Source organism: Cajanus cajan, chromosome 7, assembly GCF_000230855.2.
Source record: "Cajanus cajan strain Asha chromosome 7, NIPB_CcT2T_4, whole genome shotgun sequence".
Classification (NCBI taxonomy): Eukaryota; Viridiplantae; Streptophyta; class Magnoliopsida; order Fabales; family Fabaceae; genus Cajanus; species Cajanus cajan.
The window spans coordinates 9,076,706-9,210,113 of record NC_138523.1 but is presented as its reverse complement, the minus strand read 5'-3'; the positions used below and the strand labels follow the sequence as shown (position 1 = coordinate 9,210,113).

The window sequence follows — 133,408 nt, the reverse complement described above, 5'->3', positions numbered from 1 at the left end:
CACACTAGTTAGATTAATCTCATAAATATTGTTTTTCCTCTAAGCTACAAAAAGCACAAAGCCATTATCTTGCTTGACTATGCATGCGTCTTTTTCGAAGACCATGGTATAACCATTATCACAAAATTGACTTATGCTAAGTAGGTTATATTTTAAGCCTTCAACGTACAAAACATTATGAATAGCAGGTACAGATACATTAACTATCTCACCTATACCCTTTATTTTTCCTTTGCCACTTCCAAAAGACACAAATCCTTCATGGAGTTGGAGGTTTAGGAACATACACCTTTTGATGGAACCCTTCAACCATTGATGGATGAAAACTACCAATGGAAGGTCTCCATTTCTCTAAAGATCATGATTCTTTAAGTCTTCTAGCTCGCCCACATTACCTCGGCCAAGCCGAAATGACCCCCTCCAACTTGCTCATACTAGGTTTCATCTATCATCAGGCAGTAAAGCCCTAAATAGACAAAATTCTAATGGCTAACAACATGAATATCTTCCATAAATGTCATATCTCAGCACATTATGATTACCTAGCTAACATAATATCTTTGTTAATTTGGAACTATATTTTCGTTAATCAATGACAATATATCTCTATGCAATCATAGGGAGATATGTATGAGATATCATGGAACACTATCAAACATATATATGGGATACCAGGTATCATACTACCCTAACCTAATTCTTCACCTAAACTCTCCCTTTAACTTGAGTGTTAAAGAGTCTTTATAAGTGTCCTCCTGTCGCAGACATTAGAGTAACAAGGACGTCACACCACCTTGGGAGCGCTTGTAGGATTTTGGTAAGAACACACTTAAATTTATGTTTTTACTTTTGCAATTGTAAAAATCTTGGTTCTCAAAAATATTATAAATTTAATTTCTTTATTTTTAAAATTAAATAATGTTAATTCATCATTAACATGTAATCTAATATTTTAAAAAAATGTTATCGTTTAAATCATATTATTTAGCAGTTACTTAGTCACGTAGTAAGGAACAATATTGAATTTTATTGAATAAACATTCAAATTTGTCTATGAATTTTGAAAGTTATATCATATTAATTTTTAAAATTAAGAAATTATACAATAAGTACATCCATAACAATCCAAATTGATAATCATATTAATCCAAAACTCATAAAAAAAATGACTAAAGTAGTAATATTAACATATATTTATAGATAAAATGACAATATATAGTCAAATTTAAAAAACTTATTTAACATTTAAAAAAAAATTGACAATTATTTAGTTTCAAGGATGAATATGAAAACACGTTACAAATTCGGATAATAAAATGGTTGTGTACCTGTTTGAGGGCACACTCGTAATCTTCTGGGATGTGAAGGGCTGAACGGGAACTTCAGGTAGATTCTTCGGAGGGGGGAGGTACTTGCAAAAGGCATTCCGACGCTCAAGTCAGGACAAACACGATTTTCTAGGGTAATCAATGAACAGTGACGTACCTCAATATAAATGACCTATTTATACTACCTCTGATGGGCTTTGTCAGTAGTGGGCCTCTCCTAAAGTTTACCAAATTAGGTAATACGATGCTAATCGGCTGATTATGTCTTAATCATGCATTTATCCTTGTTAACCTTGATTAGTACCGTAATCCTTGTTTTATCCCTCGGTTCATTGTCGAGCCAACAAGTAAAGGCTTGGGATGTTGGACGTCTTCGATCGTTGGCCGGGCCGACAAGTATTTGTTCGGTTATTCTACTCGGTCGGCGTTTGGCCGAGCCGATACGTAGTATACGGAGACGCATCAATGTTGTTCTTATCGGTCCTCAGCCGAGCCGAGATCGTTAGCTAACCCTTCTCGACCTTCGGCTGTATGTCGAGCCGATGTTATCGTCGAGGTTTGTGTAGGCATGGTTCAGTCCACGTGGGTGCCTGACGGAACGACACATGTTGGTTCACGTGACCAATAGGATCCCTCCGGTACACAAGCCCCCCAGCCTTCAGGAGTGAAACGACGCAAAGGGTAAATTTTGTTTCTGTTGTGGAAATGAGTAGGAAATGTGGGGAGTTGTGACCATAGGGTGTGTGTGTTTTTGGAATACGAAGGGTTGTTCTCTTTGAGGGAAGGTAAAGGGTTACAAATGCTGGTGGAACCCGAAGGGTTGCAACCGTTGGGAATTAATGATGCATGCGAGGGGTTACAACCACTGGTGGAATGCAAAGGGTTGTAACCGTTGGGTATTAATGACGCATGCGAAGGGTTATACATTGTAGATCGTTGGATCTAACTGATCCAATGGTGTGCAAAGGGGTGTGGCGTTTGGCATAGTTGCAAGGAATGCCTATAAATAGGTGAGTGGTGAGGACCTAAAAGGTACGCGTTTATTACTTGCTCCGAGCTGAAATCACAGTGCAACTGTAGCGTTCAAGCGTTCTTCCATCGAGACCAATCAAGCTCCACTTCTAGGTACGTTAACATGGCAGATATGGATGTTGTTCATATCGGCTCCTCTGGGGACACTAGAGGCTCTGTTAACACCGGGTCATAGGCCGTGCCGGACCGCGACGAGATGTCGGCTTCGGCCTCCAATGGGGAGGATAATGTAGAGTCTGTTTCAGGGTCTGAACGGCCGGAGAGCAAGAGCGAATCTTCGTTGGCGATAGTTTCTGATGGTCGTCCGAATAGGGGTGGCCCGGCCCCTAGGCATTTTCCGCTTATAGAGACCCCTGGCTTCTCGTGGGTGCACGGAGAGGTTGGCAGCGTATACTCTCGGTACACCGATAGGAACTTGATTGCTTTGTTCCTTTCGACTGTAAAGCTCTTAACTTTTCCCGAGGAAGAGGAACCTTCCCCTGTTTTCTTTCAGCCATGTCGAGGGGATGGAGGGCCGAACCCAGATTTCGTGTATTTGGATCAAGGAACTTGTAAATACCAGTACTTTTACGTGTACGATTACATGTTTCAGGATTTGAAGGTGACACTTCCATTTGATAATTACTTTGTGCGTATACTGCGGCTCTTGAACGTGGCGCCGAGCCAACTTCATCCAAATATGTGGGCAGTCATGCAAGGTTTCCGACAGCTTTGCTTGGCACTCAACATTTGATAATTACCAAAAATGATGGAGCTACTTGGAGAAGAATGTTGTTTCTTCAAGTCTCCATGCAAGGACCGTGATGCTTCTTGAGGTTGACACCTTGAGACCTCTGAAAACTCCTTTGAAGAACCTTCAATTGAGGAGAAGTCCTAGAGGAGGTTCGGCCACTTCCTAAAGCTTGTGAAGGAAGCTTGAGGAACCAAGGCAAAGTTGAGAAACTTTGCTAGAAAACCTAGGAGAGAACTCTCTACGGTTTTATGACTCTTGAGTTGAGAGGAAAATCTGATTTCATTCTCAAAATATGTTCAAAAGTGAGTACAAGTGTAGGAAAATCAAATATATAGGGGAAGATAGCTTGTAGGAGAAGCTAACCTTAACCATGGTTCACTAGGAACCATGGTAGGGTTAATTAAACTCCCACGGTTTAGCTAGCTTGTAGGAGAAGCTAATCCTTGACCATGGTTCACTTAAGAACCATGGTAAGGTAAGCTAACCTTACTTGAGTTTAGAAGCTTGCAAGACAAGCTTCAAAACTCAAGAAGGTTTACTTAAGAAATTTGGCCAAAGAGAAAGAATGAGCTAGGCGGCCCATGGTTCAAAATGCTCCTTGAATTAATTTGAAAATCTTTGATTTGGTTTAGTTAGGTTCATCATATGATGATGAAACCTAGCTAAATCAAATCTATTAAAAATTAGGAGCAAAATGAGTCCAATATGCAAAATTTTACCTAGGCCCAACTCAGGCCCAATTTCTAAGCACACCCTTAAGCATTGCTAAATGTCACCCCCTTTTTCCTACTAAAAAAATAGAAAATGAAAGTATCAACTAGGGAGGTTAAATGGAGTTAAACTCTCCAAGTAACCTACCTTAAAATCAATATACAAACACTTAGAAAAAGCAAGTAAAGTGCCTCACAAATACAAAGGCAAAAATAACCTATACAAGAGACTACTATATGTACAAACAAATGAAAAGGTCTTTAAGATCATCCCATTCCTCTTGGTTCTTTTAAGATATCACCTCTTGGATTCCTTGGCCTTGGCCATAGTCTATCATCCCCTCCCTCTTGAAGAGGATTTGACCTAAAATCTCGAGTGTCTTCATGATTATTGGCCACACCTACAAATATATAATAAAATTCATTAGAGGTGATATTCTCAACAAATAAATGTGAAAGGTATATCCTAGTAGGAATCCTTTCACTGAACCTAATGAAATCCATGATACTAGACCTACTAATATAATGAATAGGATCCTCTCCTAAACATAGACTAGGTATATTTCTAAATCCTAAAAATGTGCTAAAACTAAAACTATAGCACACTAAAGACTTAACCCTAAAAACTAAAATATCTTGCCTAAAGTACCCTATGTGGTAGCCAAGGCATTTCCTAGAAAATAATGAAAATACTACTAAGAAATTTCCTAAACAATTTTGGATTATATTATTTGTTGGATAGTCATGAAAAGAATTTGTCACAAGGAACCTTGAAGGTTCATATCTTATATCCAACAAATAATATATTCCATAAATTGGGTGCATTATTGACACAACTAAGGTAGGAAGACTATCTACCTTGGGCACCACCAAGGAAGTAGCATGAGAAGTAGAACTAAATGAAGTCCACTTCTCCTTCACAAAATCTTGAAATTGAGATTCTTTTTCTTTACAAATAATGGATTTGTGAATCTCTTCTTCAAGACTAGTGGCAGCGTGAGGATAAGAGTTAAGGTCTTTATGAATAAAGAGAATAGTTTTCATAGATTCTTTAGTGATAAAGCAATTCTCTTTAGACATAATTCCCTTAGAGGATATTTCTTCCTCTTTACTCTTCCCTACCTTTTCTCTTTTTCTTTTGTTTTTCATTTGTGTTTGATCCTCCGCCACTTGTTGAGGTGAGAGAGGATAAAGTACAAATTTCTTTTCCTTGTGAGTGAAGGTAATTTCATTAGTAAGACCATCATGTACAGTTTTCTTTTCAAATTGCCATGGTCTTCCTAACAAAATATGACAAGCTTCCATTGGTACTATATCACATAAAACTTGGTCCTCATACTTCCCAATGGAAAACTTGACCTTCACTTGTTGGTCAACTACTATGTCACCATCCTTATTAAGCCATTGCAAATGATAAGGTTGAGGATGTGGCATAGTAATTAAACTCAACTTTTTAACCAACCTAGTGCTACAACAGTTGCACCATGAACCACTATCAACAATGAGAGAACAAGCATTATTTAAAACATTACATCTTGTATGAAAGATGTTCTCTCTTTGTGATAGGATACCACTAGGTTGATTATGAAGGATTCTCCTAAGCATTAGGAGCTCTCCTTCATAAGGATAAATTGGCTCCACTTTGGATCTTTGAAGCGTTGTTTCAACCTCACTCTCACTAGAAGAGGAAGTAGTAGTTTCTTCTTGACTACTATAAGTGTCATGCCCCCTTAAGATCATGACTTTCTTTGTAGGGCATTGAGAAGCAATGTGGCCTCTCCCTAGACACTTGAAACATTTAATATCACTAGTCTTTGTGCTAGTGTGTGGAGTGATGAGATCTTTATCCTTATCTTTATTTTTCTCTTTCCTTTTAGCCAATTCTTTGGAGGGTTCTGAAATAATTTTCTTTTCAAAAGGGTTTTCCTCCTCCAAGTAGTCTTTCCTAAGAGATATAGAGAGGGAGCTTTCTTTTTTAGAATATTTTCTCAATATTTGTTGTTCTACCCTTACACAAAGTTGGACCAAGTCATTTAGGTCCCTGTAGGGTAGTAGCTCCACTTGGTCACTAATCTCTAAGTTAAGACCACTCATGAATCTGGCTACTGTAGTGGCTTCCTCTTCCCTTATACAAGCCCTCATCATTAAAAGCTCCATTTGTTGTCTATAGAGTTCTACAGACATATCTCTTTGTTGAAGCCTTTGGAGCTTATTCATAAGCTCCCTACCATAGTAAGAGGGAATGTGTCTCCTCCTCAATGCACTCCTAAGATCATTCCAATATTGGATAGGAGGATCATTGTGGAGACGTCTTTCTCTTTCCAAAGAGGTCCACCAATACATTGCATGCCCTTGAAAGCTAAGGGTTGCAAGAGGGACTTTTCTTTCTTCACTTACCCTATGGCAAGCAAAGAGTTGTTCTACCTTCATCTCCCAATCAAGGTAGGCCACCACATCATCCTTCCCAAAAAATTGAGGGAGATCCACCTTGGATTCCCTAGGTTTAATAGTTCTTCTTGGGGAAGGTTGATAATGGTTACCTACATTAAGGCTTTCATTAGGAGATGTGTATTGTGAATGTGAACTCCTACTCTTTTTCCTATGTTTTCTCATATCTTCTTTCAATTTTTCTTCCTCTTGCTTTAAAATTCTCAACTCTTCCTCAAGATAAGCAAGATGTCCTTCTCTTTCAATTCTTTCCTTCTCTCTTTCAATGGATTCTTGCTTTTTCCATAGTTTAAGTGATTTGAGCTCTTTAGTGATATAAGAAAGACTTTTTGGAGAGTCATCACTTTCACTATTGGAGAAATTTTGAGACATTTTAATTCAAGAGATATTTTTCACACAAAAATAGTTTTTATGAAAATAAGGTTTTGGATTGCTTTAGACTTGGCACTTAGAGGTCTAAGAGTACAAATTGAACTTTGGAGGGAGGTGAGCTACTAAAGAGCCACTTAATAACCAAGCCTCTTCAAGTAAAAATCTCTAAACCCCCTTGTACTTTTGTCTTGCACAAAACAATTTTCACAAAGAACTTTTCTAAAGAAAATAACAAGCAAGTGCCTATGTGTACAATTTATAAAATGCTTGAAAACATAAAGAGCATGAAAACATAAATTGCTTGAAAACTTAAATGACTGAAAACATAAATTGCTTAAAACATAAATTGCTTGAAAACTTAAAGACAAGAAAACATAAACTAGACGTTGAAAGCAAGTAAACCTAAGTGAGAGCTTGAAAGGTACCAAAGACCTTCAAGGACCACTCTCACAAGTACTACACGTGATTAGCTATAAGAGTTCTTAAGGAGAGATGGAGATACACCAAAGGCACTCCAAGACACTCCTTAACAAAGGCCTTGTACAAAAATTTAGAAAGCAAAATTACAAAGAAAATGAAATTCACTTTTTTCTTCAAATGAAATGCAAATTCACACTCTAAATGAAATGTAAATTCACACTCAAATGAAATTAGTGGCTGCACCTAATTTTAAGAAAAACAAATTAGCCACTAATTAGAAGCAAATGTTAGTCACGGATTTTGTAAGGAGAAGTAGGTTTTAGAATCAAAAATTTCCGTCACTAAAATTTGTTCTAAATTTTCACAAAAAAATTTCACAATTAGCTTTGTTCTTTCTTGCTCCAATTCAGCCACCAACTGCAGCCTCACAAAGGTGTTTCACTCCTTTTTTAGAAGTAACCTTGAGGTTAGTCACTTCTAGGTGTATTCAAGAACCTTGCCACCAAGAGAGAACAAACTCCCTAAGCAACCACCAAAGCGTTCAAGTAGATATCCCTTGCCTTGGCCTCCTACACCTTTTAAGAAGCACTCAACCACCTTCAAGACTAGAATATTAGTGCTAAAACTGAAAATGAACAATTTAGAATGGCTACACCAAGTGGTAGAAGAAAATGAGACAAGACTAGAAAGAGTTCCACAAATTGACAAGCAAAAATTAAGGCAAATTTGGAAGCTAGCACACACAAGAGTATCCTAGGAAAGGCACTAGAATGGATTACAAAATTACAAGATAAGATTATGAGCAAAAACAAGACACAAATAGGTGGCTGGACCAACTAAAAATGTAAGCAAAAATTCATCAAAACCGAGAGCAATTTTAAGCAAAATTTTCACTCCTTTTGGCTTTTTCTTTTGCTTTTTCTTTCTTTTCTTTTTAGTAAAATATTTTTCTCTTATTTTTCTTTCAATGTTCAGGAGTTTTAAATGCCTTTTGATCACTTAGGAGTCTCGGTTTTAAGGTAGAAAAACTGCAGCAAAATTTGACACAAAACAAGAGGTGTTCACATGCAATTTTCAACTAGTGCTACACAATTTTGTACTATTTTTTTGTCAAATTTTTAAGCACTCTTTCTCTTGTTTTTCTAATGCATTTAAGACACTCACACCTCTGTTTTGGTTCTGTTTTAATGTTCAAAAATTTCAATAAGTTTCAGCCACTCAACAAGACACAAGAAACCTAATAGGAGTAGTGTTTAACAATTTTTTTTTTGACAAACTTTTAACAAGACATAATAGAAACCTAACTCTAGGAAATTTGCTAGGACTAATAGCAAATTAAGAACTCAATGATGTAAAACAAAAGCACATATGGTGAGGTACAGATTCAATAAGAAAATTCCACAAAAATTTCGGACTCAATCAACACAACACAAAAACTAGGTTAAAACAAGCTAGTCTAGGAATCAATGACATTCATGTAGACCCCTAAAATTGTCCGGGTCGGAAATAAAGCTTGAAGACTCTCGAAGACTGAAGGATAATCAGCCAGAAGGACTCCTCGAAGGCCCTAGGAGGGTTCTCTGTAGGTCTAGAGGTCTTAGAATAGCTCAAAATAAAGAAGTAGAGGGAAAAAGCCCAATACGGCCGTACTGAACCCAATACGGTCGTATTGAAGCTTCAATACGGCCGCAGCGAAACACAATACGGCGTATTGAAGTTTCTGAAACTTCAATACGGCCGTACTGAAGTCAGTACGACCGTATTGACACTTCAATACGACCGCAGCGAAGTCAATACGGGCGTATTGAAATTTCTGAATTTCAATACGACCGTATTGAACTTCAATACGACCGTATTGAAGTTCAAAAATTTCAATACGGCCGTATTGCCCCTGTAGGCCGTATTGCGCCTATTCCCTATAAATATGGCGTCAATTGGACGTCATTCCACACTTTTTCACTCAGTTTTGACTCCCTCCTTGAGTATTCTGGGGTTTTTGAGCAGTGTTCTGCCCTAGAAATCTCTCTGGGAGTCGATCCGACGAAGTTCTGGAATTCCGAGCACTTAGCTTGGAGATTCGAACCTAGTCGAAGGGAAATCCTCCGGATTTCCATAGTTAAAAGTTTTTAGGAAGGAGCGAGCGAGCTTGTAGAGTGAGGGAACGCCAAAAAGCTTCCCAGTTTTACTCAATATATAAAAGCACGCTTCAAGAGGTTTCTTCTTAAATCCTTCCTTTTACTGCTTTCTGTGTGCATATTTAAACTGTCATCATGTAGATAGTTAATTTATAATCGCTTAGAATAAATAGGGGTAATTTAGTAATTTTACACTGTTATTTTAGAAATAATCTGTCATAGGGAACCCGAAAGGGGCGCTGTGGGGTGCTAACACCTTCCCTACGCGTAACCGACTCCCTTACCCAACTCTGGTTGTAATGGCCAAAGTTGATTTATAAAATCAATTGCCTTATCCCTTTTTCCAATGTTTTGAGTAAAACATTGGTGGCGACTCCACGAACCCTCCTTTTGCGAAAACCACTAATCCATGGAGGGTCCCGCTTGGGATTAATATGGATTGGTGAGACATTTAATAAATAAATTGGATAAGATCGATAAGGTCTCAGTTTGAGAACAAGTCGTTCTAATAATCCAATACATTTTTCAAAAGCGAGCTCGACCGTCTTCGCGAAGGCCGAAAGCCCGTTTCGGGCCGGTGGCGACAGATGGCGACTCCACTGGGGAAGCCTTGAGAGTCAATCCCATTTAGTGATGGATTATTTTCAAAATAATAGTTAAAATTACTTTATTACCCCTTGCTTGTATGATAACATGTTTATCTAATTGGCTTTAATAACTGTTGTTTGTTTAATTTCCGCAATTGTTTGAAATACAAACTGTACACAAACCTTTGCACACAACAGTTCCCTCTATACCCGGGGGCATGAGTGGTAATCCATAGGGAGTGGATGTTAGTACGGCCGGTTGATGGGTTTATAGGAGCCTATGAGACCGTTGTCGGAAAGCATCACTCAAGGTGATAACCATGAACTTAAGTCCGACGGTGCGTTGGAACTTTCCATCGACCCACGACGAGAGGAATTGGGTCCCTATAATGGGGGCACCTTGGGGGCCTTTGACCAAGTGAGAACAGTTAGATCCTCCTTGAATATGCACTTTTCTGCAGGAGACCCCTACCTCGTGATTCGCTCGTGACTGTTCGTGGATGAGTGAATTGTTTGTGCATTGACTATGTGACATTGTATTGTAGACCCCTAAAATTGTCCGGGTCGGAAATAAAGCTTGAAGACTCTCGAAGACTGAAGGATAATCAGCCAGAAGGACTCCTCGAAGGCCCTAGGAGGGTTCTCTGTAGGTCTAGAGGTCTTAGAATAGCTCAAAATAAAGAAGTGGAGGGAAAAAGCCCAATACGGCCGTACTGAACCCCAATACGGCCGTATTGAAGCTTCAATATGGCCACAGTGAACTCAATACGGCGTATTGAAGTTTCTGAAACTTCAATACGGCCGTACTGAAATCAATACGGCCGTATTGAAGCTTCAATACAGCCGTATTGAATTCAATACGGCCGTATTGAAATTTCTGAACTTCAATACGGCCGTATTGAACTTCAATACGACCGTATTGAAGTTCAAAAATTTCAATACGGCCGTATTGCCCCTGTAGGCCGTATTGAGGCCCATTCCTATAAATAGGAGGCCATTTGGACGTCCTACCACACTTTCACACTCAGTTTTGACTCCCTCCTTGAGTATTCTGGGGTTTTTGAGCAGTGTTCTGCCCTAGAAATCTCTCTGGGAGTCGATCCGACGAAGTTCTGGAATTCCGAGCACTTAGCTTGGAGATTCGAACCTAGTCGAAGGGAAATCCTCCGGATTTCCATAGTCAAAATTTTATAGGAGAGAGCGAGCGAGCTTGTAGAGCGAGGGAACGCCAAAAAGCTTCCCAGTTTTACTCAATATATAAAAGCACGCTTCAAGAGGTTTCTTCTTAAATCCTTCCTTTTACTGCTTTCTGTGTGCATATTTAAACTGTCATCATGTAGATAGTTAATTTATAATCGCTTATAATAAATAGGGGTAATTTAGTAATTTTACGCTGTTATTTTAGAAAATAATCTGTCATAGGGAACCCGAAAGGGGCGCTGTGGGGTGCTAACACCTTCCCCACGCGTAACCGACTCCCTTACCCAACTCTGGTTGTAGTGGCCAAAGTTGATTTTTAAATCAATTGCCTTATCCCTTTTTCCAATGTTTTGAGTAAAACATTGGTGGCGACTCCACGAACCCTCCTTTTATGAAAACCGCTAATCCATGGAGGGTCCCGCTTGGGATTAATATGGATTAGTGAGCCTTTTAATAAAATTGCTCGTTTGACGAGGTCTCAGTTTGAGAATAAGTCATTCTAGCAATCCACTATTTTTAAACAAATAAACGAGTCCAACCATCCCTCGCGAATGCCGAAAGCCCGTTTCGGGCCGGTGGCGACAGATGGCGACTCCACTGGGGAAGCCTCGAGAGTCAGTCCCATTTAGTGACAGATTATTTTTAACAAATAATAGTTAAAATTATTTCATTACCCCTTGCTTGTATTATGATATGTTTTATTATATGGCTTTAAATAACTGTTGTATGCTTAAATTCCGCAATTGTTTGAAATAAAAACTGCACACAAACCTTTGCACACAACAGTTCCCTCTATACCCGGGGGCATGAGTGATTAACCATAGGGAGTGGATGTTAGTACGGCCGGTTGTCGAATGGGTCTATAGGTGCCCGTAGACCGTTGTCGGAAAACATCACTCAAGGTGATAACCATGAACTTGAGTCCGACGGTGCGTTGGAACTTTCCATCGACCTACGACGAGAGGAATTGGGTCCCTATAATGGGGGCACCTTGGGGGCCTTGGACTGGTGAGAACAGTTAGAACCTACCTTGAATATGCACCATTTCTGCAGGAGACCCCTACCTCGTGATTCGCTCGTGACTGTTCGTGGATGAGTGAATTGTTTGTGTAAATGTTTACGTGCAATTGTTTGTGCATTAATAAATAACCTCGTGATAAGGTCTAAAAAATTCCCCATGCATAAAAAACCATGACATGAGAGGAAAGACCATGTGTGAAAATATAATAAAAGTGAGAAGCATGTACATCATTACCAATAAGACATCATGCATCCTCATAAAAACATACATTTTAGGATCACCAATACCTCTTGACATGAGTGAAAGAGACCCATGACTATAGAGATTCTCCGTTGGGGAGAAATCATAGATAAAGAAGGGTGGTAAACTTCCGTCTTAAAAAGGCAGCGCCTTAAAGATGGAGGTTTATCAAGCTCATGTTAAAAAGTGTATTCATTCCATAAAATAAACTAACTAAACATTCATTTTAGAAAGTGGCTGGTCATCTCTCTGTCCTTACGCGCGCACGGAAAATCAAGAAAATGGAAGCATTGGAGGAGCAAAACAAAAAGCTCACAACCGAGCTTTCACAGCTCAAAGAGCAGATGGCGCAAATGTTGGAACTCATGCGTCACCATAACATTCATGGATCTCATCACAATGACCATGGGTCCCATCATGAGGAGGAGGAGCATGAAGAAGATCCTCCACATGCCATACCTCTTGGGGCTGGAATTATGATCAAAGAGCCCGAGGTTTCAAAAGAACAATTCCACGCCCTAGAGGATCGGCTAAGGGCTATGGAGGAGCATGATTTTGATATCAAAGATGCCGCCGACATGTGCTTAGTGAGGGATATTCAATTCCCTCCCAAATTTAAAGTGCCAGATTTCCCGAGATACGTGGGATCGACTTGCCCCAAGAGTCATCTCACCATGTACTGCCGAAAGATGGCTGCATATGCCACAAACGAAAAGCTCTTGATTCATTGCTTTCAAGAGAGCTTGGCTGAAACTGCACTCAACTGGTATATGCAGCTAGATGGAAATCAAGTATGTACATGGAGGCAGTTGGCCGACGCCTTTCTCAAGCGCTACAAATACAACATCGACCTAACACCTGATAGGTCAGATCTTCAAGCCTTGAGTAAGACAAATGATGAATCCTTCAAGGCGTACGCCCAACGATGGAGGGAGTTGGCGGCACAGATAGAGCCCCCGCTGTCAGATAAGGAGATGGTGTCCTTATTCATCAACTCGTTGACTGGTCCCTATTACGATAAAATGATAGGGAACACAACGACACTCTTCTCGGACATCATCACTATTGGGGAGAGAGTGGAACAAGGATTGAAAAGTGGGAAGCTAGCTAAGCCTTCCCAATCATTCGAGGCTAAGAAGACCTTCAGGAAGAAGAATGAGGGAGGAGTCAATGCTATAACCATATCCTCGGCTTCTTCCACTTCGAAGTCAGGAAGATCGCAATTCATCCCTGTGAAGAAGTTTGATAAACTTCCGACCACTTATAGCGATCTCCTTCCGAAGCTAGTAGAAGCCAAACTTCTAGCTCATGTTCCACCAAGGAAGATCGACCCACCTTACCCCGATTGGTACAAGCCACAAGACAAATGTTTATACCATTCGGGGGCACCAGGGCATTCAACAGAGAGATGCCTAGCTCTCAAATACAAGGTCCAAAACCTTATTGATGCTGGGTGGGTCACCTTCGATTCGACAGCGCCCGACGTGAGCAAGAATCCTCTACCAAAGCAGGAGTAGAGAATGGCAAGCCACAATAGGGCCCCTTCATATTTTTCTTCTCTTTTAGGGACTCATGATCAGTACCCGAGATCATGAGAACCTTTTCATGTAAATAAGGGTTTTTGTACATTTTACATATATCAATAAAGAGGCATTTCACACATCACTCTCTTTTGTTCTTTTCTCTCTTTCCTCATCAATATTAATAAATTCTAAACCTAAACAGAACCAATAAAATAATTGTGTCTGTAATTGTTCGCTCTAACCGGGATCCGAAGGTGAAAGGGTTGAGTTGGACAGTGATGAGGAGACCATTTCTCCGGATCTGCAAAGATTGCTAGATCAAGAAGCTCGTCAAGAGAAATTCGAAACCGTGAATTTGGGGCATGGCCGAAAGATAAAAGAGGTCAACATTGGGACCCATATCAGTGATGAAATAAGGACACATGCTTCCACTATGATTATAATAAAATCATTCTTTCTCATTGCTTCTTTTCTTGCTTATAATAAAATTCTAAACCACATTTTTTTTAACCCTGTTTGAATAAACATGAATGAGGTTAAAATCATCTTAATAATAATAAACCCACATCATTTTTATGTGGAAGTGTGTGTGTCAACTTGGAGCACCTTTTCTTGGCCTCAATAAGTGCCATCATGGATAAAGAAATCCTAAAGATAAAAAGACCCGCTAGGAATCCCACAAAAGGGTGACCTAGGCAAAAGTTAGGGTTACAATAATAAACAAAAACAAAGGTCCGCTAAAACGCCACAAAAGGGTGTTTTAGGCAAAAATAAGGACAATCAAAAAACAAAAGAAATCCATGATGGTAACATGAACCGAATTCAAAAAGAAAGGTTCAAGAGCAGCTATCCAAGTTGTCAAAATCACAACGTCAATAAACAAAGATTTTCTTAACTTCATAAGTGTTTAATCAAGCAAGCCTAAACACATAAGCCTACCTTGGCCATCCATTCTTACAAAAACCATTTTTGAAAAATAATCCCCTCTAAAATACAAACTTCAAAACAAAAATATCTTTCCCTTCTTTTCTCTCTTGTCCCAAAAGATTTTAGAATAATCTAGTGGAAGCATGGAGAAATAAATCATCACTGATAATGGATCTAATCTGAACAACAAAATGGTGGAAGAACTGTGCCAAGAATTCAAGATCCAACACCACAACTCTTCCCCATACCGGCCAAAGATGAATGGGGCAGTCGAGGCAACCAATAAGAACATCAAAAAAATAGTGCAAAAGATGGTTGTCTCATTTAAAGACTGACACGAGATGTTACCCTTCGCTCCTTATGGCTATAGGACTTCAGTACGTCCATTTACAGGAGCTACTCCATTCTCACTCATTTATGGGGTGGAGGCAGTTCTACCCATCGAAGTCGAGATACTCTATCTAAGGGTAATCATGGAAACAAAACTTTCCGAGGCAGAATGGGTTCAAAGCCAATATGACCAGTTGAACCCTATCAAAAAGAAACGGCTGAATGCCATATGCCATGGTCAAGCCTATCAGAGGAAGATCAAAAAGGCTTTTGACAAGAAAGTCCACCTTCGAGTCTACCATGAGGGAGAGTTGGTAATGAAGAAATTACTACCAACTCAAAAAGGGCAAAATCGGAAAGTGTGCCCCAAATCACGAAGGACCGTATGTGGCAAAGCGAGCTTTCTCAAAAGGAGCATTAATCCTCATAGACATGGATGGAGAAGAACTTCGATACCCAGTCAACGCTGACGTGGTAAAGAAGTACTATGCTTGAAGACGTTGCTTGCATAGGCCCGCTAGGATGAAAACCCAAAAAGGGCATCCTAGGCAAAAGTTAGGGCAAAATAAAAAGCCTGCCAGTACAAGGGTACTAGGCAAAACAAAGGCAAATTTACCCCGTTAGGATACGTCCTAAGCAAAAGTTAGGGGCAAAAGAATAAGATATAAAAACAAAGCAAGCAACGATCACTTGAACCGAAAACCGAAAGGCGGTTCAAGTGATAATCTTCTAGAAGCAAGCGTCTTGCAGTATCTACACTCCTGGCTCAGGCATCTCACCCGAAACGATTAGGGGAACGGGAAGAGCGACAATTACAGATATAATTGTTTAAGCCAAAAATGTATAGCCTACCTTGGCCAGCTATTCTTCAGAAATTTCCTTCTGTATATCTCTCTGTAAAAACACTTGTGAATATCAATAAAAATATCCATTTGTTTCTTTTCTTTCTTGACCATGTGATTATGCCTCTGAATTGGTTTTTCATAAAAATTGTACGAAATTCCATTAATAATCGGTCAATAAAAGAAAATTGGAGGGGTTCCTGTAAAATCCATAATCTCCTGCATAAAGGCTCACAAAAATACTCCCTCGCGTCAATGACAGAAAGTCCTCCAAGAAGAAGAGGATAGGGAGAGCCACTCACTTTTCTAAATAAATGAACAAAAATAAAAAAATTGTATTGCATTTGTGCATCACACACACATTAGTTACACATTCAAAGACCTTATCATGAGGCAATTGCATAAAATAGAAAAATAGAAAATTGCTTGTGTATGACAGCAGCAAGCAAAATACAAAGATTCAGAAAATCAACAGCATCATACAGAATAACTGAGCCTGGAGAGGCTTGCCGAAAGAATACTCTCAAAATAACTGAGCCTGGAGAGGCTCGCCGAAATAATACTCTCTCAAAATAACTGAGCCTGGAGAGGCTCGCCGAAATAATACTCTCAGAATAATTGAGCCTGGAGAGGCTTGCCGAAATAATACTCGTACAGAATAATTGAGCCTGGAGAGGCTTGCCGAAACAATACTCCCACAGAATAATTGAGCCTGGAGAGGCTTGCCGAAATAATACTCCTACAAAATAACTGAGCCTGGAGAGGCTTGCCGAAATAATACTCTCTCATAAATCTAATTTCTTTAACACTTTTAATTTCTGTACAGCAAAAGCCAAAAACATAAAAAAAAAAGGCAAAATACAGAAAAAGCCAAAATCAGAAGAAAAGGCAAAATACAGAAAAAGCCGAAAATAAAAAAGGCAAGGATATAGAAAATCCAACAAACAATCTGTACCAAATAACTAAGCCTGGAGAGGCTTACCAAAATAATACTCCATATCCTCCACAGTATGCAGAATAACTGAGCCTGGAGAGGCTCGCAGAAATAATACTCCCCAGAGGGAACCTCAGCTCAAGCTCACGGAAAAATCCCCAGCGAGAGCTATCAAAGCAAAATCGACGCAATCCCCAATGGAAGTGCGATCATCCAAACAGTATATACAAGTCAAAGGACTTAACACTTCCTCGGTGGAAGATAGCTCTCCGACTCAAAGCACTGAGCGAGGCTAAGCCTGTAGAGGCTTCCTAAATAATACTCTGGGACACAATAAGATCCCCAAATCCCCAATCGCCTACTCAAGAGGCATCCCTGCAAAAAGGAGAAGAAAATCAAAAATATCAATAAGTATTCCCCAAGTGGAATCCGGCTCTTAGCCAAACATCGAACGTCAAGCCGATACGCCTAACAGAAGAGGCTAATCAAAATCAACGACAAAATCCCCCAGTGGATAACAGCCTACACAGAGGCAACACAATCAGAAAATCAAAGAGAGACACCCGAATAAGGATAACCGGGATACTCCACTCACGTCAAAAGGACGTCAGCCAAACATAAGGCATCGCTCAACTCAGAGAGCATCTGTGTCTACACCCCAAGGAGTCAAAAATTCCCATGGGTACCAACTAAGCAATGCAAGTTGGGACACAAGAACCTATGAATGACTGCACATCCCCTAGACGGATCCCTGCGTTATCCAGCCCTCAGCGGCACAAAATCAGAAAAACAAACCGTCGAAGCAGCATTGTGGACTGTGGAGACAAACTATACTCAACTACCTCATCTTTGAGAGGCAAAGTCTGGAGAGACGGTACTCAAACAAGGTCTGGAGAGACAATACTCAAACAAGGTCTGGAGAGACAGTACTCAAACAAAGTCTGGAGAGACAGTACTCGAAGTCTGGAGAGACAGTACTCAGAGTCTGGAGAGACGATACTCAAATAAAGTCTGGAGAGACAATACTCAAACAAAGTCTGGAGAGACAGTACTCGAGGTCTGGAGAGACAATACTCAAGGTCTGGAGAGACAATACTCAGCCATCAGCGTCGTCAGAGGCACGTTGGTGTTAAACTTAGCTACCGAGGTTGTCAGAAGCGCCAAGGTATGCAACAACCTGGAGAGGCTACTCAACAATTTTCCACCGGAAGACATTACAAGTCAGAAGGTCGGCTCATCACCCGGACAATTGGGTCAACTCCTTTACTTGTCAGCCGGTACACCAAAAGACCGTTTGACTAAGTAAAGGGGGGGCAGCTGTAGACCCCTAAAATTGTCCGGGTCGGAAATAAAGCTTGAAGACTCTCGAAGACTGAAGGATAATCAGCCAGAAGGACTCCTCGAAGGCCCTAGGAGGGTTCTCTGTAGGTCTAGAGGTCTTAGAATAGCTCAAAATAAAGAAGTGGAGGGAAAAAGCCCAATACGGCCGTACTGAACCCCAATACGGCCGTATTGAAGCTTCAATATGGCCACAGTGAACTCAATACGGCGTATTGAAGTTTCTGAAACTTCAATACGGCCGTACTGAAATCAATACGGCCGTATTGAAGCTTCAATACAGCCGTATTGAATTCAATACGGCCGTATTGAAATTTCTGAACTTCAATACGGCCGTATTGAACTTCAATACGACCGTATTGAAGTTCAAAAATTTCAATACGGCCGTATTGCCCCTGTAGGCCGTATTGAGGCCCATTCCTATAAATAGGAGGCCATTTGGACGTCCTACCACACTTTCACACTCAGTTTTGACTCCCTCCTTGAGTATTCTGGGGTTTTTGAGCAGTGTTCTGCCCTAGAAATCTCTCTGGGAGTCGATCCGACGAAGTTCTGGAATTCCGAGCACTTAGCTTGGAGATTCGAACCTAGTCGAAGGGAAATCCTCCGGATTTCCATAGTCAAAATTTTATAGGAGAGAGCGAGCGAGCTTGTAGAGCGAGGGAACGCCAAAAAGCTTCCCAGTTTTACTCAATATATAAAAGCACGCTTCAAGAGGTTTCTTCTTAAATCCTTCCTTTTACTGCTTTCTGTGTGCATATTTAAACTGTCATCATGTAGATAGTTAATTTATAATCGCTTATAATAAATAGGGGTAATTTAGTAATTTTACGCTGTTATTTTAGAAAATAATCTGTCATAGGGAACCCGAAAGGGGCGCTGTGGGGTGCTAACACCTTCCCCACGCGTAACCGACTCCCTTACCCAACTCTGGTTGTAGTGGCCAAAGTTGATTTTTAAATCAATTGCCTTATCCCTTTTTCCAATGTTTTGAGTAAAACATTGGTGGCGACTCCACGAACCCTCCTTTTATGAAAACCGCTAATCCATGGAGGGTCCCGCTTGGGATTAATATGGATTAGTGAGCCTTTTAATAAAATTGCTCGTTTGACGAGGTCTCAGTTTGAGAATAAGTCATTCTAGCAATCCACTATTTTTAAACAAATAAACGAGTCCAACCATCCCTCGCGAATGCCGAAAGCCCGTTTCGGGCCGGTGGCGACATGTATGAGCATACATTTGCATTTGTTAAACAAACAACATCCCTATTCTATTTAAATAAAAAGAATAAATAGAAATAAAGATCTTCTAGTACATGGTGTTAACATCTACCTTCATTTGCATTCATATAGGTAGTTTCCCTTTTCACCCAAAAAATACAAAAATATACAAAATATTCAAAAGAAAAATATATATTTATCCCAAACCAAGCAATATCATGCATCATATTAGGAAAATCCCGAAAACATGATAATGCTTAGTTCAAATAAACACTATGCATGCATATTCATCTTCATCATCTCATATCATGCATATAGATCATGGAGAGATCTAGGAGTCATTCATACATCTCTCCTAGTAATCCATTAATAAACATTAATAAAAAGAAAGAAAAAATCGATGCGTATGTTCAAAAATGGATCGCACGCCGTTCGTCATCAAGTGTAAGCCAACAACCGCGCCAAGCGAGCGCACATCAACTCCGTTGTTGGTAATCAAGACGAATAAAGGGGAAGGTCCGACACCATTAAGGATCACCGCTCTAAGACCTTTCCCCTACGAATCAAATAAGGCTGTGCCGTGGATATACGACATCCACTCTTCTGCCGACAGCGATATCTCCAACATCGCTGGACTTGGGGGCATGACTAGGAGTGGCAGGATCTACACTCCCGAAGATCTTCATGATAAAGCCCCCAAGAATAAAGAAAAAGAAGAAAAGAAAACCGAGGAAAAAGAATCCGAGGAGGAGACAGACGAGCTGTTAAAGTTTATCCAACAGAGCGAGTACTCCATCATGGATCAACTTCATAGGACGCCAGCAAAGATTACGCTGTTGTCGTTGATCCTAAGTTCCGAACCGCATCGGCAAGCTCTGTCGAAAGTCTTGAACGAGGCATACGTGTCGCACACTATCTCCCAAGACGAGTTTGAGGGGATTGTTAGTCACATCAAGGCTAATGATCACCTCACCTTCATCGATGAAGAAATCCCCGCCGAGGGATCAATCCACAACAAGCCCTTGCACATCTCTGTAAAGTGCAAGGAGTATCACATCGCTAAAGTCTTGGTAGATAATGGATCTTCCTTGAATGTGATGCCAAAAAGAACGCTCAAGCAATTGGCGATCAAGGGAGTCCAAATGCGCCCGAGCAACATGATCGTTCGAACCTTCGATGGATCTAAGAGAGAAGTAGTGGGAGAGATCAATCTTCCAATCCAAATTGGACCCACTATCTTTAATGTCGAATTTCAAATAATGGACATTACTCCTGCATACAGCTGTCTCCTCGGCCGACCTTGGATTCATGATGCGAAAGCTGTACCTTCTACGCTCCACCAGAAAGTCAAATTCGTTGTGGGTGACAAGCTGGTGACTGTACAAGCTGAAGATGATATACTCATCAGTTAGCCATCCACCATACCTTACGTGGATGCAACGGAGGAAGCTTTAGAAACCGCCTTCCAAGCATTGGAAATCGCCAATGTCGAAACGTTTCCCCGAGAAATGAAGAAGGTAGCTCATATGCTCACAAAGAACGGATACTTGCCAGGACAAGGATTAGGCAAGGACTCCCAAGGAATCCCGGAGCTACCCATTATCAAGGATAATCCGGGGAAACAAGGGTTAGGATACAACCCTTATAAAGATCAAAGAACGAAGAGGAATCAAGATCCTTCTCGACGTTCTTTAAGCCAGATCTTTAGGAAGGCCGGTTCACAAGCGTCAAGGCCGGTCGTCGTCATCAAAATGTTTTTCTCCTTCCGATAGGGATGTATAGACTCAGTGACTATTAGAGATCACTCCTCGGGGACAGCCCGACCCCCGAGCCTCGATAGGGCACATGTTTCCATTATGATTATAATAAAATCATTCTTCATTATTTCTTTATTGCTTCTTTTCTCGCTTGCAATAAAATTCTAGACCACATTATTTTAACCCTGTTTGAATAAACATGAATGAGGTTAAAATCATCTTAATAATAATAAACCCACATCATTTTTATGTGGAAGTGTGTGTGTCAATTTGGAGCACCTTTTCTTGGCCTCAATAAGTGCCATCATGGATAAAGAAATCCTAAAGAGCAAAAGACCCGCTAGGAATCCCACAAAAGGGTGACCTAGGCAAAAGTTAGGGTTACAAAATAAGACCAAAAGACCCGCTAGGAATCCCACAAAAGGGTGACCTAGGCAAAAGTTAGGGTTACAAAATAAAACCAAAAGACCCGCTAGGAATCCCACAAAAGGGTGACCTAGGCAAAAATTAGGGTTACAAAATAATAAACAAAAACAAAAGCCCGCTAAGACATCACAAATGGGTGTTTTAGGCAAAAGTTAGGGCCGTCAAAAAAAAGAAAAACAAAATAAATCCATGATGGTACCATCAATCGAATTCAACAAGGGGCTCAAGAAAAGCTATCCAAGTTGTCAAAGCACAATCATTAATAACAAAGATGTGCTTAACCTCATAAGTGTTTAATCAAACTAACCTAAACACTTGAGCCTACCATTGGCCAGCCATTCTTACAAAAACCATTTTTCAAAAATAAAATAATCCCCTCTAAAACACAAACTTTTGAAAAATATACCCTTTCCTTCTTTTCTCTCTTGTCCCAACGATTTTTGAATAATCTAGTGGAAACATGGAGATATAGTGGTCAATAGGAGGGTTGACACATCTTCTAAAGAAAGGGAAGAATCATTTGGTTGATGACACCAAAATCAAATATGCATCATTCCTCGGTAACAGAAATCGGCAGAGCACAGTCCGTCTGGAGGAATGACAAAATCCAAACACAAAAACGCATCGGTTAATTCTTTTGAAAAAAGAATCGAATAGAATTAGGTGCATCATACTGCATACATGCATACAGATGATAGGTGTACTGGAAGATCACTTATTCTCTGTTTATTGAAAAAACAAAAAATAATAAAAAATATAAATTTCAGAAAAAACAATGCGCCCGTACCATGTTCAGTACACCCATACTAAAATCAGGGTTATGAACAAAATTTCAACTCAACATGGGCGTACTGAAATGGATGCGGCCGTATTGGCCATAAAGAAATTTTCAAAGACCTCGTCATGAGGCAATTGCATAAAAAAGAAAAAATAGAAAAATTGCTTGTGTATGACAGCAGCAAACAAAATGCAAAGATTCAGAAAATCAACAGCGTCATACAGAATAACTGAGCCTGGAGAGGCTTGCCGAAAAAATACTCTCAGAATAACTGAGCCTGGAGAGGCTTGCCGAAAGAATACTCACAGAATAACTGAGCCTGGAGAGGCTTGTCGAAATAATACTCTCTCAGAATAACTGAGCCTGGAGAGGCTTGCCGAAAGAATACTCTCAGAATAACTGAGCCTGGAGAGGCTCGCCGAAATAATACTCTTTCAGAATAACTGAGCCTGGAGAGGCTCGCCGAAATAATACTCTCAAAATAATTGAGCCTGGAGAGGCTCGCCAAAATAATACTCCACATCAAAGAATAATCGAGCCTGGAGAGGCTCGCAGAAATAATACTCCCCAAAGGGAACCTCAGCTCATGAAGCCAATATCCAACAAGAGCTTTCAAAGCAAGATCGTCAAAATCTCCCAAAGGAAGTACGATCATCCAAGTAATATATCCAAGTCAAAGGACTTCAGACTTCCTCAGTGGAAAGTAGCTCTCCGACTCAGGCATTGAGTGAGGCTAAGCCTGTAGAGGCTTCCTAAATAATACTCCCTTCAGAATAATCGAGCCTGGAGAGGCTCGCAGAAATAATACTCCTTCAGAATAATCGAGCCTGGAGAGGCTCGCAGAAAGAATACTCCCTTCAGAATAACTGAGCCTGGAGAGGCTCGCAGAAAGAATACTCCCTTCAGAATAATTGAGCCTGGAGAGGCTCGCAGAAAGAATACTCCCTTCAGAATAATTGAGCCTGGAGAGGCTCGCAGAAATAATACTCCTTCAGAATAATTGAGCCTGGAGAGGCTCGCAGAAAGAATACTCCCTCAGAATAATTGAGCCTGGAGAGGCTCGCAGAAACAATACTCTTCCTTCAGAATAGTTGAGCCTAGAAAGGCTCGATTCCCCAGAGATATCTCAAGCTTACACTCACGGGCCAAATTCCCCAGTGAAAGCTATCAGAATGCGATCAGCGAAATCCCCAAAGGAGGCCTGATCATCCAAGAAAAATGTCTAAGGACTTTAAACTTCCCCAATGGAGGATAGCTTTCCAACTCAAAAGCGATGAGTGAAGCTAAGCCTGAAGAGGCTTTCTAAATAATACTCTGGGATGAATAAAAACTTCAAATCCCCAATCGCCTACTAAAGAGGCATCTCTTCAAAAGGAAGACCAATAAACTATTCCCCAAGTGGAATTTGGCTCTCAGCCTAACAAATGAACGTCAAGATGATCTGCCTAACAAAAGAGGCCAATCAACATCAAACCCCAGTGGATGATCGCCTATCCAAGAGGCATCCCCACAAAAGGGGAAGAAAATCAAAAAGATTAATAAAATTCCCCAAGCGGAATTTGGCATCCCGCCAAAACATCGAACATCAAGACTATCTGCCTAACAGAAGAGGCCAGTCAAAAAATCAACATGTCAACATCCCTAGCGGATAACAGCCTACACAGAGGCTACAAAACCAGAAAAGTCAAAAAGAGTTACCCGAATAAGGATAACCGGGATACTCCACCAACGTCCAAAGGACGTCAGCCAATCATAAGGCATCGCTCAACTCAGAGAGAAAGAGCATCTGTGTCTACACCCCAAGGAGTCAGAAATTCCCCATGGGTACCAACAATGCAATGCAAGTTGGGGCACAGGAACCTGTGAATGACTGCACATCCCTTAGACGGATCCCTGCATTATCCAGCCCTCAGTGGCATCAAAATCAAAAACAATTGTCAAAACAGCATCGTGGACTGTGGAGACAAAATCAAAATCAACATCCAGAACCCCCAGTGGATAATAGCCTACATAGAGGTTACAAAATCAGAAAACCAAAAGAGACACCCGAACAAGGATAACCGGGATACTCCACCAACGTCGAAAGGACGTCAGCCAATCATAAGGCACCGCTCACATCAGAAAGAGCATCTTTGTGTCTGCACCCCAAAGGAATCAGAAATTCCCCAGTGGGCACCAACTACGCAATGGAAAGTTGGGACACAAGAACCTATGAGTAACTGCACATCCCCTAGACGGATCCCTGCGTTATCCAGCCCCTAGTGGCACAAAATCAAAAAACAACCGTCGAAGCAGCATCGTGGACTGTGGAGACAAAATCATCACAAATCCCTGGAAAGGAGATATTCACGCTACCCCCGTCGTCACAAACACGGAGGTATGCAGCTTCCGGCTCGGGCAATGAGCGAAGCTATCTCTGGAAAAGGGGTACTCACCGCTTACCGTTGTCATAAAGGTACTTAGCTTCCGGCTCGAACAAAGAGTGAAGCTAAGCCTGGAAGGACGGTACTTACAACTTCCATCTTGGGCAACAAGCAAAGCAAGGCCTGGAGAGGCAAAACTCACACCGCTTACCGTTGTCACAAAGGTACTTAGTTTCCGGCTCAAACAAAGAGCGAGACTAAGCCTGGAGAGGCGAAACTTACACTGCTACCGTCGTCACAAGGGTACTTAGCTTCCGGCTCGAACAAAGAGTGAAGCTAAGCCTGGAGAGGCGGTACTCAACCATCAGCGTCATCAGAGGCGCGTTGATGTCCAACTTCCGGCTCGGGCATCGAGTGAAGTTGACCTTGGAGAAGGTAAACTCAGCTACCGAGGATGTCAGAAGCGCCGAGGTATGCACCCACCTGGAGAGGCTACTCAACATTTTTCCACCGGAAGACGCTACAAGTCAGAAGGTCGGCGCAATACCCGGACAATTGGGTCAACTCCTTTACTTGTCAGCCGATACACCAAAAGGCCGTCCGACTAAGTAAAGGGGGGGCAGCTGTAGACCCCTAAAATTGTCCGGGTCGGAAATAAAGCTTGAAGACTCTCGAAGACTGAAGGATAATCAGCCAGAAGGACTCCTCGAAGGCCCTAGGAGGGTTCTCTGTAGGTCTAGAGGTCTTAGAATAGCTCAAAATAAAGAAGTAGAGGGAAAAAGCCCAATACGGCCGTACTGAACCCAATACGGTCGTATTGAAGCTTCAATACGGCCGCAGCGAAACACAATACGGCGTATTGAAGTTTCTGAAACTTCAATACGGCCGTACTGAAGTCAGTACGACCGTATTGACACTTCAATACGACCGCAGCGAAGTCAATACGGGCGTATTGAAATTTCTGAATTTCAATACGACCGTATTGAACTTCAATACGACCGTATTGAAGTTCAAAAATTTCAATACGGCCGTATTGCCCCTGTAGGCCGTATTGCGCCTATTCCCTATAAATATGGCGTCAATTGGACGTCATTCCACACTTTTTCACTCAGTTTTGACTCCCTCCTTGAGTATTCTGGGGTTTTTGAGCAGTGTTCTGCCCTAGAAATCTCTCTGGGAGTCGATCCGACGAAGTTCTGGAATTCCGAGCACTTAGCTTGGAGATTCGAACCTAGTCGAAGGGAAATCCTCCGGATTTCCATAGTTAAAAGTTTTTAGGAAGGAGCGAGCGAGCTTGTAGAGTGAGGGAACGCCAAAAAGCTTCCCAGTTTTACTCAATATATAAAAGCACGCTTCAAGAGGTTTCTTCTTAAATCCTTCCTTTTACTGCTTTCTGTGTGCATATTTAAACTGTCATCATGTAGATAGTTAATTTATAATCGCTTAGAATAAATAGGGGTAATTTAGTAATTTTACACTGTTATTTTAGAAATAATCTGTCATAGGGAACCCGAAAGGGGCGCTGTGGGGTGCTAACACCTTCCCTACGCGTAACCGACTCCCTTACCCAACTCTGGTTGTAATGGCCAAAGTTGATTTATAAAATCAATTGCCTTATCCCTTTTTCCAATGTTTTGAGTAAAACATTGGTGGCGACTCCACGAACCCTCCTTTTGCGAAAACCACTAATCCATGGAGGGTCCCGCTTGGGATTAATATGGATTGGTGAGACATTTAATAAATAAATTGGATAAGATCGATAAGGTCTCAGTTTGAGAACAAGTCGTTCTAATAATCCAATACATTTTTCAAAAGCGAGCTCGACCGTCTTCGCGAAGGCCGAAAGCCCGTTTCGGGCCGGTGGCGACAATTCAAAGGACTACACATGACTCTAGACAAAACATATGATTCAAAAACAAAAACATACACTAAACAAAATCAATATCCAATCACGGACTCATGTATAGGAATAGAGAAGACTCAAACAAAAATCAAAAGCACAAGTACATGAACCTAAAGCACAAACCGAATTGATTCAAGGAATTAGGAACAAGCAAAAATCATGAATCAATTATTTCATATGTGACATAAGGATCCATCAAAAATTTATTAAACCTAGATCCATACAGCAAACACAAATTTGAGACATAGAAAAGGAAGATACATGACGGATTCAATTAGAAGAAGTTTGGAAACAAAACCTCAAGAGCACTAGGCTCTAGATACCAAAAATGATGGAGCTACTTGGAGAAGAATGTTGTTTCTTCAAGTATCCATGCAAGGACCGTGATGCTTCTTGAGGTTGACACCTTGAGACCTCTGAAAACTCCTTTGAAGAACCTTCAATGGAGGAGAAGTCCTAGAGGAGGTTCGGCCACTTCCTAAAGCTTGTGAAGGAAGCTTGAGGAACCAAGGCAAAGTTGAGAAACTTTGCTAGAAAACCTAGGAGAGAACTCTCTACGGTTTTATGACTCTTGAGTTGAGAGGAAAATCTGATTTCATTCTCAAAATATGTTCAAAAGTGAGTACAAGTGTAGGAAAATCAAATATATAGGGGAAGATAGCTTGTAGGAGAAGCTAACCTTAACCATGGTTCACTAGGAACCATGTAGGGTTAATTAAACTCCCACGGTTTAGCTAGCTTGTAGGAGAAGCTAATCCTTGACCATGGTTCACTTAAGAACCATGGTAAGGTAAGCTAACCTTACATGAGTTTAGAAGCTTGCAAGACAAGCTTCAAAACTCAAGAAGGTTTACTTAAGAAATTTGGCCAAAGAGAAAGAATGAGCTAGGCGGCCCATGGTTCAAAATGCTCCTTGAATTAATTTGAAAATCTTTGATTTGGTTTAGTTAGGTTCATCATATGATGATGAAACCTAGTTAAATCAAATCTATTAAAAATTAGGAGCAAAATGAGTCCAATATGCAAAATTTTGCCTAGGCCCAACTCAGGCCCAATTTCTAAGCACACCCTCAAGCATTGCTAAATGTCACCCCCTTTTTCCTACTGAAAAAATAGAAAATGAAAGTATCAACTAGGGAGGTTAAATGGAGTTAAACTCTCCAAGTAACCTACCTTAAAATCAATATACAAACACTTAGAAAAAGCAAGTAAAGTGCCTCACAAATACAAAGGCAAAAATAACCTATACAAGAGACTACTATATGTACAAACAAATGAAAAGGTCTTTAAGATCATCCCATTCCTCTTGGTTCTTTTAAGATATCACCTCTTGGATTCCTTGGCCTTGGCCATAGTCTATCAGTATGACACGGTGTCCAAGTCTTGAATGTCCCCAGAGGAAAGAGCTAGCTTAAATTTTTTAGAGAAATTGCCTCGGCCCTTACCATGCCGACCTTTGGTGCGATTGTTCGAATCGGCCGACGTAGCCGAAGATTTAATTGGTATAGTAGCTTTGTTACTTGTTTAAATTCTTACGTTATCATTGATTTTGACTAATGATGTGCAAGGATCATGGCGAACTTCGGAGATGACGATTTGGACATCCGCCATCTGATCGGAACGAGGACCCCGGCTGAAGGATGTGTGGGTGGAAACCAGTCGGCTCTCCAAGGTGGTGGGGTGGGGTCGACAGCTAAACCAAGGAAGGGTGGCAAGGGTCCATCCCAGCCCCAAGGCGAAAAAAGAAGGCCCGAAGAAGTGAGGGCCGAAGAAGAGAGCCGTCGGGCCAAACAACAATGGTTGGCCAATCCGACCATTCCATAAGGCTTGGTTGGACCAAGTTTTTTGGCCAGTAACATCAATGCTCAGGACTTCTTGAGCCAGGATCTGACCTCCAAGGCTGGTCAAGGAGTTTTGAGCCGCATGAGTTTGGCTCAGAAATGGAACTTCTTCTGTGAGTTCCAAGTTCGGGCAGTGGCTCTGGCTCAAAGCATCGTGATGGAGCTGAATGGCGAGGCGGACGGGCTTCATCGGCATTAGGCTGGGTTTGCCCAAGCGGCTCGTCAGGCATGCTTCTTTGGCCACTTCCCTCCCAAATTTCAACTTGATATGACAAAGGACTTCCTCCAAGGTAAGTTGGTGGACTTGACTTCCATCCCTCCAGACCAACAAGCCGACGAGGAAGCTCCGGCACGGCCGACGTGGCCGAATGAGAAGGAGATGGTGTACGAGGAAGGTGCACCTGAAGATGGTCCGATTCAGGGGGAGCCGGAGGTGGCGTCTTAAGCTGGTCTTTAATTTCTTTAATTTTTGTAATGATGGGCCACTAGTGCCCTTTTAATGTACTCTTTTGGGCCGATAGTGCCCTATGAATGAATTTGAATTTTCCTTGCTATCGTATATTGATGTATAATGATATTACTTTTTTCGAGATGGAAAACTCGTGAAAATTAATGCAAGCCGTATCCTTAGCCGAGGGAGATCTCGGGAGGGAAGACGTAAAAATTTAATATAAGCCGCATCCTTGGCCGAGAGAGATCTCGGGAGGGAAGACTTGTAAAAAATTAATGTAAGCCACATCCTTGGCCGAGAGGAATCTCGGGAGGGAAGACTTGTAAAAAATTAATGTAAGTCACATCCTTGGCCGAGAGGAATCTCGGGAGGGAAGACTTATAAAAAAATTAATGTAAGCCACATCCTTGGCCGAGAGGAATCTCGGGAGGGAAGACTTGTAAAAATTAATGTAAGCCACATCCTTGGCCGAGAGGAATCTCGGGAGGGAAGACTTGTGAGAACTTGAAAACTAGAAAGCTGCGAGAATCTTGGGTATTTGAAATGTATTTTCATTATTGAATTGATGCCTCGTTAAAAACCTTGCCGACCAAAAACCTCTTCACAATTTTATAAGAGGAAAAAAGATCGGTTCAAGGAAAAGAGTGCACCATTTTACACAGACTTGAAATGTAAATACAACATGATCTTAATTCAACTGTAGTATGTCTTCAGATGGGTGGAGTTCCAAGTTCTCGGAATGACCTTGCCGGACAGTTCCTCTAACTTGTAAGGTCCATTATGGAGAGCATGCCGTACCTGGAATGGGCCGTCCCAGTTGGCCGAGAGCTTTCCTTTGGAGGAGTTGCATCTTGCTGACCCGGTTGCTCTCCAAACGAGATCACCTTCATGAAACGTTCTTGGCTTTAAGTTGGAATTAAAGCGTCGGCTCATCCGTTGCTTACACGCTTCGTCGACAACCTGTGTCTTTTCACGCACTTTGTCTAGAACATCAAGGTCGACTAGGAGTGAATCGTCATTAGACTCTTCATGGAAATGTTGCCGCCGGAATGATGGTTCTCTTACCTCGACCGGTATCATCGCATCCACGTCGTACGTTAGGCGAAAGGGCGTCTCCTTGGTGGTTGATTGTGGTGTGCATCGGTATGCCCACAGGACTTCTAGTAATTCCTCGGCCCATGCTCCTTTTGCCGAGCCTAGTCTCTTTTTCAGTTCTGTTAGTATGACCTTGTTGGCTGCTTCGGCTTGCCCGTTTAACTAAGGATGTTCAACTGACGTGAACCGATGTCGAATGCTAAGGTTTTCAAGGAAAGAGTTGAACTTTTTGTCTGTGACCTAAAGGCCGTTGTCCGAGATGATGGCGTATGGGATGCCGAAACGGATAATGATGTTCTTCCAAACGAACTTCTGGAAGTTGGCGGCAGAGATGCAGGTGAGAAATTCGGCCTCTATCCACTTTGTGAAGTAATCCACCGCGACGAGGAGAAACTTGACCTGCCCCTTTGCCATAGGGAACGGTCCAAGTACGTCGATGCCCCACAAAGCAAAAGGCCATGGGGAGATGATGCTGTGTAATTCCGCGGCCGAGGCGTGGATGAGGTTCTCGTGCTTTTGGCATTGTATGCAGTTTTTTGACGAACTCTACGCAATCTCCCTTCAGAGTCGGCCAATAATAACCGGCTCGCAAGACTTCGGCAGCCATGGTTTGCTCGCTCGAGTGAGAGCCGCAGATACCTTCATAAATTTCTCGCAGGACATAATCAGCTTGGTGATTGTCAATACATTTGAGCAGCGGGGCAGAAAATCCTCGCCGGTAGAGTTCGCCGGCCACCACAAAATACCGAGTCGCTTGCGTTCGTAATTTCTTTGCTTCCATTGGGTTGGCCAGAAGTTCACCATTAACGATATACTTCTGAATGGGAGTTATCCATGAGGGTGCATCTTCATTTATCGCCATGCATTCGGCTGTCACACTCGGGGTGGGAATATCCATATGAATAGTGGACCGCAACTGCCTTGGCTTTTGGCTGCTAGCGAGCCGAGCTAGTTGGTCAGCCTGTTCGTTGTTGTTGCGCAGGATATGTCGTATCTGAACTTCATTGATGTTATCCTTTAGCTGCTGGAATAGGTGATAGTATCGCAACAAGTGTGAATCTTTGACTTGGAAATTGTCGTTGACCTGTTCGGCCATAATTTTGGAGTCGGTCTAGCATATGATTTTCTTAACGCCTATCTCATTTGCTAACCTCATACCAGCTATCAAGGTCTCATATTCTACTTGGTTGTTTGACGCACGAAAGCCGAACCGAAGGGATTGTTCGACTGTGATACCCGAGAGGCTAGCAAGGATTACTCCGGCGCCGCTACCTTGGGCATTGGAAGACCCATCGACGTGCATGGTCCACGGTTCGTCTTCAAAACATCCCAGAGGGGTGAGCTCATTGACAAAGTCGACCAAGTGCTGCGACTTGATGGGACCTCTTGGCTCGAAAGCCACGTCAAACTCTAAGAGTTCTACCGACCATCCCATCATTCGGCCAGCAATCTCTAGCTTCCAGAGGACCTTTGCGATTGGGCAATCAGTTCAGACAACTACCCTGTGACTCTGAAAATATTGCCTCAACCGGTGTGCGGTGTAGATGAGGCTCAAAGCCACTTTTTCCAACAACTGGTAGCGCCTCTCGGCATCTTGCAACGTGCGACTGATAAAGTATACAGGTTATTGGTTACCTTGGTTTTCTTGCACCAGAACGACACTTACAGAATAGCTTGATACGGTCAGGTAAACAATCATGTCGAGGTTGCCAACCAGTTTAGAGAGTATAGGAGGCGCGCTAAGACGTTCCTTGAACTGCTAGAATAATTCCTCGCACTCTAGGGTCTAGCTGAACCGCTCTATTTTCTTTAGTAAGAGTAGGATCGGCTGGGCTATTTCGGCCAGGCGAGGGAGGAACCGGGAGAGCGAGGTGAGTTGGCCTGCTAGCTTTTGAACTTATTTCAGAGTACCGGGGCTTTTCATATCCAATATCGCTTGGCACTTGTCGGGGTTTGCCTTAATGCTTCGGTTAGACAACATGAACCCCAAAAACTTCCCGCCTGAAACCCCAAACACGCATTTTTCGGGGTTCAACCTCATCTGATGTTGTAGAAGCGCTTGGAATACCTCGGCCAAATCATGCACATGAGCGGAGATGTCGCTCGACTTTGCGACCATATCGCCTACATATACTTCCATGCTTCGGCCAATTTGGTCGTGAAAAATCTTATTCATCAAGCGCTGATACGTGGCCCCGACGTTCTTCAACTCGATCGGCATCACTCGGTAACAGTAGTTGGCCGTCTCAGTAATGAACGTCGTCTTCTCTTCATCTTGGGGGTGCATGCGGATCTGGTTGTACCCCGAATATGCATCGAGGAAGGACAGGAATTTGTGACTGGATGCTCCATCAACGAGTCGGTCAATATTCGGCAATGGGTAGGAGTCTTTAGGGCAGGCTTTGTTTAAGTTGGTGTAATTAGTACACATACGCCACTTCCAATTCGGCTTCCAAACCATGACAACATTAGCCAGGCATGTTGTATAGTGTACTTCTCGGATGAAACGAGCATCTAGCAACTTGGATACTTCCACCTCGATCGCTGCCTTCCTCTCTTCTCCGGCCTTCCGACGCCGATGGGCGATCGGCTTTGCCTTTTTACTGATCGAGAGCTTGTGGCAAAGGAAATCTGGGTCGATGCCAGGCATGTCAGAGGGATGCCATGCAAACAAATCTCTATTGTCAAGAACTACCTATTCGATAGCTGACTTTTCTCATTTGGAGAGGACGGTTCCTAGGTAAATAAGCTGGGAGTCCGAGACTCTTACCCAGAGAGGCTGCTTGTCTTCGATGCGTTCAACTCTCTCGTCCTGGTCAATTCGGGGGTCAAGGTCAATGGCCGGCTGTTGTGACACCGAATGGATGCGTCTCGGCTCCTTGGTGATTTCTCTATTCATTTTCGATAACCGCAAGCTAGCGAAGTAACACTCGCATGCAGTTTTCTGGTCGGCATGGATGGTGATCACTCGTCCCGAATCGGATGGGAACTTCATGGCTAGATGAGGAGTGGATACGACTGCTCCAAGCTAATTCAAGGATGGTCGGCCGAGCAAAATGTTATAAGATGTGTTGGTGTGAACTACCACATACTTAACCAAAATGTCTCGGTATTCTGCTCCTTCAAACCCAAATCGAGTTGACAGCTTGATATATCCTTTTGTCTTGACCTGTTCGCCCGAGAACCCAACCAAAGGTTCATCATAAGGAATTAGCTTAGATTCCGGAATGCCCAACTGCTTGAACGTGTTCCAATAGAGGATGTCGGCTGAACTCCCCTGATCAACCAAAGTCTTACGCACAATACAATTGTGAATTTCGACGCTGATTACCATCGGATCATCTTGGTCTGGGTCGATATCTTTGAAATCCGCCTCAGTGAAGGTTATGCTAGGCAAACGGCGACAAACTTTCTCCACTGCATGCACGTGCCGAACGGCTCGCAAGTGCCTCCGTTGCACCGACGCGAAGGAGTCGCCACCTGCGAATCCACCAGCTATGGTGTTGATGACTCACCAGGGTTGTGTTGAAGGTTCCTCCTCTCTTCAATCTCTTGACCGACTGCGCTCTCGGTACGAGCGTGTTTCTGTCCTCCTTTGTTCATGTTGATCATGTCGGTGAGACCGATCGGTGTAGCGGCATGAACTCTATCGGTCCACAAAGCCTTGTAGCTGCCCCTACTTGATTAAATCTTTAATTTTATCCTTCAGGGCCGAGCATTTTTCTGTTGAATGTCCTCGATTGCGGTGGTACCTGCAAGATTTGGTCGTATCGGCCTTGGGAGGGGTCGAAGCTCTATTCGGGATGGCTAGCACCTCCGAAGCAAGTGCTTGCTCTAGTATGGCCGAGCGGCTGGTATTGAGCGGTGTATACTGCGAATATCTTGGCTCGCAAGGAGTTCTTTCTGACGGCTCCAAAAATTGCTCTGAGCCGACTTTTTGGGTTTGGCCGCTACCTCTGCCCTGGCTTGGTTGCGGGACTTAGCTAATTCTTCCATTTGCATGTATTTGTCGGGTCGTCATCGCAGGTCATCCATGTCGGTGGGTGGCTTCTTGCAAATGCTGTTGGCAAAGGGCCCTGGTTTCAATGCGATGGTGAGGTGGTGCAGAGCTACCGCAGGGTTCAAGTCCTGGATTTCGAGCGCCACTTTGTTGAATCGGCTCATGAACACCCGAAGGGATTCTTTTTTCTCCTACCAAATGCTAACTAACGCCAGAAAGGTCAACTGGTGGGGTCGGCTCATGGCAAATTGAATGGTGAAGTGAGAAGCTAGCATATTGAACGAGTCGATTGAATTAGCCGGAAGTCGAGTGAACCAGCTTAGTGCACGTCCTTTCAACGATGTTGGGAAGATTCGGCACAAGGCCGCATCATCAGTGGTGCTCAGAGTGACTTGGGTCAAGAACACATCCACATGCTCGTCCCGATTGGTCGTACCGTCGTACTTGTAGAGTGGCAGGGACTTCCAATGATCGACAAGTGACGACTGCATGATGTTCGGGGTGAAAGGGTGTTGGTGCGCTCTGACTGGGACGGCGTGCACCGGTCGGCCATCCATTGGGGCTGCCGAAGTGTGGACGCCTGAGGTAGCAGCAGAAGTGTAGGGGATGGAAGTGTGATGTTGATGGAACTACTTGGAGGAGATTGATGTTCCTTCAAGTTTTTCCATGCTTAGGACCGTGAACTCTTGAGGTTGACCTTAGATGAAGCTTGAAACTCCATGAAAATAAGATTCCATGGAGGAGAAGCCTTGAAAGGATTCAGTTACTCCTAGCTTGTTGTAGAAGCTTGAGGAACCAAGGCAAAGTTTGAAGAAACTTTGGTGAGAAACCTTAGAGAGAGAATTCTCTTCGGTTTTAGGAGAGACTTTTGGAGAGAAATATGAAGTTTTATTTCTCATATGCTCAAAAGTGAGTACAAGTGAAGGAATTACAAATATATAGGGAGAGGTAGCTTTTAGGAGAAGCTAACCTTAACCATGGTTCACTAGGAACCATGGTAAGGTGTAGCTAACCATCCATAGTTTCTAAAACTTGTAGGAGAAGCTATCCTTGACCATGGTTCACTTAAGAACCATGGTAAGGTCAGCCAACCCTACCAAGGTTTAGAAACTTGGAGGAGAAGCTTCAAAAGCTTAAGAATGCACATGGAAATTTCGGCCAAAGAGAAAGGAAGGAGCTTGTCGCCACCCGCCGAAACGGACGTTGGCATTCGCGACGATGGTTGGACTCTTTTTAAAGTTTTGGAAAATGTTGGATTGTTAGAACGACTTATTCTCAAACTGAGACCTCATCGAGCTAACAATTTTGTTTAAATGGCTCTCACCAATCCATGTTAATCCCAAGCGGGACCCTCCATGGATTAGCGGTTTTCGTAAAAAGAAGGGTTCTTGGAGTCGCCACCAATATTTTACTCAAAACATTGGAAAAAGATATAAGGCAATTGATTTTCGTAAATCAACTTTGGCCATTACAACCAGAGTCGGGTAAGGGAGTCGGTTACGTGCGAGGAAGGTGTTAGCACCCCACAACGCCCCTTTTGGGTTCCCTATGATGAATTATTTCATAAATAATAGTATAAAGTTACTAAATTACCCCTTTTTATTAGAAACGATTATAGATAAAATATTTACATGATGAAAGCTCTAAACATGTAATGCAACAAAAAATCAATAAAAGCAGTAAAAGAAAGGATTTAGAAAGAAACCTCCGAAGCGGGCTTTTATATATATATGAACAACGTTAGGAGGCTTTTTGGCGCTCCTTCCCACTACACGTCCGCTCGCTCCTTTCCCCTAAAGACAAAATTTTTACTATGGAAATCAAAGAGATTTCCCTTCGACTTGTTCGAATCTCAAGCTAATGGCTCGTGACTCAAGAACTTCGTCGGATCGACTCCCGGAGAGATATCTAGGGCAGAGAAGAGCTCAAAAACCCAAGAATACTCAGCAGGAGGGTTGAGGAATCAGTAAAAAGTGTGGGAGGACGTGCCAATGACGTCCTATTTATAGGATTGAGGCGCAATACGGCCTGGGAGGTCAATATGGCCCGTACTGACTTTTTGAACTACAGTACGGCCGTATTGAATTTGGTACGGCCCGTACTGAGCCATTTTGAACTACAGTACGGCCGTATTGAATTTGGTACGGTCGTACTGAAGTTCAAAAACTTCGGTACGGCCGTATTGAGTTCACTACGGCCGTATTGCAGTTCAAATGGCTCAGTACGGCCGTACTGAACCTCTGGGAGGGTGTATTGAGCTCCAATCCTCGCACACCCGTATTCTAAGCTACTCTAAGACTTCTAGACCTACAAAGAATCATCTTAGGGTCTTCCAGGAGTCCTTCCGGCTGACTTTCCTTCGGTCTTTGAGAGTCTTTGAGCTTTATTTCCGACCCGGACAATTTTAGGGGTCTACAGCTGCCCCCCTTTACTTAGTCGAACGGCTTTTTGGTGTACCGATTGACAAGTAAAGGAGTTGACCCAATTGTCCGGGGAGTAAGCCATCCTTCCGACTTGTAGTGTCTTCCGGTGGGAAAATTGTTGAGTGGCCTCTCCAGGTTGAGTATTAGTCGTCACCTCTCCAGGCTCGTGCATACCTCGGTGTTTCTGACAACCTCGGTAGCGTGAGTTTGCCCTCTCCAGGGTCTGCATGCCTCCGTGTTTCTGACGACGTTGGCAGCTGCATACCTCCGTGTTTTTGACGACGTCGGTAGCTGAGTATTGGTCGTCGCCTCTCTAGGCTCGTGCATACCTCGGTGTTTCTGACAACCTCGGTAGCTGCATACCTCCGTGTTTCTGACGACGGGGTAGCTGAGTATTAGTCATCGCCTCTCCAGGCTCGTGCATACCTCGATGTTTCTGACAACCTCGGTAGCTGCATACCTCCGTGTTTCTGACGACGGGGTAGCTGAGTATTAGTCGTCGCCTCTCCAGGCTCGTGCATACTTCGGTGTTTCTAACAACCTCAGTAGCGTGAGTTTGCCCTCTCCAAGGTCGTGCATACCTCGGTGTTTCTGACAACCTCGGTAGCTGCATACCTCCGTGTTTCTGACGACGGGGTAGCTGAGTATTAGTCGTCGCCTCTCCAGGCTCGTGCATACCTCGGTGTTTCTGACAACCTCGGTAGCTGCATACCTCCGTGTTTCTGACGACGGGGTAGCTGAGTATTAGTCGTCGCCTCTCCAGGCTCGTTGCATACCTTGGTGTTTCTGACAACCTTGGTAGCTGCATACCTCCGTGTTTCTGACGACGTCGGTAGCTGAGTATTAGTCGTCGCCTCTCCAGGCTCGTTGCATACTTTGGTGTTTCTGACAACCTCAGTAGCGTGAGTTTGCCCTCTCCAGGGTCTGCGGTTTGCCCTCCCCAGGGTTGCATACCTCCGTGCTTCTGGTCACTTTGGTAGCGTGAGTTTGCCCTCTCCAAGGTCGTTGCATACCTTGGTGTTTCTGACAACCTCGGCAGCTGCATACCTCCGTGTTTCTGACGACGTCGGTAGCTGAGTATTAGTCGTCGCCTCTCCAGGCTCGTTGCATACCTCGGTGTTTCTGACAACCTCGGTAGCTGCATACCTCCGTGTTTCTGACGACGGGGTAGTTGAGTATTAGTCGTCGCCTCTCCAGGATCGTGCATACCTCGGTGTTTCTGACAACCTCGGTAGCTGCATACCTCCGTGTTTCTGACGACGGGGTAGCTGAGTATTAGTCGTCGCCTCTCCAGGCTCGTTGCATACCTTGGTGTTTCTGACAACCTCGGCAGCTGCATACCTCCGTGTTTCTGACGACGTCGGTAGCTGAGTATTAGTCGTCGCCTCTCCAGGCTCGTTGCATACCTTGGTGTTTCTGACAACCTCGGCAGCTGCATACCTCCGTGTTTCTGACGACGTCGGTAGCTGAGTATTAGTCGTCGCCTCTCCAGGCTTGTTGCATACCTTGGTGTTTCTGACAACCTCGGCAGCTGCATACCTCCGTGTTTCTGACGACGGGGTAGCTGAGTATTAGTCGTCGCCTCTCCAGGCTCGTGCATACTTCAGTGTTTCTGACAACCTCAGTAGCGTGAGTTTGCCCTCTCCAGGGTCTGCGGTTTGCCCTCCCCAGGGTTGCATACCTCCGTGCTTCTGGTCACTTTGGTAGCGTGAGTTTGCCCTCTCCAGGGATTTGTGATGATTTTGTCTCCACAGTCCACGATGCTGCTTCGACAGTTGTTTTCGATTTTGGTGCCGCTGAGGGCTGGATAACGCAGGGATCCGTCTAGGGGATGTGCAGTTACTCATAGGTTCTTGTGTCCCAACTTTCCATTGCGTAGTTGGTGCCCACTGGGGAATTTCTGATTCCTTGGGGATGTAGACACAAAGATGCTCCTTCTGAGGTGAGCGGTGCCTTATGATTGGCTGACGTCCTTTCGACGTTTGTGGAGTATCCCGGTTATCCTTGTTCGGATGACTCTTTTTTTGATTTTCTAGTTTTGTTGCCTCTGTGTAGGCCGTTATCCGCTGGGGGATTCTGTCATTTTTTTTCTGATTTTCCCTTTCTGAAGGAGTGCCTCTGAGTAGGCGAATGGGGATTGAAGATCTTATGTATCCCAGAGTATTATTTAGAAAGCCTCTGTAGGCTTAGCTTCACTCGTCGCTTGAGTTGGAAAGCCATCTTCCACTGAGGAAGTCTGAGTCCTTTGACTTGGATGTTTGGATGATCATGCTTCCATTGAGGAATCTTGCTGATCTTGCTCTGATAGCTTTCACTGGGAATTCGGCCCAAGAGTGCAAGCTGAGATGTTTCTGGGGAGTATTATTTCGGCAAGCCTCTCCAGGCTCAGTTATTCTGTATGATTATTGTAGACCCCTAAAATTGTCCGGGTCGGAAATAAGACTCGAAGACTCTCGAAGATCAAAGGAAAGTCAGCCAAAGGGACTCTTAGAAGACCGTGGGATGACAATCTGTAGGTTTAGAGGTCTTAGAGTAGCAAAAAATAAGAAAGTGGAGGGAATGAAGCCCAATACGGCCTCCCAAAAGTTCAGTACGGCCGTATTGAACATTTTAAACTACAATACGGCCGCACTGAACTCAATACGGCCGTATTGAAGTTTCTGAACTTCAATACGGCTGCACTGAACTCAATACGGCTGCACTGAACTTCAATACGGCCGCACTGAACTCAATACGGCCGTATTGAGGTTTTTTGAACTTCAATACGGCCGTACTGAATTCAATACGGCCGTATTGTAGTTCAAAACTTCAATACGGACCGTATTGACCCCCAGAGGCCGTATTGCGCCTCATCCCTATAAATATGACGTCAATTGGACGTCATTCTACACTTCTTCACACAGTTTTGACTCCCTCCTTGAGTATTCTGGGGTTTTTGAGCAGTGTTCTGCCCTAGAAATCTCTCTGGGAGTCGATCCGACGAAGTTCTGGAATTCCGAGCATTTAGCTTGGAGATTCGAACTTAGTCGAAGGGAAATCTTTTAGATTTCCATAATAAAAATTATTTTTTAGGAGGGAGCGAGCGGGCTTGTAGAGCGAGGGAACACCAAAAAGCTTCCCAGTTTTACTTGAATATAAAAGCACGCTTCAAAGGTTTCTTCTTAAGACCTTCCTTTTACTGCTTTCTGTGTGTATATTTAACTGTCATCATGTAGATAGTTAAGTTATAATCGTTTATAATAAATAGGGGTAATTTAGTAATTTTACGCTATTATTTAATAAATAATCCGTCATAGGGAACCCGAAAGGGGCGTTGTGGGGTGCTAACACCTTCCCCACGCGTAACCGACTCCCTTACCCGACTCTGGTTGTCATGGCCGAAGTCGATTTTTGAATCGATTGCCTTAAACTTCTTTTTCCAATGTTTTGAGTAAAACATTGGTGGCGACTCCATGAACCCTTCCTTTTTATGAAAACCGCTAATCCATGGAGGGTCCCGCTTGGGATTAACATGGATTGGTGAGCCTTTTAATAAAATTGCTCGTTTGACAAGGTCTCAGTTTGAGAATAAGTCATTCTAGCAATCCATATTTTTAAACAAATAAAAGAGTCCAACCATCCTTCGCGAATGCCGAAAGCCCGTTTCGGGCCGGTGGCGACAGATGGCGACTCCACTGGGGAAGCCTCGAGAGTCAGTCCCATTTAGTGACAGATTATTTTTAACAAATAATAGTTAAAATTACTTTATTAGCCCTTGTTTGTATGATAACATGCTTTATTTATATGGCTTTAATAACTGTTGTATGTTTAATTTTCCGCAATTGTTTGAAATATAAATTGCACACAAACCTTTGCACACAACAGTTCCCTCTATACCCGGGGGCATGAGTGGTAAGCCATAGGGAGTGGATGTTAGTACGGCCGGTTGTCGAATGGGTCTATAGGTGCCCGTAGACCGTTGTCGGAAAGCATCACTCAAGGTGATAACCATGAACTCGAGTCCGACAGTGCGTTGGAGCTTTCCATCGGTTTACGACGAGAGGAATTGGGTCCCTATAATGGGGGCACCTTGGGGGCCTCAGACCGGTGAGAACAGTTAGAACCACCTTGAATATGCACTTTTCTGCAGGATACCCCTACCTCGTGATTCGCTCGTGACTGTTCGTGGATGAGTGAATTGTTTGTGCATTGATTATGTGACATTGTATGAGCATACATTGCATTTCTTTAAACATACAACATTCCTATTCTTTTAAAATAAGAATAAATAGAAATAAGAATCTTCCATTACATGGTGTTAACATCTACCTTCATCACATTCATATAGGTAGTTTCCCTTTTCACCCTAAAAATACAAAAAAAATATATATTCAAAAAACAAAGAAAAATGATATTTACCCAAAACCAAGCAATATCATGCATCATTTTAGGGACATCTCGAAAACATGATAATGCTTAGTTCAATAAACACAATGCATGCATATTCAACCTCATCATCTCATATCATGCATATAGATCATGGAGGGATCTAGGAGTCATTCATTTCATACATCTCTCCTAGTAACCCATTAATAACATTAATAAAAAGAAAGAAATAATCGATGCGTATGTTCAAGATGGATCGCACGCCATTTGTTATTAAGTGTAAGCCAACAACCGCGCCAAGCGAGCATACGTCAACTCCGTTGTTAGTAATCAAGACAAACAAAGGGGAAGGTCCAACGCCGTTAAGGATCATCGCTCCAAGGCCTTTTCCCTACGAATCAAATAAGGCTGTGCCATGGATATACGACATCCATTCTTCTGCCGACAGCGATATCTCCAACATCGCTAGACTTGGGGGCATGACTAGGAGTGGAAGGATCTACACTCCCGAAGATCTGCACGACAAAGCTCCCAAGAATAAAGGAAAAGAAAAGGAGAAAACCGAGGAAGATAAAGAATCCGAGGAGGAGACTGATGAGCTGTTAAAAATCATCAAACAAAGCGAGTATTCCATTGTGGATCAACTTCACAAGACACCAGCAAAGATCACTTTGTTGTCGTTGATCCTAAGCTCCGAACCGCATCGGCAAGCTCTGTTGAAAGTCTTGAACGAGGCATATGTGTCGCATACTATCTCCCAAGACAAATTTGAGGGGATTGTTAGTCACATCACGGCTAATGATCACCTCTCTTTCACCGATGAAGAGATCCCCGCTGAGGGACCGAACCACAACAAGCCCTTGCACATCTCTGTAAAGTGCAAGGAGTATCACATCGCAAAGGTCTTGGTGGATAATGGATCTTCCTTGAACGTAATGCCAAAGAGAACGTTCGACCAAATGACAATCAAGGGAGTCCAAATGCGCCCGAGCAACATGATCGTTCGAGCTTTCGACGGCTCTAAAAGAGAAGTGGTGGGAGAAATCAGTCTTCCAATCCAAATTGGGCCCACTATCTTTAATGTCGAATTCCAAGTAATGGATATTACTCCTGCATACAGCTGTCTCCTCGGCCGACCTTGGATTCATGATGCGAAAGCTGTACCCTCTACGCTCCACCAGAAAGTCAAGTTCATAGTGGGTGACAAACTGGTGACTGTACAAGCTGAAGATGACATACTCATCAGCAAGCCATCTAACATACCTTATGTGGATGCAGCAGAGGAAGCTTTAGAAACCGCCTTCCAAGCATTGGAGATCGCCAATGTTGAGACATTTCCCCGAGAAATGAAGAAGGTAGCCCATATGCTCACCAAGAATGGATACTTGCCGGGACAAGGACTTGGCAAGGACTCCCAAGGAATTCCGGAGCTACCCATCATCAAGGATAATCCGGGGAAACAAGGGTTAGGATACAACCCTAATAAAGATCAAAGGACGAAGAGGAACCAAGATCCTTCTCGACGTTCTTTAAGCCAGATCTTTAGGAAGGCCGGTTCACAAGCGTCAAGGCCGGTCGTCGTCATCAAGTGCTCTTCTCCTTCCGATAGGGATGTATAGACCTGATGACTATTAGAGATTACTCCTCGGGGACAGCCCGACCCCCGAGCCTCGATAGGGCACATGTTTCCATTATGATTATAATAAAATCATTCTTTATCATTTCTTACTGCTTCTCTTCTTGCTTGCAATAAATCTCTAGACCACATTATTTTTAACCCTGTTTGAATAAGCATGAATGAGGTTAAAATTGTCTTAATAAAAATAAACCCACATCATTTTTATGTGGAAGTGTGTGTGACAACTTAGAGCACCTTTCCTTGGCCTCGACAAGTGCCATCATGGATAAAAATAAATCCTTTAAAATAAAAGAAGCTCGGCAGGAAACCCAAAAAGGGGGCTGCGCAAAAATAAGAGCAAAAGACCCGCTAGGAATCCCACGAAAGGGTGACCTAGGCAAAAGTTAGGGTTACGAAAATGAATAAAAACAAAGGTCCGCTAAAACGCCACAAAAGGGTGTTTTAGGCAAAAATAAGGACAATCAAAAAACGAAAGAAATCCATGATGGTACCATGAACCGAATTCAAAAAGAAAGGTTCAAGGGAAGTTATCTAAGTTGTCAAATCACAACGTCAATAACAAGATTTGATTAACTTCATGAATGTTTAAACAAACAAACCTAAACACAATAAGCCTACCTTGGCCAGCCATTCTTACAAAAACAATTTTTCAAAATAAATAATCCCCTCTAAAACACAAACTTTCAAAAAAGAATATACCTTTCCTTTCTTTTCTCTCTTGTCCCAAACGATTTTAGGATAATCTAGTGGAAACATGGAGATATAGTGGTCAATAGGAGGGTTGACATATCTTTTAAAGGAAGGGAAGGATCATTTGGTTGATGACACCAAATCTCAATATAACACGCATCATTCCTCGGTTACAGAAATCGGCAGCGCACAGCCCGTCTAGAGGAATGGCAAAAATCCAAACAGAGAAACGCATCGGTTAATTCTTTTGAAAAGTGAATCAAATAGAATTAGGTGCATCATACTGCATACATGCATACAGATGATAGGTGTAATGGAAGATCACTTATTCTCTGTTTATCAAAAAAAAAAAAAATCAAACTTCAGAAAAAACAATACGCCCGTACCATGTTCAGTACACCCGTACTAAAAATAGGGTTATGAACAAATTTTCAACTCAATACGGGCGTACTGAAATGGATATGGCCGTATTAGCCATAAAGAAATTTTCAAAGACCTCGTCATGAGGCAATCACATAAAATAGAAAATAGGAAAAATTGCTTGTGGATGACAGCAGAAAAAACCGAAAAATCGACAAAAAGGCAGTCAATAATAGAAAAAGCCAAAAATCGACAAAAAAGGCAAAAATACAGAAAAAGCCAAAATTCGACAAAAAAGGCAAAGATTCAGAAAATCAACAGCATCATACAGAATAACTGAGCCTGGAGAGGCTTGCTGAAATAATACTCTCAGAATAACTGAGCCTGGAGAGGCTCGCCGAAACAATACTCTCTCACCATACAGAATAACTGAGCCTGGAGAGGCTCGCCGAAATAATACTCTCTCAGAATAATTGAGCCTGGAGAGGCTTGCCGAAATAATACTCCCACAAAATAATTAAGCCTGGAGAGGCTTGCCGAAATAATACTCTCCAAAAGACGTCTCAGCTCGCATTCTCGGGCTGAACAAAAAACCAATTCATCATACAAAATAATTGAGCCTGGAGAGGCTTGCCGAAATAATACTCCCACAGAATAACTGAGCCTGGAGAGGCTCGCAGAAATAATACTCCCCAGAGATATCTCAGCTTCCACTCACGGGCCAAATTCCCCAGCGAGAGCTATCAAAACAAGATCGTCAAAATCCCCAACGGAAGCGCGATCATCCAAAGCAAAATATTCAGTCAAAGGACTTGAAACTTCCTCAGTGGAAGATAGCTCTCTGACTCGAGCGCTGAGTGAGGCTAAGCCTGCAGAGGCTTCCTAAATAATACTCTGGGATACATAAGATCCCCAAATCCCCAGTCGCCTACTCAGAGGCACCCCTTCAAAAAGCAAAAAATCAAAAAAACATCAATAACCATTCCCCAAGCGGAATCCGGCACTCAGCCGAACACCGAACATCAAGATCATTCGCCTACTCAGAGGCACTCCTTCAAAAAGAGGAAAAATCAAAAAGATTAATAATCATTCCCCAAAGCGGAATCCGGCACTCGGAACATCAAGATCATTCGCCTACCCAGAGGCACTCTTTCAAAAAAGAGTAAAAAATCGAAAAGATCAATAATCATTCCCCAAGCGGAATTCGGCATCGAGCCAATCATTAAACGTCAAGATGATCCGCCTAACAGAAGAGGCTAATCAAAATCAACGACAGAATCCCCCAGCGGATAACAGCCTACACAGAGGCTACAAAAATCAAAAAAATCAAAGAGAGTCACCCGAATAAGGATAACCGGGATACTCCACCAACGTCAAAGGACGTCAGCCAATCATAAGGCATCGCTCACATCAGAAAGAGCATCTTCGTGTCTACACCCCAAGGAAACAGAAATTCCTCAATGGGTACCAACTACGCAATGGAAAGTTGGGACACAAGAACCTATGAGTAACTGCACATCCCCTAGACGGATCCCTGCGTTATCCAGCCCTCAGTGGCACAAAAATCAAAAACAATCGTCGAAGCAGCATCGTGGACTGTGGAGACAAAATAATCACAACGGAATCCCCTAGTGGATAACAGCTACAAAAATCAGAAAACCCAAAAGAGATACCCGAATAAGGATAACCGGGATACTCCACTTACGTCAAAAGGACGTCAGCCAAACATAAGGCATCGCTCAACTCAGAGAGAGAGCATCTGTGTCTACACCCCAAGGAGTCAGAAATTCCCCATGGGTACCAACTAAGCAATGCAAGTTGGGGCACAAAAACCTATGAATGACTGCACATCCCCTAGACGGATCCCTGCATTATCCAGCCCTCAGCGGCACCAAAATCAAAATCAAACCGTCAAAGCAGCATTGTGGACTGTGGAGACAAAATCATCTCAAAGCCTAAGAGGCAATACTCAGCTACCCAGTTGTCGAGAGCACCGAGGTATGCACAAGCCTGGAGAGGCGGTACTCAGCTACCCAGTTGTCGAGAGCACCGAGGTATGCACAAGCCTGGAGAGGCGGTACTCAGCTACCCAGTTGTCGAGAGCACCGAGGTATGCACAAGCCTGAAGAGGCAATACTCAGCTACCCAGTTGTCGAGAGCACCGAGGTATGCACAAGCCTGGAGAGGCGGTACTCAGCTACCCAGTTGTCGAGAGCACCGAGGTATGCACAAGCCTGGAGAGGCAATACTCAGCTACCCAGTTGTCGAGAGCACCGAGGTATGCACAAGCCTGGAGAGGCGGTACTCAGCTACCCAGTTGTCGAGAGCACCGAGGTATGCACAAGCCTGGAGAGGCGGTACTCAGCTACCCAGTTGTCGAGAGCACCGAGGTATGCACAAGCCTAAGAGGCAATACTCAGCTACCCAGTTGTCGAGAGCACCGAGGTATGCACAAGCCTAAGAGGCAATACTCAGCTACCCAGTTGTCGAGAGCACCCAGGTATGCACAAGCCTAAGAGGCAATACTCAGCTACCCAGTTGTCGAGAGCACCGAGGTATGCACAAGCCTGGAGAGGCGGTACTCAGCTACCCAGTTGTCGAGAGCACCGAGGTATGCACAAGCCTGGAGAGGCGGTACTCAGCTACCCAGTTGTCGAGAGCACCGAGGTATGCACAAGCCTAAGAGGCAATACTCAGCTACCCAGTTGTCGAGAGCACCGAGGTATGCACAAGCCTAAGAGGCAATGCTCAGCTACCCAGTTGTCGAGAGCACCGAGGTATGCACAAGCCTGGAGAGGCGGTACTCAGCTACCCAGTTGTCGAGAGCACCGAGGTATGCACAAGCCTGGAGAGGCGGTACTCAGCTACCCAGTTGTCGAGAGCACCGAGGTATGCAATGAGCCTGGAGAGGCGACGACTAATACTCAACCTGGAGAGGCTACTCAACAATTTTCCACCGGACGACACTACAAGTCGGAAGGATGGCTTATTCCCCGGACAATTGGGTCAACTCCTTTACTTGTCAATCGATACACCAAAAAGACCGTTTGACTAAGTAAAGGGGGGGCAGCTGTAGACCCCTAAAATTGTCCGGGTCGGAAATAAGACTCGAAGACTCTCGAAGATCAAAGGAAAGTCAGCTAAAGGGACTCTTAGAAGACCGTGGGATGACAATCTGTAGGTTTAGAGGTCTTAGAGTAGCAAAAAATAAGAAAGTGGAGGGAATGAAGCCCAATACGGCCTCCCAAAAGTTCAGTACGGCCGTATTGAACATTTTAAACTACAATACGGCCGCACTGAACTCAATACGGCCGTATTGAAGTTTCTGAACTTCAATACGGCTGCACTGAACTCAATACGGCTGCACTGAACTTCAATACGGCCGCACTGAACTCAATACGGCCGTATTGAGGTTTTTTGAACTTCAATACGGCCGTACTGAATTCAATACGGCCGTATTGTAGTTCAAAACTTCAATACGGACCGTATTGACCCCCAGAGGCCGTATTGCGCCTCATCCCTATAAATATGACGTCAATTGGACGTCATTCTACACTTCTTCACACAGTTTTGACTCCCTCCTTGAGTATTCTGGGGTTTTTGAGCAGTGTTCTGCCCTAGAAATCTCTCTGGGAGTCGATCCGACGAAGTTCTGGAATTCCGAGCATTTAGCTTGGAGATTCGAACTTAGTCGAAGGGAAATCTTTTAGATTTCCATAGTAAAAATTATTTTTTAGGAGGGAGCGAGCGGGCTTGTAGAGCGAGGGAACGCCAAAAAGCTTCCCAGTTTTACTTGAATATAAAAGCACGCTTCAAAGGTTTCTTCTTAAGACCTTCCTTTTACTGCTTTCTGTGTGTATATTTAACTGTCATCATGTAGATAGTTAAGTTATAATCGTTTATAATAAATAGGGGTAATTTAGTAATTTTACGCTATTATTTAATAAATAATCCGTCATAGGGAACCCGAAAGGGGCGCTGTGGGGTGCTAACACCTTCCCCACGCGTAACCGACTCCCTTACCCGACTCTGGTTGTCATGGCCGAAGTCGATTTTTGAATCGATTGCCTTAAACTTCTTTTTCCAATGTTTTGAGTAAAACATTGGTGGCGACTCCATGAACCCTTCCTTTTTATGAAAACCGCTAATCCATGGAGGGTCCCGCTTGGGATTAACATGGATTGGTGAGCCTTTTAATAAAATTGCTCGTTTGACAAGGTCTCAGTTTGAGAATAAGTCATTCTAGCAATCCATATTTTTAAACAAATAAAAGAGTCCAACCATCCTTCGCGAATGCCGAAAGCCCGTTTCGGGCCGGTGGCGACAATTATTTGATTTTCTGAATTTTTGCCTTTTTTGTCGATTTTTGGCTAAAGAACTTTGAATTCAAAGTGGAGAATTTCATGAAATTAAGTCTGTACAATGATAATGAAAAGTGGGGCACAGCCCGATCCATCAAATAAACAAAAGTAAGAAAAAGAGGCCGGTCTTCACTCCTCTGCCGGCGGATCCTGTGGAGGGTCTGGGAAGCGACGATGCAGCCCGACTGACAGGCTGTCAAAATCCTGTCTGAGGGCGTCGATACTGTGCTGCGCAGTGTCGAATCGAGTGTCGATGCTCTGTTGCAATGCATCGAAACGAGCATCGAAGTAGGCCCTGTCCTGCTGTGAGGTGTCGGCCTCTGGCTGCGGGTCCACATCACCTGGGAGCTCGATGTTCTCAAAGAGCTCGCTGAAGGTGTCGTGGGTGGTCGCTCGTACATATTGTCTCCCTGCCCTGGCAATGATCTTCATGTTGATCAGGGTGGCAGCATTGATGGGCTTGGGCGCCAACTCCCCTGCATCTACGCCATCGGGGCACCCCCAAGTCTCGGCGAGTCGTGAAAGGAGCGTGGAGACCATGATGTATCCTCGCCGAGCGTCGCTACCCTCTCTTGCCCCCAGATTCTTTATATGCTCGAGGAAAAAGAATCCGGGGTTGGCCCTCTGTCCGGTGACCATGCAGTAAAGAGCCAGCAGATCCTGCCGCGTCACTGACTCTGGGCTCTTCAGTCTGGCGTGGATGGAGCCGGTGATCAGCTTGTGGCAGATCCGGAGCGCAGTCGGGAGCCGAGTACCCTTCACTCCAGCGTGGTAATCCATCTGACCCGTGACCTCTCTCCACATCTCGGTCGGGGTCAGGTTATCGGGGCACTCGCAGACGGCGTCCCGATACTCCAGCTGATCGGCTCGCTGAAAGAAGCCAGCCTGGACGTTGAACTCATCCAACGTCAGGGAGCGGTATCCTCCCTTCATCCAGAAATCCACCGAGTAGACCGTCACACCGTAGCTATTCGTCGACTCTGTGACGCCGACGGTAGCCAGAAACTCCTTCGTCGCAGTCGGGAAGATCTGAGGGTGGGGATCAAGGAGGAACCCCCATCCTATGGCGTTGATGTAGCCTCTGACCTCATCCTCCCATTCCATTGCCCGGAGGATGGTGAAGTCGAGCACCCTCAACGACTGGAAGATGAACGACTCAAGGAACTCCAGCCTCTCTTGATGCCGCGCGGTCATTTCGAGTTGCGCGGGGACCCTCTGTCTCTTTCTTGATGACTCGGTCATTTCTCAGAATTAGGGGGATCTCAGACTCACTCACAGACAAGGTATGCAGAGAGATGAGAATGCTGTGCAGAATGAGAGGGGAAAGGGACGTATTTATAGAAAAAAGTAGGTCAGTACGGCCCGTATTGAATTTAATACGGCCTTACTGACCTTCCCGTTAATGTACAAAAGGAGGGGCCAATACGGGCCGTATTGAATTCAATACGCCCGTATTGGTGTGACCGTTATGGCCAATACGGGCGTATTCAACTCAGTACGCCCGTATTGAGTTAAAAATATGTGCATAACCCTAATTTTAATACGGGCGTACTGAATTGGATACGGCCGTATTGAGTTTTTTTTTTTTTTTTTTTGATAAACAGAGAATAAGTGATCTTCCAGTACACCTATCATCTGTATGCATGTATGCAGTATGATGCACCTAATTCTATTTGATTTATTTTTTCAAAAGAATTAACTGATGCGTTTCTCTGTTTGGATTTTTGCCATTCCTCTAGACGGGCTGTGCGCTGCCGATTTCTGTAACCGAGGAATGATGCGTGTTATATTGAGATTGGTGTCATCAACCCAGTGATCCTTCCCTTCCTTTAGAAGATGTATCAACCCTCCTACTGACCACTATATCTCCATGTTTCCGCTAGATTACTCTAAAATCGTTTGGGACAAGAGAAAAGAAGGGAAAGATATTTTTTGTTCAGAAGTTTGTGTTTTAGAGGGGATTATTTTTTCGAAAATGGTTTTTGTAAGAATGGCTGGCCAAGGTAGGCTTATGTGTTTAGGCTTGTTTGATTAAACACTTGTGAAGTTAAGGAAGTCTTGTTATTGACGTTGTGGTTCGACAACTTAGATAGTTTCCTTGAACCTTTCTTTTTTAATTCAGCTCATGGTACCATCATTGATTTATTTTCGCTTTTTGATTATCCTTATTTTGCCTAAAACACCCTTTTGTAGCGTCTTAGCGGACCTTTGTTTTTGTTTATTTTCGCAACCCTAACTTTTGCCTAGGTCACCCTTTCGTGGGATTCCTAGCGGGTCTTTTGCTCTTATTTTTGCGCAGCCCCCTTTTTGGGTTTCCTGCGGAGCCTTTTTTTTGTTTTTATGATTTTTGTTCTTTAAAGGATTCTTTTTTTTTTATCCATGATGGCACTTGTCGAGGCCAAGGAATGGTGCTCCAAGTTATCACACACACTTTCGCATAAAAATGATGCGGGTTTATTGTTATTAAGACAATTTCAACTTCATTCATGCTTATTCAAACAGGGTTAAGAATAATGTGGTCTAGAAATTTATTGTAAGCAAGAAAAGAAGCAATAAGAAAGAATAGAGAACGATTTTATTATAATTATAGTGGAAACATGTGCCCTATCGAGGCTCGGGGGTCGGGCTGTCCCCGAGGAGTAATCTCTAACAGTCATCAGGTCTATACATCCCTATCGGAAGGAGAAGAGCACTTGATGACGACGACCGGCCTTGACGCTTGTGAACCGGCCTTCCTAAAGATCTGGCTTAAAGAACGTCGAGAAGGATCTTGGTTCCTCTTCGTCCTTTGATCTTTATCCTCGGATTCTTTATTTTCCTCGGTTTTTTTTTTTTTTTTTTTTTCTTTTATTCTTGGGAGCTTTATCACGAAGATCTTCGGGAGTGTAGATCCTGCCACTCCTAGTCATGCCCCCAAGTCCAGCGATGTTAGAGATATCGCTGTCGGCAGAAGAATGGATGTCGTATATCCATGGCACAGCCTTATTCGATTCGTAGGGAAAAGGTCTTGGAGCAGTGATCCTTAACGGTGTCGGACCTTCCCCTTTATTCGTCTTGATTACCAACAACGGAGTTGATGTGCATTCGCTTGGCGCGGTTGTTGGTTTACACTTAATAACAAACGGCGTGCGATCCATTCTAAACATACGCATCGATTAATCCTTTCTTTTTATTAATGTTTATTAATGAATTACTAGGAGGGATGTATGAAATGTAAACCTAGATCCCTCCATGATCTTTGATAAGAATGCATGATATGAGATGATGGCGTTGAATATGCATGCATTGTGTTTATTCCACTAAGCATTATCATGTTTTCAAGATGCTCCTAAGATGATGCATGATATTGCTTGGTTTAGATAAATAACCCTTTTTCTTTTTTTTTTGGGTATTTTGTTTTTTTTTTTTTTGTATTTTTTGGGTGAAAATGGAAACTACCTATATGAATGTGATGAAGGTAGATGTTAACACCATGTAATGGAAGATTCTTATTCCTATTTATTTTTATTATTTATTATTTATTTATTTTTTTAAAAAAGGGAATGTTGTATGTTTAAAGAATGCAATGTATGCTCAAACAATGTCACATAAATGATGCACAAACAATTCACTCATCCACGAACAGTCACGAGCGAATCACGAGGTAGGGGTATCCTGCAGAAAAGTGCATATTCAAGGAGGTTCTAACTGTTCTCACTGGTCTGAGGCCCCCAAGGTGCCCCCATTATAGGGACCCAATTCCTCTCGTCGTAAGTCGATGGAAAGTTCCAACGCACTGTCGGACTTGAGTTCATGGTTATCACCTTGAGTGATGCTTTCCGACAACGGTCTACGGGTACCTATAGACCCATTCGACAACCGGCCGTACTAACATCCACTCCCTATGGCTTTCCACTCATGCCCCCGGGTATAGAGGGAATTGTTGTGTGCAAAGGTTCGTGTGCAGTTTATATTTCAAACAATTGCAAAAATTTTAAACACCAACAATTATTGAAGCCAACTAGGTAAAACATGTTATCATACAAGCGAGGGGTAATGAAGTAATTTTAAACTATTATTTTAGAAACAATCCATCACTAAATGGGACTGACTCTCGAGGCTTCCCCAGTGGAGTCGCCATCTGTCGCCACCCGCTAAAATGGACGTTGGCATTCGCGACGATGGTTGGACTCTTTTTAAAGTTTTGGAAAATGTTGGATTGTTAGAACGACTTATTCTCAAACTGAGACCTCATCGAGCTAACAATTTTGTTTAAATGGCTCTCACCAATCCATGTTAATCCCAAGCGGGACCCTCCATGGATTAGCGGTTTTCGTAAAAAGAAGGGTTCTTGGAGTCGCCACCAATATTTTACTCAAAACATTGGAAAAAGATATAAGGCAATTGATTTTCGTAAATCAACTTTGGCCATTACAACCAGAGTCGGGTAAGGGAGTCGGTTGCGTTCGAGGAAGGTGTTAGCACCCCACAACGCCCCTTTTGGGTTCCCTATGACGAATTATTTCATAAATAATAGTATAAAGTTACTAAATTACCCCTTTTTATTAGAAACGATTATAGATAAAATATTTACATGATGAAAGCTCTAAACATGTAATGCAACAAAAAATCAATAAAAGCAGTAAAAGAAAGGATTTAGAAAGAAACCTCCGAAGTGGGCTTTTATATATATATGAACAACGTTAGGAGGCTTTTTGGCGCTCCTTCCCACTACACGTCCGCTCGCTCCTTTCCCCTAAAGACAAAATTTTTACTATGGAAATCAAAGAGATTTCCCTTCGACTTGTTCGAATCTCAAGCTAATGGCTCGTGACTCAAGAACTTCGTCGGATCGACTCCCGAAGAGATATCTAGGGCAAAGAAGAGCTCAAAAACCCAAGAATACTCAGCAGGAGGGTTGAGGAATCAGTAAAAAGTGTGGGAGGACGTGCCAATGACGTCCTATTTATAGGATTGAGGCGCAATACGGCCTGGGAGGTCAATACGGCCCGTACTGAGTTTTTGAACTACAGTACGGCCGTATTGAATTTGGTACGGCCCGTACTGAGCCATTTTGAACTACAGTACGGCCGTATTGAATTTGGTACGGCCGTACTGAAGTTCAAAAACTTCGGTACGGCCGTATTGAGTTCACTACGGCCGTATTGCAGTTCAAATGGCTCAGTACGGCCGTACTGAACCTCTGGGAGGGTGTATTGAGCTCCAATCCTCGCACACCCGTATTCTAAGCTACTCTAAGACTTCTAGACCTACAAAAGAATCTTCCTAGGGTCTTCCAAGAGTCCTTCCGGCTGACTTTCCTTCGGTCTTTGAGAGTCTTTGAGCTTTATTTCCGACCCGGACAATTTTAGGGGTCTACAGAGCTAGGCGGCCTTGGTCTCTTTTTCTCCTTTGATTGGTTTCAAAAATTATTGATTTGGTTTAGTTAGGTTCATCAAATGATGATTAAACCTAGCTAAATCAAATCTATGAAAAATTAAGAGAAAAATGAGTCCAATATGCAAAAATTTTCCTAGGCCCAATTTCTAAGTACACTCCCTAGCTTTGCTAAATGTCACCCCTTTTTCCCTACTGAAAAAAATACAAAATGAATATATCAATTAGGGAGGTTAAATGGAGCTAAACTCTCCAAGTAGCCTACCTTAAAAACAATATACAAACACTAGAAAAAGCAAGTAAAGTGCCTCACAAATACAAAGGCAAAAATAACCTATACAAGAGGCTATGTAAAAACTATACAATATATACAAGTAGAACTAGGTCTTCTCTTCATGATAGAGCATTCCAAGTGAAGAATACCTTGGGCTTGACAAGTCCACTAGTCTTCACAAGGTCCAACTCTTCTTGGATTTTTCTAGCCATAGCTCTAGTGATTGGGCCCTTGGCCCATAGTCTATCATCCCCTCCTTCTTGAGAAGGATTTGTCCTCAAATCTGTAGGTTCATCTTCCTCATCATAACCTGCAAAGGGAATAAGATCACTCACATTAAAAATGTTGCTTACTCCATAATCACTGGGAAGATCTAACCTGTAGGCATTATCATTGATTCTTTGGAGGACTTGAAAGAGACCATCTCCTCTTGGGTTGAGTTTAGACTTCCTTTGAGAAGGAAACCTTTCCTTTCTCAAATGATGCCAAACCCAATCCCCTTCCTCAAAAATGAGGTTTTTCTTTCCTTTGCTTCTATCCAAAGCAGTTCTCTCATTTTGTTGTTGTATATGAGTGTTAACCTTCTCATGCAGTTTCTTAACAAATTCAGCCCTAGATACCCCTTCTTTATGAAAATAATGAGAAGAATCTAGTAGGGGTATTAGGTCTAAAGGAGTAAGAGGGTTAAAACCATAAACAACCTCAAAAGGTGAGGTTTTGGTAGTCTTATGGACTACCCTGTTATAAGCAAATTCAATATGTGGCAAGTACTCATCCCAAGACTTATGGTTACCCTTAAGGACTGCCCTTAACATTGTAGATAGGGATCTATTAACTACTTCTATTTGTCCATCAGTTTGTGGGTGAAAAGTAGTAGAGAAAAGCAATTTAGTTCCTAGCCTACTCCAAAGAGTTTTCCAGAAATGGCTAAGGAACTTAGTATCCCTATCTGAAAAAATAATTTTGGGTAGACCATCAAGTCTAACCACTTCCTTGAAGAAGAGTCTTGCTATGTTGCTTGCATCATCTATTTTGTGGCAGGGTATAAAGTGGGCCATTTTACTAAATCTGTCCACTACCACAAAAATCGAATCCATGCCTCTCTGGGTCTTGGGCAAGCCCAAAATAAAGTCCATACTGATACCCATGGAGAGTTAGCAACAGGTAAGGGTGTATAGGTGCCATGAGGCATTACTTTAGACTTTTCTTGTAAACAAGCTATACATCTAGAGCAAAACCTCTCAACATCCCTTCTCATATGGGGCCAAAAAAAAATTTCTTTTAGAAAACTTAGAGTCTTTTCAACTCCAAAGTGCCCCATGAGACCACCCTCATGACTTTCTCTGACAAGGAGTTTTCTAATAAATCCTTGGGGTATACAAATTCGTCCTTCTTTATATAGGTACCCCTCAGAAATATAGAAACCTCCTTGAGGCTTAACCAAGCATTGGGTATAATTTTTACTAAACTCTGAGTCATTGGAATATAATTCTTTAATGTGATCAAATCCCAAGATTTGAGATCCAAGGGAGATCAACAAAGTGTGTCTCCTAGAAAGGGCATCAACCACAATATTATTTTTCCCTTTCTTGTACTTGATCACATATGTGAATTGTTCCAAAAACTCTACCCACTTAGCATGCCTTTTATTTAATTTTCCTTGACCCCTCAAATACTTAAGTGACTCATGGTCACTATGAATGACAAACTCCTTGGGAATAAGGTAGTGTTCCCAAGTTTGAAGGGCCCTAGCCAAAGCATAGAGCTCTTTGTCATAGGTAGGGTAGTTAAGAGAGGCATCTTTAAGTTTTTCACTGAAATAAGCAATAGGGTGCCCACCCTGTAATAAAATCGCCCCTATGCCAACTCTAAAGGCATCACATTCTAACTCAAAAGTTTTTGAAAAATCAGGTAGAGCTAGAAGTGGTGCATGGGTAAGCTTATCCTTTAAGGTTAGGAAGGCATTTTCTTGTTTCTCTCCTCATATAAATTCCACATTTTTTTTAACTAAATCATTTAATGGGGAGGCCAGTGTGGAGAAATTAGGAACAAACCTCCTGTAGAAGCTTGCCAAACCATGGAAGCTCCTAATATCTCCAACACTCTTAGGAGTGGGTCATTCTTGGATGGCCTTGATTTTCTCGGGGTCCACATGAACCCTTTTTTTGCTAATGATAAAACCTAAAAAGACAACACTATCTACACAAAACGTACATTTCTCTAGATTACCAAAAAGTTGATTTTTCCTAAGAATATTGAAAACTTGCCTTAAGTGTCCTATGTGATCACTTAGGCACCTACTATATATGAGAATATCATCAAAATAAACTACAACAAATCTACCTATGTAATCCCTTAGAACATGATTCATGAGACGCATAAAGGTACTAGGAGCATTGGTGAGCCCAAAAGGCATAACCAACCATTCATACAATCCAAACATGGTCTTGAAAGCGGTTTTCCATTCATCACCCTCTTTAATTCTTATTTGATTATAACCACTTTTAAGATCAACTTTAGAAAATATGATGGCTCCATGAAGCTCAACATGTCATCAAGTCTAGGGATAGAATGTTTATACTTCACAGTGATGTTGTTGATGGCCCTACTATCACAACACATTCTCCACTTGCCATCTTTCTTAGGAACCAACAACACTGGAATAGCACAAGGACTTAAGCTCTTTCGAACCCAGCCCTTCTCCAACAACTCTTGGACCTGAGACTCAATTTCTTTTGATTCTTGGGGATTGGGCCTATAGGCAAGCCTGTTGGGTAGGGTAGCCCCAAGCACCAAATCAATTTGATGTTCTATTCCTCTTGAAGAAGGAAGGCCCATTGGACCCTCGGGAGGAAATAGATCATCAAATTCTTCTAAAAGTGCTTTTACCCCCTTAGGTAAAGTCTCATGTCCGCTAGATGTGGTAGTGCAAGAAAGAGTTACAGAGAAAGATGTAAGAGGGTTGTTGAATCAAGAGGGTTTGTTTAGAAATTACATTCTCTTGAGTAACAACCTCTAGGGGGGGAACTCCTTTCTCCCTAGATTCCTCTGTATCCTTAGTTTTCATGGACTTTTTTTTTCTTCTCTATTTTCCTCTTTTTTTTAAAATCTTTTTTCACTATCTCTTTTGAGTTTCATTTGTGCTTGATCCTCAGCCACCTGTTGAGGAGTAAGAGGATGAAGCACAAATTTCTTTTCTTTATGTGTGAAGGTGATCTCGTTAGTAAGCCCATTATGCATGGTTTTCTTATCAAATTGCCATGGCCTCCTTAATAAGATATGACATAGCACTTCGTCTTCATAATTCCCAATGGAAAGCTTGACCTTCACTTGTTGGTCAACTGCTAAGTCAACATCCTCATTAATCCAATGGAGTTGATAAGGTTTAGGATGGGGAATAGTAGTTAGACCCAACTTTTCAACCAGCCTAGTGCTACAACAGTTGCACCATGAGCCACTATCAACAATAAGAGAACATGCATTGTTTGAAACTTTGCATCTAGTATGAAAAATATTCTCCCTTTGTGATAGAGTATCACTAGGTTGGTTGTTGAGGAGTCTCCTAATCATTAAGAGCTCCCCTTCATAAGGAAAAGTAGACTCTACACCTTCCTCTTGCTCACTTGCTTCTTCCTCACTATTACTAGAGGAAGTAGTAGTCTCATCTTGGCTACTATAAATGTCATGCCCCCTTATGATCATGACCTTCTTTGTGGGGAATTGGGAGGCAATGTGGCCTCTCCCTAAACATTTAAAGCATTTAATATCACTAGTCCTATAACTAGTGTGTGTAGTGTCTTTCCCTTTTCCCTTATCTTTTTCTGTTGCTAGATTCTTGGAGGGTTCAAAAGTTTTCTTTTTCTCAAAAGTTTTTCCCTCCTTCTTGGAATCTTTCTTTAGAAATGAAGAGTGGGAGCTATCTTTTTTGTAAGATTTTCTCATTTTTTGTTGTTCTACCCTTACACAAAGTTGGACCAAGTCATTTAGGTCCCTGTAGGGTAGTAGCTCCACTTGGTCTCCTATTTCTAAATTAAGACCACTTAAGAATCTAGCTACAGTTGTAGCTTCGTCTTCCCTTATGCTTGCCCTCATCATTAAAAGCTCCATTTGTTGCCTGTAGAGTTCTACAGACATATCTCTTTGTTGGAGCCTTTAGAGCTTATTCATAAACTCCATCCCATAGTAGGTGGGAATGTGCCTCCTTCTCATAGAACTTTTGAAATCATTCCAATATTGAATTGGAGGATCATTGTGGAGGCGTTTCTCTCTCTCTAGAGCTTTCCACCAATACATGGCATGCCCTTGGAAGCTAAGGGTAGCCAAAGGGACCTTTCTCTCTTCACTTACCCTGTGGCAAGCAAAGAGTTGCTCAACTTTCATTTCCCAATCTAAGTATACTTCCACATCATCTTTACCAAAGAAATGTGGAAGGTCAACTTTGACTTCCCTTGGTCTTATGGACCTTCTAGGAGTGTGATGGTAGTGATCCCCTTGATTCATGCTTTCATTAGGGGATGTGTATTGGGAATGTGAGCTCCTACTCTTTTTTCTATGTTTTCTCATGTCTTCTTTCAATTTTTCTTCCTCTTGTCTTTAAATTCTCAATTCTTCCTCTAAATAAGCAAGTTGTCCTTCTCTTTCAATCTTTTCTTTTTCTCTTTGAATGGACTCTTGCTTTTTCCATAGCTTAAGTGATTTGACCTCTTTAGTGATATATGAAAGACTTTTTGGAGAGCTATCACTTTCACTATTGGAGGAATTTTGAGACATTTTAACACAAAAGATTTTTCCACACAAAAATAGTTTTATAAAAATAAGATTTTTTTTTTGAAGTGCTTTAGACTTGGCACTTGGAGGTCTAAGAGTACAAATTGAACTTTGGAGGGAGGTGAGCTACTATCGAGCCACTTAATAACCAAGCCTCTTCAAGTAAAAATCTTTAAACCCCCTTGTACGTTTGCCTTGCACAAAGCAATTTTCACAAAGATTTTTTTTTCAAAGAAAAATAACAAACAAGTGCCTAAGTGTACAATTATATGTTGCTTGAAAACATAAAGGGCAAGAAAACATAAATTGCTTGAAAACTTAAATGACTGAAAACATAAATTGCTTAAAACATAAATGACTTGAAAACTTAAAGACAAGAAAACATAAACTAGGAGTTGAAAGCAATTAAACCTAGGTGAGAGCTTGAAAGACACCAAAGACCTTCAAGGACCCTCTCACAAGTACTAAACAAAATTTAATTATGAGAACACTTTAAGGAGAGATGGAGATACACCAAAGGCACTCCAAGACACTCCTTAATAAAGGCCTTGTACAAAAATGACAAATCAAAAATTACAAAGAAAATGAAATTCAAATTTTCTTCAAATGAAATGTAAATTCACACTCCAAATGAAATGCAAATTCACATTCAAATGAAATTAGTGGCTGCACTAAGTGTTTTAGAAACCAAAAATTCAGCCACTAATTTAGTGACAATTTTAGTGAAGGATTCAATATTGAAAATTTTTGAAGACAAATTTCCGTCACTAAATTTGTTACTAAATCCTTCACAAAATTTTCTCAAACAATTTTTGCTCCTTCTTGCTCCACTCCAGCCACCAAGCTGCAGCCTCACAAGGTGTTTCACCCCTCTTTTAGAAGCAACCTTGACTTTGGTCACTTCTAGGTGTTTCTAAGAGCCTTACCACCAAGAGAGAACAAGCTCCCTAAGCAACCACCAAAGCCTTCAAGTTGACTTCCTTTGACTTGGCCTCCTACACCTTTTAAGAAGCACTCAACCACCTTCAAGACTGGAACATTAGTGCTAAAACTGAAAAGGAACAATTTAGAATGGCTACACCAAATGGTAGAGTAAAATGTGACAAACTAGAAGGAGTCCCACAAAAATGACAAGCAAAAATTAAGGCAAATTTAGAAAGTTAGCACACCAAAGATATCCTATCAAAGGCACTAGAATGGATTACAAAACAAAATCTAAGATTAGAAACAAAAATAAGACACAAGTGATGTGGCTGGACAAGAAATTTATATGCAAAAATATTGCTAAAAACCGAGAGCAACACATAACAAATTTTCACTCCTTTTTGGCTTTTTCTTTTGCTTTTTCTTTCTTTTCTTTTTGGCAAAATATTTTTCACTTCTTTTTCTTTAGATGTTCAGGAGTTCAAATGCCTTTTTAAACAAGTATAGGTGTCGGCCTTAGGCTAGAAAAACTGCAGCAAATTTTTCACACAAAACAAGAGGTGTTTACAAGCATGTTTTTACTAGTGCTTCACAATTTTGTAGTATTTTTAAGTCAAATTTTTAAGCACTCATTCTTTTGTTTTTCTCATGCATTTAGAACACTTACACCTCTGTTTTGTCTCTGTTTTAAGGTTCAAAAAATTGCAATAGGTTTCAGTCACACAACAAGACACAAAGAAACCTAATAAGAAAAGTGTTTAATAATTTTTCTTGACAAAACTTTTAACAAGACATAATAGAAACCTAACTCTAGGAAATTTGCTAGAACTAATAGAAAATTAAGAACTCAAACATGTAAAGCAAAAACACATATAGTAAGGTACAAATTCCATAAGCAAAGACACAAAAATTTCGGACACAACAACACAAAACAAAAATTAGGTCAAACAAGCTAATCTAGGAAGTTTCAAGATACAAAGGACTACACATGACTTTCTAAGACAAAACAATTGATTCAAAAACAAAATCTAAGCTCAATGCATGTTGTCCAATTACGGACACATGTGAATAAATAGAGATACTCAACAAAACCAAAACGCACAAGTATAGGAACCTAAAGCACAACATAATTGATTCACGGATTAATAGGAACAAGCAATAACATGAATCAATTCACTTCTCATATGACATATAGGATCTATCAAAAAATTTAGAAAATTTAGATCCATGCAGCAAACACATATTTAGACATAAGAGAAGGAAGATACAACACAGATTCAAGTAGGAAAAGTTAGAACAAAAAAACCTCAAGAGCACTAGGCTCTAGATACCAAAAATGATGGAACTACTTGGAGGAGATTGATGTTCCTTCAAGTTTTTCCATGCTTAGGACCGTGAACTCTTGAGGTTGACCTTAGATGAAGCTTGAAACTCCACGAAAATAAGCTTCCATGGAGGAGAAGCCTTGAAAGGATTCGGTTACTCCTAGCTTGTTGTAGAAGCTTGAGGAACCAAGGCAAAGTTTGAAGAAACTTTGGTGAGAAACCTTAGAGAGAGAATTCTCTTCGGTTTTAGGAGAGACTTTTGGAGAGAAATCTGAAGTTTTATTTTTCAAATGCTCAAGAGTGAGTACAAGTGAAGGAATTACAAATATATAGGGAGAGGTAGCTTCTAGGAGAAGCTAACCTTAACCATGGTTCACTAGGAACCATGGTAAGGTGTAGCTAACCATCCATGGTTTCTAAAACTTGTAGGAGAAGCTATCCTTGACCATGGTTCACTTAAGAACCATGGTAAAGTCAGCCAACCCTACCAAGGTTTAGAAACTTGGAGGAGAAGCTTCAAAAGCTTAAGAATGCACATGGAAATTTTGGCCAAAGAGAAAGGAAGGAGCTAGGCGGCCTTGGTCTCTTTTTCTCATTTGATTGGTTTCAAAAATTATTGATTTGGTTTAGTTAGGTTCATCAAATGATGATTAAACCTAGCTAAATCAAATCTATGAAAAACTAGGAGAAAAATGAGTCCAATATGCAAAATTTTGCCTAAGCCCAACTCAGGCCCAATTTCTAAGTACACTCCCTAGCTTTGCTAAATGTCACCCCTTTTTCTGTACTGAAAAAAATACAAAATGAATGTATCAATTAGGGAGGTTAAATGGAGCTAAACTCTCCAAGTAGCCTACCTTAAAAACAATATACAAACACTAGAAAAAGCAAGTAAAGTGCCTCACAAATACAAAGGCAAAAATAACCTATACAAGAGACTATGTAAAAACTATACAATATATACAAGTAGAACTAGGCCTTCTCTTTCATGATAGAGCATTCCAAGTGAAGAATACCTTGGGCTTGACAAGTCCACTAGCCTTCACAAGGTCCAACTCTTCTTGGATTCTTCTACCATAGCTCTAGTGATTGGGCCCTTGGCCCTTGGTCTATCAGATGTCCGAGCGAGTGGAACGACCCCTGAGTATGGGTCAGCTCAGAGGGTTTCCATGTGGGGTCCTGAGCTTGATGTTGGTTTTTAAGGGCGGCATTTTCCTCCCTCAGGGTGGCCATTTCACAAGCATCTCTCTCCCGTTGCTGCTTCATGGCGACCATTTCTTCCTTCATCTGTCGCACCATTTCGGCTAAGTTTATCTCATCGACCGTCTCGGCATTATCTGCCTCGGATCGGTGCTCATCTTCTGACTGGTGGTCTTCAGCGTTGGTTCTCCTTGTCTTCGCCATAACGATTCTTCAAAGCAGTCTTCTTCAAAGCTATCGGTTCGGCCCCACGGTGGGCGCCAAAATGTACCTGTCTGAGGGCACACTCGTAATCTTCTGGGATGTGAAGGGCCAAACGAGAACTTCAGGTGGATTCTTCGGAGAGGGGAGGTACTTGCAAAAGACACTCCGACGCTCAAATCAGGACAAGCACGATTTTCTAGGGTAATTAATGAACAGTGGCGTACCTCAATATAAATGACCTATTTATACTACCTCTGATGGGCTTTGTCAGTAGTGGGCCTCTCCTAAAGTTTACCAAATTAGGTAATACGACGCTAATCGACTGATTATGTCTTAATCATGCGTTTATTCTTGTTAACCTTGATTAGTACCGTAATCCTTGTTTTATCCCTCAGCTCATTGCCGAGCCAACAGGTAAAGGCTTGGGATGTTGGACGTCTTCGGCCATTGGCCGGGCCGACAAGTATTTGTTCGGTTATTCTACTCGGTCAGCGTTTGGCCGAGCCGATACGTAGTATAAGGAGACGCATCAGTGTTGTTCTTATCGGTCCTCAGCCGAGTCGAGATCGTTAGCTAACCCTTCTCGGCCTTCGGCTGTATGCCGAGCCGATGTTATCGTCAAGGTTTGTGTAGGCATGGTTTAGTTCGCGTGGGTGCCTAACGGAACGGCACGTGTTGGTTCATGTGACCGATAAGATCCCTCCGGTACAAGTTGTTTACTCAAATTTTATTACATGTTTTAATTTTAAAGATATCTCTTTGTCAAAATAAATTAATAGCTTCAATGATACCGTATCTTTCTTCGACTTCTCCTTTCTGTAGCCCCTCCGATACTATTTCCTCTAAGTTATGGTAGTCTACATAAAATGTGGCATATATGTCCATATATGAATAAAAGACAAAATACATCTAGTGAATCTTGATAATATTGTTACAAATGGCGTATTGATTTGTAGTATCTAGCTAATTGAAACGCTAATAAAGATAAAATTGTGTTGGCTTGTCTGAAATACATTAATTCAAGTTGATTATTACGATAGTTTATTGAATTAAGAGTGTCCAATAAAATTAATTAGTAAATCTAAAAAGACCTAAACAAATATATTTACATTTATTTTATTTAATTTTGTATAAATATGTTTTTTTAATAATGACAGTTTTAAAAAATTTAGTTAAGTTTGATTTGAGCTCTTAGCATTCATTGTTCAGTGATCAAATATCGTGTTAAAATTAAAATTAATAATATAAATAATGTAATAATTTATTTAAAAAAAATAGTATAATATTAAAGAAGACAATAAATGAAGAATTTTTTTTATGAGAAAATGAAATAAAATAATAAATCACAAGTTATAAACTCAAATATTATTTCAAGTATATATATTAAAGAAAAAAATTATAAATTAATGAAATAAATTTGTTTATCAAACACTTTAGTTTAGTTAAATAAACTTATAAGGTAATCAAAATAGTAGATTGAAATGACTTGTTAACCGCAATGTATAGTTAACTAGGCAATGAAATTAAAGCTGATGTCCCTATCCACATAAGTAACAAATTATGATATATAAAGTACACCCTCCAAGGCTAAAAAATCAATAACGGCCGAATTTACATGACATAGAATAAAAGTTAATCAGTGTAAATTTTTTACACCGATAATCAATTAAATTTTTTAATAATATTATGTCAATTATTTATTTAATAAAATAAAAATAAAATAAAATAATTTAAAAAATTTAATTAGTTGTTTATGTAAAAAAAAAAAAATATATTAACAATATATTAATAATTAACTCATAAGTTAACCTAAAATTTTATATAAACAAACACTAAAAATAGTTACGAGATCAATTATATTAATTGGAGTTTTCACAACCAAATCTTACTTTAAATATGTCATAAAAAAAATTAAAATTAATATTATATTTACTTTATAATAGTTGTAATATACCTATACTTAAACTTTAATATAACAAATCGAGGAAAACAAAAGTATAAAATTATAAAACTATGTGTAAATTAAGGAATATTGATCGAAGTACTTTTTTTTATACTTGATTCAAGTGCTATAACTTTAAAAATGAATGGAAATTTTGCCTAACCTTTTAGTCTAAACTTTAAATATTTTTTACTAATAAATTTCAATTCTTTATTATAAAATAATAATATATAATAATTGATTGATTAGATAAGATTGAATTGACTATTTAATATCAAAATCTGTAATTCTATGAAAATTTATTAAATTTTCATTTATTTTTTTTTAAACTAATATGAAACTGAGTCGAACCGATCCAAAATTTTCAGTTTCTCGATTTATTTGGATTAGTATGGATCTATAACCATTTTAAAGGGTACCCAGAAGTCGTCAATTTAACATTTTTAATATATTCTATTTCATTCACTTTTAAGTTTTATACAACAGATCACGTTTTGATTATGGGAAATAGAATAGAATAGAATAGAATAGTAAGAGCTGAACAAAAATGGGGAAAAAAAATATAGCTGGAGCTGATCCAGTATGTACTTAAACGATGGCTGTTGAGATCTATACGACATATACGGCGGACACCATAAAAACCTCTAGATGACTAGAGACTACATAAAAATTGCTCTACAGCAAAATTTCCCTATTATATATTTTAGGGATACATATATATACCTGAATCTGCAGTGATATATGATATACGTATAAAAGAACCTTTATCCGTGTGAGTATACTTAATCCGCTACAATCTAGCATACCTCCTTATTCTAACTTCATCCAGTTATCTGTAAGAGAAATATTTGTTTTCCAAATAGCAATATCAAAACAAGGAAATGAAATCCTCTAAATAGAGAAATATTCATCAAGCAATCTAAGTTGTGAGGGACAAATAAGTGTAAAATCTTTAAATTGTACGTTGTTGTGCATCATATATGACTTTGATGGATCATGATCATATCTACAGTTTCAAAACAAACTGCACTAGGTGCAGTTGTTAATGTCACCGTTAAATTTAATAAATTTAATTTCAAATTCTAATTTATGATGTAATAAAAAAATGTTAACCGGCTAGATTCATGCAGTTTTCACTTGTAACCGCAGAAGATCAAAATCCGACTTTGTTAGTGGTTAATGCTATAATTCATTAGTTTTTCTTTTGCATATGATTAAATTAAATGATACTAAATTTCATACTAAAAAATTAAACTCAAATTAAGTAGTGAAGAATAAAAATGTACCGTGTAAACATAGGGATCATGACGCCCGCCCGAGCCTGATCTTTTTACGGCATCCACCCTCAGCAACCTGCACATATATACGTAGTTCTTGGTTTGATCAGACCCAACAAAAATAATGAGCTTTACATGAAAAGAAAGAGCATAAGATATAAATTATTTAATAGCCCTTTGTTACATTTTCTGTTACTAATTAAAATTTATTAAAAACCACGAGTGTAGCATTGATTAAAAGAGTCTGAGAGCTAACGTTTAATAAATTTTAATTAACAATAAAAATGTGTTAGTGAGGGTTTCATTGGCAATTTTTTCTGTACGATGAAAATTCGAAAATATAATTCATGTTGGGTGAAAGTCGATGCTTGCTGTTGCTGCAACACTGAGTGATCACAGTATCACACAGAATCAAACTTTGTACTAACCGATTGCAAATCTGAATCCAGTTCGTAAATAACTAAAATCTCGCTCCATTCCGCTGAAAACAAATTAACTTAGTGAATTTAAATCGCGTATTTCATAAAAATGCTTATGTTGCATGCCACGATGGCGCGATCTGTGTGTATAAGAGAGAGAGAGAGAGAGATCACATTCGTAGAGCTTTGCTAGTGTCAGGGCTGTCACCAAGCATTTGACGGATCTTCACTTCAGAGGAGCCACCGCAAGAGAGCAACTTCAATATTGCTTCGCCGCGACGGCGCAGGTGCGGCGAACCGGCGGCGCGACGTGACGGCGCCGCCGTCTCGCGTTCGATCCCGGTCACACTCGCAGTCGCGCCTCTGCATCTGTTTGCGTAGCGCAAGCTTCGCGCGCTGGAGATCCCGCTCGAGCTGCTCGACAAACAGGACGAGGCATCGCCGGAGACCGAAACCGGAGACAGCACCTTCGCCGCCTCGCCGGCGTTCAGTTTCCGGTCGCCGGAGCACGACGAGGTCCACGTGACCTTCGACCGGTTCTTCCTCGCAATCTTTCACAAACCGAAATTTCTATGTTTACATTGTGAATGAATCGAATAAAACAATCGACAAATTCGTAAATCGTAATTGCAACATAAATAGCAATTATCAATCAAATTGAAATGTTAACATCTGCGCCTTGTAAAACCGATCTCGCTGAAACTCAGTTTAACATTAACAACACAGAAGATCTCCAGAAACAATAACAAAGCAGAATCTCAATAGAAGAATCCGTGAAGTGAATTTTCATACACAGTTGTTTGTTTTTGTTCTGCATCCAAACACAAACAGATAAAGAAGCGAAACAAAGACTTAATTAGAATCAATGAGAAGGTATATCGAAATATAGAATCGACCTTGAGCTTCATCTGATGGTAACGCGTGATGGCAGAGAACGATACGCTACGAGATTTGATCTCTTCCTCCGAGGAATCATCTTCGTCGTTGGTGAGCGAAGAAGATGAAGATTTATCAGAAACTGAGATTTCTCTGAAACTCTTGCTGCTGCTTCTCTCTGGATCGCTGGAATCAGAGTGAAACCTTCAGAGCGAGAAATTAGTGAAAAGTAGAGAGTGAAGATCGAAACGAAGATGAGAAACGTAAGAACGATGATGCGAATTGAGATGGTTATGGTTACTTTGGTGTAGAAAGTGTGGGAGATGGTGTAGTGTGAAGAAGAAGCAGAGACGATGCAACTCTTCGTTCTTCGGAACTCGGAAACGAAGACATTGATGCCTACTTGGCTTCACTCTTTCTCTCTCAGATTTTGAAATTTCGCGGGTATAATGAATTTTTTTCAAATATTTCTCTCTCTGTCAGCGTGTGCCGCGTGTGTCCTAACAGTTTTCACTTTATTTTTTATTTTTTTTTTATTTGCTTCTTGCTATAAGCCTTTTTAACTTTAAGACAAGTTTAGAAATATTATAAAAAAAAATTACAAAATTTATTTCGTGATATTACATCGGTGTATAAAATAAAAACTATTATGCATAATAGTTCAACACAAGATATTTTGCATTCACGATATTTTAGTCGTTTATTTAATATTTGTCTTATTTAGATATGACGAAAATAAGAGATATTTAATATTATTAATCTTTCCTTTTTTTCTAATGATAACTTAAGGAATAAATTTGAAATTTTAAAGGAAATAAACCAATGTTAGTTCAAAAAACAGTTTTAGATTCTTCAGATTTTAAAGTTTTATTGTTAATAAATAAAGAAATTTTTTATTAATAGAAAAAATTTCAAAATAACAAAGATGAATCATCTTATAAGATACAACATCTCACTAAGATATAACTTTTCAATAAGATAAATTATCTTATAAGATGAAAGCTACAACAAAATGATCTTGTTACTTTTGTTACATCTTGAAAGGTAGACGAAGCAACTATGTAAACCTTTGTAACTTTGAGTTATTGGATTTGAGTCTAGAAAGACTTGTTTGTAAAAGAATTCTTGGTATTTGAAGCCTAAAGAGGATTTGTGTAAAAAGAACACTTAAATAGTTGCTTGAAGAGACAAATCAAAGAACACTTAAATAGTTGCTTGAAGAGACAAATCAAAGAACACTTAGGGTCAAGCCAAAAGTGGCATGATAAAGAATATTTGTATCTTGGATAAGATAGAGGAACTTGATCTAGTAGGATCAAGAATTGGACGTAGTCTCGATGGTTGAGACGAACTAGTATAAAAATATTTTCTGTTCTTTTTGTTTACCTCTTTGTCTATATTCCTTATTGTAACATTATTATTTCACTGTCTTGCAAAAAGTGAGTTTTTTAGTGACAATATTCAACCACTCTTCTAATGTCTCTTTTTTCTCCATAATTTGGTATCATAGCACAACCTTTGATGGGGTTGAGCATCTAACAATTCTAAAGGAAAAAATCCTGAGATGGGAACTAGTGAAGATCAATACCTACTTAAAGAAGCTTCTCTTACAAGACCTCCAGCCTTTAATGGGGAAGACTACCCATATTGAAAGGACATAATGGAAATGTTCATCAATCCACCCAATATCAACTCTGGAGAATCATCATAGGAGGTAATGTTGAAGTAAATAAAGTTGAAAGTGAGTACACGCAAGATGACCATAACACCTTGCAACTCAACACCAAAACAATGATGTATCTTGGCTTACTCTTTATCCATAATAGAATATAACAAATTTTGTAGCTACAAGACTACTAAGGAAATGTGAGAAGCTATCAAGATATAACTCATGAAGGTATTGAAGATGTTAGGCTCAAACGAGCTACTACTGTTTAGAGGCACTATGAGTTGTTCTTTATGATAAAGAACGAAACCATTGATGAAATATTTAGAAGATTCCAAACAATTCTTAATGGGGCTAAAATCCTTAGGAATTGAGTTCACCAAAGCTAAGAATAATCCCAAGTTCTTGGATAGTCTTCCAAAGATCTAGGAACCAGAGATCACCGCAAAATCAGAAGCACGCGACCTCAAAACTCTTACTCTTGATGAACTTTTGGATGCACTAAGAGTTCACGAGGTTCATTTGATCAACAAAGAACATCTCAAGACAAACGATTTTGTTGCTCTAAGAACTAGTGAATCAAGCAAGAAAAGAGAAAAAGGAAAAGCTTTGAATGGGATTTGAGCCAAACAGCTTAGATGATAATTCTGAAAACTCAACAAACGATGAGATCTTTCATGTCTAAGGAGTTTAAGAACATATTGAAAAGGAAGGGAAGATTGAAAAGGTTCCATAAGAAGAAGGACATACTTTAGAAGCCTATTTAGGATGACAACAAGGAAGTCATCTGCTATAAGTGCAAGAAGCCTAGACACATGAAAGTTGAATGTCCTGCACTCAAAAAGTGATGGACCAACAAAAAGAAGGCCAAAAAAAGTTTGATGGCCACTTGGGAAGATCTAGATAGTAGTAGTAGTAGCACCAATTCAAATCAAGAAAAAACCAACATTTATCTTATGGCAGATGTAGGCGATATAGAATTGGAGGTAACTTCTAACTCTAATTCTTGTTCTTCTGAAAATTCTGATGAGGAATAGAGGTCTTTTGAAAATATTTTGGCTAACTTTCATATGATCTCTCTTAAGTTCAAAATAATTAAAGAAAAATGCAAAGTCTTATAGAAAGAGAATGATAAACTCAAGATAGATCTATCAAATGCTACTAAAGAGGTTCAAACTCTGAAACAAGAGATCACTAGCAAAAAACCTCATGGGGTTACAACATTGGAAGCTGAAAACATACAACTCAGGAAGGATCTTGCAAAGTTTGTGGATGGATCTTCAAAAATAAACATGTTAAAACATATATGACTCCCATCTGACAAACGTGGTCCCAGGTTTGAGTCTAACTCTTAGACACCTCATTTCATATCTAAGATTGGTCTCTATAAAGTTTGTGCAAAAAAGGGTCATCCTTTTAGCAAGTGTAAAAATAAACAAAGAAGTAAATCTAAGATCAAGGGTAATAGATATTTTAAAATATGTTTAACAACTTTGAATGAGACTCTCTAGGATCAAATTGAAGACGTGCATACAAACATACATTGTACATGATGTTGGGTTTGCTAGTAGTAAGATATAAGAGTGAACCAATCGTCTAATCTATCGGTTTACCTGATTCATCTTTTGATAGTCTTATAGACGGATGCATAGGTGTAGACATAGGTTTGCATTCATTTATTTTGAACTTTATAAGAAGTTATTTTGTATACTTTTGTTGATGAATGAATATGTCTTCATCTGTTTACTTGATCTGTAGTCCCAAAAAGAATTTGAGTTCACCCATTTTGCTCATTTCGAACTCCATCTACATAAGCTAAGAAAAATCCTCACATAGAGATTCATTAGTAGAACCAAAAATGATATCATTAACATAAATCTAAATTACTATAAAGTATGTGCCAAACTCTTTTCTAAAACAAGTTGTGTTAACTTTGTCTCTCATAAAATAATTATTAATTAAGAAATTACTCAATCTTTCTTTCCAAGCTCTAGGAGATTTGCTTCAAACCGTAAAAATTCATTTTAAGTTTGAAAACATGATCTTTGAAAAAAGGATTTTCCAAAACCAGGAGGTTGTCTAACATAGACTTCCTCTTCAATAATTCCATTTAGAAACGTGTTTTTTACACTCATTATAGATCTTTTCCTTTAGCACTGTTAGATGCTCAATCCCATAAAAGGATGAGCTCTAATACCAATTGTTGGAGAAAAAGATATACATTAAAAGGGAGGTTGAATAGTGTATATCAAAACCTAATGCTTTTTGTAATGAGGGAGTGAATAGTATAGTCAGATGAAGTATTGGAGACTAATTAGATGAAGTAATGAAGCATATTGAATGACACAAGTATTTTTATACTAGTTCATCTCTAACCCAGAGATTACGTCCAGTTCTCAATCCAACCAGATTGAGTTCCACTATCTTATCTAAGATACAAGTATTCTTTACAAGTCACTTCTAGCTAAACAAAAAGTATTCTTTACAAGCCACTTTTGGCTAAAACCAAAATATTCTTTTAACAAGCCTTTCTAGGCTCAACAACTAAGTATTCTTTTGAACAAACCTCTCCAGGTTCAACCCTTATAAGTAAGTTTAATAAGGGTTACAAGTATAGCTTCGTCTCTTCTAGACGTGATGCTATAAAAAAAATACAACACAAAACAACTACAAAGATCTAGATGCATAATTTACAAATATGATCTTCTTTGAAGTGCTTCAACTTGATATTTTAATGACTTTTTCAGGATGAACTACTCAAGAAATGTTTATCTATATTTTAATATCACTTTTTCTTCATGTGTATATATATATATATATATATATATATACACACACAATATGTGTTCTTCACTTTTAGCTCAAAAATATGATCTCTACTTGTAGTTCGAAGGCTTGATTTTTATATAGTAGCTTTGGAGAAGATGATCGTTGCAGCAATAATTTAAACGTTCAAATTTCTTGACTAGTTGCTTTGTCTATCTTCCTAGTTGATTGTAGAGAGTATTGTTGATGCATTTAATGCGAGCATTAAATGCTTATTAGGATATGTGTACCTCTTATCTGATCCAGGTAGCTACTTATCATCACTTCCTTTTACTTTTGAGTATAGTAGAGAGTGTCAGCGTAGAGCAGTTGGGGCTGGTGCATAACAATCCTTTTCAGTCTCTTTTCTGTGATATACGAGATTATGCTTTTGGCTTCTCATGGAAATTTTGTCTTTTTCCTTATTAATGTTGTTTGAGACTTTCGAAGTTTCTTTTTGTTTGATCTATTGAGGAATAACACATTAAAGCAAATGCAATGTCAGTCTTATTCATTTTATGTAAGTCAAACGAACTATATGCTTTATCTGATTTCTTTCATCTTACATATGATATGTATTATCTTCACATTTTGTCAGATCTGTTATGTTTTCAAAGAATGCCAACTTTTTCTTTAAGAAATCATTTTGTTTGTTAACATTAAAACTTAAGAAATCATCTGTTGTCTTAAAGATAAGATTTTTGATTCAACTGTAGGTTTTGAGCCATTTGATGATTTTCCTATGTACAGAGATCATCATTGCTTTGGGCGTGCCTTCATGGCGCTAACCATGGCTCGATTTAGGGGCTTTATGCCTTGATCACACTAGGTGCATGATCATTAGCTCTAGGTGTGGATCAATAAGGAGCTCTCTAACTTGGTCAAGCTGGGTGTGGTAATGAGAGGTACAAGGCATGATTTTTTGAAAAGCTCTTTGACTTGGTGATGTTAGACCCAAGATGAGTAACACCAGGCATGATCAAGATAGAAGCTTTCTGCTTAGACGATGTTGGGTGCAAGTGTAGTGGCACTAGGTGTGATTCAGGTAAAGATTATTTGCCTAAATTGGAACCGAGTGTAGATTTTACTATGCTAGGTGTGATTGACATAGAGGTTTTTTGCCTCATCCACACTAGGTGCAAGTAGTTTGGTGTCGGATGTGGGCATGCTAGAGGCTTTCTACCTCAATAGCATTGGGCACATAGAGAATGGTGTCAACCATGGGGTCATTTGATAAACTTGGTGAAATTTGGCTAAGTCTTAAGATTCATATGAAGTGTAATGCTTTCTTACTTCCATATGATGTTGTATGATTATGACTCATTATGCATTAATCTTGGATAATGTATAATAAGGTTTTGAGTTGATAATTTATTGAAGTTGATTAAGTTGTTTGGATATGTGGTGTTGTGATACATGTCTCAATTGAGATACATAAAAACTAAAGGAGTGAAAAGTTTTTTTTCGAAAGTTTTCATATCCCATTGTGAGGATATCAATTCTAGTGCTCAAATAGACCAAAGTTGAAAGCCTTTAGTGAGTAGTTGGCTCTTGAATGGATAAATGTTTTAAATTGTCTCCCCTAGATTTTGTGTGAAATTTTATGGGGGCCAAAGTTGAGCCATATGTGTATAAAGCGATCAATTGAGTAAAGTATGAAGTCGAAGGTTAAAATCCTTAATCGATTACTGAAAATGTATGTAGTATTTGGAGGGTAGGCGATAGACTAATCCCATAGGAGGTTTAGTAATGTTTGTTAAGGTTGTGGTAAGCTCACACCCAAGTTGTTCTACCTTAATAACTAGACTTTCCTAATTTAAGTAGCAAAACCTGAGAAATCAATATGACCATTGTGTTAGTCGTTGTTTCTAGTTTGATAAATAGTTGTTGTTCCTGATTTTACACCAACTATTATGATTTAGTATAGTTAAACCACTTAGACTTCTCACCATTGATATAGGACATCTCCATTAGTTGTTATGCGTGATAATGCATCGTTGTTCAATTGATTAACAATTATTATTGGTTGTTTTATAATTGTTCAATTGTTAGCTATTGCTATGTTGTGTTTCGAGTTGTGAAAATTGTTAAGGTGTGCTTTCTAGTTGTGTAGTTGATTTTATTCAGTTGTATCTTTAAATAACTGGTGAATGATTTTTGCTGAGGCTTTACTTGAGCTAACTATTTTGTTGAATTGTTTATGTTGATTCTTTCACAAGCTTATCCTTTCTTTTCCTTGTAATTGGACTACAATGATCATACTTGGTATGGAAGTAAAACAATATTAGTAAGATAGCTTGTTTGGTTGGTGGAGGGTCATGTTATTGATGTCCCAAATTTTGGGTGATGTTATTATGATGTAGCATAGTTATTATATATACGCTTGACCAATGATAGTTTACATAGATTATATATATATATATATATATATATATATATATTGTATGAATGAGCATATAATTATTGCATGAGAATCCTAAAATAGTTTACTATAATTAAATATTTTTGTTATGTAGTAACTATGTTATACCAAGTATAGTGATGTATCAAGTCATTACATTATTCTTGTGACATATGTTATGATAATGTGACATTGTGCTAATGTGACATTATTGATGTACTATTATGTTGACATGGTGCATGATAACACTATCATGATGTCATCTTTTGCTGACATAACATATGATGAACTCATCAAGTTAACATTTATATAATAAACATTAATAACATGAATGAAAAATGAAGCATTTAGATTTTAGAGAGATGATTCCCAATTTTTTTGATAAAAATTAAAAAAGCTAAATTATAGAGAAAATTATATTTAAGCCTTAAACCTATTTTAAATGTAGGGTTCAAAACCAGCACTTTTATGGTATGAATGGATGGATAGAAGGAAAGAAAAAATCATGATAAAAATATTTTGTTGGATGGAATAAAAAATAAAAAATATGAAATTTTTAAAATTTTTTTTTTTTCAAATTTCAATTTTTTTTTCTTCAAAACAAATAGTAGAGATCCACTTGCATTGGGCACAACTCGACCCAATTATCCAACTCCTTAATGGTCTTGAATACGAGATTAGTCCAGTCTAAAACAAAATCCATTTGGTCTCATGTCGTACTTCATTTTTCATATTTCTTTAGAAAAATGCTATTAATACATTTTTTAAATATCTTTATTACCTGTTTATCATTAAATCACACCTTACACTCAACGTGTTATCGATTAGTGAAAAAAAGTTAAAAATAAATGTTTAACGGAATGTTTTGCAAGCATTTCAGTCCTCTCAAAACTAAACATCCCAGATCTACGATTTTCCTTTTTGTCACGAGCCATACTCACTTCAACAGAAACTTACTGCACATGACAAAGCATTGATTGAATCGAAACAGACTTCCTAACCACGCTGGCAGCACATTCACAGAAATCCATATAATCTATAAAACAAAAAAAGTGGTCACCGCACGCAGATTAACTGCTATCCCAAGTAACATCTACTTTGAAAAGAAAATCATAACACAACTATAAGCATAGCCAAGCAAACCCACGAAACGAAGCTCCCCAAGTTCCATCTGTCCCCGATCAATCAAGATAAATGATAACAAAACTTTATTTATTTGTTAAACTGTAAAATGTGATACTGTCAATATAAACCCTATAAGAGCCAGAAACTATTCTTTTTTTAAGTTAAATTTTATTAAAGACTTAACTTCTTTCAACGCACTCTTTTCTAATACATATGATTCTAAAGATGAATCTTTCATATGCTCAAGTCACATGATAATTTATTAATTATACTATATTCTTTTTTATCAATAAAATGTGTAATAACAATCATAAATTTTCAACTTTGTATATATTATTCAAAAATTTCGATAGAATGGAATAGAATACTAAAATTGATAATTTTTTTTTTTTACCAATAAAAGTCAAACTGGTTTACAACAATTACATTCTACTCAACCAACCAAATTTGGTAAAATCGATAAATTTTAACAAATATAAAAAATACTAATAATAATTTTTAATTAACTTACATATAAGAGTGTAAAAATATTTTACACTACCAATAGAATAACCGAGAATACAGATGGATATCCTCTAGAAAATGTATGATATAGCCTAGGCAAAAATCCATCAACAAACATTATAATAACAAACTTCCAATTAATACCCAACGTGAAGTATTAGCTAATAAGTCCATTTCCCAACACCAAACTACTCATCACACACCAGAAAAAAAAATTAAAAACTAAATAAAATAAGAAAAGAAGATGTTACTTCTGAACCAGAGGAAGATTCCACTCTACCAAACTGGTTGCAGTTGCATTGAAGCTTAAGGAACCGACACAGCTGTCGGCAAGCCCAACCTTAACAAAAGTGCAGTCCAAAGCAGTTGCCGCAACGCAAAACAAAATAAGCAACATTCCATTCTCTCTATGTTTTGGTTCAGAGAGAAACGGATTCAGCCCAAGTCAAAGTAAATCCACAACTCAATGATGGTCCAAGAGCGTTCACTTCCCAAATCCGCTCAGCCGAAGCCCCACGCGCGCACCGCCGCACTCGCCGCCACGAAGAGCCTCGACTTCTCCGCATGGGTCTCCGACAACCTCGTCAGGATCGTGGCGGTCCTGCTCGTGGTGGCCACCGTGGCGGCGCTGTTCTTCCTCCGCAACGCCGGCGACACCGCCGCGCTGCTCTGCTTCGAGAAGCAGGCGCAGGAGCTGGAGCGGATCGCGTACCCGCGCGTGGAGTGGAACGCGATCGCGCGCGTCGCGGATAAGACCTCGAAGTTCGCGAATTTCAGGTCGGAGAAGTGGATCGTGGTGTCGGTGTCGGGGTACCCGAGCGACGCGCTTCGGAGGCTCGTGAAGCTGAAGGGGTGGCAGGTGCTGGCGGTTGGTGGGTCCAAAACGCCGTCGGATTGGGCGCTGAAAGGTGCGATCTTTTTGCCTTTGGAGGAACAGGCCAATTTGGGGTTTAGGGTTGTGGATTACCTTCCTTATGATTCGTATGTTAGGAAGAGCGTGGGGTATTTGTTTGCGATTCAGCACGGTGCTAAGAAGATTTTTGATGCTGATGATAGAGGGGAAGTGATAGATGATGATTTGGGTAAGCATTTTGATGTGGAGTTAGTTGGGGAGGGTGCTAGGCAAGAGGTTTTATTGCAGTATAGTCATGATAACCCTAATCGAACCGTTGTGAACCCTTATGTGCATTTTGGGCAGCGTTCGGTTTGGCCTAGAGGGTTACCTTTGGAGAATGTTGGGGAGATTGGGCATGAGGAGTTTTACACTCAGGTTTTTGGAGGGAAGCAGTTCATTCAGCAGGGGATTTCGAATGGCCTACCGGATGTTGATTCGGTGTTTTATTTTACCAGGAAGTCTGGTTTGGAGGCCTTTGATGTAAGGTTTGATGAGCATGCGCCCAAGGTGGCGCTGCCTCAGGGTGTGATGGTGCCTGTTAATTCATTCAACACAATGTACCATTCACCGGCGTTTTGGGCCTTGATGCTCCCGGTGTCGGTCAGCACGATGGCGTCCGATGTGTTGAGAGGCTACTGGGGGCAGAGGCTGCTTTGGGAGGTTGGTGGGTATGTTGTGGTTTATCCACCTACGGTGCATAGGTATGACAGGATTGAGGCCTACCCCTTTTCGGAGGAGAAGGATCTTCATGTGAATGTTGGAAGGTTGATTAATTATTTGGTTTCGTGGCGATCGGATAAGCATAGGTTGTTTGAGAAGATTTTGGATTTGAGCTATGGGATGGCTGAGGAGGGGTTTTGGACTGATAGGGATGTGAAGCTTACTGCCGCATGGTTGCAGGACTTGCTGGCTGTTGGCTATCAGCAGCCGAGGTTGATGTCACTTGAGTTGGGACGGCCGAGGGCAAATATTGGTCATGGTGATCGGAAAGAGTTTGTGCCACAAAAGTTGCCGTCTGTGCATCTTGGCGTTGAAGAAACGGGAACAGTGAATTATGAGATTGCTAATTTAATCCGGTGGAGGAAAACTTTCGGGAATGTTGTGCTTGTCATGCATTGCAATGGGCCGGTGGAACGAACAGCCCTTGAATGGAGGTTGCTTTATGGGAGGATATTCAGATCTGTAGTTATTTTGTCAGAAAAGAAGGATGTAGATCTTGTTGTAGAGGAGGGTCATTTGGACTATGCGTACAGGTAAATATGGTTATATTTTATACTTTCCTATTATCATCAAGTCATATATGATTTTTACTTTGAGTATGCTACTTATAATGGTGTCTTGTAATTTTATCCAAAATAAATTCTGAAATTGAATACTGGTGTTCCATGATGACCTGAGATGGTTCTCTTTTATCATATAATGAAACCATCTCAATGCTTTAGGCCATTGGTTGTTTGGTGAACTAACATACGGATAAATTGCTTGTGTTCAGCTGTTAGTATTAGTGTATGAGATGTTATGTAGCATAAGTCACTAGCAATGGGAATTTTGGAAGAGGGAAGTTAGAAATATTGTTTTTTTTTTCTTTTTCTGTGAAGCATTTATTTCTATCCATAAACCTTTTGGTTAACCATATGAGGACTTGGAAAGAGATTGATTGTTTGGTTCAAAGGAGGAGAGGAGAGGGACAATAAAATCTGCCCAGTATTGGAGGGGAGGGATTTTGGCCCCCTATTTTTCTTTCCCTCTCTAAAATTCTGAACTAAACGAGTATGTATCAAAATTCAAAATCCCTCTGCTCCCTCTCCTCCAACCAAATTGTATGTATGTGTTAAATATGAGACTGTAGACTCTAGATGGATACTGGTTAGAAGACAGAAATAGGCTCTAAAAGTGAGGATTATAGAAGGAAGGAATGAAGAATAATTTATTGAACTTCTATTTGTGATTCTCATCTTTAATCTTTAATAACATAAAAACAAGTGCACTGACCTGACAAGTAATCTCACAAGTCATAACTAGAGCTGTAGTTCTGAATTTCTAATTGCTTATCTTTTTTTCTTTTTTTTTTTAATATAATTTTTATTGTATCTATCCCCTGATTTCAGGTACCTGCCCAAAATTTTTGATCAATTTAGCAGTGCAGAAGGATTTTTGTTCGTACAGGATAATACCATTCTTAATTACTGGAACTTACTACAAGCAGATAAAACTAAACTGTGGATCACTAATAAGGTATTGTTGTTATATTTCCTCTCACCCAAAGTATGGACTCTTATTTTCGCATGATAGATACTCCCCCAATACAAAATCCTCCCAAAATTTATTTTATAAGGCTTATTGGCTCATACTAGGAATGCATGTTCAATTTTTGTAAGAGTAGTATTAATGTAGAGTAGTAAACCTTATTCTAATCACTAAAATTGTAAGCGTTGATCAATTTAGTCCTGGACTTTGCCAAGCATCATTTATTTTGTCCTTTTTAGTGTAAAATGACTGTGGAAAAGAACTAAATGATCGACTTTTTATAAAGTCAAGCTCAAAAGTGAGGATTTTGTAAAGTCAGAGACAAAAGTGACTAACATTTACAATTTTAAGATTAGTATATTGATTTACTCTTTAATCTGCTGTTAGTCTGAAGTTGTTCACTTGTTCTACACTATTATCATTATGCAATCATACAATGTTATTGATAACATTCAAATTCATTCAGGAGAATGTTAAAGTGAAAATATTTTACACCAACAAATTGATCGAAAATAAATCCTTGTTTTAATGTCTTTTGTTTAGGCTATTTTTCCTAGTCATAGTCAACATTAAAAGCATAGCTTTAAATCTTTAGTTAACCCTTAAAAGGCTGGTTAGCTCTTTTTCTCTCTCACAATTTACAAATTTACTGGGATTCAGGTATCCGAGTCATGGTCTTCTGTATTAACCAATGGTGACAAATCAGATTGGTTATCACAACAAGCAAGCATGGTACAGAAGGTTGTTAGCATGATGCCAGCTCATTTTCAAGTCAGTTACAAAGAAACAAGTGACAATGACAGGAACCTCCTAATATGCAGTTCTGAGGTGTTCTATGTTCCTCAGCGCTTTATCAGTGATTTTGTTGAGCTTGTTAACCTTGTGGGCAATCTAGAAATCCATCAGAAGGTTGCGATTCCTATGTTCTTTGTCTCCCTAGATTCTCCTCGGAATTTTGACCCTGTTCTTGATACAATGATCTACAAGCAAAATCCTCCTACTAATTCCTCCACTCTTTATTCGGCTAAAGTCCCTGCTGTTCATCCATGGAGTGTATCGAGCGAGCAAGACTTTATAAAGCTTATCAGAATAATGGCTGAAGGGGATCCACTCCTTATGGAATTAGTTTGAAAGTAGTTCTCTTTCTTCTTGATACTACATGACGAGAGGACGCAAGAAACATGTAACACATAGATAGCGCTCCTACATGATCTCTTTTCAATCATAAACAGTGTTACAGTATTTTTTGTTTCTTGGGTGGTTTTTTAACCCTTCTCTTTTTCCCTCTCCTTTATTGTAGATTTGTTCCACATAGAAAATGTATCATTCCTTTTTTTTTTTTTTTCCTTTTCCTTCTTTGTGAAAAATGAAATGAAAATGTATTTGTATTCATTATTGCAATTCAAGCTCCATTGGGAGATTCTTTTTTGTTATCAACTTGGCAACTGCATGTCGATGCAATTTTAACATCCAAGTGAGTATTGTTCTAAAATTCTGCATCTGGAAAGAATTCTGCAAAAAAAAGTGCTCAGCATACGTATTCATCCCAGAAACTTTATCAGATAATTTCTGAAGAAACAAAAAGGTGTGTATTTTCTTGCCAAACTTATTTTGCATTAACTTCATCAACTGTTGAACTCCAACATATTCAACTAGGAAGGACACTGATATCAATTGATAAAACTAATTAATAAAACTATTTAGTGATATGAGTAATGAAAGAATCAACTTCCTTGCGAGAAACTCCACCTTCATCCTTGGGCCTACGGATGGCAATTTTAAGCTTCATTGCTCTAGCTCGAATTTCATCACCTTCCTTTGTTTCCATCAACCTTCTCACACAATTCTCAACAACTGAAGCACAACCCATCGTATTCCTTTGTGCAATCCCTCCCAACCAAACCAAAATTGGCACCTGTGTCACCAAAACTGTTTTTCTTGGTTGGTCAGAGTTCATAGGTCGCAAATATTCCCATGCCTTCAACTCTCTCCTCAAACCCATTGAGAAGCTCACGCCTTTTGCTTCACTTTCATCAAAGATGTCTTCTTTATCAGCCTCTCGCAGAACCCAAATGAATTTCTGCCTGCTTTGTTGATGGAATCATGCCTAGGAAGACAAGAGGTGACATATTGAAGAAGCCAAGAGGAGTTAGATAGATATGAAGGTTTGGGCCAGTCAGGGCCCAATGGGCCTGATGGGCCTGGGAAGGCCCAAGTTGAACTTTTCATGGACCATATTTTATTATAGCTATTTTCATATGTTTTGTATACATCATGTCAGTATAGGTATCATATATTTTGTTCTTGTATTTTGGACCACATAGAGTAGCATTTTAGGTTTTAAGCTTGTTGGGCCTAGTTTTGGGCTTCATGGGCCTTTGGCTTTTGGTACCCAATATTGGGCTCATTTTCATTCTTGTAATTTTTCCTTTCCATTGTAATTGTTGGACCAATGTATTTAGGTCATTAGAATAGGAAAATACAAGGAATACTAAAGTAGGCTAATTAGGTTAAACTAGGTTTAATTTGGAAGCCATTTAAGTTACATTTGAGTCACATGTTTTGCACCATTGGTGGCTGAACATGTGACACTCAAATTAACCCTAAATGACTCTCAAATCAGACCTAGATGCACATTAGGTACCTAAAATTTCGGAGTAACACATGGGAGCCAAAACTTGAATTCAAATTTCAAATTTGAATTCAAATTTTGGGCGCCACATGTCACCTTTGAGTTAGGCGCCCAAAAATGTGCAAAACCGGTTGCTACTTAAGCTATTCCTTCACCTATTATATTCACTTTTGAGAATAATGAAATTTGAGAGCTTATTCAGCCAAATTTCGTTCAAGAGTCACCATGAGAGAGCTACACTTTTAGGAACCCTATTAGGTTTCCTCCTCTTTGAAGTTAGCTTTCCCTTGCACCTTAAGCTTGGATGCTTCCATCCAAGGCTTAAGCCTCTTCCATCCGTGATATTTCCTCCTTCTTTGGTTCATCATTTCGTGTTCAATCTCCCTTGAAGAAGATCCGAGTTTAAGGAGTAGCTAAGGAGAAGTCATCTACCACTCCTCCTAACCTTCTCCATCATTTTTGGTATCAAGAGCAAGGTCTTCAAGGAGATAAGTTGCTTCAACTTTTGTGTCCGTGTCTTGTGCTGTTCTTGTGTGTTCTTGTGTCTTAATTGAGTTTCATTTTCGGATCTATATTATTTTGGTGTTCTTGTGTTTCATAGATCCATTATTGATTGTTTTTTATTTTCTTCCACAATCAATGTTTAGGACCTATTTGCTTGTGCTTATTTTTGCTTTTATTTGAGTCTCTCCATTCCTTGTATGTGTCCGTGATTGGACTTCATTCATTGCATTATAATTTTCGTTTTGAATCTTTGTTTTGTCTTAGAAGTTTGTGTTTAGTCCTTATATGTTGCAAATTCCTTGAATAGCATGTTTAACCTAGTTTTATTTTGAATTGTGTGTCTACATTTTAGTCTCGGTTTGCTTTCTCTTTTGCCTACCTATATGTGCTTTTTATTTTACCTTATTGTGTTCATAATTTTCTATTAGTTCTAGAAAATTTCTTTAGAGTTAGGTTTCCATTGTGTACTTAAGTTTTCAATTCACTTTCCATTGAAAATTCTTAAAAAAAATTGTGTTACTCAAAATCTCAAGTTTAATCCTACTTCTAGTGCACTAACTTTGTGGATTCAAATTTTAATAAAAAAAAAAGAATTAAGAGGCTTGTAGACCCCTAAAATTGTCCGGGTCGGAAATAAAGCTTGAAGACTCTTGAGGACTGAAGGAAAGTCAGCCAAAAGGACTCATGGAAGGCCCTAGGAGGATTCTCTGTAGGTCTAGAGGTCTTGTAATAGCTCAAAATAAGGAAGTGGAGGGAATGAAGCCCAATACGGCCTCCCAAAAGTTCAGTACGGCCGTATTGAACATTTTGAACTACAATACAGCCGCACTGAACTCAATACGGCCGTATTGAGGTTTCTTGAACTTCAATACGGCCGCACTGAACTCAATACAGCTGTATTGAGGTTTCTTGAACTTCAATACGACCGTACTGAATTCAATACGGCCGTATTGTAGTTCAAAACTTCAATACGGGCCGTATTGACTCCAGGGCCCGTATTGCGCCTGTTCACTATAAATAAGACGTCATTTGGACGTCATTCCACACTTTTACACTGAGTTTTAACCCTCTTCTTGAGTATTCTGGGTTTTTTTGAGCAGTGCTCTGCCTAGAAATCACTCGGAGAGTTGATCCGACAAAGTTCTCGAGTTCTGAGCTTTTTGCTTGAGTCTCGAACTGAGTCGAAGGGAAATCCTCCGGATTTCCATAGTTAAAATTTTCTAGGAGGGAGCGAGCGGGCTTGTAGAGCGAGGGAACGCCAAAAAGCTTCCCAGTTTTACTTGAATATAAAAGCACGCTTCAAAGGTTTCTTCTTAAGACCTTCCTTTTACTGCTTTCTGTGTGTATATTTAACTGTCATCATGTAGATAGTTAAGTTATAATTGTTTAGAATAAATAGGGGTAATTTAGTAATTTCGCACTATTATTTTTAGAAATAATCTGTCATAGGGAACCCGAAAGGGGCGCTGTGGGGTGCTAACACCTTCCCCACGCGTAACCGACTCCCTTACCCGACTCTGGTTGTCATGGCCGAAGTCGATTTTTGAATCGATTGCCTTAAACTTCTTTTTCCAATGTTTTGAGTAAAACATTGGTGGCGACTCCATGAACCCTTCCTTTTATGAAAACCGCTAATCCATGGAGGGTCCCGCTTGGGATTAACATGGATTGGTGAGCCTTTTAATAAAATTGCTCGTTTGACAAGGTCTCAGTTTGAGAATAAGTCATTCTAGCAATCCATATTTTTAAACAAATAAAAGAGTTCAACCATTCTTCGCGAATGCCGAAAGCCCGTTTCGGGCCGGTGGCGACAGATGGCGACTCCGCTGGGGAAGCCTCGAGAGTCAGTCCCATTTAGTGATGGATTCTTTTTAAAATAATAGTTTAAAATTACTTTATTACCCCTCACTTGTATGATAACATGCTTTATTTATTTGGCTTTAATAACTGTTGTTTGTTTAATTTTCCGCAATTGTTTGAAATATAAATTGCACACAAACCTTTGCACACAACAGTTCCCTCTATACCCGGGGGCATGAGTGGTAAGCCATAGGGAGTGGATGTTAGTACGGCTGGTTGTCGAATGGGTCTATAGGTGCCCGTAGACCGTTGTCGGAAAACATCACTCAAGGTGATAACCATGAACTCAAGTCCGACAGTGCGTTGGAACTTTCCATCGACTTACGACGAGAGGGATTGGGTCCCTATAATGGGGGCACCTTGGGGGCCTCAGACCAGTGAGAACAGTTAGAACCACCTTGAATATGCACTTTTCTGCAGGATACCCCTACCTCGTGATTCGCTCGTGACTGTTCGTGGATGAGTGAATTGTTTGTGTAAATATTTATGTGACATTGTTTGAGCATACATTGCATTCTTTAAACATACAACATTCCTTTTTAAAATAAGAATAAATAGGAATAAGAATCTTCCATTACATGGTGTTAACATCTACCTTCATCACATTCATATAGGTAGTTTCCTTTTTCACCCAAAAAAATACAAAAAAAATATATATATTCAAAAAACAAAGAAAAATGATATTTACCCAAAACCAAGCAATATCATGCATCATCTTAGGGACATCCCGAAAACATGATAATGCTTAGTTCAATATGCATGCATATTCAACATCATCATCTCATATCATGCATATAGATCATGGAGGGATCTAGGAGTCATTCATTTCATACATCTCTCCTAGTAATCCATTAATAACATTAATAAAAAGAAAAAAATTAATCGATGCGTATGTTCAAAGAATGGATCGCATGCCGTTCGTTATCAAGTGTAAGCCAACAACCGCGCCAAGCGAACACACGTCAACTCCGTTGTTGGTAATCAAGACAAACAAAAGGGGAAGGTCCAACACCATTAAGGATCACCGCTCCAAGGCCTTTCCCTTACGAATCAAATAAGGCTGTGCCGTGGATATACGACATCCACTCTTCTGCCGACAGCGATATCTCCAACATCGTTGGACTTGGGGGCATGACTAGGAGTGGCAGGATCTACACTCCCGAAGCTCTTCATAACAAAGCTCCCAAGAATAAAGAAAAGGAAAAAGAAAAGAAAAAACCGAGGAAAATAAAGAATCCGAGGGGGAGACTGACGAGCTGTTAAAATATATCCGACAGAGCGAGTACTCCATCATGGATCAACTTCATAGGACGCCAACAAAGATTACGCTGTTGTCGTTGATCCTATGCTCCGAACCGCATCGGCAAGCTCTGTTGAAAGTCTTGAATGAGGCATATGTGTCGCTGTAGACCCCTAAAATTGTCCGGGTCGGAAATAAAGCTTGAAGACTCTCGAAGACTGAAGGAAGATCAGCCAGAAGGACTCCTGGAAGGCCCTAGGAGGGTTCTCTGTAGGTCTAGAGGTCTTAGAATAGCTCAAAATAAGGAAGTGGAGGGAATGAAGCCCAATACGGCCGTACTGAACTTAATACGGCCGTATTGAAGCTTCAATACGGCCGTAGTGAACTCAATACGGCGTATTGAAGTTTCTGAAACTTCAATACGGCCGTACTGAAATCAATACGCCCGTATTGACACTTCAATACACCCGCAGCGAACTCAATACGGGCGCATTGAAATTTCTGAATTTCAATACGGCCGTATTGAACTCAATACGACCGTATTGAAGTTCAAAAATTTCAATACGGCCGTATTGCTTCTGTAGGCCGTATTGCGCCTATTCCCTATAAATATGACGTCAATTGGACGTCATTGGACACTTTTTCACTCAGTTTTGACTCCCTCCTTGAGTATTCTGGGGTTTTTGAGCAGTGTTCTGCCCTAGAAATCTCTCTGGGAGTCGATCCGACGAAGTTCTGGAATTCCGAGCACTTAGCTTGGAGATTCGAACCTAGTCGAAGGGAAATCCTCCGGATTTCCATAGTTAAAAGTTTTTAGAAGGAGCGAGCGAGCTTGTAGAGCGAGGGAACGCCGAAAAGCTTCCCAATCTTGTCTTGATATATAAAAGCACGCTTCAAGAGGTTTTCCTTTAATTCCCTCCTTTTACTGTTTTCTGTGTGTTTAATTTAAGCACCATGTAGATATTTAAAATAATAATCGTTCATAAATAAAAAGGGGTAATTTAGTAATTTTGCACTATTATTTGTAAAATAATCCGTCATAGGGAACCCGTTAGGGGCGCTGTGGGGTGCTAACACCTTCCTCACGCGTAACCGACTCCCTTACCCGACTCTGGTTGTAATGGCCGAAGTCGATTTTTGAAATCGATTGCCTTAACTTTTTCTTCCAATGTTTTGAGCAAAACATTGGTGGCGACTCCACGAACCCTCCCTTTTATGAAAACCACTAATCCATGGAGGGTCCCGCTTGGGATTAGATTGGATTGGTAAGACTTTTTTTAAATAAATTGGATAAGATCGACGAGGTCTCAGTTTGAGAACAAGTCGTTCTAATAATCCAATACATTTTTCAAAACTAAAATAAAAGCGATGGCGACCGTCTTCGCGAATGCCGAAAGCCCGTTCGGGCCGGTGGCGACAGATGGCGACTCTGCTGGGGAAGCCTTGAGAGTCAATCCCATTTAGTGATGGATTATTTTCAAAATAATAGTCTAAAATTACTTCACTACCCCTTACTTGTATGTTAACATGATTTATTATATGGCTTTAATAACTGTTGTTTGTTTAATTTCCGCAATTGTTTGAAATACAAACTGTACACAAACCTTTGCACACAACAGTTCCCTCTATACCCGGGGGCATGAGTGGTAATCCATAGGGAGTGGATGTTAGTACGGCCGGTTGATGGGTTTATAGGAGCCTATGAGACCGTTGTCGGAAAGCATCACTCAAGGTGATAACCATGAACTTAAGTCCGACGGTGCGTTGGAACTTTCCATCGACCCACGACGAGAGGAATTGGGTCCCTATAATGGGGGCACCTTGGGGGCCTTTGACCAAGTGAGAACAGTTAGATCCTCCTTGAATATGCACTTTTCTGCAGGAGACCCCTACCTCGTGATTCGCTCGTGACTGTTCGTGGATGAGTGAATTGTTTGTGCATTTTTATGTGACATTGTATGAGCATACATTTGCACCTTTTAAACATACAACATTCTTTTTCAAATAAAAAGAATAAATAGAAATAAAGATCTTCTAGTACATGGTGTTAACATCTACCTTCATTGCATTCATATAGGTAGTTTCCCTTTTCACCCAAAAAATACAAAAAAAAAAAATAATAATAATAATAAATAAAAATACCCAAAAAAAGAAAAAAGGGTTATTTATCCAAACCAAGCAATATCATGCATCATCTTAGGAACATCCTAAAAACATGATAATGCTTAGTTGAATAAACACTATGCATGCATATTTAAACTCATCATCTCATATCATGCATATAGATCATGGAGAGATCTAGGAGTCATTCATACATCTCTCCTAGTAATCCATTAATAAACATTAATAAAAAGAAAGAAAAAATCGATGCGTATGTTCAAAAATGGATCGCACGCCGTTCGTCATCAAGTGTAAGCCAACAACCGCGCCAAGCGAGCGCACATCAACTCCGTTGTTGGTAATCAAGACGAATAAAGGGGAAGGTCCGACACCATTAAGGATCACCGCTCTAAGACCTTTCCCCTACGAATCAAATAAGGCTGTGCCGTGGATATACGACATCCACTCTTCTGCCGACAGCGATATCTCCAACATCGCTGGACTTGGGGGCATGACTAGGAGTGGCAGGATCTACACTCCCGAAGATCTTCATGATAAAGCCCCCAAGAATAAAGAAAAAGAAGAAAAGAAAACCGAGGAAAAAGAATCCGAGGAGGAGACAGACGAGCTGTTAAAGTTTATCCAACAGAGCGAGTACTCCATCATGGATCAACTTCATAGGACGCCAGCAAAGATTACGCTGTTGTCGTTGATCCTAAGTTCCGAACCGCATCGGCAAGCTCTGTCGAAAGTCTTGAACGAGGCATACGTGTCGCACACTATCTCCCAAGACGAGTTTGAGGGGATTGTTAGTCACATCAAGGCTAATGATCACCTCACCTTCATCGATGAAGAAATCCCCGCCGAGGGATCAATCCACAACAAGCCCTTGCACATCTCTGTAAAGTGCAAGGAGTATCACATCGCTAAAGTCTTGGTAGATAATGGATCTTCCTTGAATGTGATGCCAAAAAGAACGCTCAAGCAATTGGCGATCAAGGGAGTCCAAATGCGCCCGAGCAACATGATCGTTCGAACCTTCGATGGATCTAAGAGAGAAGTAGTGGGAGAGATCAATCTTCCAATCCAAATTGGACCCACTATCTTTAATGTCGAATTTCAAATAATGGACATTACTCCTGCATACAGCTGTCTCCTCGGCCGACCTTGGATTCATGATGCGAAAGCTGTACCCTCTACGCTCCACCAGAAAGTCAAATTCATTGTGGGTGACAAGCTGGTGACTGTACAAGCTGAAGATGATATACTCATCAGTTAGCCATCCACCATACCTTACGTGGATGCAACGGAGGAAGCTTTAGAAACCGCCTTCCAAGCATTGGAAATCGCCAATGTCGAAACGTTTCCCCGAGAAATGAAGAAGGTAGCTCATATGCTCACAAAGAACGGATACTTGCCAGGACAAGGATTAGGCAAGGACTCCCAAGGAATCCCGGAGCTACCCATTATCAAGGATAATCCGGGGAAACAAGGGTTAGGATACAACCCTTATAAAGATCAAAGAACGAAGAGGAATCAAGATCCTTCTCGACGTTCTTTAAGCCAGATCTTTAGGAAGGCCGGTTCACAAGCGTCAAGGCCGGTCGTCGTCGTCAAAATGTTTTTCTCCTTCCGATAGGGATGTATAGACTCAGTGACTATTAGAGATCACTCCTCGGGGACAGCCCGACCCCCGAGCCTCGATAGGGCACATGTTTCCATTATGATTATAATAAAATCATTCTTCATTAATTCTTTATTGCTTCTTTTCTCGCTTGCAATAAAATTCTAGACCACATTATTTTAACCCTGTTTGAATAAACATGAATGAGGTTAAAATCATCTTAATAATAATAAACCCACATCATTTTTATGTGGAAGTGTGTGTGTCGATTTGGAGCACCTTTTCTTGGCCTCAATAAGTGCCGTCATGGATAAAAAGAAATCCATTCAGGATAAAAATCCTTTAAAAAACAAAAAGCTCGGCAGGAAACCCAAAAAGGGGGCTGCACAAAAATAAGAGCAAAAGACCCGCTAGGAATCCCACGAAAGGGTGACCTAGGCAAAAGTTAGGGTTACAAAAATAAACAAAAACAAAAGCCCGCTAAGACACCACAAAAGGGTGTTTTAGGCAAAAGTTAGGGCCGTCAAAAAAAGAAAAAAAACAAAATAAATCCATGATGGTACCATCAATTGAATTCAACAAGGGGCTCAAGAAAAGCTATCCAAGTTGTCAAAGCACAATCATTAATAACAAAGATGTGCTTAACCTCATAAGTGTTTAAACAAACAAGCCTAAACACAATAAGCCTACCTTGGCCATCCATGCTTACAAAAACCATTTTTCAAAAATAAAATAATCCCCTCTAAAACACAAACTTTTGAAAAATATACCCTTTCCTTCTTTTCTCTCTTGTCCCAACGATTTTTGAATAATCTAGTGGAAACATGGAGATATAGTGGTCAATAGGAGGGTTGACACATCTTCTAAAGAAAGGGAAGAATCATTTGGTTGATGACACCAAAATCAAATATGCATCATTCCTCGGTAACAGAAATCGGCAGAGCACAGTCCGTCTGGAGGAATGGCAAAATCCAAACACAAAAACGCATCGGTTAATTCTTTTGAAAAAAGAATCAAATAGAATTAGGTGCATCATACTGCATACATGCATACAGATGATAGGTGTACTGGAAGATCACTTATTCTCTGTTTATTGAAAAAAAAAAAAAAAAAATAATAATAAAAAATATAAATTCCAGGAAAAACAATGCGCCCGTACCATGTTCAGTACACCCATACTAAAATCAGGGTTATGAACAAAATTTCAACTCAACATGGGCGTACTGAAATGGATGCGGCCGTATTGGCCATAAAGAAATTTTCAAAGACCTCGTCATGAGGCAATTGCATAAAAATAGAAAAAAATAGAAAATTGCTTGTGTATGACAGCAGTCAACAAAAGCCGAAAATGAAAAAAGGCAAGGATATAGAAAATCCGACAAACAAGATTGCACAGAATAACTGAGCCTGGAGAGGCTTGCCGAAAGAATACTCTCAGAATAACTGAGCCTGGAGAGGCTTGCCGAAAGAATACTCTCAGAATAACTGAGCCTGGAGAGGCTTGCCGAAAGAATACTCTCAGAATAACTGAGCCTGGAGAGGCTTGTCGAAATAATACTCTCTCAAAATAATTGAGCCTGGAGAGGCTCGCCGAAATAATACTCTCTCAAAATAATTGAGCCTGGAGAGGCTCGCCGAAATAATACTCTCTCATAATAACTGAGACATTTCTGTACAGAAAAAGCCGAAAAACAACAGAAAAGGCAAAAATACAGAAAAAGCCAAAAAATGACAAAAAAGGCAAAAATACAGAAAAAGCCAAAAAATGACAAAAAAGGCAAACATACAGAAAAAGTCAAAAGTCGACAAAAAAAAGACAAAGATTTCACATCTTTCAGAACAATTGAGCCTGGAGAGGCTTGCTGAAATAATACTCTTTTAGAATAATCGAGCCTGGAGAGGCTTACTGAAATAATACTCTCTCAGAAATAACTGAGCCTGGAGAGGCTTGCCGAAACAATACTCATTCAGAATAATTGAGCCTGGAGAGGCTCGCCAAAATAATACTCCACATCAAAGAATAATTGAGCCTGGAGAGGCTCGCAGAAATAATACTCCCCAGAGGAAACCTCAACTCATGCTCTTGGATTCAAAATCCTCAGCAAGAGCTTTCAAAGCAAGATCGTCAAAATCTCCCAAAGGAAGTACGATCATCCAAGTAATATATCCAAGTCAAAGGACTTCAGACTTTCTCAGTGGAAAGTAGCTCTCCGACTCAGGCATTGAGTGAGGCTAAGCCTGTAGAGGCTTCCTAAATAATACTCTCCCGATCCTTCAGAATAATCGAGCCTGGAGAGGCTCGCAGAAATAATACTCCTTCAGAATAATCGAGCCTGGAGAGGCTCGCAGAAAGAATACTCCCTTCAGAATAATCGAGCCTGGAGAGGCTCGCAGAAATAATACTCCTTCAGAATAATCGAGCCTGGAGAGGCTCGCAGAAAGAATACTCCCTTCAGAATAACTGAGCCTGGAGAGGCTCGCAGAAAGAATACTCCCTCAGAATAATTGAGCCTGGAGAGGCTCGCAGAAAGAATACTCCCTTCAGAATAATTGAGCCTGGAGAGGCTCGCAGAAATAATACTCCTTCAGAATAATTGAGCCTGGAGAGGCTCGCAGAAAGAATACTCCCTCAGAATAATTGAGCCTGGAGAGGCTCACAGAAACAATACTCTTCCTTCAGAATAGTTGAGCCTAGAAAGGCTCGATTCCCCAGAGATATCTCAAGCTTACACTCACGGGCCAAATTCCCCAGTGAAAGCTATCAGAATGCGATCAGCGAAATCCCCAAAGGAGGCCTGATCATCCAAGAAAAATGTCTAAGGACTTTAAACTTCCCCAATGGAGGATAGCTTTCCAACTCAAAAGCGATGAGTGAAGCTAAGCCTGAAGAGGCTTTCTAAATAATACTCTGGGATGAATAAAAACTTCAAATCCCCAATCGCCTACTAAAGAGGCATCTCTTCAAAAGGAAGACCAATAAACTATTCCCCAAGTGGAATTTGGCTCTCAGCCTAACAAATGAACGTCAAGATGATCTGCCTAACAAAAGAGGCCAATCAACATCAAACCCCAGTGGATGATCGCCTATCCAAGAGGCATCCCCACAAAAGGGGAAGAAAATCAAAAAGATTAATAAAATTCCCCAAGCGGAATTTGGCATCCCGCCAAAACATCGAACATCAAGACTATCTGCCTAACAGAAGAGGCCAGTCAAAAAATCAACATGTCAACATCCCTAGCGGATAACAGCCTACACAGAGGCTACAAAACCAGAAAAGTCAAAAAGAGTTACCCGAATAAGGATAACCGGGATACTCCACCAACGTCCAAAGGACGTCAGCCAATCATAAGGCACTGCTCATCTCAGAAAGAGCATCTTCGTGTCTACACCCCAAGGAAACAGAAATTCCTCAATGGGCGCCAACTACTCAATGGAAAGTTGGGACACAAGAACCTATGAGTAACTGCACATCCCCTAGACGGATCCCTGCGTTATCCAGCCCTCAGTGGCACAAAAATCAAAAACAATCGTCGAAACAGCATCGTGGACTGTGGAGACAAAATCAACATCCAGAATCCCCAGCGGATAACAGCCTACACAGAGGCAGCAAAAATCAGAAAATCAAAAAGAGATACCCGAATAAGGATGAACCGGGATACTCCACCAACGTCAAAGGACGTCAGCCAAACATAAGGCATCGCTCAATTCAAGAAGAGCATCTGTGTCTACACCCCAAGGAAACAGAAATTCCTCAATGGGTACCAACAATGCAATGCAAGTTGGGGCACAGGAACCTATGAATGACTGCACATCCCCTAGACGGATCCCTGCGTTATCCAGCCCTCAGTGGCACCAAAATCAAAATCAAACCGTCGAAACAGCATCGTGGACTGTGGAGACAAATCAATCACAGATCCCTGGAGAGGGCAAACTCGCCATGCCGAAGTGATCAGAAACACGGAGGCAGACCCTGGAGAGGGCAAACTCAGTACCGAAGTGTTCAGAAAGCACGGAGGTATGCAACTTTCGGCTCGGGCGGCGAGTAAAGTTGTATCTGGAGAGACAGTACTCACAGCTTCCGGCTAGGGCGTCTAGTGAAGCTACCCTGGAGAGGGCAAACTCAGTACCGAAGTGTTCAGAAAGCACGGAGGTATGCAACTTTCGGCTCGGGCGGCGAGTAAAGTTGTATCTGGAGAGACGGTACTCACCCTGGAGAGGACAAACTCAGTACCGAAGTGTTCAGAAAGCACGGAGGTATGCAACTTTCGGCTCGGGCGGCGAGTAAAGTTGTATCTGGAGAGACGGTACTCACCCTGGAGAGGACAAACTCAGTACCGAAGTGTTCAGAAAGCACGGAGGTATGCAACTTTCGGCTCGGGCGGCGAGTAAAGTTGTATCTGGAGAGACGGTACTCACCCTGGAGAGGGCAAACTCAGTACCGAAGTGTTCAGAAAGCACGGAGGTATGCAACTTTCGGCTCGGGCGGCGAGTAAAGTTGTATCAGGAGAGACGGTACTCACCCTGGAGAGGGCAAACTCAGTACCAAAGTGTTCAGAAAGCACGGAGGTACGCAACTTCCGACTCGGGCAGCGAGTGAAGTTGTACTCACAGCTTCCAGCTAGGGCGTCTAGCGAGGCTAACCTGGAGAGGCTACTCAACCAATTTTCCACCGGAAGACGCTACAAGTCAGAAGGTTGGCACATCACCCGGACAATTGGGTCAACTCCTTTACTTGTCAACCGGTAAACTAAAAGGCCGTTTGACTAAGTAAAGGGGGGGCAGCTGTAGACCCCTAAAATTGTCCGGGTCGGAAATAAAGCTTGAAGACTCTCGAAGACTAAAGGAAGATCAGCCAGAAGGACTCCTGGAAGGCCCTAGGAGGGTTCTCTGTAGGTCTAGAGGTCTTAGAATAGCTCAAAATAAGGAAGTGGAGGGAATGAAGCCCAATACGGCCGTACTGAACTTAATACGGCCGTATTGAAGCTTCAATACGGCCGTAGTGAACTCAATACGGCGTATTGAAGTTTCTGAAACTTCAATACGGCCGTACTGAAATCAATACGCCCGTATTGACACTTCAATACACCCGCAGCGAACTCAATACGGGCGCATTGAAATTTCTGAATTTCAATACGGCCGTATTGAACTCAATACGACCGTATTGAAGTTCAAAAATTTCAATACGGCCGTATTGCTTCTGTAGGCCGTATTGCGCCTATTCCCTATAAATATGACGTCAATTGGACGTCATTGGACACTTTTTCACTCAGTTTTGACTCCCTCCTTGAGTATTCTGGGGTTTTTGAGCAGTGTTCTGCCCTAGAAATCTCTCTGGGAGTCGATCCGACGAAGTTCTGGAATTCCGAGCACTTAGCTTGGAGATTCGAACCTAGTCGAAGGGAAATCCTCCGGATTTCCATAGTTAAAAGTTTTTAGAAGGAGCGAGCGAGCTTGTAGAGCGAGGGAACGCCGAAAAGCTTCCCAATCTTGTCTTGATATATAAAAGCACGCTTCAAGAGGTTTTCCTTTAATTCCCTCCTTTTACTGTTTTCTGTGTGTTTAATTTAAGCACCATGTAGATATTTAAAATAATAATCGTTCATAAATAAAAAGGGGTAATTTAGTAATTTTGCACTATTATTTGTAAAATAATCCGTCATAGGGAACCCGTTAGGGGCGCTGTGGGGTGCTAACACCTTCCTCACGCGTAACCGACTCCCTTACCCGACTCTGGTTGTAATGGCCGAAGTCGATTTTTGAAATCGATTGCCTTAACTTTTTTTTCCAATGTTTTGAGCAAAACATTGGTGGCGACTCCACGAACCCTCCCTTTTATGAAAACCACTAATCCATGGAGGGTCCCGCTTGGGATTAGATTGGATTGGTGAGACTTTTTTTAAATAAATTGGATAAGATCGACGAGGTCTCAGTTTGAGAACAAGTCGTTCTAATAATCCAATACATTTTTCAAAACTAAAATAAAAGCGAGCTCGACCGTCTTCGCGAATGCCGAAAGCCCGTTCGGGCCGGTGGCGACAGTCGCACACTATCTCCCAAGACAAGTTTGAGGGGATTGTTAGTCACATCAAGGCTAATGATCACCTCACTTTCACCGATGAAGAAATCCCCGCCGAGGGATCAAATCACAACAAGCCCTTGCACATCTCTGTAAAGTGCAAGGAATATCACATCGCTAAAGTCTTGGTAGATAATGGATCTTCCTTGAACGTGATGCCCAAAAGAACGCTTGATCAAGTGGCAATCAAGGGAGTCCAAATGCGCCCGAGCAACATAATCGTTCGAGCCTTCGACGGTTCTAAAAGAGAAGTGGTGGGAGAAATCAATCTTCCAATCCAAATTGGACCCACTATCTTTAATGTCGAATTCCAAGTGATGGACATTACTCCTGCATACAGCTGTCTCCTCGGCCGACCTTGGATTCATGATGCGAAAACTGTTCCTTCTACGCTCCACCAGAAAGTCAAATTCATAGTGGGTGACAAGCTGGTGACTGTACAAGCTGAAGATGACATACTCATCAGCAAGCCAGCTGCTATACCTTACGTGGATGCAGCAGAGGAAGCTTTAGAAACCGCTTTCCAAGCATTGGAAATTGCCAATGTTGAAACGTTTCCCCGAGAAATGAAGAAGGTAGCCTACATGCTCACGAAGCACGGATACTTGCCTGGACAAGGACTTGGCAAGGATTCCCAAGGAATTCCCGAGCTACCCATCATTAAGGAGAATTCGGGGAAACAAGGGTTAGGATACAACCCTAACAAAGATCAAAGAACGAAGAGGAATCAAGATCCTTCTCGACGTTCTTTAAGCCAGATCTTTAGGAAGGCCGGTTCACAAGCGTCAAGGCCGGTCGTCGTCATCAAGTGCTCTTCTCCTTCCGATAGGGATGTATAGACCTGATGACTATTAGAGATTACTCCTCGGGGACAGCCCGACCCCCGAGCCTCGATAGGGCACATGTTTCCACTATGATTATAATAAAATCATTCTTCATTATTTCTTATTGCTTCTTTTCTTGCTTACAATAAAATTCTAAACCGCAGTATTTAACCCTGTTTGAATAAACATAAATGAGGTTAAAATCGTCTTAATAAAAATAAACCCGCATCTTTTTTATGTGGAAGTGTGTGACAACTTGGAGCACCTTTCCTTGGCCTCAATAAGTACCGTCATGGATAAAAAAAAATCCATTCAGGACAAAAATCCTAAAAAACAAAAAGCTCGGCAGGAAACCCAAAAAAGGGACTGCGCAAAAATAAGAGCAAAAGACCCGCTAGGAATCCCACAAAAGGGTGACCTAGGCAAAAATTAGGGTTACAAAATAATGAACAAAAACAAAAGCCCGCTAAAACTCCACAAATGGGTGTTTTAGGCAAAAGTTAGGGCAATCGAAAAACAGAATAAATCCATGATGATACCACCAACTGAATTCAACAAAGGGGCTCAAGAAAAGCTATCCAAGTTGTCAAATCACAAATGTTAATAACCAAGACGTGCTTAACTTCATAAGTGTTTAATCAAACAAGCCTAAACACTTAAGCCTACCATTGGCCAAGCCATTCTTACAAAATCCATTTTTCAAAAAATAAATAATCTCCTCTAAAACACAAACTTTCGAAAAAAATATCCTTTCCTTCTTTTCTCTCTTGTCCCAAGCGATTTTAGGATAATCTAGTGGAAACATGGAGATATAGTGGTCAATAGGAGGGTTGACATATCTTCTAAAGGAAGGGAAGAATCACTTGGTTGATAACACCAAATCTCAATATAATACGCATCGTTCCTCGGTTACAGAAGTCGGCAGCGCACAGTCCGTCTTGAGGAATGGCAGAATCCAAACAAAAAACGCATCGGTTAATTCTTTTGAAAGATAAATCAAATAGAATTAGGTGCATCATACATCACATACATGCATACAGATGATAGGTGTACTGGAAGATCACTTATTCTCTGTTTATCAAAAAAAAAAAAAAAAAAAAACAATGAAATTTAGAAAAACAATACGCCCGTATCATGTTCAGTACGCCCGTACCAAAATTAGGGTTATGAACAAATTTTCAATTCAATACGGGCATACTGAAATGAATAACGGCCGTATTGTCAATAATAGAAATCCTCCCTCACGTCAATGACAAAAATTCCTCCAAGAAGAAGAGGATAGGGGGAGCCATTCATTTTTTCTAAAAAAAAACAAATTAATAAAATAATTAAACTTGCATTTTGTGCATCACGCACATTAATTGCACATTCAAAGACCTCATCATGAGGCAGTCGCATAAAATAGAAAAAATAGAAAAATTGCTTGTGTATGACAGCAGCAAACAAAATGCAGAAATTCAGAAAATCAATAAAACGTACAGAATAACTGAGCCTGGAGAGGCTTGCCGAAATAATACTCTCAGAATAACTGAGCCTGGAGAGGCTTGCCGAAATAATACTCTCTCAGAATAATTGAGCCTGGAGAGGCTCGCCGAAATAATACTCTCTCAGAATAACTGAGCCTGGAGAGGCTCGCCGAAATAATACTCTCTCAGAATAATTGAGCCTGGAGAGGCTCGCCGAAATAATACTCTCTCAGAATAACTGAGCCTGAAGAGGCTTGCCAAAATAATACTCCCCAGAGACATTTCTGTACAGAAAAAGCCAAAACCAACAAAAAAGGCAAAAATACAGAAAAAGCCAAAATCAACAAAAATACAGAAAAAGCCGAAATCAACAAAAAAGGCAAAAACACAGAAAAAGCCAAAATCAACAAAAAAGGTAAAAACACAGAAAAAGCCAAAATCAACAAAAAGGAAAAATACAGAAAATCCAACAAATTATACAGAATAACTGAGCCTGGAGAGGCTTGCCAAAATAATACTCTCCAAAAGACATCTCAGCTTGCATTCTTGGGCTGAACAAGAAAAGCAACTCATCGTACAGAATAAATGAGCCTGGAGAGGCTTGCCGAAATAATACTCTCTCAGAATAACTGAGCCTGGAGAGGCTTGCCGAAATAATACTCCCACAGAATAATTGAGCCTGGAGAGGCTTGCCAAAATAATACTCGTACAGAATAATTGAGCCTGGAGAGGCTTGCCGAAACAATACTCCCACAGAATAACTGAGCCTGGAGAGGCTCGCCGAAATAATACTCAACAAATTGTACAGAATAATTGAGCCTGGAGAGGCTCGCCGAAATAATACTCCCCAGAGATATCTCAGCTTTCACTCACGGGCCAAATTCCCCAGTGAAAGCTATCAAACCAAGATCAGCAAGATTCCCCAAGGAGGGTTTGATCGTCTAAACAGAATATCCGAGTCGAAAGGACTATGACCTCCTCAGTGGAGGATAGCTTTCCAACTCAAGCGATGAGTGAAGCTAAGCCTGAAGAGGCTTTTTTTAAATAATACTCTGGGATATATAAACTTTAAATCCCCACTCGCCTACTCAGAGGCACCCCTTCAAAAATCACAAAAGACAAATAATCATTCCCCAAGTGGAATCCGGCTCTCAGCCAAACATCAAGCGTCAAGATGATCCGCCTAACAGAAGAGGCTAATCAAAATCAACATCCAGAATCCCCAGCGGATAACAGCCTACACAGAGGCAGCAAAAATCGAAAAATCCAAAAGAGATACCCGAATAAGGATAACCGGGATACTCCACCAACGTCAAAGGACGTCAGCCAAACATAAGGCATCGCTCAATTCAAGAAGAGCATCTGTGTCTACACCCCAAGGAGTCAGAAATTCCCCATGGGTACCAACTATGCAAATGCAAGTTGGGGCACAAGAACCTATGAATGACTGCACATCCCCTAGACGGATCCCTGCGTTATCCAGCCCTCAGTGGCACAAAATCAGAAAAACCATCGAAGCAGCATAGTGGACTGTGGAGACAAAAAATCATCTCAGATCCCTGGAGAGGGTAAACTCGCATTGCCGAAGTGATCAGAAGACACGGACGCAGACCCTGGAGAGGGCAAACTCAGTTGCCTAGGTCGTCAGAGACAACCGAAGCAAAGTCTGGAGAGACGGTACTCAAAGTCTGGAGAGACGGTACTCAAAGTCTGGAGAGACGGTACTCAGAGTCTGGAGAGACGGTACTCAGAGTCTGGAGAGACGGTACTCAGAGTCTGGAGAGACGGTACTCAGAGTCTGGAGAGACGGTACTCAGAGTCTGGAGAGACGGTACTCAGAGTCTGGAGAGACGGTACTCAAAGTCTGGAGAGACGGTACTCAAAGTCTGGAGAGACGGTACTCAAAGTCTGGAGAGACGGTACTCAAAGTCTAGAGAGACGGTACTCAAAGTCTGGAGAGACGGTACTCAAAGTCTGGAGAGACGGTACTCAGAGTCTGGAGAGACGGTACTCAAGGTCTGGAGAGACGGTACTCAAAGTCTGGAGAGACGGTACTCAAGGTCTGGAGAGACAGTACTCAACCATCAGCGTCGTCAGAGGCACGTTGGTGTTCAACTTCCGGCTCGGGCGTCGAGTGAAGTTGACCCTGGAGAGGGTAAACTTAGCTACCGAGGTTGTCAGAAGCGCCGAGGTATGCAACAACCTGGAGAGGCTACTCAACAATTTTCCACCGGAAGACGCTACAAGTCAGAAGGTTGGCACATCACCCGGACAATTGGGTCAACTCCTTTACTTGTCAGCCGGTACACCAAAAGGCCGTCCGACTAAGTAAAGGGGGGGCAGCTGTAGACCCCTAAAATTGTCCGGGTCGGAAATAAAGCTTGAAGACTCTTGAGGACTGAAGGAAAGTCAGCCAGAAGGACTCATGGAAGGCCCTAGGAGGATTCTCTGTAGGTCTAGAGGTCTTGTAATAGCTCAAAATAAGGAAGTGGAGGGAATGAAGCCCAATACGGCCTCCCAAAAGTTCAGTACGGCCGTATTGAACATTTTGAACTACAATACGGCCGCACTGAACTCAATACGGCCGTATTGAGGTTTCTTGAACTTCAATACGGCCGCACTGAACTCAATACAGCTGTATTGAGGTTTCTTGAACTTCAATACGGCCGTACTGAATTCAATACGGCCGTATTGTAGTTCAAAACTTCAATACGGGCCGTATTGACTCCAGGGCCCGTATTGCGCCTGTTCCCTATAAATAAGACGTCATTTGGACGTCATTCCACACTTTTACACTGAGTTTTAACCCTCTTCTTGAGTATTCTGGGTTTTTTTGAGCAGTGCTCTGCCTAGAAATCACTCGGAGAGTTGATCCGACAAAGTTCTCGAGTTCTGAGCTTTTTGCTTGAGTCTCGAACTGAGTCGAAGGGAAATCCTCCGGATTTCCATAGTTAAAATTTTCTAGGAGGGAGCGAGCGGGCTTGTAGAGCGAGGGAACGCCAAAAAGCTTCCCAGTTTTACTTGAATATAAAAGCACGCTTCAAAGGTTTCTTCTTAAGACCTTCCTTTTACTGCTTTCTGTGTGTATATTTAACTGTCATCATGTAGATAGTTAAGTTATAATTGTTTAGAATAAATAGGGGTAATTTAGTAATTTCGCACTATTATTTTTAGAAATAATCTGTCATAGGGAACCCGAAAGGGGCGCTGTGGGGTGCTAACACCTTCCCCACGCGTAACCGACTCCCTTACCCGACTCTGGTTGTCATGGCCGAAGTCGATTTTTGAATCGATTGCCTTAAACTTCTTTTTCCAATGTTTTGAGTAAAACATTGGTGGCGACTCCATGAACCCTTCCTTTTATGAAAACCGCTAATCCATGGAGGGTCCCGCTTGGGATTAACATGGATTGGTGAGCCTTTTAATAAAATTGCTCGTTTGACAAGGTCTCAGTTTGAGAATAAGTCATTCTAGCAATTCATATTTTTAAACAAATAAAAGAGTTCAACCATCCTTCGCGAATGCCGAAAGCCCGTTTCGGGCCGGTGGCGACAAGGCTGAAAACAGAGACAAAAACAGAGCCTAAGTTTCAAAAGTTCAAAAGAAAAGAGTACAAAAGGAATCTAAACACAAAACCTAAAAACTAGTGCACTAGTTTCATCATTTTCACTTGAATTTTTGGTTAACTTGTAGTCTCGGTTTTTATAGCTTGGAATCATAAAAAATTTTGAAACAAAAGGCAAATACCTTCTCTGGAATCTTAACTTGAATCTGGAAAAAGAAAGAATAAAAAAAAATAGATAAATCAATTTAAATTGAAAAAGCCGAGAGGTGTTCATTGACAAAATTCACTTGATTCCTTGTTATTGTTTTGACTACTATTTGGTTTATACTTATCCAATTGCTTTCAAAAAAAATTTGTGTTGTTCATCTACTCTAGTACCTATCTAGGAACCTTCCTAACTGAGTGCTAGCTTTATTTGGAGTCTTAATTTTCAGTTTTACTTGTTGAACCTCTTTGAGTCTTGTCAAATATACATATTATTCTTCACTTTTGGTATAAGCTTTTCAAATTGTGCTTTTGTTGCTTGTCTTGTTTTCTTTCCTTAAAATTCCTGTGCTGGAAGTGGCCTCAAATCCTTGCTTAAGGATCAAGCATTGACTCAACAAAGAGTAGGAAGAGTTTTGGACACTAATACCACAAAATTTGACCTAATTTAGTGACCAAACTATTCCTAAACTTCCTTCACTTGAGTGACCATTCCTTTCACCTTATGAGCAGCCTCATTAATCACTTTTGTTGTGTTCATTGTGCAGGTCCAGGAGCATCATTATTCAGAGATTAGTGGCGGATTAAAACATTCACACAAGTGTTAGACATTGGACAACAAAATCCGTCACTAACTTGGTCACCAAAATCGCCATTTATTGCTTTCTAGGCTAGTTTACATTTTGCAATCTCTTTTGTATTTTAAAACCAATTTGTAAAGCTTGGAGGGAGTATTAAGAAGCTGGTTAGGTATATCTAACTCCTTGATAGTCTTCTCACGTTTAGTACTAGTGAAAATGACTTGGAAATTTCATATGTTTCAAGCTTCCACTTAGGGTTATACGACTAGCTACTTATTCTCGCTTCTTTTAAGTTTCTTGTCCATATTTGTATTTACTTTTCTGGCCTATTTCGTCTAGACTTGTGTAGTTTTAATTGCTCACGTTTAGTTTAGTCTCAAAAACAAATTGTGAAAAACATACAAAAAAAAAATTTTTGTGAAGTTTTTGGGAATTGGAAGTACCACAAAGGAGTTTAGTGATTTCTACTTGAAAAGGCTTGGTTATTAAGTGGCTCTTAGTAGCTCACCTCCCTTGATAGTGCAACTTGTACACTTAGACTTCCAAGTGCTATTTTTGTTCCTAGAAAATTACAAAAATATTTTCTTTTTGCATAGCATATAAAAACAAAATTCTTTTGTTTAATCATGAGAAAATATTCCTCAAGTGGTAGTGATTTAAGCTCTCCAAAAATTTTTTCACATCCTATTCAAAGGCTTAAATCACTAACACCTTGGACAAAGCAAGAAGTGTTAAAAAGAGAAAAAGAAAAACTTGAAAGAAAAGTACGACTTGCAATTTTAGAGGAAGAAATTCACATTCTTAAACAAAAGAAAGAAAAAATTTTAGCAAAAGAAAAATTGAGAAAAACAAGAGAAAAAGAAAGAAAAAAGGCATTGCTCTTAGGGAAGAGTAAGGAGGAAAATAATTCCTCTAAAGGACTTGTGAGTGAAGAGAGTTGTTCTACCACTAAAAATCATTTACAAAATACTCTCTTCATAAATAAAGACCTTAACTCTTACCCTAATCTTACCACTAGTCATGAAGTAGAGATTCAAGAACAAATTATTCTAAAGAAAAATGAATCTCAACTTCAAGATGCAGTGAAGAAGGAGTGGACTACATTTAGTTCCACTTCTTGTGCTACTTCCTTGGAGGTGTCCAAGGAAGAAAGCCTCCCCCTCTTTAGGACTCCTTCTACCTTAGTTGTTCTAATAAAGCACCCAATTTTCGGTTTACATTGTTTAGTAGATACAACTTGTAATAATCTATATTCTATGTTTGATCTTATGGGAAGTTCTTACTCTTTTGAACTTAATACGTTTCCTTCCCTACAAGACAAATATAGCTTATATGATTGTGAGTATCTAGTAAACAATTAAATCCAAAATTGTTTAGGGCGTTTTCTAGTGGTATTTTCTTTATATTCTAGGAAAAGCCTAGGTTACCATTTAGGGTACTTTAGGCAAGATGTTGTAATTTTTAAGAAGCACTCTTTTCATTGTCTTAGTCATAGTGTCATTACATTTTTAGGATTTCATTCTAGGTTGTACTTAGAAGAGGATCCAATTTCTACTTTTAGGGAGTCTAATTTTGATAGTTTATTTTTTCTTAGGCTAGATATAAGGACTCCTCTTAGGATCCATAATCCATTTTCTCATCATAAACATGTCACCTCTTATACATGGTTTGTTGTGTATGTAGGTGATGATTCTTATTCCATGCATCCTCGTGATTTGAGGACAAATCCTTTTCAAGAGGGAGGGGATGATGGTATCATGCCTAGGAAGGCAAGAGGTGACATATTGAAGGAGCCAAGAGGAGTTGGATAGACATGAAGGTTTGGGTCAGTCAGGGCCCAATGGGCCTGATGGGCCTGGGAAGGCCCAAGTTGAACTTTTCATGGGCCATATTTTGTTATAGCTATTTTCATATGTTTTGTATACATCATGTTAGTATAGGTATCATATATTTTGGTCTTGTATTTTGGATCACAGAGTAGCATTTTAGGTTTTAGGCTTGTTGGGCCTAGTTTTGGGCTTCATGGGCCTTTGGGATTTTGGTACCCAATATTGGGCTCATTTTCATTCTTGTAATTTTTCCTTTCCATTGTAATTGTTGGACCAATGTATTTAGGTCATTAGAATAGGAAAATACAAGGAATACTAAAGTAGGCTAATTAGGTTAAACTAGGTTTAATTTGGAAGCCATTTAAGTTACATTTGAGTCACATGTTTTGCACCATTGGTGGCTGAACATGTGACACTCAAATTAACCCTAAATGACTCTCAAATCAGACCTAGATGCACATTAGGTACCTAAAATTTCGGAGTAACACATGGGAGCCAAAATTTGAATTCAAATTTTGGGCGCCACATGTCACCTTTGAGTTAGGCGCCCAAAAATGTGCAAAATCGGTTGCTACTTAAGCTATTCCTTCACCTATTGTATTCACTTTTGAGAATAATGAAATTTGAGAGCTTATTCAGCCAAATTTCGTTCAAGAGTCACCATGAGAGAAAGCTACACTTTTAGGAACCCTATTAGGTTTCCTCCTGTTTGAAGTGAGCTTTCCCTTGCACCTTAAGCTTGGATGCTTCCACCCAAGGCTTAAGCCTCTTCCATACGTGATATTTCCTCCGTCTTTGGTTCATCATTTCGTGTTCAATCTCCCTTGAAGAAGATCCGAGTTTAAGGAGTAGCTAAGGAGAAGTCATCTACCACTCCTCCTAACCTTCTCCATCATTTGTTCCAACCCAGTTGCAATCTGATCGATTTGTTCTTGTAACGTAAAAAAAAAAAAAAAATTTAGCAGCCAGAACGGGCCGTTCCCAAATTGGAACGGGCCGTGCCAATCTACTGATTTGGCCTTTCAAAAATGAAGGAGAACGGGCCGTTCCGGAAGGAGAACGGGCCGTTCTAGAAAGGAGAACGGGCCGTTCCGGAGGGAGAACGGGTCGTTCCAGATGAGTCCCGGAACGGGCCGTTCTGATTTCAGAACGGGCCGTTCTGGGCGTAGTTTTTGTGCGTGATTTGGGAGTTCGGACCGTTCCGAACTTGGTACGGGCCATTCTGGGCCAATCCGAAAGTCTATAAATAGGGGTTGGGGGCCTTCAGGGAAATGAGAGTTTTTAGAGAGAAGTTTTAGAGAGAAGGTCTCTGGGTCAGTGAGCTCTTTTCTCTCCCAAATTTCTCTGTTTAACTCCTTTTCTCCTCTAGATCAATAACTCCTTCTGTCTTTTCTTGAAATTCAGATTAGAAAGCTTGTTTTGGGAAGACCGAAGTTCCGAGTTGAGCCTCGAGGGGAAATTCTACTTTTGTTCAGTCTTTGGCTATCTGAGCCAATCTTCAGGTAAGGGAAGCTAGAATGGTTTTTGTGTAGGTTGCATGTGAGTTTAGAAACTCAATAGGTGCGTGAATGTTGAGAATCCATAGATGATTGAAGAAAATCTCATCTTTTGGGGTTTTGAGAGGATTTTGATGATTTTGATGCATAGGTTGGATGCATGTGAGATTTGAGTTTATTTTGAGTTGTATGGAGCCTATGTATTATGTTTTGTGTTTGCATGTGGCTGGATTTGTTGGTTTGGATGAGAGTTTCTGAACTCTCTGACTGGGATTAGGCTAGGCGCAGGTTGAGTGCGCCAGGCATGGAAGAGCTTAGGGCTCTCAGGTTGGGATTAGGCTGGGCGAGCTCAGGCTACGCCGAGCGTAAATATGTTAAAAGTTAAAATGTTAGATCATATATGTGTGATATATGATGTATGGTGCGGTGTGATTCATATGTATGCTTTGTTATGATACGTATGAATGTTTGAATATGAGTATGACTGTTGATCATAATGGTGGGTAGACCATATATGATGTATGATGCATTATTGCATGTGATGCCTTATGGCATGAGTCTAGCCTAGGACTTGAGGAGAGGAAAAATGTTTTCGAACTGGAAGAGCTCACATAGAGTCTCTTGAGAGTGGTGCTTGGATAGACCACTGATATATGAGAGTGGTGCTCTGGGAGGCCACTGGATTTGGGAGAGTGGTGCTCAGATAGGCCACTGGGTTGGGTGAGTCTCCTCTAAGTCCTTAGCTAGTGTTGGAGCGGGGTATGAGGTCGAGGGGTATTCCCTTAACCAAGTACTCGGGAAGGTGCGTGGATCCTTGCGGATAGTCGGTGGGCGAACTCCACTATTGATTTGGTTAATGCATGCCAAGGTCGTGGTAAGCCTGTACCCAGCTGTGCTATACCTGACGGTGGATCTGGACTTCCAAGTGTGTAAGTGACATCATCCGAGTAAACCCGAGGGAGGATTATATCCTGTTTAGCTGTGACCGAGCGGGCGCTTTGGGCGTGAAAACGGTTGGGGTGGTTTCGGTAGGATGGAATGTCACTTATACAGCTCTATTGTTATGGAGATCTCCTAGGTGTATGCGTGACGACGCATTAGATGATTGATATGCATTGATATCTGTCATGAGATGCATTTACTGCATGATTATTAATATGATGAAGTGTGGTGTTTGACTTCATGATTGGTGCATTGTATGTTATGCATGAGTAGTATTGGATAGAGTGTATGGTGAGACTCTATGAATATGATTAATGGTTGGATGATTGTGTAATATAGATTATAGTTCTATACTTGTATGATTGATTTGTGAATTCTAGCTTACCCTTCTGTTTTCCATGTGGTGGAACTGCGATGATCATACTTGGTATGGGAGCAGGTCAGGGCTAGCTTGGAGTTGAGGTGTCCGCTGCGAGACGGGGAGCTTTGATCCTCGTGTTAGGGTTACCATTTTAGGTAACGATTTTGTCTGTGCTTGACCGGCACTAGGGAATATTATTTTTGGGATAACTGTACATATATGGCGTATTATTTTGTATTTAAGAAATTTAGTTATTTTTATTCCTATATATATATCGTATGTATGAGTTATCCAACTTAATATTTTCTTAGTTCATTAGTAGTAGTGCGATTCCATTAAGTGTAGAGACATGGCGGGTCGTTACACTTTTATGGTATCAGAGTCGGTCAAGTCTTTTAGGATACTCTGTGGGGAGTGATCCTTCTAGGTTTCTGTTGTGTCATATCTCTGATATTTGTTAGTATTGGTGAGTTGTAGTGGTGAAGTGTTAGTAAAAGAATGTTTGAATTCTTTTAGTATGGTGAGGTCTCATTTTGATCATATCACTAGGGCTATGGAGATGATGGCCATGGTGATGTGATAACAAAGTGCTCACTTTGCTCAGATGGAGGCGGGTAGAGTTGCGGTTGAGGCAACTAGACCGGTGGTCTCTCAAGATGGGAGAGATTTAGTAGAGTTCAGGAGATGTTAGTCTCATCAGTTCAAGGGGGGATTCAGATCCCGATGTGATATATTTGTGGTTGTGTGAGATGACAAGATTTTGAGTGTTTTGGGATTTTCTGAGGAGAGGAAGTTGGCCTATGCAGTATACATGCTGGCGGCGAGATTGTGTACTGGTGGAGAGACACCAGGTAGATGATAGAGAACAAAGGTGTGGTTATAGATTGGGATTGCTTTAAGATAATTTTATTGGAGAAGTATTTCTCGGACAGCGTTAGATATGCTAAGGAAGCTGAGTTCATGAAACTGCAACAGGGGAGCATGTCTGTTCCAGATTATGCTACGAGGTTTGAGCATCTGGCTTGTTTCTACTCTCAGGCCGTATCTGAGGCTTGGAGATGTAGGAAGTTGCGGAGGGGTTGAGGCATGAGCTGAAGAGAGTCATAGTCCCTATGTCCATAGTGGAGTTTCCTGCCTTGGTTGAGAAGGCAAAGACTGTTGAGAGATTGGAAGGTGGTGGTAGCAGTGGTAAGGCTGCTAGAGTTCAGGAGAGGAGGCCAGCAGAGGGGACCCTATGACAGACCTGTACAGTCTCAGAGAGTAGTTGTTAGTAGGAGACCTCGTCTTGCTACTCCTCAGGGTGGAGCACAGTCGGTGCGGTGCTACAAATGTGGAAGAGCACATGTGGTTAGAGATTGTCCTCATCCGGGGAATGTTTGCTTCAGATGTGGTAGGCCAGGCCACATCTCTAGAGATTGTCAGACACCGTCGACTTTATCTGGAAGTGTCCCGGGGCCATCCAGGCCTACAGCTGTAAGGAGAGTGCTTGCATTGTCAAGTGTAGAGACTTCCACTTCATCAGATTTGGTGAAGAGGAAGGGGAAAGTAGCAGGTGAGGATGTTTTATTTTTGTTCGATTCTGGTGCCACGCATTCTTTCATTTCTGTTGATTGTGTGGAGAGATTGGATTGTCGGTGTCTGCATGGCACGTTGATGCACATTAGGTACCTAAAATTTTGGAGTAACACATGGGAGCCAAAATTTGAATTCAAATTTTGGGCGCCACATGTCACCTTTGAGTTAGGCGCCCAAAAATGTGCAAAATCGGTTGCTACTTAAGCTATTCCTTCACCTATTGTATTCACTTTTGAGAATAATGAAATTTGAGAGCTTATTCAGCCAAATTTCATTCAAGAGTCACCATGAGAGAAAGCTACACTTTTAGGAACCCTATTAGGTTTCCTCCTCTTTGAAGTGAGCTTTCCCTTGCACCTTAAGCTTGGATGCTTCCATCCAAGGCTTAAGCCTCTTCCATCCGTGATATTTCCTCCTTCTTTGGTTCATCATTTCGTGTTCAATCTCCCTTGAAGAAGATCCGAGTTTAAGGAGTAGCTAAGGAGAAGTCATCTACCACTCCTCCTAACCTTCTCCATCATTTGTTCCAACCCAGTTTCAATCTGATCGATTTGTTCCTGTAACGTAAAAAAAAAAAAAAATTCAGTAGCCAGAACGGGCCGTTCCCAAATTGGAACGGGCCGTGCCAATCTACTGATTTGGCCTTTCAAAAATGAAGGAGAACGGGTCGTTCCGGAAGGAGAACGAGCCGTTCTAGAAAGGAGAACGGGCCGTTCCGGAGGGAGAACGGGCCGTTCCGGATGAGTCCCGGAACGTGCCGTTCTGATTTCAGAACAGGCCGTTCTGGGCGTAGTTTTTGTGCGTGATTTGGGAGTTCGGAACGGACCGTTCCGAACTCGGTACGGGCCGTTCTGGGCCAATCCGAAAGTCTTTAAATAGGGGTTGGGGGCCTTCAGGGAAATGGGAGTTTTTAGAGAGAAGTTTTAGAGAGAAGGTCTCTGGGTCAGTGAGCTCTTTTCTCTCCCAAATTTCTCTGTTTAACTCCTTTTCTCCTCTAGATCAATAACTCCTTCTGTCTTTTCTTGAAATTCATATTAGAAAGCTTGTTTTGGGAAGACCGAAGTTCCGAGTTGAGCCTCGAGGGGAAATTCTACTTTTGTTCAGTCTTTGGCTATCTGAGCCAATCTTCAGGTAAGGGAAGCTAGAATGGTTGTTGTGTAGGTTGCATGTGAGTTTAGAAACTCAATAGGTGCGTGAATGTTGAGAATCCATAGATGATTGAAGAAATCTCATCTTTTGGGGTTTTGAGAGGATTTTGATGATTTTGATGCATAGGTTGGATGCATGTGAGATTTGAGTTTATTTTGAGTTGTATGGAGCCTATGTATTGTGTTTTGTGTTTGCATGTGGCTGGATTTGTTGGTTTGGATGAGAGTTTCTGAACTCTCTGACTGGGATTAGGCTAGGCGCAGGTTGAGTGCGCCAGGCATGGAAGAGCTTAGGGCTCTCAGGTTGGGATTAGGCTGGGCGAGCTCAGGCTACGCTGAGCGTAAATATGTTAAAAGTTAAAATGTTAGATCATATATGTGTGGTATATGATGTATGGTGCGGTGTGATTCATATGTATGCTTTGTTATGATACGTATGAATGTTTGAATATGAGTATGACTGTTGATCATAATGGTGGGTAGACCATATATGATGTATGATGCATTATTGCATGTGATGCCTTATGGCATGAGTCTAGCCTAGGACTTGAGGAGAGGAAAAATGTTTTCGAACTGGAAGAGCTCACATAGAGTCTCTTGAGAGTGGTGCTTGGATAGACCACTGATATATGAGAGTGGTGCTCTGGGAGGCCACTGGATTTGGGAGAGTGGTGCTTGTCGCCACCCGGCCCGAAACGGGCTTTCGGCATTCGCGAAGGATGGTTGGACTCTTTTATTTGTTAAAAAAATATGGATTGCTAGAATGACTTATTCTCAAACTGAGACCTCGTCAAACGAGCAATTTTATTAAAAGGCTCACCAATCCATGTTAATCCCAAGCGGGACCCTCCATGGATTAGCGGTTTTCATAAAAAGTAGGGTTCATGGAGTCGCCACCAATGTTTTACTCAAAACATTGGAAAAAGAAGTTTAAGGCAATCGATTCATAAATCGACTTCGGCCATGACAACCAGAGTCGGGTAAGGGAGTCGGTTACGCGTGGGGAAGGTGTTAGCACCCCACAGCGCCCCTTTCGGGTTCCCTATGACAGATTATTTAAAAATAATAGTGCGAAATTACTAAATTACCCCTATTTATTCTAAGCAATTATAAATTAACTATCTACATGATGACAGTTCAAATATGTACACACAGAAAGCGGTAAAAGAAGGGACTTTAAAGAGATAAACCTTTGAAGCGTGCTTTCTTATATATCTTGACAGAAATTGGGAAGCGTTTTGGCGTTCCCTCCCTCTACAAGACCGCTCGCTCCCTCCTATAAAATTTTAACTATAGAAATCCGGAGGATTTCCCTTCGACTAGGTTCGAATCTCCAAGCTAAATGCTCGGAATTCCAGAACTTCGTCGGATCGACTCCTAGAGAGATTTCTAGGGCAGAACACTGCTCAAAAACCCCAGAATACTCAAGGAGGGAGTCAAAACTGTGTGGAAAAGTGTGGAATGACGTCCAATTGACGTCATATTTATAGGGATGAGGCTCAATACGGTTTCTGGGGGTCAATACGGTCCGTATTGAAGTTTTGAACTACAATACGGCCGTATTGAATTCAATACGGCCGTATTGAAGTTCAAAAAACCTCAATACGGCCGTATTGAAGTTCAGTGCAGCCGTATTGAAGTTCAGTGCAGCCGTATTGAATTCAATGCAGCCGTATTGAAGTTCAGAAACTTCAATACGGCCGTATTGAGTTCAGTGCGGCCGTATTGAAGTTCAAAATGTTCAATACGGCCGTACTGAACCTCTGGGAGGCCGTATTGGGCTTCATTCCTCCCACTTTTCTTATTTTAGCTATCCTAAGACCTCTAGACCTATAGAGAACCCTCCTTGGGCCTTCTGGAAGTCCTTCTGGCTGATCTTCCTTCAGTCTTCGAGAGTCTTCGAGTCTTATTTCCGACCCGGACAATTTTAGGGGTCTACAACTGCCCCCCCTTTACTTAGTCAAACGGCCTTTTAGTGTACCGGTTGATAAGTAAAGGAGTTGACCCAATTTTCCGGGTAATGTGTCAACCTTCTGACTTGTAGTGTCTTCAGGCGGGAAAATTGTTGAGTAGCCTCTCCAGGTTGAGTTTGCCCTCTCCAGGGTGAGTATTAGTCGTCGCCTCTCCAGGCTCATTGCATACCTCGGTGCTCTCGACAACTGGGTAGCTGAGTACCGCCTCTCCAGGCTTGTGCATACCTCGGTGCTCTCGACAACTGGGTAGCTGAGTACCGCCTCTCCAGGCTTGTGCATACCTCGGTGCTCTCGACAACTGGGTAGCTGAGTATTGCCTCTTAGGCTTGTGCATACCTCGGTGCTCTCGACAACTGGGTAGCTGAGTATTGCCTCTTAGGCTTGTGCATACCTCGGTGCTCTCGACAACTGGGTAGCTGAGTATTGCCTCTTAGGCTTGTGCATACCTCGGTGCTCTCGACAACCGGGTAGCTGAGTATTGCCTCTTAGGCTTGTGCATACCTCGGTGCTCTCGACAACTGGGTAGCTGAGTATTGCCTCTTAGGCTTGTGCATACCTCGGTGCTCTCGACAACTGGGTAGCTGAGTATTGCCTCTTAGGCTTGTGCATACCTCGGTGCTCTCGACAACTGGGTAGCTGAGTATTGCCTCTTAGGCTTGTGCATACCTCGGTGCTCTCGACAACTGGGTAGCTGAGTATTGCCTCTTAGGCTTTGAGATGATTTTGTCTCCACAGTCCACGATGCTGCTTCGACGGTTTGATTTTGATTTTGGTGCCGCTGAGGGCTGGATAACGCAGGGATCCGTCTAGGGGATGTGCAGTTACTCATAGGTTCTTGTGTCCCAACTTTCCATTGTGTAGTTGGTACCCATTGAGGAATTTCTGTTTCCTTGGGGTGTAGACACGAAGATGCTCTTTCTGAGATGAGCGGTGCCTTATGATTGGCTGACGTCCTTTCGACGTTGGTGGAGTATCCCAGTTATCCTTATTCGGGTGACTCTTTTGATTTTCTGATTTTGTTGCCTCTGTGTAGGCTGTTATCCGCTGGGGGATTTTGTCGTTGATTTTGATTAGCCTCTTCTGTTAGGCATATCATCTTGATGTTCAATGATTGGCTGAAAAGCCAAATTCCGCTTGGGGAATGATTATTTGTCTTTTGTGATTTTTCTTGAGGGGTGCCTCTGAGTAGGCGAATTATCTTGATGTTTGGTGTTCGCCTGAGTGCCGGATTCCGCTTGGGGAATGATTATTTGTCTTTTGTGATTTTTCTTGAGGGGGTGCCTCTGAATAGGCGAGTGGGGATTTAAAGTTTATATATCCCAGAGTATTATTTAGAAAGCCTCTTCAGGCTTAGCTTCACTCATCGCTTGAGTTGGAAAGCTACCTTCCACTGAGGAAGTTTAAGTCCTTTCGACTTGGATATTCTGTTTAGACGATCAAGCCCTCCTTGGGGGATCTTGCTGATCTTAGTTTGATAGCTTTCACTGGGGAATTTGGCCCGTGAATGGAAGCTGAGATATCTCTGGGGAGTATTATTTCGGCGAGCCTCTCCAGGCTCAATTATTCTGTACAATTTTGTCGAGTATTATTTCGGTGAGCCTCTCCAGGCTCAATTATTTTGTGGGAGTATTATTTCAGCAAGCCTCTCCAGGCTCAGTTATTCTGTGGGAGTATTATTTCGGCAAGCCTCTCCAGGCTCAGTTATTCTAAGAGAGTATTGTTTCGGCAAGCCTCTCCAGGCTCAATTATTCTGTATGATGAATTGGTTTTTTATTCAGCCCAAGAATGCAAGCTGAGATGTCTTTTGGAGAGTATTATTTTGGCAAGCCTCTCCAGGCTCAGTTATTCTGAGAGAGTATTATTTCGGCGAGCCTCTCCAGGCTCAATTATTCTGTGAGAGTATTATTTCGGTGAGCCTCTCCAGGCTCAGTTATTCTGAGAGAGTATTATTTCGGCGAGCCTCTCCAGGCTCAGTTATTCTGAGAGAGTATTATTTCGGCAAGCCTCTCCAGGCTCAGTTATTCTGAGAGAGTATTATTTCAGCAAGCCTCTCCAGGCTCAGTTATTCTGAGAGAGTATTATTTCGGCAAGCCTCTCCAGGCTCGGTTATTCTGTATGGTGAGAGAGTATTGTTTCTGCAAGCCTCTCCAGGCTTAATTATTCTGAGGAAGTATTTTTTCAGCAAGCCTCTCCAGGCTCAATTATTCTGTACAAACTGAGGAGTATTGTTTGTATCCTTGCCTTTTTTCGTTTTCGGCTTTTGTTGACTGCTGTCATACACAAGCAATTTTTCTTATTTTTCTATTTTATGCAATTGCCTCATGAAGAGGTCTTTGAAAATTTCTTTATGGCCAATATGGCCGTATCCATTTCAGTACGCCCGTATTGAGTTGAAATTTTGTTCATAACCCTGATTTTAGTACGGGTGTACTGAACATGGTACGGGCGCATTGTTTTTTCTGAAGTTTATATTTTTTGTTTTTTTCAATAAACAGAGAATAAGTGATCTTCCAGTACACCTATCATCTGTATGCATGTATGCGGTATGATGCACCTAATTCTATTTGATTCATTTTTCAAAAGAATTAACCGATGCGTTTCTTTGTTTGGATTCTTGCCATTCCTCTAGACGGGCTGTGCGCTGCCAATTTCTGTAACCGAGGAATGATGCGTGTTATATTGAGATTTGGTGTCATCAACCAAATGATCCTTCCCTTCCTTTAAAAGATATGTCAACCCTCTTATTGACCACTATATCTCCATGTTTCCACTAGATTATTCAAAAATCGTTTGGGACAAGAGAGAAAAGAAAGGAAAGATATATATTTTTTCGAAAGTTTGTGTTTTAGAGGGGATTCAATTTTATTTTGAAAAATGGATTTTGTAAGAATGGCTTGGCCAATGGTAGGCTTAAGTGTTTAGGCTTGTTTGATTAAACACTTATGAAGTTAAGCACGTCTTGGTTATTAACATTTGTGATTTGACAACTTGGATAGCTTTTCTTGAGCCTTTCTTTTTGAATTCGGTTCATGGTACCATCATGGATTTCTTTCGTTTTTTGATTGTCCTAACTTTTGCCTAAAACGCCCATTTGTGGAGTTTTAGCGGGCTTTTGTTTTTGTTCATTATTTTGTAACCCTAATTTTTGCCTAGGTCACCCTCTTGTGGGATTCCTAGCGGGTCTTTTGCTCTTATTTTTGCGCAGTCCCCTTTTTGGGTTTCCTGCCGAGCTTTCTTTTATTTTTAGGATTTTTGTCCTGAATGGATTTCTTTTTATCCATGATGGCACTTATTGAAGCCAAGAAAAGGTGCTCCAAGTTGTTGTGCACACTTCCACACAAAATGATGCGGGTTTATTGATTATTAAGATGATTTTAACCTCACTTATGTTCATTCAAACAGGGTTAAATAATGTGGTTTAGAATTTTATTGCAAGCAAGAAAAGAAGCAATAAGAAATAATGAAGAATGATTTTATTATAATCATAGTGGAAACATGTGCCCTATCGAGGCTCGGGGGTCGGGCTGTCCCCGAGGAGTAATCTCTAATAGTCATCAGGTCTATACATCCCTATTGGAAGGAGAAGAGCACTTGATGACGACGACCGGCCTTGATGCTTGTGAACCGGCCTTCCTGAAGATCTGGCTTAAAGAACGTCGAGAAGGATCTTGATTCCTCTTCGTTCTTTGATCTTTAACAGGGTTGTATCTTAACCCTTGTTTCCCCGGATTATCCTTGATGATGGGTAGCTCCGGAATTCCTTGGGAGTCCTTGCCAAGTCCTTGTCTAGGCAAGTATCCGTGCTTCGTGAGCATGTAGGCTACCTTCTTCATTTCTCGGGGAAACGTTTCGACATTGGCGATTTCCAATGCTTGGAAGGCGGTTTCTAAAGCTTCCTCCGCTGCATCCACGTAAGGTATGGTGGATGGTTTGCTGATTGAGTATGTCGTCTTCAGCTTGTACAGTCACCAGCTTGTCACCCACTATGAATTTGACTTTCTGGTGGAGCGTAGAAGGAACAGCTTTCGCATCATGAATCCAAGGTCGGCCGAGGAGACAGCTGTATGCGGGAGTAATGTCCATCACTTGGAATTCGACATTAAAGATAGTGGGTCCAATTTGGATTGGAAGATTGATCTCTCCCACCACTTCTCTTTTAGAACCATCGAAGGCTCGAACGATCATGTTGCTCGGGCGCATTTGGACTCCCTTGATTGCCACTTGATCAAGAGTTCTTTTAGGCATCACATTCAAGGAAGATCCATTATCCACCAAGACTTTTACGATGTGATATTCCTTGCACTTTACAGAGATGTGCAAGGGCTTGTTGTGATTTGGTCCCTCAGCGGGGATCTTTTCATCGGTGAAAGTGAGGTGATCATTAGCCGTGATGTGACTAACGATCGCCTCAAACTTGTCTTGGGAGATAGTGTGCGACACATATGCCTCGTTCAAGACTTTCAACAGAGCTTGCCGATGCGGTTCGGAGCATAGGATCAACGACAACAGCGTAATCTTTGCTGGCGTCCTATGAAGTTGATCCACGATGGAGTACTCGCTCTGTCGGATAAACTTTAACAGCTCGTCTGTCTCCTCCTCGGATTCTTTTTCCTCGGTTTTCTTTTCTTCTTTTCCTTTATTCTTGGGAGCTTTATCCTGAAGATCTTCGGGAGTGTAGATCCTGCCACTCCTAGTCATGCCCCCAAGTCCAGCGATGTTAGAGATATCGCTGTCGGCAGAAGAATGGATGTCGTATATCCATGGCACAGCCTTATTTGATTCGTAGGGGAAAGGTCTTGGAGCAGTGATCCTTAACGGTGTCGGACCTTCCCCTTTGTCTGTCTTGATTACCAACAACGGAGTTGACGTGTGTTCGCTTGACGCGGTTGTTGGCTTGCATTTAATAACGAACGGCGTGCGATCCATTCTTTGAACATACGCATCGCTTAATCCTTTCTTTTTATTACTATTATTAATGAATTACTAGGAGGGATGTATGAAATGCAAAACTAGATCCCTCCATGATCTTTGATAAGAATGCATGATATGAGATGATGACGTTGAATATGCATGCATTGTGTTTATTCAACTAAGCATTATCATGTTTTTAGGATGTCCCTAAGATGATGCATGATATTGCTTGGTTTGGATAAATAACCCTTTTTTCTTTTTTGGGTATTTTTTATTTATTTATTTTTTTTGTATTTTTTTGGGTGAAAAGGGAAACTACCTACATGAATGTGATGAAGGTAGATGTTAACACCATGCAATGGAAGATTCTTATTCCTATTTATTCTTATTATTTAAAAAAAGAACGTTGTATGTTTAAAAGGTGCAATGTATGCTCATACAATGTCACATAAAAATGCACACACACAATTCACTCATCCACGAACAGTCACGAGCGAATCACGAGGTAGGGGTTTCCTGCAGAAAGGTGCATATTCAAGGTGGTTCTAACTGTTCTCACCGGTCTGAGGCCCCCAAGGTGCCCCCATTATAGGGACCCAATTCCTCTCGTCATAAGTCGATGGAAAGCTCCAACGCACTGTCGGACTCGAGTTCATGGTTATCACCTTGAGTGATGCTTTCCGACAACGGTCTACGGGCACCTATAGACCCATTCGACAACCGGTCGTACTAACATCCACTCCCTATGGCTTACCACTCATGCCCCCGGGTATAGAGGGAACTGTTGTGTGCAAAGGTTTGTGTGCAGTTTTTATTTCAAACAATTGCAAAAATTTAAACATACAACAGTTATTTAAAGCCAAATAGGTAAAACATGTTATAATACAAGTGAGGGGTAATAAAGTAATTTTAAACTATTATTTATTAAAAATAATCTGTCACTAAATGGGACTGACTCTCGAGGCTTCCCCAGTGGAGTCGCCATCTGTCGCCACCGGCCCGAAACGGGCTTTCGGCATTCGCGAAGGATGGTTGGACTCTTTTATTTGTTAAAAAAATATGGATTGCTAGAATGACTTATTCTCAAACTGAGACCTCGTCAAACGAGCAATTTTATTAAAAGGCTCACCAATCCATGTTAATCCCAAGCGGGACCCTCCATGGATTAGCGGTTTTCATAAAAAGTAGGGTTCATGGAGTCGCCACCAATGTTTTACTCAAAACATTGGAAAAAGAAGTTTAAGGCAATCGATTCATAAATCGACTTCGGCCATGACAACCAGAGTCGGGTAAGGGAGTCGGTTACGCGTGGGGAAGGTGTTAGCACCCCACAGCGCCCCTTTCGGGTTCCCTATGACAGATTATTTAAAAATAATAGTGCGAAATTACTAAATTACCCCTATTTATTCTAAGCAATTATAAATTAACTATCTACATGATGACAGTTCAAATATGTACACACAGAAAGCGGTAAAAGAAGGGACTTTAAAGAGATAAACCTTTGAAGCGTGCTTTCTTATATATCTTGACAGAAATTGGGAAGCGTTTTGGCGTTCCCTCCCTCTACAAGACCGCTCGCTCCCTCCTATAAAATTTTAACTATAGAAATCCGGAGGATTTCCCTTCGACTAGGTTCGAATCTCCAAGCTAAATGCTCGGAATTCCAGAACTTCGTCGGATCGACTCCCAGAGAGATTTCTAGGGTAGAACACTGCTCAAAAACCCCAGAATACTCAAGGAGGGAGTCAAAACTGTGTGGAAAAGTGTGGAATGATGTCCAATTGACGTCATATTTATAGGGATGAGGCTCAATACGGTTTCTGGGGGTCAATACGGTCTGTATTGAAGTTTTGAACTACAATACGGCCGTATTGAATTCAATACGGCCGTATTGAAGTTCAAAAAACCTCAATACGGCCGTATTGAAGTTCAGTGCAGCCGTATTGAAGTTCAGTGCAGCCGTATTGAATTCAATGCAGCCGTATTGAAGTTCAGAAACTTCAATACGGCCGTATTGAGTTCAGTGCGGCCGTATTGAAGTTCAAAATGTTCAATACGGCCGTACTGAACCTCTGGGAGGCCGTATTGGGCTTCATTCCTCCCACTTTTCTTATTTTAGCTATCCTAAGACCTCTAGACCTATAGAGAACCCTCCTTGGGCCTTCTGGAAGTCCTTCTGGCTGATCTTCCTTCAGTCTTCGAGAGTCTTCGAGTCTTATTTCCGACCCGGACAATTTTAGGGGTCTACAGTGCTCAGATAGGCCACTGGGTTGGGTGAGTCTCCTCTAAGTCCTTAGCTAGTGTTGGAGCGGGGTATGAGGTCGAGGGTTATTCCCTTAACCAAGTACTCGGGAAGGTGCGTGGATCCTTGCGGATAGTCGGTGGGCGAACTCCACTATTGACTTGGTTAATGCATGCCAAGGTCGTGGTAAGCCCGTACCCAATTGTGCTATACCTGACGGTGGATCTGGACTTCCAAGTGTGTAAGTGACATCATCCGAGTAAACCCGAGGGAGGATTATATCCTGTTTAGCTGTGACCGAGCGGGCACTTTGGGCGTGAAAACGGTTGGGGTGGTTTCGGTAGGATGGAATGTCACTTATACAGCTCTATTGTTATGGAGATCTCCTAGGTGTATGCGTGACAATGCATTAGATGATTGATATGCATTGATATCTGTCATGAGATGCATTTACTGCATGATTATTAATATGATGAAGTGTGGTGTTTGACTTCATGATTGGTGCATTGTATGTTATGCATGAGTAGTATTGGATAGAGTGTATGGTGATACTCTATGAATATGATTAATGGTTGGATGATTGTGTAATATAGATTATAGTTCTATACTTGTATGATTGATTTGTGAATTCTAGCTTACCCTTCTGTTTTCCATGTGGTGGAACTGCGATGATCATACTTGGTATGGGAGCAGGTCAGGGCTAGCTTGGAGTTGAGGTGTCCGCTGCGAGACGGGGAGCTTTGATCCTCGTGTTAGGATTACCATTTTAGGTAACGATTTTGTCTGTGCTTGACCGGCACTAGGGAATATTATTTTTGGGATGACTGTACATATATGGCGTATTATTTTGTATTTAAGAAATTTAGTTATTTTTATTCCTATATATATATCGTATGTATGAGTTATCCAACTTAATATTTTCTTAGTTCACTAGTAGTAGTGCGATTTCATTAAGTGTAGAGACATGGCGGGTCGTTACAGTTCCTCTGTCAAAGTTGTTGTGGTCCCAAAAGACACATACATGACTGAATTTGGCTCTTGTTTATGAAGTTACTCCATGCATGAGTACCTTCCTTTTGAACCTTTCTTCTCAATGGCTAAAGGGTTGAATGACCCAAATGCCCAAACCTTCTTGCCACAGCTGGTACGCTCTAGGAACTTAACATAAGGCATAATGTTAAGTTAAAATGAATAATTAATGTTGTTGTTGTCCCGAGGTATGGTCTGATTAATATGTGACAGCCCTAACATGATGGATTGGTATGTTGTGTGACAAGATTATGCGTGAGAGGTGCATAAGCTGGTTGAGATGTCCTTGTGCGGGAAAAGGTATCATAACCACAACCCCGTTAGTTTCATGCTCAAGGCTTTTGCCAATATATTATTCAACTTTGGGACGGTATTTATAGAGATGAGAATGTCACTACGCATGTACATTTAATGTAGGTATGTATTTAACGGCTATTTATATATATATATATATATATATATATATATATATATATATATATATATATATATATATATATATATATATATTTATTTATTTATTTATTTACGGTTATTCACCGTATTTGTGGTTATTTATTTAAATGTAAATTTTTAAATAAAAAAGTGATAAATATAATAAAACTATATATCTTTATCTTTATACATATATAAATAAAAGTAATAATAGTGTTGAATAATTCTGTTGTACATTCTCCTTAAAAAAAAAGCGTAATGAAATATTTAATAATAGATAATTAATATGTAATAAATTTTGGAATGATAAACTGTTGTAATTTTGTTGAACAATTGTGATAAATACAGTAACAAGGAATTTTTTTTTTGTAAAGATAGGAAAGATTATAAAGATGATCACAACGAGAATTGAATTTAGGTCATCGTGTTTTTAACTACCTCAAGTCCCAACCCCTTCCCACCCAACCACTAGGCTAAACATAAATTCTTTTATATACAAATTCCGCAATAAACAAATATATGTAGTAGTATTGATTGCTTGAATTCTCATAGTAATAACACACAATAACACACTGTAGAACAATAGTGATGAATGCCGTAATAAGTTATTTAAATAAAAAATTTATGACTCTTGATTGTATCATTTAACTTTACGAACAATAATTAATAATCATATCTTATAATTTACTATAATTAATCTAATATCAAAATAATTAATTTTAGATATTAGAATGAAAAACTAACATGATATTATTTTTTTTAATTAATACATATTATTATCATTGGGTTGGGAGGGGTTGGGAGTAATTAGAAGCATGATGACCTAAGTTCAATCCTCATTGCGATCATCTTTGTAATTTTTCCCATCTTTATAAAAAAAAATATTATTATCATTAAAATTACATAAAATCTTATATATATATATATATATATATATATATATATATATATATATATATACATGTATACACATGTATATATAATTTAAAAAAAATACTATTCTTATAATTTATTTATAAGATTTATGAATTACTAACTCTTTAGTTTATGAAAAAGTAATAATCACCTATAAACATTAATAATCAATGAAAATAATATGTATTAATTAAATATGGTATATATATATATATATATATATATATATATATATATATATATATATATATATATATATATATATAGAAAGAGAGAGAGGTTGATTTGAGTCTAAGAAGGTCAACATATCATTCATTAATTCACTTCATAGTATCATTGTCAATAAGGTCTAAACCTTAATATTTATATTTTCAATATTTATATTTATTTATATTTATATTTATATTTATATTTTAATTTTAATGTTAATTTATGTACTAAAATATTTAAATTTAATATTATATATTTTTTACTTATTTTTAGAATGGTTTACAAAATGTCTCTATATGTGACATTACTCATGAAAATACTAATTACAAGTTAAAAGTTCGTATTATTCATTTGTGGACATTACCCGCATTAAAATATCATAATGAAATTAAGAGTATTGAAATGCTTTTGATCAATAAAAATGTTTGTTTTTTTTTATTATCATACAATATAATTTATATTACATCTTATTATTATATTTTATTATATTTACTTTGAATTCTGTAAACAACTTAATTTTTATTTGCACTTTTTTTTTTATTTAAATAAAGTGAGAAGATTCAAGTGTATGCCAAAAAAAAATTAGTACACAAATTCAACAATGATCTTCAACAAAGACATTGTTATGTGATTGAAAACATTTTAATTGCTGAAAATAATTTAAAATTTAAAATTACAAATCACAATCTCAAGTTGCAAAAAGACTTGAGCATACATTCATCCCTGAAACTTTACCCGGTAATGTTTGAATCAACAAGAAAGGTGTGTATTCTCATGCCAAACTTATTTTGCTTAAACTTCATGAATTGTTGAATTTTTTCATATTCAACTAGTAACCAAACTAATATCAATGGATAAAACTATTTAGTGATATGAGCGATGAAAGAATCTATTTCCTTGGGAGAAACTCCACCTTCATCCTTGGACCTATGGATGGCAGTTTTAAGCCTCGCTGCTTTCTCTCGCATTTCATCGCCTTCCTTTGTTCCCATCAACCTTCTCACACAATTCTCAACAACTGAAGCAGGAACCAACGCATTCCTTTGTGCCCAATCCCTCACAACCAAACCAACCTTGAGCACCTGTGTCACTAAAACTGTGTTTCTTGGTTGGTCAGCGTGCATAGGCCATGCAGCTATTGGCACCCCCATAGTTATGCTCTCTAAGCATGAGTTCCATCCACAATGACTCATAAACCCCCCTGTTGAAGTGTGACTCAAAATTTCCAATTGGGGTGCCCAGTCCCTCACAACTATCCCCAAGCCTTCAACTCTCTCCTCAAACCCACTTGGAAGCTCACGCCTTTTTGCTTCACTTCCATCAAAGTTGTCTCCTTTATCAGCATCTCTTAGCACCCAAATGAACTTGTGCTTGCTTCGTTCCAACCCAGTTGCAATTCGCTCGATTTGTTCCTCAGTCAATGTTGTTGTGGTCCCAAAAGACACATATATAACTGAATTTGGCTCTTGTTTATCAAGCCACTCCATGCATGAGTGCCTTCCTTTTGAATCTTTCTTCTCAATGGCTAAAGGGTTGAATGGCCCCAATGCCCAAACCTTCTTGCCACCACTGATACCCTCTAGGAACTCCATGTAAGCACCTTCAATTACCCTGCTTGTGTTGTAGATTGTACCGTCGCTCAATTTAAGGAATTCTGTCTCTGCAATAAAGGAATCCGTGAGCTGGGTAGTGAAGCATCCTTCTGGAGAAGGGAGTTCCGGGAAATGCAAGCCTTCACGTGAGGGCTTTCCAATTTTCTCCCAAGCATAAGTTGAGATGGTAAAGGCGGACACGGAATGAAAAGTGTAGTTTTCAACATTTGGCATGTTTGTGGCATCTTGTGCCACTGAGGCCATGGCGGAGTCATGAATGACTATGACCCTTTTGGCTTGAGATGTGAAGGATTCAACAAGTTCCCTCACAGGCTCACGAAGATGTGCAGAAACATCAATCCTAAAGGAAGGAACTGTGTGAGATGGGAATTTGGCTTCTACATTGTTGGTGTTGGGAGGATGGGAAACAAAGGGTGGAACTTCGAAACCATGGAAATGGATATTTAAAATGTTGTTGTTGTCACGAAGTATGGCCTGACGAATGTGTGTGGCAGTGCTAACATAATGGACTGGTATGTTGTGTGACAAGATTAGGCGTGAGAGGTGCATAAACTGGTTGAGATGGCCCTGTGCAGGGAAAGGTATCAAAATCACAACCACTTTGCTTTCATGCTCAAGGCTTTTGCCATTTGAATCCATTATGCAACTTTCACGCTGAATTCGCAAATGTTGGTGTGTTGGGTTGATCTTAATTGTTGGTCTCAATGTCAAGTACTTATAGTTATAGGAATTCAGTATATTCTGATTTTTTATTCAGAGTTTTGAGACGTAGTAACAATATAGCATATAATGCTATTAATGAAACATTCATCAAATATATAAATAAATAAAATTTTTCTATATTAATATGAACAATTTTGTTAATTAATTAATATTTTTGAAAATTATAAAACATATTTTATAAGGAAATATTTAGAGAAAAATCTATATTTTTAGTCATAGTGAAATGAGTGAGATTTTATTTTAATTTTTGTAAAACATTTTTTTTGTTTTTTTTTTGTTTTATCTTTTTAAAATTTGAAATCATTGTTTTTGGTCTCTATAAAATAAACAAATTTTTATTTTTTTCTTTGTAAAAAAATTTAATTTTCATTCATCTAAAATTTAAATTCGTTATTTTTTATTCCTAAAGACCATTTTTAAGGTATATATATATATATATATATATATATTATATTTTAAGGATTTAAAAATAATTAAAAATGTCACAGCAGATAAAATATCATATACAGTTGTGGCTACCACCTGTAAAAGTCATACAATTTTGTGGTAAAAGTCATACAATTTTTTAATAAACACATAAGTAGTTATCAAGGGTTAGATAGTAGTACTGTAGTAGGAATTAAAAATATAATAATTTTAAATTTTAGAAACATAAAAAAAAAAAAAAAATATTAAGGACCAAAATTAGAATATTTTGATTTTATAAGGAATAAAAATGTATTTAAGTAACAAATATATCACTACAACAAAATTTATTATTATCAACAATTATTTAATAATAATAAATTAATTGTCTTTATTTTATTATTTAATAAAAATATTAATGACTAATATATAATGGTCACTAAAAATATATTTACATTACACTAAAATTTATTATTAGTAACAATTATTTATTGGGAAAAACTTAAGTCTCATATTGACTGGAAATAAGATAATTAAATAGTATATAAATGGATGATAACTCTTATGTTTCAAGTTTATTTTGTAAGATTGAGTTAGACCTATAACTTACTATTCTAAGTTGGTATTAGATTACTTACCATTATCAAACTCAATATTTCCTAAACTTGAGGGATGTATTGGGAAAAATGTAAGTCTCACATCGACTAGAAAGTAAAAAAATGTCACAAAAAGTTATATAATTTTTCTGACCATTATAAAGGGCTTTTACTAGCACTTTTTCCGATCATTATAAAATGCTTTTACCAGCATTTAGAATAAATATTTTAGCGACACTACATACAATGATTGATGTGAAAATGTCGGTAAAAGATTTTGTAGCAATTTTTATTGTCACTAAAAACCATATTAAATACCACTAAAAATTTATTTTGTTGTAGTGTTCCTATTTCTTTATTTAAAGAAATTAAATCTAAAAATAAGTATTAAAGTATATTAGAATAGTTAATATTAATAAATAGTAACGAAATCCTTTTACAAATATATAAATAAACATATATTTTCTTATTTAACCTGCCACAGTTTAGTTAAACATATGCATAGATTCTAACATTTAATATTATTAATATGATACTTATACAAATTAAACTCATAAGTAAATATAATTTTAGTTATAAAGTGCGACTCACTTTTGTTAATTAAATAATTATTTTGAAAAAATATATTTTATTCAAAAAAATAAATTAAAAAAATATGTTTTTTTTATCCATTACCAGAGTTCAAAACAAAATAAATAAAAAAATTATGTGTATATACACACATATAATTTTTTATTTTTAATTTGAGATATCTTTTTAATAAATATATATATTTTTCAAAAATCTTAATTAATTAAAAAAATCGTGTCACATTTTATGAGAAAAAAATATTTATTTATGAATTTAATTTTTAAAATTATTACATTAATAATATTAAATGTTAGAATCTACATTGATATGCATATTTTAGATTTAATTTCCTTATATATAGAAATACATATTTGTTTATATATATATATATATATATATATTTTTTTTTTTTTGTAAAAGTATTACATTACTACTTACTTACTAATATTAATTGTTCGAATATACTTTAAGGATATGAATAATAATTAGTGGCTTAATTAATGGATGTTAATATTCAATTTAGACTATTATTATTTATAGTTTTATTATGTATTGTTATCTTCTTTGTGTAATTATTTAGCTATCATATGTATTTATAAATAGGCTAAATCCTTTCCTAGAAATAATACATTAGTTAGATTCTTTTCTCCACCTAATATTGTCTTGTCTGTTCTCTTTACTTTATTTTTCTTTCATAACATGTTATCAACATGATAGTCTTCTTTTCCATTGGTGTTGCAACTTGTGACATCTACTATCTCACATGCCATAACACATAATATATCAAATAACTAAATAACCTAAAATATAATAGATAAGTTCAAAATCATGCAGGTAGAAAGAATCAAATTTTAACACAAACTAGACTCAGCAAAAATATTAAATTACAAACGAATTAAAATTAAACTACTCAAATTAAATAACATAAATCAAATCCTAACTAGTCCTAACTAATTCCTCGGTATCATATGCCCTATCAAAGCATAACCCTTCTATGAAGACTAAGCCTTATCACTAACATCCTCAACATTATGTTTAAGATCACTTGCAACAACATACAAGAAGAGCAACACAAAACAAGGAGGGAAAGAAACATCTCACTCTGGCTCGTGGCATAAGATGTAGTCAAGCAACCAAACACATATAAGACATATACCAAAATAACATAAACATATCGATCATATAACATAGTCCATTCATTTACAATATAACAACTAAATACGACATAACATTAAGATACATTATGCAATGGACATGTACTACATGTTATCATGCATGTGGCACCAGTAAAAAATATCACATATTACACTTGTGCATTGTTGCTAGTAATACATATAAAATATTTTAAGAGTACATGTTGTGTCACACCCTATATGCATTCTCACTAGAAAGACATACTAACAGGGCTTGGTTGAGATAGCTAAGTTATGCAAGATACATCCCATGTTCACGAAGACAAGATCAGGACTTCCAAATCAAGTTATCCCCAAGGTTGATTTCCAAGCTTTTGTTGGTCCCAGGTAGAACATGAATCTAGAAGGGGGTTTGAATAGATTCTTCCCTTAGACAACTTCTAATAGTTTTTCAAACTTTCTTATTTCTTTACTTTTTTTAGACCAATTTCAATTAATCACATTCAGATTACTAAAACAATCAAGAATACAATTAATCAGATTTTATACACAGGGGAACAAATATTGTAATCCAAATTGATTTTTGTAATTACCTTATATCTTTATTACCAAATTCTTTCTTTATTTCCAAATTGCATATATCATATGTACACAAATTGCCAAATCAACAATTTATAATATTCAAGAAAAAAATTTCTTAAAATTCTTGAGATCCTTTTTTTTTTTATTTTATCAATTTAACAAGAATTATAACAACGTATGAAGATTAAGAGAGAATTTGCACAGTGATCTATACTGGTTCAACGATACAAAGGCCTACATCCAGTTTTAGACTTAGCTCCTCACTAAATCCAGTCATTCCACTATAATATTTTTTACAAACACCATGTACAAGCAATATTATAATCAGAATCTAAGTCACTTAATCTTAATCCCACAAGATTACACAAACACAAAATTCTTGCACCTCAAGAATCCACTTGAGAAAAACCTATCCCAAGATTTCTGTTAACTTTTTCTTGAGACACCCTATCTTAAAAAGTAACATAATCAAAAGTTCAAACAAAGATTAAAGATTGAAAAGAATACACCTGAAATGTGTAGAATGATCTTGTTCAAAGATTAGCTCATAAACTTCTTAAAATCTTTCAAGAACTCATCTTCATTAATCAATCTTTAGCACTTGTATTCTTTCTAAAAAGTATGTGATATATTCTTGTTCTAAAAATGTTTTGTAGAATAATTTCGTAACAACTGTAATTTATTACCGATGCAGGTAATCTATTACCAGACTTTTAAAAACTGAAATCAGATTGATTCTAGAATATAGGTAATATATTACCAAGGATGGTAATCAATTGTCTTGAGCTTTAACAAACATAAAACTCAATTTTATGCAAAGGTAATCGATTGCTGAGGAGGGTAATCGATTAACCTGATGCCAAAATCACTTGTTTTCACTCAAAAGTTACCATGGTAATCTATTACCTTGATTAGTAATCGATTATCAAAGAGAGGACTTCGAATTCCACTTCAAAGCTAAGTTTTAGTAATCTATTGCCTAAAATGGTAATCTATTACCTAACTTGATATTGAATTCTTTTGGATGAACCAAGTTTTATTTAATGTCAAAATACTTTATAATCTATTACCAACTCTTGATAATCTATTACATTATGTTTTCACATAAAATGAGAAACATTGAGTTATGTTTACTAAAACAAGTTAAGTTTTTGAAATCATAACAAGCAAACACATATAAGCCTAAGTCTTATAAAATAATCAATACAATATCCTTTTAACATAGGCCAAAAATATAAAATGAAGTAAATTTAAACAAAGCTATATCACAACTAGAACTACTTCTTCAAGAGGGCTTCAAACTCAACAATCTCCCCCTTTTTGGTTTTGATGATCCAAATACCAAAAGTGTACCAAAAGTGCTTCATGATATAAGACTTGTGTTGCTTGATCTTGCAAAACTAATGAATACTTCCAAAGCAAAATGTTATCTAATATCCAGATTAAAGACACTTGTGTTCAAACATATACCAAACATAGTATCATCATTTTTCTCCCCCTGTTTGGCTTAATCCAAACAAAAAAAAAGAGTAAATAGAGAAAACAAATGATATATAAGAAATATATATCACAACAAATATTGATATTAAAGTAAACAATTAAAATGTAAATTGTTCAAACATAGAAACAAATTACAACCCAAAAATTAAAATTGTTTAAATCACAAACTGAAATGCAACAAAACATATTAAAATGTTGTGCCTAGGGATATGCTCAATCTAGGCTAGTGTGCTCATCAGGATAGGGAATGTCCATAACATTTAAGCGTTCTGAAATGAACCCAAAACAATCCTTGAGTTCTTGATAATCTCGCCTTTGAGATTCCCTAATATCATCAAGTTTTGTCAGCACAGATAGCTCCAATGCTGAGAGAGACTTAGGCCCTTCTGCTTTAACTTTCGATTCCGCTTCAATTTTTGGTTGAGAAGGCTCTCCAGCTTCCACATTGGGCACATCTTCTCTAGATAGCCAACCAACATCTATCTTAATATTTTTGATAATTAAATAATATTTTTGAAAATACATATTTTATTCAAAAAAATAAATTAAAAATATGTTTTTTTTATCCATTACTAGAGTTCATAACAAAATAAATAAAAAAAATTATGTGTACACATACACACATATAATTTTTTGTCATTAATTTGAGATATCTTTTTCATAAATATATATTTTTCAAAAATCTTAATTAATTAAAAAGATTGTGTTACACCTTATAAGAAAAAAATATTTATTTATGAATTTAATTTGTAAAATTATTTCATTAATAATATTAAATGTTAGAATCTACATCGATATGCATATTTTAGATTTAGTTTCTTTATACATAGAAATACATATTTGTTTATATATATATATATATATATATATATATATATATATATATAAATTAAGATAATTTTTTCATTCTAAATAAGAAAATATATATTTATTTATATATTTGTAAAAGTATTACATTACTATTTACTAATATTAATTGTTCGAATATACTTTAATGATATGAATAATAATTAGTGACTTAATTAGTGGATGTCAATATTTAATTTACATTATTACTATTTATATTTTCTTTATGTATTGTTACCTTATTTGTATAATTGTTCAGTTATCATATGTACTTATAAATAAGCTAAATGCTCTACTAGAAATAATACATCAATCAAATTATTTTTTCCACCTCATATTGTCTTGTTTATTTTTTTTACTTTATATTTCTTTTATAACATGTTATCAACATAATAGTTTTTCTTTTTCATTGGTGGTACAACCTGTGACACTCACTACCCCACATGGCATAAAACATAATATATTGAATAACTAAAAAACCTAAAATATAATATATAAGCTCAAAATCATACAGGTAGAAATAATCACATTTTAACATAAACTAGACTTAGCAAAAATATTAAATTACAAAGGAATTAAAATTAAACTACTTAAATCAATAACATAAATCAAATATAACTAGTCCTAAATAATTCCCTGGTATCATGTGCCCTATCAAAGGATAACCCTTTTATGAGGACTAAGCCTCGTCATTAACATCCTCAACATCATGTTTAAGATCACTTGCAATAACATACAAGAAAAGAAACATAAAACAAGTAGAGTGAGAAACATCTCACTTTGTGATTGAAGAGCATAGACCAAGGATCCAACCACTAGAGCCATAGCCAGGAGATTACAGGAATATTTGATTGCTTCAGAGCTTGGTGGGCCTAGGGTATTCTTCACATGGGCTTCATAGTGATCCACCTTAATTATTTGTACTTAACTTTGTAGTGTAGGATTTATATGTTTTCTTGTATTTTTGGGCCACCTAGATTAGGTTTTTAGGCCTTAGGCTTAGAGGGTTTGTGTTTTGGGCTTTATGGGCCTTGGGTATTTTGGTACCTAATATTTGGCTCATTTTGCTTCTTTTATTATTTCCTATTTTTTGTATTTGATAGGCCATTGTATTTCGACCATTAGGATAGGAAAATAGAGTCAAAACATAAATAGGTAAAGTCAGCTAGATTTAAGTTTCATTTATAAGTAATTTTAGTTGTATTTAGGTCACATGTATTAACCCAATGGTGGTTGCACATGACACGTCCCAAATCAGCCTCAAATGACCTCTAAATGCAACTTAAATGCATAATTGAACCAGGCACATGGCATAGCACATGGGAGTGACCGAGAATTTTGAATTCAAATACCATTGAATTCAAAATTCGGTGCCAAAGAAATGATTGAGTTTGGCGCCAATTGTGCCATCCACTTAGCCTATAAATTTACTCATTCCTTCACATTTAAATCACTTTTGAATATATGAGATTTCTGACCATTTTGCTTCAGCAAAACTCTCTCTCAAAAGTCACCTTCACACCTAGTCTTTAGGGATCCTAGAAGGCTTCTAGCTAGGTTTAGCACCTTGTGAGAAATCCTTTGCTCCTTTAGCCTTGGTGCTTCCTTCTCCTTCAATTCCGCATCTCATTATCATCTTTTAGATCCTGAGCATCCAAAGTTCCCTCAAGGAAAATATTGATGGAGTAAAGCCAGGGGAAGTAAATCCATCATTTCACCTAGTTTTGCCATCACTCTACCTCATGGTGTAAGATGTAATCAAGCAATCAAACACAGACAAGACATATATCAATATAACAAACATATCGATCATATAACATATTCCATTCATTCATAATATAACAACTAAATACCACATAGCTTTAAGATGCATTATGCAATGGATATGGATTACATGTTATCATGCATGTGGGGCTAGTAAAAAATCACATATCACACCTGTGCATTGCCGCTAGAAATACATGTAGAGTAATCTGGGAGTACATGCTAGGTCACACCCTCTACACACTCTCACTAAAAGGACATACTATCAGGGTCTGGTTAGGATAACTAAGTCATGTAAGATATATCCCATACACACAAGGGTAGGACTAGGACTTCCAAACCGATCATTCCTAAGGTTGGTTCCCAAAGCTTTTACACCAGAGACCTTCCCTAGTGGTGTATTACATGTCGTACCCTTTAAAAATATTTTATGCATATGATGCATGTCAAACAGACTTTATGCATTACATTCACATGGTCTTATACCATAGTACATCACACATCTTATCATACCATATCATGACTAAGCCTCACTTAGACTTCTCATCATCTGACTCTCACATGACCCATACACATCAAATGCATCAATGTCAAAGCACATCAATCAATTCATACATAACTCACAGTGTTATATCAATGACATACACACTACCACCAATTATTAAGTAATACAATGATTACACAATATCATCTAATACACCTCAAGTAAAAATCATTATGAGATCGTTTAATCATATGTTAGTACCTTAACCATAGTCACTGAAATAAATGTCATTAAGAATTTAAATCAATAGCATAACTAGTCTAACAATTTTATCACTATCACACATGAAGTCCTTAGACATTGTTATCATTAAAATATATATCTCAAGTCATTAACAATCAACTTACATCATAACTTATTAACAATTATTTTCTACCATAATTTATTCTTCCTAAACATTGATATAAGTACCTCAAATCATTCATAAGATCAAACACTTAAAGGGTAAAGTTATTCATCATCTTCATTCACAAACTACATTTCAACAACTTAACCTTCTAAGACATTATGTGATCCAAACATCCTATCTAGAGCTATATATACGATATCAAGTTGATCTTAATTTTATTAGAAAGATAAGACAATTATCTCCAATTTCTATGTTGACCCGAAGAGCTAATTATTCCATCTACTATATTTAAAATACAAAATGCAACGTTTGAGCCTAAACCTGACAAGTTGACCTCCACTCACTAATTTAATCATAACTTGAGTTCTAGACCTCCCTTTTAAGTGATTCCAACATTTGAAAATAAAATCAAGGGCTATAAATTTTATGAAGATTACAAAACCTAATTATGTCATTTAAGTCTACTCGAAAGGCTTACAATGTAAACATGTTACATTTTGTGCACAAAGTATGAGGTTCATCTTTTAACTCACATAATTTGGTCATTCCTTAACATTTTTATGTGATTCTTGAGTCGAAAATATAGCCCCAAGTATGTAATTTCTAACCCAATAATTGGAACTTAATTTCATTAATCACGCATATGAAAATCACATAATACCAAGTTATGTTCTTATCAAGATTTTCAAAACATGACACAACTCACATTCAAACTCTCTTCTCTCAATCCAATCAGTAAAAACATAGATTAAATCCTAACATTACTCTATTATATCATTAATTACTCAAATTTAATCTTAATTTCACATAATTGCATACTCATAACATCTTCTCATACAATTTCCCAAATACATTCCCTTAGGATACCCATAAGAATCCACAGACAACTTAAATCATATCAAGAGGGCCCATCATTTTAGACACCATTTTTTGTCTAGGGCACAAAAATAAAGACTTGGAAGCTCCTAAGCTACAGAGGAGTGACCATAGAAGACTCCGAGGAAGATCAATAAATGTCCAAGATGAATAAATAAGAGAGAATCTCATGCCTCATACTAGATTTTCATAACCCGACCATTAAGATAGAATAAAAATGTCTTAGGAGGTTATCATCCAAAATTTAACCCGATTGAACGGTTAATAAATTTGCTAAGGGATCAAAAATCGTCACTAGTCTGTGCATGACGATCATATTTCAGACATCATTTTTTCTGTCATGCTAACTCTCATTACAGACCTAATTTCAATGATCCCACCGTTGAAGGTAAAGATCAATGTCTCTAGAAGATACCATTAAAGAACTAGCATGATCCAAAAACTAACAAGTTCTCCAAAGGTCCCATTCAAAACCTAAAAAAATGGGTTTTATTTTGCATAGTGTTTTTGTTTTGATTGTATCCCTCGATACAGACCTAATTTCAATGATCCCACCTTTGATGTGAAGGATCAATGTCTCAAGAAGATACCATCAAAGAAACAACACAATCTAATGGCTAACGAGTTCTCTAGAGGCCCCATTCAGCACCTAAAAAGTGGGTTTTATTTTGGACAACATTTTTGTTCTGATAGTATCTTTCGATTCAGACCTAATTTCAACAATCCCACCATTGAAGTTAAAAATCAGTGTATTGAGAAGATATCATCAAAGAACAACACAATCCAACGGCTAATGAGTTCTCTAGAGACCCCGTACAGGACCTCAAAAATTTGTTTTTTGTGAATTTAGTCCCACATTTAAAAGAACTCAAAGGACTAAGTCCCACATCTAAATTTCTCGAAGGATTTCGCCTCCTAGATGGTTATATAAGTAAATCCTTGACAAGGGGAATGGACACACTTCTCTCCCCCTCTAACTCTATTCGAATAGCTCAAAACAATGCTTTAAGAATTTTCCATAAAGGGATCCTTGATATTTTATAGGGATTTTAGAGTCTTTTAGTTTAAATATTTTTTAGAGTTTTGTGAGGTACTACTGTAGAGTGCCAGAGGCTGCCAAATTGCAGCTTCAAGTTTTGAAGATTTATAAAAGTCTTGCTTCGGAGGTTCTTATTTCTTGATCTCTTCAAGTATGATTTAGAATTTTTTAGGCATAATGTAATTTATTTTTATGCATGTTTTAATAAATAGGGGTAAAAATATAAATTAAAATATTTTGTTAGTAAATTTGTCACAGGAACTAATTTTAGGCATTGTAGGGTGCCTAACACATTCCCTACACGTAATCGACCCCGAACCCAACTCTATTTATGCATGCTTAAGTTGAATTTTTGAAAACCTTTTCTTTTTTGATGTTTTGAGTAAAATATTAGTGACAACTCCATGAACCTGAAGCACTTTTTCGAAAACCACCAGTGGAGGTTTAGTCCAATTATTGGGCATTCCGAAGCTGGTGAGATTTTTAGGGTCTAACCATCGATTCGTGTAAAACCTTCCCTAAGAAGAAACTTGATAGGTCACCATGTATGTTCTTTATGGGATCTAGTCGCGACAGGTGTAGATCTCGTTGAGGAGAAGCTAAGAGGGTCAGACCCATTTAGTGACAAATTTATTGAAAAACTATAATTTTTAATCTAAATTTTTACCCTTCATTATTTGTAAATAATTGTTGTTAGTTTGACTTGAATAAACTACTGGTTGTTACATTTCTACACTCTATGAAATACAAATTGTACCCAACCCTTGCACACAATAATTCCTCCTATACTCAGGGGCATGGGTGGTAATCTTTAGGGAGTGGATAACGTACGCTTAGCCATAGATGGGTCTTAGTCGCCCACAAGTCATTTTTGAAAATCATCACTCAAGGTGATAATTGGTTACCTCGGTTCGATACTTGGACAAACCACCAATGTTTGCTAGTTGACGATGTTAAAGGGACTGGGACCCTATAATGGAGAACCTTGTAGGCCTTGGACTGGTGAGAACAGCTAGAACCTACTTGAGAATATGCACTTTGCTGCAAGGACCTCTACTTTTGGGAAAAAAATGTGACTATTCGTTGGTGTATGTTGTTTGAATTAT

The 133,408-nt window shown here is 39.7% G+C and overlaps 4 protein-coding genes and 1 pseudogene across 4 annotated transcripts; 1 reads left to right on the top strand and 4 right to left on the bottom strand.

Moving 5' to 3' along the window:
- Positions 1-29,552: 29,552 nt before the first annotated feature.
- On the bottom strand, positions 29,553-31,050 carry LOC109793890 (uncharacterized). Its single transcript, XM_020353356.2, has 2 exons — positions 30,265-31,050; positions 29,553-30,116 (listed from the first exon to the last, which is right to left on the bottom strand). The coding sequence occupies exons 1-2, from the start codon at positions 31,048-31,050 to the stop codon at positions 29,553-29,555; spliced, it is 1,350 nt and encodes a 449-aa protein (XP_020208945.2).
- A 33,608-nt stretch (positions 31,051-64,658) lies between these two features.
- On the bottom strand, positions 64,659-67,558 carry LOC109792430 (uncharacterized). Its single transcript, XM_083060685.1, has 4 exons — positions 66,675-67,558; positions 66,397-66,562; positions 65,675-66,051; positions 64,659-65,157 (listed from the first exon to the last, which is right to left on the bottom strand). The coding sequence occupies exons 1-4, from the start codon at positions 66,767-66,769 to the stop codon at positions 65,046-65,048; spliced, it is 750 nt and encodes a 249-aa protein (XP_082916811.1). The 5' UTR covers positions 66,770-67,558; the 3' UTR covers positions 64,659-65,045.
- A 7,498-nt stretch (positions 67,559-75,056) lies between these two features.
- LOC109792431 (transmembrane protein, putative (DUF288)) lies at positions 75,057-79,452 on the top strand. The gene is made up of 3 exons (XM_020351843.3): positions 75,057-77,025; positions 77,881-78,007; positions 78,680-79,452. Exons 1-3 carry the CDS (start codon positions 75,344-75,346, stop codon positions 79,148-79,150), a joined length of 2,280 nt encoding a protein of 759 aa, XP_020207432.1. The 5' UTR covers positions 75,057-75,343; the 3' UTR covers positions 79,151-79,452.
- A 263-nt stretch (positions 79,453-79,715) lies between these two features.
- LOC145949799 (zeatin O-glucosyltransferase-like) lies at positions 79,716-118,346 on the bottom strand (annotated as a pseudogene).
- A 1,696-nt stretch (positions 118,347-120,042) lies between these two features.
- Positions 120,043-122,311, bottom strand: LOC109815542 (zeatin O-glucosyltransferase). Its single transcript, XM_020380297.3, has one exon. It carries the CDS (start codon positions 122,012-122,014, stop codon positions 120,623-120,625), a length of 1,392 nt encoding a protein of 463 aa, XP_020235886.2. The 5' UTR covers positions 122,015-122,311; the 3' UTR covers positions 120,043-120,622.
- Positions 122,312-133,408: the final 11,097 nt, after the last annotated feature.

Excerpts from the sequence above, each read along its gene's own strand:
- LOC109792430 (XM_083060685.1), bottom strand. The coding sequence starts at position 66,769 with ATGTCTTCGTTTCCGAGTTCCGAAGAACGAAGAGTTGCATCGTCTCTG. Across the intron at positions 66,563-66,674 it reads ACACTTTCTACACCAAAGTA|CGATCCAGAGAGAAGCAGCA; the intron begins ACCATAACCATC and ends CTCTGATTCCAG. Across the intron at positions 65,158-65,674 it reads ACTAGCAAAGCTCTACGAAT|GTTGCTGAGGGTGGATGCCG; the intron begins GTGATCTCTCTC and ends ATATATGTGCAG.
- LOC109815542 (XM_020380297.3), bottom strand. The coding sequence starts at position 122,014 with ATGGATTCAAATGGCAAAAGCCTTGAGCATGAAAGCAAAGTGGTTGTG.
- LOC109792431 (XM_020351843.3), top strand. The coding sequence starts at position 75,344 with ATGATGGTCCAAGAGCGTTCACTTCCCAAATCCGCTCAGCCGAAGCCC. Across the intron at positions 77,026-77,880 it reads CATTTGGACTATGCGTACAG|GTACCTGCCCAAAATTTTTG; the intron begins GTAAATATGGTT and ends CCCTGATTTCAG. Across the intron at positions 78,008-78,679 it reads AACTGTGGATCACTAATAAG|GTATCCGAGTCATGGTCTTC; the intron begins GTATTGTTGTTA and ends ACTGGGATTCAG.
- LOC109793890 (XM_020353356.2), bottom strand. The coding sequence starts at position 31,050 with ATGGCCGAACAGGTCAACGACAATTTCCAAGTCAAAGATTCACACTTG. Across the intron at positions 30,117-30,264 it reads TCTGCCGCCAACTTCCAGAA|TTAAACGGGCAAGCCGAAGC; the intron begins GTTCGTTTGGAA and ends GAACATCCTTAG.